This window comes from Xiphophorus couchianus, chromosome 17, assembly GCF_001444195.1.
Source record: "Xiphophorus couchianus chromosome 17, X_couchianus-1.0, whole genome shotgun sequence".
In the NCBI taxonomy this organism is placed as follows: domain Eukaryota; kingdom Metazoa; phylum Chordata; class Actinopteri; order Cyprinodontiformes; family Poeciliidae; genus Xiphophorus; species Xiphophorus couchianus.
This window is the reverse complement of record NC_040244.1, coordinates 18,452,881-18,575,743: the sequence shown is the minus strand read 5'-3', so window position 1 is coordinate 18,575,743 and position 122,863 is coordinate 18,452,881. Positions and strand designations below refer to the sequence as shown.

At 39.9% G+C, this 122,863-nt stretch overlaps 4 protein-coding genes across 12 annotated transcripts in view; 1 reads left to right on the top strand and 3 right to left on the bottom strand.

Annotated features, from left to right (window-relative positions):
- Nucleotides 1-2,497: 2,497 nt before the first annotated feature.
- On the bottom strand, nucleotides 2,498-47,287 carry ppp6r2a (protein phosphatase 6, regulatory subunit 2a). 2 transcript variants are annotated; one of them, XM_028043679.1, is made up of 24 exons: nucleotides 46,873-47,287; nucleotides 36,101-36,270; nucleotides 35,594-35,848; nucleotides 31,346-31,532; nucleotides 31,119-31,256; nucleotides 30,982-31,047; nucleotides 30,766-30,878; nucleotides 30,245-30,358; nucleotides 23,403-23,529; nucleotides 22,875-23,027; nucleotides 22,522-22,737; nucleotides 20,091-20,155; nucleotides 19,887-20,002; nucleotides 19,713-19,798; nucleotides 18,344-18,412; nucleotides 18,172-18,269; nucleotides 17,916-17,973; nucleotides 16,956-17,086; nucleotides 16,752-16,876; nucleotides 16,523-16,667; nucleotides 16,268-16,350; nucleotides 6,004-6,184; nucleotides 3,925-4,029; nucleotides 2,498-3,850 (listed from the first exon to the last, which is right to left on the bottom strand). In XM_028043679.1, exons 3-24 carry the CDS (start codon nucleotides 35,818-35,820, stop codon nucleotides 3,802-3,804), a joined length of 2,652 nt encoding a protein of 883 aa, XP_027899480.1. In that variant the 5' UTR covers nucleotides 35,821-35,848; nucleotides 36,101-36,270; nucleotides 46,873-47,287; the 3' UTR covers nucleotides 2,498-3,801. The 2 variants fall into 2 exon arrangements, with proteins under 2 accessions (XP_027899480.1, XP_027899481.1); XM_028043680.1 differs by lacking the exon at nucleotides 36,101-36,270.
- Nucleotides 47,288-48,225: 938 nt separating this feature from the next.
- Nucleotides 48,226-79,389, bottom strand: recql (RecQ helicase-like). Of its 4 annotated transcripts, none has more exons than XM_028043513.1 (17): nucleotides 79,086-79,389; nucleotides 78,781-78,936; nucleotides 77,250-77,337; nucleotides 72,999-73,214; nucleotides 72,709-72,888; nucleotides 71,807-71,913; nucleotides 70,186-70,384; nucleotides 60,671-60,837; nucleotides 58,720-58,801; nucleotides 58,455-58,603; nucleotides 58,099-58,216; nucleotides 56,304-56,442; nucleotides 56,141-56,232; nucleotides 55,831-56,047; nucleotides 54,525-54,654; nucleotides 50,176-50,320; nucleotides 48,226-48,367 (listed from the first exon to the last, which is right to left on the bottom strand). In XM_028043513.1, the coding sequence occupies exons 3-16, from the start codon at nucleotides 77,272-77,274 to the stop codon at nucleotides 50,216-50,218; spliced, it is 1,926 nt and encodes a 641-aa protein (XP_027899314.1). In that variant the 5' UTR covers nucleotides 77,275-77,337; nucleotides 78,781-78,936; nucleotides 79,086-79,389; the 3' UTR covers nucleotides 48,226-48,367; nucleotides 50,176-50,215. The 4 variants fall into 4 exon arrangements, with proteins under 4 accessions (XP_027899314.1, XP_027899312.1, XP_027899311.1 ...); XM_028043511.1 differs by having other exon boundaries at nucleotides 77,250-77,301; XM_028043510.1 differs by having other exon boundaries at nucleotides 72,999-73,217; nucleotides 79,086-79,388.
- A 275-nt stretch (nucleotides 79,390-79,664) lies between these two features.
- Nucleotides 79,665-88,518, top strand: LOC114160757 (vesicle transport protein GOT1B). Of its 4 annotated transcripts, XM_028043515.1 has the most exons (7): nucleotides 79,665-79,836; nucleotides 81,344-81,435; nucleotides 82,178-82,356; nucleotides 82,484-82,565; nucleotides 82,819-82,893; nucleotides 84,583-84,620; nucleotides 87,998-88,518. In XM_028043515.1, exons 1-6 carry the CDS (start codon nucleotides 79,812-79,814, stop codon nucleotides 84,589-84,591), a joined length of 462 nt encoding a protein of 153 aa, XP_027899316.1. In that variant the 5' UTR covers nucleotides 79,665-79,811; the 3' UTR covers nucleotides 84,592-84,620; nucleotides 87,998-88,518. The 4 variants fall into 4 exon arrangements, with proteins under 4 accessions (XP_027899316.1, XP_027899315.1, XP_027899318.1 ...); XM_028043514.1 differs by lacking the exon at nucleotides 84,583-84,620; XM_028043517.1 differs by lacking the exon at nucleotides 82,819-82,893 and having other exon boundaries at nucleotides 79,666-79,836.
- A 32,902-nt stretch (nucleotides 88,519-121,420) lies between these two features.
- Nucleotides 121,421-122,863, bottom strand: part of large1 (LARGE xylosyl- and glucuronyltransferase 1) — an 80,648-nt gene continuing 79,205 nt past the window's right edge. For both annotated transcript variants that reach the window (XM_028043935.1, XM_028043934.1), the window contains one exon: nucleotides 121,421-122,863. This exon is cut by the window's right edge and continues 1,624 nt beyond it. The gene's annotated coding sequence lies outside the window, so the exon portion shown is untranslated.

Sequence of the window (122,863 nt, the reverse complement as noted above, 5' to 3'; positions counted from 1 at the left end):
AGCTAGGGTTAGGGTTAGGTCAAGTATTCTGGGGTTGGTTCACTGAGTTTCTCATGTCCAAAGACTGTGTCTGCCATGTTTTTTTCTGGTCACAAGAGTCATTGAGTTGCAGATTTCCCTTTCCCACAGGATTTGGGCCATGCCCACTCTGCAAAAAGTTTCAATACCTGCTTTGATGACCATCATTCATTCTGCTTGGTTGGCCAGTAAACTAGCACTAGAATGGCTTGAGTTAGGCCATTTTGACATATACCTATTTCGGCTTAGATAGTCCAACTGGCCTGAAGGATTTTATCTAGCAGGTGCTTTTGTTCAGTAAATAGGGCCATTACCTTAGAAGTACCCTGGTAATGGCCTCAACGCATCTCACAGTTGCACAATTGTTCCTTAGACTTCGACTTCGACTGACTTTGTTGTCATTTTCAATGCACAGGGTGTATACAGAACGAAATTTCGTTGCATACGGCTCAGGATAATGTTTGAGGTTCCAATGTTGTGAGTAAAATAAAATACAGTATAAAATATGAATATAAATCTAAATATAAAATATAAAGTGCAGGACTGACAGTAAAATAGAAGTTATTTAGCTCTGTACATGTGCAAGGTATAAAGTGGAGACCAGTTTTTGAGTGCAGTCCAGTTAAGAGTTCAGCAGTCTGATGGCAAGTAGGAAAAAGCTGTTTCGGAACCAGGTGGACCTGCACCGGATGCTGCAGAACCTCTTTCCAGAGGGCAGCAGGGAGAGCAGTCCATGGTGGGGGTGTGAGGGGTCACTGATGATGTTTCGGCCTCGGGACACGCATCCTGCATCGATGGTTGACCTGACACTTCGCCCTTTTGCCTGAGCTGGGTGTGGAAGGTTGTTGCCGAAGCAGTTTCTCCTTGTGTGCCTTCTTCTCACTCACATGAGAGTTACTGAACTCTTTTGCAAGCTCAACCAGGAAGTCCACCCGTCTCTCCTGCACCCCAATGCATGCCTGATAAAGCACATGTGCATTCAGTGCTGCCATGTCAATCATGTTTGCCAGGTTTGCTGACCAGCTGTCACATAGTGATGGAACCTTGGTCACCCCCCGCAAGATTATGACTGAAATAAATGCCATTAGTTCTTGTGAACTAAATAGGTGAAGCAGTCACCTATTTATCCTCCACAGCACAAAAGGCTGCATGCAAATTTGCATGTGCAAAGTCTCCCAGATCTCTTTTGCTTACACTTTTTGCATGATTTTTTTGAGGTGGATCAACACAATTAATTTGGTTAGTTTATTTCTAAACTGTCATGTTATACCCTCTTAGCTTTATTTCAAAGAGAAACATTACTCATTTCTTTTAGAAAAACCTTTGCATATTTTTTGAAACAGATTGTATGTTTTGCAAACTCTATGTACATTTGGCAAAATGACCTGGATAATGCAGCACAACATCATGGATCAGCTGCAAAAGGTCACATCTCTCCAAAAACACTTCATGTATGCTTCAAAACTAAACTGAAGAGCACTACCTACAGGAGATCTGATCTCCTGCAGGTATCATAGATACCCACCCCCAACATGGACAATTCACACTCCTACCTTCTGGCCTGACGGTCAACGGCCACATTTACAATTGAAGAAGGGATGCTAATTTGAGCCATCAGAGTCGTCAGGGTGGACTCCGGCCTTTTGGCCCTGTTGAGCCGATATGGGAAGGACTCGAAAACCGTATCATCCTAGTGCTAGAAGACTGACCTTGACCTTATAGAGAATCTACGAATCTACTCAAGGAAAATGACTTGAGTCACCATAAGGAAAAAAATAGACAAATTAAAGGGAACATGAACTTTCAATACAAGCACAGGCTGAGCTCCTCCATGTCAAACCCCTTTGATGGACTCAATTGAGTATGAATTGTGTAGTGAGTACACATAATGTACAGGAAATGGATGCACTTTTTAGTAGGCTGCATAAAAAATACAAAAATATAGTAATTTGGGGTTTAAATAAGAAGTAAATTAGAAATAAATTCTCAATGTTTGTAAAATAAATCTACAGTTGTGCTAGTATGTTTATATACCCTCATGGAACTTTTGGGGGGTTTTGGCCATTTTTCAAAGAATATGAATAAAACCACAAGTGGTTGGATGAAACTATCATCAAACAACTATGATGAATACAAGTAAACAAATCAAGTGAGTATGGTCACCTTCAGTTTGTGTCAACTTGTGTGCATAAGGTCAAAATCATCAGGGTGTGGAAACCTTTGATCAGGCTCATGTTTTAAAATGAGTGAATACAGTCGTTTGACAACAAATGGCTTCACCCAACTACAAGCCATGAGTGAAAGGTTTCTGTGTATTCGTTCATATTCTCTGGTGTTTAAACTTATGAGCACAACTGTATATGTGGTTCTAGAGACCTAAAATTGTATCTGATCTCTCACTGGAGCTGCACAACTGTTCATGTCTCCTTGCACCTCAACAACTCTGGTGGAAAGACAAGAATCAAACTAGCAAAGGAAATCTGTTGGTATGAATGTGGTAAACCAGATGCTTTTAATTTAAATGTTTTAGTTTTTTTTTTTTTTTTAAACAGCAACCATAGAAGCTGATCACTGCTAAAGAATTTCAATGAGAACATCAAAGAGACCTGGAGGCCTGCACTCCTTCCAATCCTGCTGCTTCAACAGAAAAAAAACAAACATACCGCATCAGATGCCCCTATTGCTTTGTGAATAAGTGCTTGGTGAAGACACAGCAAGAAAAAAGGATCAGACAATAAAAATCTCAAAAATGCTTGTAAAGTTACTTTTAAATGTAGATAATATTTGTATATAGGTAGATAATGTTTGGCTGATTTGTGGAGGATAGCAATCGAATCTTTAAGTTCATTACAATCAGAAGGTCTTAGCTCACTAGTGAGGTCAACAGAGAACCTACATGCACTAAAAGTAGACAAAAAGAAAACAGGTAAAAATCTGAAAAATGAGTTTGAGATTAGATAAAAATTTGTTTGCCCAAAGCCACACCAAACATCACCAAGGTTGGACTGAACATTTTTTTCAATTTCTCTCTTAAAAAAGAAAAGGCAAACCAACATTATTGCACATGAGCAAAAACAGTAATACTATTACAGCACTGTTCAAATCACTCCCCTCATTCTCCCCCCTGAAACACATCAAACATTCAACCTGGTGATGGATGACACATTTCATTACCAGAGACCATAAATTGGGAAAAACAAACTAAACAATGAGTAGAAACACTGATGTGGATCAGAGGACAGATGAGACAGCCAGCAGAGATGAACATTGTGCTATTACATACAACAAAATGCTGACATAAGTGCTTTTCTTTAAGCTTGAAGAAAAATTGTATTAAAAATAAAAGCAGGTATTTCCGGGGTGAGGCATTGTTAAAAGTTAGCCTGTGCTATCCATTCAGGCGTGACCTTATAAAATCCAAATCAGTGGAAAAAAGGAGAAAACCTTCAGTTTAAAAAAATTCAGATGTTACCCCGCAGGTCATGTAGTTTCAAAAGTTGCTGCTACATTGAAACTGCACTGAGTGATGTGCAACATCTGTGGGAGAAAAGATGATTTCTCTTAACTTTGCTCTGTCTGTTGGCTTTTTCTAGTTTTCTTCTTTGTTTTAAATGTTCTGCCCCCTCATTATTGGTGTTGGGTGGCAGTGTCCAGATCCAATAATGTGGCAATGTGATTCAGTAAAAATACTGGAGCTGCAGTGAGGCTGTTTGGGAGAGTCACTCTGGAGGAGCCTGACAGCCTGCGCCATGGTCACTGATAGGGTTCTGGATGAACGCGTCCTCACACCGGTCCATTGACAGACACTTCATGGGTCTGTGACAAGTCCTCTCTGGTAACACAAGATGTCACAGTCAGTTAGAGCACTCAAATGATCCAACATTATTTGGCTGCATGAACACTTACTTCTCATTAGTCTGTGTGTTTACAGATGAGTCCGCAGCATGCTGCTGTGAAGGGGGAAGAGGATCTGACAGAGAGAGCTTCTCCAGAGACACTAGACACTCCTCACTGCAGAAAGAAAATCATAATTGTGGTGGTGGGATTTACTGCTATTTACAAGTCAACTGTGTTAGAAATACAAAAAAGTTATTAGTTATATAGAAATGTCAAATATTGTTTTTATTTTTTAGTGTGGAAAACTGTTGATCTGAGGTTAGCACAACTGTGAATATGATCACTAGAGGAAATCCTTACATCCCCATTAATGATTATTCTTTGAAGGAATGTGGATAGCTTGCGTTATTACAATCAAAATCCATTGATATTATAAAATCTCACTTAGCCACACAAAACAGGTCACCTGCCAAACTATAGGTCTGTCACATGACATTTCAACTTAAATTCAAATTCAAAAATGCTTTACTGACTCCAAAGCAGGCAGTGTCTATAAGCCTGGTGGGCTGCCAGGGTTTACTTGTCCTGGCAGCCCAGGACAAGTAATAGCTTTTTTTTGCTTTATAAAAAAAAAAAAAATAATAATAATAATAATAAAGGGAACACATAACACAATATAACTCCAATTAAATCAAACTTCTGTGAAATCAAACTGTCCACTTAGGAAGCAACATTGATTAACAATCAATTTCACATGCTGTTGTATAAATGGAATAGATGCATCAAACTCATATTAAATGCTTACAGGCAGAGTTATTGTTATCAGGAAAACTCAACCCAAAAGGCAACCAAAACAGTTTCTGTAGCGCTTATTAAAAACTCAACAGACACAAAATGGAAGAATTACTCAATTAAATCTCCCGTTTGTCTCTGTATCCAGCAGAGAAATGCACAGTGCTGTGAATTTAGCTCATCATTCACGGCTGGTCCAAGGACGTATGAGACCTTGAGCAGAATTTAAGGGCCCCTCTTGCTGCTAAGAACATCAGCACCACTAATAGTGCTTCAACACAGATTTAGTGGAATCTGGGAAAGAGGCTAATTTAATTGGCCAACTTCAGTGAAGTTGGCCAATTAACTTAATTATCTTAACTTAATTAACAAGCAATCAATGATAATTGTAGTATATTGCAATACTATGAAAATTGTTATTTGAACTTTTCCAAAGTAAACTTGCCAACTCCTTAAAATCTTCCATTTAAATGTTTAACAATTTAAAATTGTTGAATTTATATATAATGAAATCATAAAATCAAATTTATATACAGTATATATCACTATATCTTTGGTTGTAATAAAATTACAACCCAGGCCCATTTATGGGCCTGGGGAGTCTTAAACAGCTGCTTAGTTCATTTATAGCACAGGCTAGTTCTAAATGTGATCAGCATTACATCGTATTTTTAGATCCACTAACTGATGAATTAATTTGGATTTAACAGCAGTGCAAATAATTGATCTTTATTTAATAGTATTATTTTTGTTTTGTTGTTTTTAAGATTCTATTGCTGTGGGTTTAGGAATTGTCAATAACGTCTTCCAGTAACATAATTATCCAGCAATATTTTTACATTTCCTGTCAACTTAACACCTTTTAATAAAAAAGCATAGTGGACCGCTTCAGTGCCCTGACCACCGGGCTTAAGTTTTTTGGAGGGAAACCCTACCAAAGGGAAATTAAACGTTGCTGTAACTCATACATGGGTGCATGTTAAAAGCTAAACAGCATTGTTTTTGTTGTTTACAGAGTAAATGCAAAGACAAAATTTGAACGAAGGCTGTTTATAAATGTAGGCTGTCCGTCAGTCACTCTCGACTAACAGTCATGAAAGATTATAAAACACAGACCAAAATGAATAGTCAGTTGGGCAACGCTTTCCTCAAAGATTGAAATAAGTAAACTTCAATACAGAAGATAATTTGATGAACAGGGTGTTAAAGAAAAGTAACTTGAGTCTTAAAAGTGTGCCACAAGGTAGGATGGCTCGACAAGTGGAAGATTTGCATTAGACACTGTCTGACATAATTGGATTAATAAGAATGCATGTTAGAGCTAGGTGTGAAGAGTTTCAGTTGCAAAGTGCAAACCTTTTGAGGTCGGCTGTCTGGTTGGTACGGGCCATTTCTGAGGCGACTGCTTCAGGAGGAACATTAGCATTTTTGTCCCCTCCTTCACTTTCGAATATCCCGAGGGAACAGCTGTCTGATGCCACAACTGGAGCGGTTTGTGTGTCTCCTGGTTTAGAAGGACCTGAAGAGGCACCAAAATCTGCAGACACACAATAAAATGAGTAACTTATTACAAAAACAAAAGAACCTATTCATGTTCTAACTCATACAGGTCCGTCTTGATAAATTTGAATATTCTAAAGAGGTTGGTTCAGTGATTTAGCTTAAAGTGAAATTTGCTACATTATATGCATTTATTGGACATTGTACATTGTATATATACTGTATATACACACACACTCATACATATGTAGCCGGGGCATCTTGTCCCCGGAAGTATGTTGCTGTGCACTCTTCTTATTCCCCATATGTGGAAGACGCTGTGACAGGGCGCAGCTGGTTCATTATGGTGACAGGTAATCGGCACTCAGATTTAAGAGCATGTAGATTGCTGAGGAGATCAGATCCCAGGCTGATTACTCTCGCAGAGGTATGTACATTGATCTTGAGAGGTGGGTTTAGAATTATTTTTAACTCCTCTACTTGATTTTTCTGAAGGAAACATACTTTTAGAGGGAGTGACATACCGAGCGCCCTTTGGCTGGTTTCACTTTAGAGGAGGTAAATGCTGCTTCTCATTATTGTCTGGCTACTTAAGGAGTTTGTCTAACCTTATCTCTTTTGTGTGTAGGCTGGAATGCTACTGTTTCAGTTTCTCTTGTTTGTTTAGTTTCAGATTAGAATTTCCTTTTCTTTTTTTTTTTCCATTTTTTTCTCCGAAGAGTTTTTGCGGCGCTAGTGGCTCGTATTTTTTCTACAGTAGGCAGACAGGAAGGAGGGTGAGGAGAGGGGGGAAGACATGTGGTAAAGGTCGTCGGGACCGGGAGTCGAACCCGCGACGTCCGCGTCGAGGACTAAGGCCTCCAAACGTGGGGAGTGCTTACCCCCTGCGCCACCACAGCACGCCCCAGAATTTCTTGTAGGTAGTTAATGATTTAAAGTATTTTGGGTTTTGTTTAGGGAAGAGGAGCTCCTATTGTCCAGCCCTCTGGCTCATTTTAAAAAGGGACCTATGCTGCCCCTGGGTTCCAAGCTGTTTTATTTAGCTTGAAGAGACTAGTGGAAGGGGAGTTTTGTTTTCTTTGTTGTATTCATCAGGGATTTTTGTGTGAGTGTGTTTTTGTTGGGGGAACACTTAGGCGTATTTAGTTATATTTGTGTTTTCCTTATTATTATATTATTCCTCCCACAAGCAGTCTATTTTATTTAATTGGGTTTTAACTATTTTTTCCTGCTATAAGGTTCCCAGGGCCAGCATAGACTCCTACTTTTAAGGTGGTCACTAAGGGTACAGAGAACCTTTCTGTTTAATTCAGCTATAGTAAAATAAATTGTGACTTTTGCCCATAGGGCATTTTGTGAACCAAATAAAATGTATCTAATTTGCAAGCAAGGGTGTAAATCACATCTCATTATTGGGCGGGACCATAAACAGGAAAATTTCTTAAGAGCAATTTTGGGGGGGTCGGTAAGGTTCCAGTGAAATGTAATGTAAAATGTAGTTTAAAAAGTTTTTAAACCACATTCAAACTGCAGGACCAAAAATTACTGGTAATGCATATAAAGTGATTTTCTCAATAAGAAAAACACTTCTTTTAATAAAACAAAATAAAACAAATCGTTTTATTTTGAGAAATAAAACTAAAATTCAAATGTTGCTTCTATATGAGTTTTGTTCAGTCTCACTGATCTAATCTCTGCTACACCTTTACAAAAATGTAAGGTTCTAAATAAAAAAGCTTTAATGAGCAACTGCTCTCAATAAAATTTCCCATAAACATTGATTTATTGAAATGGCTCCCAATAGAAGTTATGGGCTGTTTAAATTATAACTGCTTTATTTTGCTTTATTTTGAAGCCTTTTTTTAGTTTTGTCATGTCCAGGGAGACTGAGAACCAACAGGTATAGAAATGAATATCTGGGGAGTATCATAACTTAAACGTAACATTTAATTTATTTTGTGGTTTTAAAGGCTCTACATTGAAGACAGTGAGAAATAAAGGCATAGCTTTCTTTTTTCTATCTGTTCTCGGCTGCCACACACAGAGCTGTTGGTCACTTGCTCAGCCCCTCCCATTTCAAACTCTTCTAATTAACTAAACGTTAAAGAGCTAAATATGAATGAGATGTTTGCTACCTTTGACAAAAAAGCTTAAGTCTATGAAAGCAGTGTAGCAGTTTTGCTAATGAGGCAGCTTATTATGATTCAGCCAAAGTAAGAAAAGAATGAACTGCAGTCTGATCTTTATTGTTAATGTGTTTCTTCTTATTGAGCAGTTAAAGTAAATAAAAGGTGTTACTAGGGTTGCCACCTTTCAGAAATCAAAATAAGGGACGCTCACCACGTCCTACTCTCATGGGGTTGGACGTCCGCTGCAGTGATAGACATTATTTTATGGCAGTGTTTTTTGTCTAAATGATCCATAGATCAATCGTTCATGCATAGAGGTCAGTTAGAGAATCCCAAAATTGTACTCCAATCAGGGTTGCATACCTTAAACACGTTTAATTAAGCAAGTATAAAAAGTATTTGGTAAACTACTCAAGTACTGAGTAACTGATCATAACACCTGATTTAATATTCAAAATGTATCCTCAGACAGCTAAAAGTATAAAAGTTATGTGAACATTCTGGTATTGTAAAGAGAATTACCAAAATATTTATACAAATAAGGAGTTAGGTTTGGAAGTTGGTTCTAGGTCAAATTTACCACGAGGGCCAAGGTAGTCAGTGTTTTTCCATGGCAACACTTGAAAAAGAATGAAACAAAAAAACACAGAGCAATACTTCATTTGAATAAGTGAGCCAAAGAGCCACTTGTGTCACCAGAGATCCAGGTTGCAGATCCCTGGCAGATGGAAAGCATGAGAATATACCACGGGTGGGCAATTCCAGGCCTGGAGGGCCGGTCTTTTAGATGCATCTCTACTTCAACACACCTGAGTCAAATGAGGTCATTAGCAGGACTCTGGAAAACTTGACTGCACGTGGGAGGTGATTCAGCTGTTGAATTCAAGTGTGCTGGACCAGGGAGACTTGCAGGACACCGGCCCTCGAGGACCAGGATTGCCCACCCCTGTCGTATACAGTAGCTAAATGTGCAGCACTATAATTTTTAATTCATTGTTAAAGTAAAATTGTGAAGATTAACAAAAATCCACCACTGAGTATTCCCATGAAACAATATAGGTGGTCATTTAAAGAACAAATCATACATTAGATTAACAGTAAACACAAATATTCCCTACTTTAAAAGGTTTGTCAGGGCTTTTTGTATGTTTTATTTTGAAATGTTTATATATTTTATGAATTCATTGTTCAGTGGTCATTTATGAACCAGACATGGACCTGCAGCCCATGGGCGGATCTAGACAGGTACCCCATTAGGTACCAAAGAAGTTATACTAAATAAATATTTTGGCTAATATTATACATATATAAGCAAATAATCAAACCAATATAGTCTACAAAAAGCACAATAAAAAACTTAATCAATAGTAAAATGTTCTGTACCATGTCAACCTCAGGAGATGATTGAGGGATGAAGAGACGCTGGTGTCTGGTTCTTTAGGTTCTAACGGGTCTGCTGTGTTCCTCTCCTGATCCATTCTGTCTGATATCATACAGCCACGATGGACACATTTTTTAAAATTGCCTGCGTTCATCCTTACTAGCATTATTCAACCTGGGATTTGCGTCTTCCCTGTTACGTATGCATCTTTACAAGAGGTTTTACTTCTAAGGACTGTGGAGAATCAGGTTGAGGACGTTTTAAAATGACGCGAGTTGATAGCAGCTCACCGCGGCTGTGTAGTGTGAGCTGCCATGGTTGTCTCTAGGCAACCATGGCAGCGTTTCTGCGGGTCCTTTAGCTCAGCGGTCCCCAACCTTTTTAGTCGCGCGGACCGGTCAGCCCTTCGCAATTTTGCTGCGGACCGGGGGGAGGGGGGGGCGTCGTAAGTATCAAGTCCGATACTGTTGTTGGGGGAGGAGGGGGAGGTGCGCGCGCAGTACTCTGATGTTATTCATTCTGCTGCAAGTTGACGGTTTAAGATTTTCAAAATAAAAGATCCGGAAGTAGTTCATTGTTTCTTGCGCGGCCAGTACCGATTGGTCCGCGGCCCGGTATCGGTCCGCGGCCTGGTGGTTGGGGACCACTGCTTTAGCTCCCACCACGACAATTTAGCTGACCGTAATATTTCCTGTGTTTTATTTTGGTCATTATTGTTACACTTAGTAAGACTTACACTTACACTTAGTGTTAATATGTATGTGATAGGCATGTCTATCGGACATTTATAGAAATACGGAACAAATCGTGTACCGTATCGGTTCAATACGGGATGCAACATTTAACAGCCAAATACGTGTTTACTATTCCGTATTTTACGAGACGGGTGGCAACCCTAGGTGTTGCATGTCTTTTGCTTTAAGTATTTACTTACTGGAGGGTTTTATGTTTGTGCTGCAAAGCCACATCTAACAGCTAACTCCTCACTTCAGCGGCTCTGATGAGTCTGTGCAGTTTAGCGCTGCTGTTGCTCCTCCTACACTTTGGATTGAACCATTGTTCTAACAATGGTAGGGGGACCTAAAAATTAACTCTTATTTTTTCCTGAGATAAATGGCAGATTTATTTCGCTCCTTGTTTCTTTTGCCTTTTCATATTGATATTATTTAAATGCAAATGTCTCTTCAATTATTTGTTTTGGGGGGAGACAATTCTAGACTTTTCCAAGATTGGGGCGGTCCAGACAACCCCCCCCCCCCAGCCCCCCTGAGATTTACGCCTATGCAGACAGTGAACTCCCACACAGAATGTCTGCTTAAAGCTGCAGCATATAAAATGAAAAAATAGATATACAAAAATTTTAACTGTCCTATCATAAGACAGATAATCTCTGAAAAATAATCAATCTCCTCTACATCCTCCTGTGTTCTGCAGAGTTACTCTGCTCGGTCAGACACAACCAATCAGAACCAGCATTAATCAGCTAGCCATGCTCTCAGGAAGTTTTAATTCAGTAACTCAGGATTGTTTATTTTGATGCAACCTGCATGAATGAATGTTTCCTTATTTACATGCCTATCTGATATAGTCAGTATTGTGAGATTTATTTGACTCATGTATAATTTAGGGTACAGAGAACCTTACTGTTAAATATTTTACTGATTGCAGGTTTTTCAGTTGTCCTTTTGACTGAGTAGCTGCCGTATTGTGCTGCAAGTATTTTGCAAGTTTTATGTCTAAATTAGGTGATTTTATTGCCAGATCATTTTCCATTTTGCCAGATCACATAGTAGCATTTATACCTAGAACAAAAAATTAACATCCAATCCAGGTGATCGGTAACGATCAATGATCGGCAGAGATTGGCCTCATGGATGATCGGAATCGGAAGCAAAAACCTGATCTGAGCATCCCTAATATATACATATATATGTATATATACATATACTGTACATGAAATTGGAATTGGCAGCGAAAAACCTGCTTATATTATGTAGTAAGTCTTTACCAAAATCATATTGTGATATATATAGTTAGCACCACCCATCACAATAGCTAGAGAAAAATGCCATATTGCACATTCCCAACATCCAGGTGCTTCTCTTTTTTCTATATTATTTTATTGAATTTTCACTTAAAGGATACAACCACCTTAATATAGCGAACAGCTTATACACACTTGCATTCACTCACACACCCAAAACTCAAACCTGCATATATCATCCAAAAATATACAAATATACACAATCCTACACAAAAGACAGAGTAAATGAAAAGAGAACTGTTAAATAGAAGATGTAGAGTCGAGATACCAATTGCCCCATTAATAAGCTTTGCCTTGAGTTTCTATATAAGCCCCAGCTACAGAGGAAGTTAGTAGGGGGAGCATTGACATATTTTTTGGGGCAGAACAAACAAGCCTTAAATTTAATATAAATACATAAACAAACCTTTATGTAACCTTTCAAATCAAATAATGTTTAATACAATAAAACAATAAGGATGTAAATAGTGATGTGTATAAAATATTGAGTAATTGTGCTCAAATTTTGGATCCTTGTCTTGCTAAAATATCCATCCCTGGCGTAAATTCAACTTCATGACTGATTCTTGAACATTATTTTCAAGAATTTGCTGATATTGAGTGGAATCCATTCCAGGGGTGTCAAACTCCAGTCCTCAAGGGCCAGTGTCCTGCAACTTTTAGATGTGCCTCTGCTGCACCACCCTTGAATATAATAATTAGGTCATTAGCAAGGCTCTGGAGAACTTATCTACACAATGATGCTAATTTTTAGCATCAGAATGCTGGGTTCCAACTGATGAGCACACTTTGGCAACCCCCATTTAAATTTCTTCCGAAATTTTCTAGTTTGCTATGTCATTGCTAACTAGCAGGCTGCTAAGCTTTTCTTAGGCCGTTATGTAGCATTGCAGCTCACTATTAAGGTAGCATTCTGAGGTAGCATTGTTGTTGTACTTCTAATGTATGTAACTGAATGTAAAACACTTCTGTTAGCTGCTCTGAGCTCATCCCGAGTTGTTTGTGCTTCGGCAGTTTCACTCCATTCTACATAGAAATAAAGGAAGAATTCATCCTGACTCGTGTGAAAGGAGTTTGGCTGATTAGTTTCGTTACAAGACACGATAGCGAGACCATTACATGGAGCGATTCCTTAACCATTCAAAAGAATCAATCACATCAACACTCAGCAGTTATGACTTAGCTTCCTCTGATCATATAAGTAGTCCTTTTTTGTGACCAAGCAACTTAATTTTTTTTATTCAGTCCACAACATCTTATTCCAAAATTAAGCTGGCTTGTCCAAATGTGCTTTTGCATACCTCAGGCTACTCTGTTAATGGCAGAAAAGGCTTCTGCCGCATCACTCTCCCATATAGCTTCTTCTTGTGCAAAGTGCACTGAATTGTTGAAGGATGCACAGTGACACCATCCGCAGCGAGATGATGTTGTAGGTCTTTGGAGGTGGTCTGTGGGGAGTCCTTGACAGTTCTCACCATTCTTCTTCTCTGCCTCTCTGAAATTATTCTTGGTCTGCCACTTCTTGGCTTAACAAGAACTGTCCCTGTGGTCATCCATTTCCTTACTATGTTCCTCACAGTGGAAACTGACAGTTGAAATCTCTGAGATAACAAGTTTTTGTATCCTTCCCCTAAACAAATATGTTGAACAATCTTTATTTTCAGATCATTTGAGAGTTATTTGAGGTCTCCATGATGTCACTCTTCAGAGGAGGTTCAAACAGGAGAACAACTTGCAATTCCCCAACTTAAGTATCTTTTTCATGATTGGATACACCCGTCTGTGAAGTTCAAAGCTTAATGAGGTTACTAAACTAATTTTGTGTTTCAGTAAAGTAGCGATAAGTAGTTAAGGGTATTCAAATCAATAAACTGGTAAAGGTACCCACATTTTTGCACCTGCCAAATTTTGTTTTAATGCATATTGCACGTTTTCTGTTAGTCCAATAAACCTTATTTCAATACTGAAATATTACTGTGTCCCTCACTTATTGGATCAAACTGAAATAGCTGTTGCAAATGTAGTGGTTATAAAACTATTTAATATAAATAAAAAAGTAAAAATAAGAACATTAAGCAAAATTATATTGTTTTGCATTAATAGTCTGATTACTTTCTAGCAAGTTAAAAACTACAGATCAATACAGTAAAGGTATGCATAAGTTTAAAAAGTATTTTCTTTAATGTTACTTTTCTGGTTATGTTTGTGTATAATATTTGGAGAGTTCAGATTGTAAGTTTTGAGAGTGTATTTACAGCTTATCTCTGTTGGTTTTGTTTGAATCGATGTAGTGGAACGCGTTGTTTCTGATCCTCTCCATTACAACACTTCAAGCAACAGGAGTAACGTCATGTCCGTGTCTGTTTTTATTATTCCCCTTTACAGGCAAAATTCTGACTTATAGGGTTTAAAGATGTGATTAAGGTTATTATATTTGCTAATGAGCAGGGAGCGCTTGTGGTTTCTGCAATAACTTGAGTTTTCTTAAGAGCTATACTCACATTAGCTTTCTGGCTAGCTGCGTCCTGTGCAACATTTCTTATTGCTGTGTGGGTATAACCACAATGTTTGTGTGCAATGTTCAGCACTCAGTATGTGACAATGTAATGTTTAAAACTGTTTTTGAAATATCATTACAACACTGGAAGCGTAAAGAGTAACGTTGTGTCCGTTTTCATTATTCCCCTTTACAAGGGTGTAACACAAACAGCCAAATATTTAGAAATAAAAATAATTAAGATTAATAGGGATGCCCAAACATTTTCATATGACGCTGTATACGCTGTCATTACCATGTGATTTTATACACTTTGTTATTAACAGCTGTATGACATCCTGACTCAGCGGTTAACTAGTCAGACTGTCTTCAAGCAACAGGGAGGCGAGTTTTACACTGGCGTGTGTTGTAATTGACTGCAGCTTTAGCTAGTCCCTGCTTTAAATACACATATGAGCTATAAGCCCATGCCAGTGACATGCTTTTTGAGATCAAGATCTACTTTTTTTTCTCACCAGCCAGCTGAGATCTACCACGACACAAAGGTATAAAAATTGTAATTGGAACTTTATTGACTTATTTTATACACATCAGTTATAGCAGAAATATGAAAGTGATAGAAAACCTAATCCAGTTTCTTCCTCAGTGAGATTCTGACACTGGGAGGATGTTAATGGTTTTTCATAGTCAGAAGCTGGTTGTAAACCTGAGGCCAGCAAGTATCAATCAGTTATGGTAGATATGAAATTTGGTTTGATACCTCAATATGAGAAATTTCAGATTGATAGGAACCAAAGTGCACTGTTAAGTTAAAAGCACATCTTCTGAAGTTGGGATATTTTTCCTCCATCAGGTTCCAGAGGAGTCCTCTCAAGCCAGATGTTGGACTGGATTTTATTTCAATGTCATTTTTTAAAGTCAGCTCCTCATTTTCAACAGTAGAGTTATGCAAGTAAAAAAAAATTGTCATTTTGGAAAAAGTCTCATCAACATAAATATTTCCACTAAATAAGAAACAAAATTAATAGCATGTTTGATAGAGGAAAAGCCAGAAAAATCAACTTTCAGCCTCTGTGCTTAAAGCAAGATGCCAGAGAGCACCAAACTAATTGTTTTTTAAAAATATTAGACAATTAATTTAATTTCACATAATTGGTGTGGTTGGAGCCAATTGTTTGTTAAATACTTAATGAAATGTATTTGTTGTGAATGGCGTGTACTCGCAAATGAACAAGATAATTAGTCCAATTTTATCATTTATTGAACGTTCATAAACTACAGCTGCTGTAATGCGCCACAGCAAAGGTAAAATAACCAGAACAGGAGATCAACTCGAAGCCACTCATACCTTTTTGTTCTGTCGTTTAAGAAGCCCATTGCCATGGCAACTGCCTGCACTCCGAGCAGAGATTACGTTACAAACATAACATTCAGTCTGTTACGACATTAGGTTGTTTTCAGGCTTGATATTTATATTGCGATTATTAGCGCTCCCCTGAACCCAGCAGTGGTTGATTAGCTAATTTTAAACTCCTGCTCTGCTAGACAGAGAGTCGGCCACCTTTTTATTTTTTATTTAGGTAATGGAGCCGAAATGCACAGAACTGTGTAACACCTTGTTGAAACAATAATTACTGATATTATTTTTGTTGGGTCATTAATTTGAACACGCTTTGTTGATTTTTAAAAATATTATTCTTTAATAAATTTACAAACGTTTTGGATCTTGGTGATTATTTTGATAAGCGCGTCAAAAGAGGACATGCTTGTCTCAGCCTCCTGGCGGCGTTCAATTTGTCACCTACTGCCAAGATCGACTGAAAACCTTCCTGTGATCAACTGGTCGATCGCGATCGACATATTGAGCACACCTGCACTAGTTTATTTAAAAAATATATTAACAATAAATATATTTTAAAAAAGATATATTATTCCTGGTTTCTGGTGACTGTGGTTTAGGAAACCCAAACCTTCATCTGTCAGAAAATACGAATATTGGTAACAGTGTGAAAACAAAATAAAAGGGAAATTTGAAGATAGAAATAACAAGTGAAGGTCCAGATGCTCACCCTCCGGCTCATGGTTCTGTTTGGCTTGTTTCTCAGTATCACCGCTGTCTACAGGAGAGCTGCATCTTGGACCAGTCTCAGTACTGGTGAAATCAAAAACAAAGAATCACACATTACAATGAATTGTGTCTATATAAAGAGTAATTACTGACTTCTTCATTGTAGCTCAGTTTGGTCTGAGTCTTGCTAAAAACCTCCTGGCTTTATATTAAATTATTTAGAGAAGTAAAACATGTTCTACTTTATGTTTCTCACCCGGTGAAAGGCTGAAACTCAATAAAGTTGGCCCAGCCTGTTACTTGTGTTTGTGCTTCACCCCTGCCTGAACTCTCCCACCCTGTTGGCACTTGGGGTGGACCAGTCCCTCCAGAATCCCTGAAATTTGCCGTCCAGCCTGGACCTGTGGAAGAAACAGAAAAAGAACAATTTGAATCCATAGGAAACTACTAATTGTAGTGTAGAGAGTTGCTGTATTCTGTTATACCTGTATCTGATGTGTTTTGCTCAGTATCTTCTTCCTCATCTGATTGCAGCTCACAGGCCTGCTCCTGTCCTCCATTTTCTATGCTGCCCCTGGAGCCTCCTTCTGAGGTCTGAGACACCCCAAACCTGAAACATGGAGTAAACAAAGGTCACCAACCATCTGTGGGCAACATAAAACTTAGAGTGTGAAAATGACTAGCTCCACCTTGTTCGGGATTTAGCTTGTGCTGTATAGTTGATCTCCTTCTCCTCCCAGATGTCCTCTTCCTCCTCTTCAGCATCATCAAACTGACGTATCCTCTCATTACAGCAGGCTTCAAAAGCAGCTGCATTGGCCTGACGGAAAAAAAGCAACAGTACAAAGTGAATGATAGCAATGAACAGACCTCATATTTGTTGGATAATCAACTATAAATAGATTTATTTTATCACAAAAACTTTAAAATTCACTGTTCTCAACCTTTTTGTTTTCATCCAAGTTTGAAATCTCCTTTTGAATTTGCAGTTAAAAGTATTTCAAATACAGATATTCTAAAGATCAGTTTTTTGTCTGATCCTCGTTCACCTTTCTGTGCACCTCCTTTCTGTCTCTAATTTTGACTTTAAGTTACTTAAGGGAATTATTCTAGTGTATATTCTAAACAATTCCTTGTGTCCATCCCGGAAGGCTCTCTTTTTCCTTGCTTAGCACTTCCTTCAGGTCACTGGTTATATAGGATTTGTTATTAGGGAAGCATCTCAATATCCTGGTGGGGGTGGTGTTATCCACACAGAACTTTATAAAGTCAGTCACACATTCATGGTATGGTAGTCATCACCATATGCATGGCACAGATTATTGCACACTATAGCTTCAAAACAATCACAGAATCTTACAGTTAGGCCTAAGTTCCTGGTAATGTTGTGGTGATGTAAAGACTCAGTGGCAGTTATCGCAAACTCTTCATAGTAGTTGTTGTTGGTGAGTTTGTCACAACTAGTTATTAGGTTTAGGAGGCAATTGCTTTTTCACATAGCGCCAGTTCAGGTTGGATAGCTTTTCCTCTTAATGAGCTCATTCTTTGAAAATTGTTTTTACTCAAGCTATCTTAAACGTTTGTTTCATAATCTGAAATGTACAAGTGTGACAAATAATATATTGAATGACAATAAATAAAAAACTTACACCATTATCATCAGCATCTAGAGAGAAATTTATTTCAGTAATTCTGTCAAAGGTAGAGCTGTAAGAAGGGAAGAGAATTTTTACGTCAGTATCAAGTAGCAAATAATAGCAGGAGCAGCATTGCTAAAACAACAGACCACAATGCTATGGACTGATATGACTCAGAATCTGACATCAGTTCTGATGATTCACAAAAGTCCAAAAAGATAGTCAGTAGATCTGAGATCTCCTGTGAGAAAGTCTGAATGTGCCTTACTTGATATTTTCATCATGCTCACTGAACTCCTCATCATGGAACCCAAACTGGTCCGCAAAGTTGGCAGTCATCTGTTGGATCTGATAGTCCGAGAAGGTCTGTAGAGAATAGGGAATATGTGATTTCACCAAATAGTGTTTGATTATTGGGATGTTTTTCAAGATTTTTCTACCTGTTGCAGAGACATATCATTAGGGAAGTCGTCATCTTCACTGGATGAGTGGATATTGTGGGTGCTTACCTGCAGAACAGAGCAGAAGCTCAGTGGCCTCATCTTAAGCCAAAAGATGGTCGCTATGGGTTCTTGAGTTTAATTCCTAGATTTCTTTTCCCTGAACCTTTTTATATGCCTTGGTCGTTTCTTGTGTGGCTTTACATTCCCTGCCACTGAGTGGCTTCTCTTCTTGCTGCAACATGGGGTGGCTCTCTGCTCTCCGCAAAAACTGAGCCAAAATTGCCACTAAAAACTGTAAAATCATACCAAAGTATCATTAGAAGCACACTATCTGATACTGGTTATGATTTAAAAGCCATAGACTGCCATTCCAAACTGTGGCAATTTGCATAGAGGTTATGCTCTAAAACTGAATTAAAACTGCTTAACAGAGCAAGTTTGTAACAATCATACATCTTTAACAATAAGAATCTGTAGACGGGTCTCATAGAAGCCTGTCTGCTCCATTCAGTGTTAAAACTGGTCAATGATCACCAATGCCAGGGAACTGTCATTGCTACAATTTATATTTTAAATATTAAATTAACCTTTATTTAATTTCTCTTTGGGATCAAGAAAGCATTTTTGAATTTGAATTAACAATGAAAAATTGTTTAACTTCACGAGTCAATTTAAAAAAAAATGCTTTGAAGACAATGTTAAACATTCAGTCTCCATGGGGCCGGCGTAAGCAGAAGTCTGTACTTCCTCTAATTAAATACTTTCAATTAGGTTGACCAGGAAAGGGTGGGGCTGAAACAAAATGCTCAGGATATTTAACCAGTAATAAATACTAAACAGAAATACTGCTCCAGAAAACTATAATGGGTCCTGGAAAACGTTACTGCAGTGGAAACAAACCTATAGATATTCTTAAAAGTGAAGCAATGAAAATCCTCTGGATTAATCAAATACAGAACATTTAACATTATGTTCGAAAATCCATCCACTTAAACTGAATGATAAATTTCTTGCAGGGCAAATACCTTTGGCTGGGTCTGTGTGAACGCAAGCTGCCAAGTGGATTCTCTGACAAAAGCCATCCATATTGTTTGTAATTAATAATTAGGCACACAGGTGGGATATGTTTTTATTCCATCTTGCGGGTTATTAAGTACTTTCTCTTTACAATTGTAATTCCAGTAGTTGAAAAGCTTGTTACTGCTCATCTGGACTCTCTGTTGTACTGCATGGTCTATCGCTGCTGTTATCACAACTAAAGTCAACCAGAAAGGGCTTAAAGAACAGAAGAGAGGGAGTAATGAGGGCCTATTCAAAGTATTTTATTGAAATGGGAAAAAGTGTGTTCAGTTGAAAGATGCCTCACCAGCTCTACTGTATTCCTTCTGTTGGTTTCTCTGAGGGTTTCATCGACGAAGTTCTCCCAGCGACCCCTGCAGTCTTCTGGCAGCTCTGAGGTAAAATCAACCCATACACAGATGTTTATTTTTGATCAACCTTTCATCTAGAATGATAACTCATTGGATGGTAGAAGCTACACCTTTGATAAGGTCTGTGATTTGTGCCTGTACTGGTCCCTTTTCCAGGTTTTGGACCACCATGTTGGCAATCCTGGTCAGATGACCCATGTTGCCTCTTCTGGTGCCACCCTCAGCCCTAACAGTGACATAAACATAAGGAGAGTAAAACAACACTCATATTTGTCCTAAATTAAATCTCTTAAGGATAAATAAAAGTTCCTCACTGTATTTGCTCATTCTCCTCCCAGGCATTCAGGATCCTCTGAACAAGCTGACACTTCTGGAAAAGCTGAGGATCAAACACAAACACAAAAATCATCCTGTGGGGACAGAAGCAGGACTGGGTATTGTTAAGAACCTCACAATTTAATTTGATTTCGATTCTTTTGGTCACAATTAAATTTGATTTAGATTAGATATTGATTAAAATATTTTGATATTGACTTAAATTTTATTTAAATGGAACAGTGCCTATTAATGAAAGTATAATATTGTCATAAATACACCAGATTTAGCAAGGTGTTAATGTCCATCCACAGGCCATAAAGCAAATAGCACAACATATAAAAATAACATTAATAGAATTTTTAAATAAGAATAAGGAATACAGTAAAAATTAAAAATATATATATATGGGATCAGGAAAGCCTATTTTAAGACACCCATTTCCTGCCCATATGAATAGCCGTGGTGTATACATCACTTAAACAGTGTATACATTAACATTTTTGAGCAGTAAATATCTGAAAACAAGAGTAGTAAAATAATACTTATGCTAAACTTGGAATACAAAGGTTAGAATGTAGAAGTATTGTATTGAATTGAAGTGTATTTAAACCTAATTCACCATTAATCATATTTGAACAATATTGACATTTTGACCCACACTCTTCACCGTAGGTAGTAGTAATGGACACCAAATAGCCGTTAGCACCGTCAAACTCAAAAAGAAGAAGATAACAACTTTGCATCAAACTGTTTTAGAAATGACACTGAGCATATCAGCAGCAGGCAGTCGTAACGACAGTCACTCTGTGCCACACTGGCAGGTCTGCTACGAATGCCAGCAGCAAAGACATGGTGCTAGGTCCTAAGCTAACTCATGACTTTCTGCCAGAGTTTATTCCACTGGCAGAAAGTGTGGGAAATGTAGCAAGTGGTGCGATCAACTATGAAATCTCAAACATCCATTGACAGTGTGAATGACTCACTAAAGTGTTGCTCACCATCCCGCAAACCTGGGATTTATACGGCCCGCGGGTCACATCCGGATGTGACTGACTGGCCCGTATGACAGACCTGGGCATTGTACAGCCCAGACCACATACCCTTACTTGACTCTTACCGCCGTGTATACTTTAACTGGAAATTCCAAAATAAACATACCTTCTAATTTCATCTCATTCATGGACTAAAGCTGCACTGCTTTTATTCTGAAGTTGCTGTTTTTCTTATTCATGCAAGACGTGCGCGTGATTGAACGTTATCAGAAGACTACTTTAGCCCTCAAAATGTCAGCTCAGGCTAAAAAAAGAAAGGTAGATTCCGAATGTAGGATTTTCAACAAAAATTGTATTTGTAAGTATTTATTTACTGAAGTTGGAGGTAAAGCCGTGTATTTAGTTTGTGGGGACCAGATCGCTGTGCTTAAGGACTACAATCTGAATCGGCATTACCAGACGAAACATGGGGAGAAATATAAAAACTTGACTGATGTCGAAAAAGCGTGAAAATCGGAAGCTTTGTTAGCTAAACTGCGAACCCAGCCAGGCTTTTTTTTTTTTACCAAGTTCCACGCATCCAGAAATGCAGCAACCAAGACCAGCTTTGTGATATCCCACAAAATAGCCAAAAACAGCAAGCCATTCTCAGAGGGGGAGTTTATGAAAGAGTGCTTGGTAGACTCTGCAGTGCTAATATACCCTGAAAAAAAAGCCGCATTTGAGCAAGTCCAGGCGGACTGTGATGAGGAGGATCGAGGACATTGCTGGGAACCTGGAGCTACAGCTGTAACGTGAAGTGCCAAGTTTTGACTTTTTCTCTGTGGCTTTGGATGAGAGCTATGATATCCACGACACAGCCCAGCTACTCATATCACTCCGTGGGATAACACCGGACTTCAAGATTATGGAGGTGCTGGCAGCTAATGCAGTCTTTAAAAGGGACGACGACAGGGAGCGATCTCTTCACGGAGGTAAATACGTGAGTGGACAAGTTGGAACTGAAATGGGACAAATTGGTAGGTGTTACCACGGACGGTTGTCCAAATCTTACAGGAAAAATGTTGGACTTTTAAAACGTATGCAGGATAAAATGAGTGAAATTGACCCAGATCAGAAATTGGTATTTTTACATTGTATTTATACACCAACATGTTCAGCCTTTTAGCCAGGCCCTCCACAATATTTTATATTTCTTATGCGGCCCCATGGAAAAAATAATTGCCCACCCCTGCCGCAAACCCACAGGGCAGGGGATCGAATATCTATTCAATCGAATATCTATTCGATCCCCTGCTGTTTTTTCACAGGGTTTCTCAAATCAGTATTGAATTAGAACAAAATTAATAGCATTGCATTGATGAATAATTTTTTTTTATCCACCCTTAGACAGAAGTAACAAATCTTGGATTTTAGTTCAGTTTATGTCACTTACATGTGTTATAAGAGGATTATGGACAGAGTTTTCTGGGTAGCTTGTGTCCTTCTGCTCTACCTCCCTCTCAGTGCTGGATGCTGATGGATCCCCTTCATGGTTCTGTGGACCCAGGACAGGCCGTTCATCTGATGAAGGATGGTTCAGAATGGCTGCCACACACAGCTCCACTTGAAGGTGCAAAAAGTTATTCCAGGTATATTTGAAGAACAGATCCTATCCAAGAAGCAAAAACCATCCAAGTTAATGTGTTACACGATCAAAAAGTGTAGACAGCTAAGCATTAACTACCGGAAATGACCAGTGCTAAGGCATTTCATTTATCATGAAAAACTGCAGCACCATGGACCTACCAGCAGTAGGTCCATGGTGGCAAGATTGCAGAGCTCTTGACAGATGCTGGGTGCACTGGTCTGCAGCAGGGCAGCCACCAGCCGGGCCACATGAAGGCGGGCATTCCCCAGGGGCTGCTCCAGAATGCCAACAGTCATCAATATTGCACTTTTCTGTGGAGAGAAAAATCAAAACTGGTCTAAACTTGTTATCAAGGACGCTGATTTCTGTTTCAATCTGTACACTAAAATTGTGCAACAGTCTTAGTCTTCCAAACAATGACGTGGAATTTATGGATTTAAAAAAAATCATTGTTACTGACTCTATGTAATGTTTATATTCTCTAAGGTAGTAAAGTTTAGATTTTTAATGTCTGCCAGCCATAATCATCTACAATTCCAAGACATAAAGGCCTGAAATATTTCCCTCTGTGTTTAATGAGTCTATACAAGATACAAATTTCACTTTCTGAAATAAGAGATAAAAATATTGAACTGTTTCATGATAGTCCAATTTTTTTCAGATGAAGCTGTAATTGTTCTCTTTACCTTAGGGGGATCCAGAAGAAGCTGCTGGAAGTCTTTTAAATGGGGCTCAATGGCATTTAAAATACTGCTGTTGACAGTGTAAGACCTTTCGTAACCCTGAGAATACAGTTCCATTAACCCTTCCAACCTTGAAGAAACAAAAATAGAAGAGATACAAAATCAGTTAATGTCACCACATGCATTTAAAATTAAAGCAGACTTGTTTTCCTGAAAAAGCTTTGAAGAAAGTGTTCTCTATGAAAATACTGAAAGCAGAAATTTGGGACTACTGTGAGGAAATTTTTCTGCCATAATTCAAGAGCACACATTAGTTTGAAAGCAGGATTACAAATCTTTTGTTATCAGAACTTTTAATACTTTTGCTTACATTTTCATTTTTTAAGCAGGATTACATGTCTTTCTTCTCAAAACTTGTAATGTTTGTTCTCAAACCTTTCTTCTCGACCTCTTGCAGAACGCTGCTTGTTTACAAAACATTCTCTGATTGCTTTTGGAACAAAAATGCACCATCATCTGTCATCATCTCAGCCAATAGAATGAAAGTGTTGTAGTGGATGCATTTGTGTGGCTACTATCAATTGTAGCAACCTGTGCCACCGACTGAATGTAGGGGGAAACAACAACCTCAGCCTCTGAGCATCCGTGTTACAACATAGTCACGACATGATATCTATCTATCTAAATATATATAATTAGATGTATCTAAAGAGATATCTATATAGATAAATATAAATATAGATCTATATTTATCTATATATAGATAGATAAATATAGGCGACTGTGGCTTCATGGTAGAGTAGTCGTCTTGCGATCGGAAGGTTGTAGGTTCGATTCCAGCTTCTTCCTGCCACATGTCGATGTGCCTCTGGGCAAGGCACTTAACTCCAAATTGCCTACCGATCTGCGTATCGGTGTATAAATGTGTGTGTTTGTGAGTGCGTCTGGGTGAATGTGACTCTAGTGTAAAGCGCTTTGAGTGGTCAAAATGACTGGAAAAGCGGTATATAAGTTCAGTCCATTTACCATTTTACCATTTATAGATCTATCTAAATAAATATAGATCTATATTTATCTACATATCTATATATCTATGTATCTATACATCGATAAATATAAATAGAGACATAGATAGACATAGCTACATAGATATAGCTAGATAGATATGATGTCGTGACTATGTTGTAACACTGTTGATTAGAAGGCTGTTAGTGATCAGAAGCTGGCAGATGTTAAGTGTAACACAGAGCAGAAAGCTGAGGTCGTTGTTTCTCCCTACATCCAGTGGCTTGCACAGGTCCCTAAAAGATAACGCCCTGGCAGTTGCCCATATTGCCCATATCAGATACCACCACTGTCTGCACCATTAAATGTAGCAATTAAGGCAATGCCCCAATAGTAAACAACGCTCAATTATGAACACTGACCAAGGAGTAATAAGCAAGAAGTAGCCAAGCACAAGGCGAGCACTTTGACTGTTCTCACTCCCTTTCCCACTGCATGAAGCCAGGTAGCACAGTGCTGTAATGTCTACCACCATGACATGTGACGAAAACAATCAAAGAGCAATGAGCATGCTCTGCGTGCTCTTCTGTTCTTGTGTTTTATATATTCACTAATTAAATAAATATCAATCTATATAATTAAATAAAGTAATAACTGCAGTGTATGAAGAGCATTACAAGAACAGCTCTCAGTGAGGCTCCAGTTCTATCGTCTTAGTAAAGAGCTGTTCAGAAGACTTGGATAATTTGGGAATGTCACATCACTGTACTGCAGAATTTGGTCACAGCGTTGTCCCATATATGCAACATGTCAGTCAACACCAGTGACAGCTTTTTTCATACAATTTGTCCCTTCACAGCTAGTTTTGTTAACATCACGTCCACATAGCTTACCCTTTCTTTGAGCTTCTTTTCTAAGTGACGATAAAATTTAGATGTAGTCCCCACCATCTGTAAAAGCGAAGCGCTGCTGAATTTACATGTCGCCATATCTTATGATTTATGTAGCTGGATTCTATTGCCGACAATTAGACAGACATCTGCCGCTCAGAAAAAACACCTGAGCATGTCTTGGAGCGCCGCGTGCACGTGAAATGGGAAGGCGAAATGTGACAGAGGTAACAGAAACACTTAATTAGTAAGCCACGTTGTTGCTTGAATTTTAATTGGTATGTTTTGCATAGATGTTAATAAATAAACTGGACAATATGATGGCAGTTAAGTGATAATTATAAAGTTGTGTTCTTGACCGATCTTGAAATAAAATCCAGAGTCCTCAAAGCCAGAGACCGAGACAATACAGAGACTAAATGTGGTCAAATCAGAGACGAGACCATCAAAAAGTGGTCGAGACCAGTCTTGAGTACTACAATATTAGTAGCCACACAGGCACGCTCACTAGAAAGAAACAAACACACCCAGTACAACAATTTCATTTTACTGGTGTGGTTGCCAGCAGACGGTGTATTTTTTGTTAAAAATCAAGCAGAGAACGTTTTGTAAACAAACAGAGAGTTCTGCAAGACCACCAAGAGAAGGTTTGAGTACATTACAAGTTTTGAGAAGAAAGACATGAATCCTGTTTTCAAAATGAAAATATAAGTAAAAGTTTAATACTTTTACTTAGTTTTGAGAACAAAAGACATGTAATCCAGATTGAAAATGTGTGCTCTCGAATTATGGCCAAAAAATTCCCCCATAGACTACATTTAATGAAGTATTGCAAATAAACAACTTTCTATAATTGAATGGAAAACATGTAAAAACACTGATGTTTATCAGAGGTGATTGACTTCTGATGGAAGTTCATTTATTTTGTAAAGTTAAAATGCGACAGAAGAGGGGAGTATAAAGAAATTCACTGGATATTCAGCCAGGGAGTAATGGAATCTATAAATGAAAAATAGTGGATGTACATACAGTGACTGGTCATCAAAGTGAAACTGAAAAAAAAAAAGCCATTTTATCACATCACATAGGGAAAACCTATGTATTGGGAAAACCTATAATGAAGTGTGGGATTCTGGGAAATGGTAACTCTTTGAATGTATTTGGGAATTGCTTTGACAAACACCAGTTACCAGTTCAGAAAATATCTTATTAAAACAGCTTTGTTCCTTTTGGTGATTCACACATGCTCACAATAATGTGTGCCAACATATCAAAAGTAAAACAAATTGAGACCAATGTCACTGTATAGCTCTGATGTATTGTTGGTGAGTTGACTTTTATTAATTCAGTTTGTTTAAAAGTGTTTGGCATAAAAAAGTTCAGCCTCTTTTATGCCAAACACAGATGGCACAAAAGGTGCAGCAGCACAACCTGATGGATTCCTACAGGCACTTTATGGTAGTGCCTGCTTTAAGTGCGATTAGTTTGTAAAATAGTATGCAAGTATGTAAAATATAAAAAATATATTTTTACGTATTTGTTCAAACCGTCATTACATCATGACAGTATTGCATGAGACACAATCTGTGAAGAAAAAAAAAATTAAATTAAAATCAAGCTCCACTTCCTTCTCCAAGTGCCATCTAAAAACAACCAATCAGAGCCAGGATGAGGTTCTTAGTCAGGGATGGAGATAGAAATTTATTTTTTTTTTACCAGCCACTATTTTTTCTTTTATTTACAAACCCCATCAGTACAAACAAATTATATAAAACATGATTTATTCTTAACTCTAAGAAAACAGGTTTACTGACAAGTTTACCATATAAATGTTCTTATTCAGACTAATTTAACTTAATAAAGCATGGGCTGATAGCAGCTAATCTGACCTCTTCCTCAATCTGTCTCTGGTCATAGCACTCTCATCATCATCCTCCAATAACAACAAATCCCCCTCCTCACTAATCACTAATTCCCCTTCCTTCTCTGCTTCTGGATATGCTCCAGCAGTCAGTTTGTGTGGTAAATATATCAGTTAGTTTGACACATTTTTCTGAGTGGGCTTAGGTGCTTTTTAGCTTTTGCTGGCCTGCCTTGTCACAAATTCGCTCACTTCTCTCCAACTCTAGTTAGCTGAAACTTTGCAAGAGGAGAAGGGAGAGGCGGGCCAAGGAGGACTGAGAGATTTCATTGGGTAAGGCCCAATGTCCATCAATAAAATCCTGTTGTGGTTGATAGAAATTTATTTTAATACACTTTTTTGTTAAAATATGACAGCCATGGGGTGTGCCGTGGTGGCGAAGGGGATAGCATGACCCATGTTTGGTGGCCTTGAGTCCTCGACACGGCCGTCGCGGGTTCGACTCCCGGACCAGACGATATTTGCCGCATGTCTTCCCGTCCTCTCCTTCCCCCTTTCCTGTCAGCCTACTTTCATATAAGGGACACTAGAGCCCACAAAAGACCCCCTGGAGGGGTAAAAAATAAATAAATAAAAAATATGACAGCCATGGGCGTCTTGACTGATATGTGCATCAGTCGAGACGCCAGACGGTCACTCCTCCCCTGAATGGGAGTTCAAACTGAACGCAAGGTTTTTTTCAGTTCAAATTGCCAACCTGACACAGTGGCGGGTGAGTTGCTCAAATTCACATGCCACTTCATATTTTTACCCGCATTTGGCCAATGGGGGGGTGCTAGTTTCCACCCCGGATCTTAGTGCTGTCAATCAGATTGTGTACACACTGCACAGTTTTCCTGGAACAGTAAGTTATTTCTCTGGCATTAGTACATTAGGCGGGCTGCACAGTGGCGCAGTTGGTAGCACTGTTGCCTTGCAGCAAGAAGGTCCTGGGTTCGATTCCCGGCCGGGGTCTTTCTGCATGGAGTTTGCATGTTCTCCCTGTGCATGCGTGGGTTCTCTCCGGGTACTCCGGCTTCCTCCCACAGTCCAAAAACATGACTGTCAGGTCAATTGGTTTCTCTAAATTCTCCCTAGGTGTGAGTGTGTGTGTGCATGGTTGTTTGTCCTGTATGTCTCTGTGTTGCCCTGCGACAGACTGGCGACCTGTCCAGGGTGTACCCCGCCTCTCGCCCGGAACGTAGCTGGAGATGGGCACCAGCAACCCTCCCGACCCCATTAGGGACAAGGGTGAACAGAAAATGGATGGATGGATGGATAGTACATTAGGCAGCAAGTACATTAAGGAGATTGACAGCCCTAAGGCCTTCCTTCTGGATCTGATTGGTCGTTTTTGACCAATCAGTATTTCTGCAGACGGCAATAGTAACACTGGGAAAAGGCAGAGATCGATTTTTTCACAAATTATCCATCTCATATTACACTGTCATGACATGGTGACAGTTCTAACAAATATGTAAAAAAAATATCTATATTTTTTATAAAAGTTATATATTGCAGTTTTAAAAGTGCATGAATTTCAGTTGGAAGGCATTAAACTGGACTTTAAATTTTGCACTGTGTAATCTAACGTGTGAGATATAGTAACAAATAATTCTCTTCCTTTTAACATTCAACTGGTAAAATGTTTAATCCTGACAGCTGAGTAATAGAGCAGATTTTCAAAGACATAGTGGGCTCAATACTTCAGCTGGTCAAGTCTGGTTTGGTAGCATAAAAGGCAGTGGTGGGCCGTCAGGGCCTGCAAGGCCTTCTCTGCTGGCCTAAAAATATCTGAATCACAGACTGATGTTAATTTTATTTTGTCCATGAATACGTATTAAATTAATCCAAATGGTCTGTCCGCTTCCTTTCATTGCTAACCCCCTGGTTGCGCTGCTTCCAGACGTGTATTTTCATATTTAAGCATTTAACCAATCACATTTCAGCCACTATTTGTTGCCAGGGTCAAAGAAATCTGCCTGGAGGCCTTCACAATCAGTTCTGCGGGCCCTGTAACATAAAATAAATGTTGATCAAACTGTTGCTTCAACCAATCAGATTTTGAGTTGGCAACACCAAGGCCTTCTAGCAGGCGTACGGAAACGTCAGCGTATTCACACGCTCTGATTGGATAGTCAAAGAGTGTAATAGCCAGAGCTAGCAAACTGCATCTGTAGCTAGCTGCACAAGCAAAGATATTGTTGTGTTGATTTAATAGCTGTTTTGTCAACCCACAATGGGTGAAGGAGGAGAAGAAATGGATTTGGTTGGAGATTTACTGTCAAAGCCATTTTCAAGGCGGACTTTTCAAGAAAAGCTGGACATTGTTAAGCAAGGTCGGGCAACTCCGAAGCTAGCGAGCCTGTCACAACCGGGAAAAGGATTTGTCCACCACTTTCAGTCTACTAACTACGAGTGGTACTCCTGGCTCACAGGCTCCGAGGAATGCTGCAAATTGTATTGCTGGGAGTGCTTGTTATTTGCCACTGATCGACATGGTGTTTGGAGCCACATTGGATTTGTAAATTTGACTTGCCTAACCAAGGCAGCAACGAGGCATCAAAGCACTGCTGGACACTTACAAGCAACGGTGCTTTCCAAAACTTTTGGGGAAACCAGAGTGGATCTACAGCTGAGCGAGCAAGTGCGCAGGGAAACGGAGCTCCACAACAAAAAGGTGAAGAAAAATAGGGAAATCTTAAAAAGACTGAGTCATTTTTTTTGGGCAAGCAGGAACTTTAATAGAAAGGAGGATGGATTTTGTGTACAATCAGGATTTTTGGTGAGTAAAATGTTGCTATATTCCTAAATAGTATTGCAATTTTATCAGGTTATTTTTGATGCTTTTTTTATGTGTGTCGCAGCTGTACCTGCAGTAGATTTTTTATAGCCTTAAAATAGTTATTGAGGGTTGGATTGATTCAGACGGAGCACTACTGAAGGCCTAGGGGTGAAATACACGGCCCGCCACTGATAAAAGGGTATCACTAAACGTGAGGTGAATAATCATCTCATGGCTGCTTGATGGGAAAAGACATGGTACTCACCCAGACCTTCTGGTCTCCAATAAGGTAAGTAGCACTTGAGTTCCATTAACAATGGAGGCCTCACTCTTCTCCCCCTCAAACATATTCTTGAGAAGCCCTGTTACAGTTTCCTGCCTGGAAAACACGGAAGTAAAAGGCTAAAAAAAAAGCAAGCATACAAGCACAAGTCTTCCATCGGTTCCTGTAGCATAAGGAACTATTCCGATGTAAATACATAAGAATTATCTAAAGAAAAATTACTGTTCAACGGGCTTTGCTAAGAGAATTAACTCGACCCTTCCTTTTACATCTGTAGCCTCTGAATAAGTATACCGTAAACATGCTTTTAAAAATGACACTAAAAAGGATTCAAGACACACAGAGAGATATGTTCCAAGTATTTTTTGTTTTATGATTCCTGGGAATAATCATACCCAGAATTTTTCCTTTATATCTGCAGATCAGTATTGACATAGTTAGGTTTGTTTGTGTTTGCAATGGCTGATTTTGTTCTATGAAACTAACAGTCATTCAAAACTTACGACTCCAGTACAGTCAATAGTGGGTCACACTCCACATTATCAGGCATCTGATTGGCCTGATCTCGACTAAGGCGGATGATATCACAAAGTGTCTGGGACGCATTTGATTGTCTCTGAAAATAAAAACAATTTATTCATTTCAGAGAGGAATGTTTCAGTTAATACTAAAGTACTAAGTGGTAGTAAAACTGAGTAGGTCCGGCTGAGATGACATACTTCTTCATCATTGCCAGTATGAATAAGTTCTATGAGTCTCTGTACCAGCTTTTCCTCATTTAGCCACTGGAAAAGGACAAAATGCTGTCAAAAATTGTTCTGAAGACTTGTAAAAGCAAGCGTTTTTGGTAACTTACATGAAGCACTTCCTGCCTTAAAGGCGCAGGTTCCACACAACTGATAAGGCGAAGAAGCAGGTCCATCATGGCAGAGGCATCAATGTGTTTAAGCACCAAACCAATAAAGCCTTCCTTTTTCTTTAAAAATGTGATAACCTGAAAAAAACATAATGAAAAATTATTAGAATTTTCGTGGTGACCAAAAAAATCGATTCTAAGCTGAATTCTTAGATTTTTTAATGAACCTGTTCTGTTTTCCTGGCAATCAGATTGCCAATGGTTTTACTGAAGAAGCTGGCGAGTAAAGGATTAAGGGGCGGCTCGTTATCCAGGAATTTGTAGAGCGTCTCAAGGAGAGATTCATCCCCACCAAGCTTATCATTTATAATGGACACATCTGAGGTCAGGAGCTCACAAGCTATATTTGGAAACCTTCCAAGACAAAATCATGACAGTCAGAATACTTGTTCGTACAACAAAAACATAACAGAATTGAAGTATTTTCTTGTAATAAATTATATCAAATATTACATAAAAAAGGAAATTGCAAAAAAGTCAACTGATTTCAGAAATGAAATTCAAAGAGGGAAAATCATTTTATACAGATTAGTTGCTAATTTATTTCAAGTGTTTATTTCTAAAGAACAGAAGCTTATGGATGACCAGCACTGGCGTCAACCAGAGGCACTATTCTCTGAACTATTCTTCTGGTCAGTAGAAGAATAGTGCAGTTAACCAGGTCTGGTTAACTAAGTCCATTGTAATTGGTCTGATTAGGGACAATGATAAGCGGACGGACAAACATGAGTAGGATCAGCTCGTTTACTGGAGCAGTCAGAACTGTCTGGGGTGTGACCCGCTCCAAACTGTGGCAATGATGTTAATTTCTGGAGAACTCCCCACACACAGCTCCTAGGTCTCCCTTATATATACATATAAGCCTGGCGAGAATTTGATTTCTGTAGCTGATGAAGCTGATTAGATTGTGCATGCCACCTTTCACTCAAACTGGACAATTTGGAAGGTGTTCTTGCAGAGAAGTTTCACCTGTATTGATATTTATATTAATCCACGAATCATTTTTGACAGAGAATACTGCAGCAAGGTAGGCGTCAAGTTTAAAAGCCACAGCGTTTGCTCTGCTTGCACAGGCTCAAGGTAGAATGATATATCTTTATGAACAAAGAATTATGAATGCTGTATGCATTTACACATGCTCGCCTAGCGCTTGGCTATGTGTCTTCACTTGATAAAGTTTGTATGTGTTCCCCAGTGTGCCAGTGCATTAGGGACTATTGTGCTTGCCTCGTAGTCATGCAGCAAGTTATTTATTGTGACACCATGATGCTTAAAAATGCAACATATCAAATGTCCACTGAACTTCTGCATTGCTCAAGTCCGACAGAGATAGTGTGACCGGGACCTGTAACACGTGAACAAGCGCAACAGGGTCCGTTGCTGACAATGTCATTTAACTTGCCCCATAAATCCATGGCAGTATGGATTTATGTATATGTATGTATGTATATAAGTATACGTAAGTATGTATATAATGTACAGTGTTTGTTGTCATCAACTGTGTGTATAACGTGTTTCGTGTGCAGAGGAGCGATCATAAACCGCATAGAACATGCGGTTTATAGAATCTGTATAATTCTATACAGATTTATACAAATTTATACAGGCAGTTTTCTTGGCTCATTGCAGGGGGCACTAATGATCCCAGACATTGGTCTTGTGACTCTCCATCTGCAGTAAATAAGTGAAGTGCAGCAATAGATTTATTGTTTTCGCCTCTCTTCCGACATAAACGTGGATGATTACATTTCTATACTTAAATAGTTTAAGTGCATCACTTATTAAAAATACCAAAATAAACATTAAGCCTAAAACCATACTATTGCAACAGACAGAATGTTCTGTACTTTGTGTGGTAAATATTTGAGTGGTTTTTAGTGTTGAAATAAAGTGGCATTGTCAGTTGCTATGGCAACAAGTCTGCATGTAGGTTGGCCAATACAGAGAGCAAGACAGAAATAGTTTTGTGAGTTGTACTTCAACGGGTTTTCCCTTTGCTGTGGAGCATAGCACTAAATTAATAATATCTACATTTCCAAGTGTTATTGAGTTAACGGAATTATTCTACTGTGGCAGCGCGGCTATGGCATGTGAAATTATAGTCTTTTTGACTATGAATCATGTGATAACTATGCATGTATACATGTCATGGACATATATAAACATGTCCACGTAAACTGTTCAGAATAAAAATACATCATGTAAATATCCCAATTTGAATATTCTGATTGGATTCAACTCCATCAGAATGAAATTATTTTCAGAATGAAAGGGTGGTTTAAGCTGATTGATAATCCGAACAGTGTGGATCATGTTATTCTGATTGTGGCAAACTGACCTAACTATGCATGTGTGCACCATGTTAACATGATGCACCCATGCATTCAGTGGACAGACACTATGGAAGGGAAGAAAACCTCAATCAAGGAGTGCAGTAACATTTCAAACGTTGTTAGAACCTGGCGCTGGTCCATTCTGGGTGCTCAGAAGTCACAGAACAACTCTGCGCATCTCAGTCTCTCTATTCTGAATAAAGCCTGGGGCATGCAAATGCACATCTTGATCAGATTAAATAATACATTGTAATTTGTTTTTTTCAATCCAATCAAGGAATTTTAAACACATCTATGGTCAACAGGAGGCTGAGAGACAGCCGAGCAAACAATACAGCCAAACTGAAGGCAACTATTAAAGCAACCCAAGCTTCCATTACTCCTCAGGCTCATCTCTCCCATTCCATGCAGCATTGATTCCATAATTTATGCAAAAACATGAACTGACCAAATATGCAAGTGCTATGCAGCTAGGCCTGTCACAATAGCAAATTTTGCTGAACGATTAATTGTCTCAAAAATTATTGCGATAAACGGTAATATTGTTTGAAGACCTTTTTACACTGATTTAATGGAAATGACTTAATAATGCATGCGATTTCCTGCCAAAGATAGATACACTTTGTTTTCAAAAGAACACTTAACACTTGAGCTGATAAACAAAATAAACAAAACAACCAAAAACAAAAATAAAATGGATTCTCAGTCTCCATTAACAAAAAACTCACTTGAAAAAAACCCACTAAACACCATAAAGCCAAAGTGGAAATAAATACTGCATTCAACCAAAAGAGTGCAGATTATGAAGTCTGTATATTATGTTGCCCTTCAGTAATAATTAGATTTAAATAAAGAAGACGGGCACATCCCACTACCTGATGCAATAGTTCACACTACACGATTTTTTGCTCCTATTGTTCCCCTTACAACAATCTTAGGATGTTGGTCTTTCTAAGATTGTGTGGTGTGTTAAGGTAGATCGTTGGTGCTGCTCTGATCCAAATCAGGGTTTTTCCCGACTGGGAGAGTTAACAACACCTGTTGAATGTGACAGGTAGCCAATCAGAAAGCCCGGATTCTCCTCTGTGTTTTCTGAGGGGAAATTACAGAGGGGAATCCCAAACAGCTGACATGGCAACCTGAAGTCCAGCAGGCATTGGAGATGATATGTGGAAACAACATTAATTCAACATGCAAAGAATATAGAAATGACAAGGAGAGGAGTTGGAGCGAAATTGCTACCGCAGTTGATAAACCCGATAACTTTTCAGCTGTTCTTTGTTAACGTGACGTAAATAGGTTCTAATGATTTTCATTCAGTCAGGACTTTACGCTGACACTAGTCACATGCATTGCAGGTAGATTGTAGTAAAGCATTGATTAATACCTGGTTTTAAAATTAGTTCACTGGACTTGTAGCAATTATTTTGTGCCCATTGTTGGACACGACACGGCAGGACCGAACCCGATCGAACCGTTATACCTAGGATTTCTGTCGAGTAATGTTTGGTCTGTCAGGTTTTGAAAATGGGCCGACAGCTCGTGTGCGCTGGGCATTACACTAAGTAAAATGAGGACGGGAGGGGTCAGTGGAGAACACTGGAGTTGAGCCTTTTTTCATTCGGTGTCAACAGAAAGAGAAAAGGGCCGGAAGAGACTATAATGCCGATAATTAAAATGACGTCAATAGTTTTAATTTATCGTACCATTAATTGATTTACCGTTTATAGGCGACAGGCCTATATGCAGCAAATTAACAAACTTTCTTAGCAGGCTGACATTTCTGAGTTAAAACGGCTTTCTGGAGGGGCTAATCATCTTTTTTGAGAGACTGAATTTTGGGTTTTATTAGTTACCCTTAATCCAAAATCGACAAAAATAAATGTTTAACATATATATATTGAACTACATTACAGAATTAAATGAATTTTCTCTTCTTTTTACCATCAGGCTTATATTCTAATTACCAGTCTCTTTTCTACCCTTCCTTGCAGCCTGCATGACGTTCCAAAAAGAATATAGTGCTTTTATATAGTGCCCATCGATACATTTTTCCCCTGAACCATTATCAGTGGGTCTCACTTGAAGCGGCTTCTCTCCTCCAGGTCAGCAGGGGGCTCTGTGGTGATGAGGTTGACTAGCTCTTGCATGCAGTGGTCCTGAGAGAGGAAGAGAAGCAACCGTCTGTTTTGGGCCTTGCACTCCTGCAGGACATCATCTTCCTCCATCAGCTCTCTTAAGGTCACGTCTTCTTTGTCCAGCAACTGGTCGATGTGGGAGGTGGTGTGTAGGTCAAACTTCCAAAACATGTTGGCCGCTGGAGTGGGGAGCGCAGACCTGGAAAAAAAGAAATCAAATAAAAAGCAGTGAACCCCTGGATGCTTCATGGAAACGGTAATCAGGAACAATGAGCATCTTTATGATCATGTTAGATGATTAAAAGCATGATAAAAAATATTAAACAAATGTAGAAGATAATTCTGTGCATTTCAGGACAATATAATACAATCCTGTTGCAAATAAATGCAATCATTATCATTTCTACAACTGCAACAGGCCAGAAGTGCCCTGTTAAGAGCTCACACACACCAGTGGATGAAATCTGGATCTCTTTAATCAGACCTCCCCCACGGGCAGGCAGGCATTTGAGTTTATGCAGACAACAGAGTGTGTGGTGAGGTGTTGCATTTATCAGCATGGATCTTTTCTTAAAACACAGGCCTCTTTAGGAGATGACACACTGTGACGCTCACCATAACCTGCAAAAGACCAAAAAATATATTTTAGCACAGTATTCATAAGAGATTTTATATCTGCAAACAAAAGGACATTAACAGATTTAACCATTGCTAGCTCATGATGTGGTCACTTTTTATTTATAATCTCAAAATTGGTAGAGTGGGATGTGAGGTTACTTGCTTTAGCCCCATTATTTGAAAAGAATAATAGGGAAAGAATGCACCAATAAACAGGCAGAGATCAAAAATTGTACATGAAATGTATCAAAACTAAGAACTTCCATCATTTTCAATCTATGGAAGCTTCAACCAACAATTGCTGGGTTTCAGACACGTGACCTGGACGACGCGCAAAATTGAAGTGGATTTCTCCGATTCAAAACAAAGCAAAATTGATCACGAGTATGCTAATGCCCTAAATAGGCTGAAAGAGACAAGGCATCTCAGAAAAAATACGCATATTTAGGATATTAGTCATGTTATCGGTAAAAAAAAGACTTCTCTTATAATCTTGAGGATTTACCAGGTGTCGAGGCGATCCATATAACTATATGGAGCTGCAGAGCTCATATTATACGACGAGCCAGAAGAAAGTTTTCAAAAGCATGGAGAATACAATCATTTAGTTTCAAGTTGGGTCAAGCATTTAGGATCAAAAGAAGCATTAAATGTCTGTTGACTTGTTTATGCAGGGTGAGTAATGAATTGTGCTATTTTAAGTAATTAGTATATGACAACGATGCTATCGCAAACAACGAACTAACCCATGTTATTTCTATAAGCTTAGATCTCCTGGTAAATAATTTATTTACCTTTTGTAAACCCAAATTTATGCTGGAGTTGTACATTAATGTTGAATCGTTGTAGGATGCTGGATTCAGGTCCAATGTAGGTCAACCATTCACAGCAATCTACAGAAACCCCATGTTAGCGTCTGGCCACGAATATAGTTCCCGGCCACAAGCTGTTGTTGAATGATTGTGGATACAAAAAAATGCAGAACAGTGGTGAGGTGGAATAGATGATGAAAAGGTAGTTAATGAAAATGATGAGCAACAAAAAAAAACTTACAAAAAAAATCCACACTGAGCTTGAGCAGAAAGCAAACACAATGTAAATAAAAAATAACTAGATAACATATTCAGATACGAGGTATGCAGAGAGGAACAGGAAGCAATGGAGAAGTGAAGGGAGGAACCAGCAAGGAGTTTAAATACTGGGAGGTTGGATGCTGAACAAAAGACCTGAGCTCATAAACCAACAGGTTGCAGGAAAGCAACCCAAAATGGTCGCCTTCCTGTACATTTTAGGCCATACCTCCAAGAGACCTTGGAGGTATGGTCTCTTGGAGGTATGGCCTACACCTTTCATCAGTACTACCTGATGGAAGGTGTACTCAGAGAACTACCCTGGTTCCTGTAGAGCAGTCTTTCTCAAATTATGGTCCCCGGACCAATGGTGGTCCGCAGGCGCCCCTAAAAAGGCGCACCGAAAAATGTACAAAACTGAACCACTGATGTCTGGATGCCTAGATCCAGGGAGGCCAATGCCATCACCTTACACCTACCTTGTGGACTGCAATTAAATCTCTTGGACTAACTCTCAACATACATGCCTAAGAAAACAAACTTAAAGTACTCTGTCTCACTGCAATCAACTTATGTTTGTCACCTTGAATGTTTAAGTTGTTCATGTGTTTTCTTTTGGTTTTGATTGGTGTGTTGTGCATTTGTGAGTTACTTGTCTGTGTCTCTTTTGAAATATATAAAAAAAATAAACAGATTTTTGGAAACTTGCTCAACTGTTTCTCTGAGCAAAAGGCTCGACTGTTAATCATGGAAGTAAAACCAAAGGAGGAAATAAAAGTGCTTCCTCCTTTTTCTTTGACCTTTGCTACTCTATGAGAAGGACGGGTTTCTGCACACATGGCAACAGCAGAGCTAGCAGCATCCATCTGGCATACATTTACAGAATACACAAGAGCAATAAAAACCCACTGAGAACTCCCTGTGTACTCTGCACAAAAGCAAACGCTTGACTTTACATCCAAAACAGAAGTCATCAGAGGCTGCTTCAATAATAGCAATAATAAAGAGGACCAGTGGGACCTAAAAGGCCCAAACGTATGTGGATATTTAGAGCCAAAGAAAACATTACTTAGCAAAGTAAAAAACATTAACATAAAGGGAAACTTCCATTTACATGTGAAAACTCTTCTTAACTTTTAAACTTTCTTCCAAGAGTTTTGTCAGTTAGCATAATTAAGCTAACTAAAAAGGTAACACTGCTGGTTACATCTTGCCCTTGTAACCATATTTTGAAGTTAGACATGTAAAAATAAAGGAAGATTTACATTTTGATTCCATTCTTTTACTCAAGAAATTCCTATGGCTTATTTTTCAGAGTTTGGGTGGCGCGTTCTTAACTATAGCTACAGTATGTTTCCTTCAACTGTCATGCAAATTTAAGCAAACTTTTAAAATGTCACAAAAAGAAAAGAAAATATGATTTAGGCATGTTTGCATCAACTGGTTGGGAGCAAATTGTTCATGTTGGCATTATCATTAGGCTGATTTACTAATAACAGATTTTTGCAGAGTAATTTATAATAGCGCTAATTCACGCTATAGATTACTGTAATTGCAACAGATTGCATCAATGCAACATTTGAGAGGCTACCATATATCAGTTGCTATGCATTGTAAAATTGCAAGCCTATAAGGTCTGTGACTTTCACTTTAAATGTGTTCACAGGATTTGGGTACCTGACCATGCACCTGACCATACACCATTTCACTGTAGAGTGAAATATATCAGTCAGCTACAATTGGGCCCATGGAACAGGAAATGTTCCCAAGCACAGCAGCACCCTGCAGTTGCTGAGCCCCACTTATTCCACTTTTGTAGCTTTTGTTGTTTCATTTAAGACATTTTTGGAAATTCAAATACTTAACTGCCAAGAGAAATGAACTGAAATTAAATTTTTAAGTCAATGGGCAAGAATTAGTTTGTTTACAATTTTAAAATAGAAGCAGGATGGCACAAAATGGCAATGTAGAGAATAAATTGAAATTCAAGATGAAGGGCACTTAAGGATTGAGTTAAACTCCAGTGCAAAGCTTAAAGGAAATGTTGTGGTAGGCTCATATGGCATTGTGAAAAATTAGAATGTATCAAAGATCTACCAAAGCAGAGAGAGGGTGGGATCAGCTTGACATCAACATTAACGTTCTATGGCATCACTCAGACACATCAGGTTTGTTTTGCTCCTTCTGGTCCATGTACTATTGTTTATGTAGCAGGAGTGAAATTGTTTCTGATCTGAATGATTATCTTGTAAAGACCTAGAATTTAAATTTAGGATTACATTTTTAAAAGATAATTAACAATAATTAATAATGCTGAGTGGTTTTTGGGAATGCCCATCAGACGATGGGTATTCTGCATCAACCAAATCATCTCAGATGGGTTACCTCAGGCCCAAGTAAAAAGAAGTAAAAGTAGATTTTTAAACAACCAAAAAGAATAAAAGTGTAGCTGTACTTTGGAATTGTTAACTGCATAAGGAAGGCTTTTTGAAGATTTTTTTATTCTCATTGCATGCATAAGGAAACCACAACATTCATCTTCTTTAGCAGCTATATAGCTAAGTAAGTAAACATTTAGTGTGTGAGACTTCAGAGTGGCCTGATTTGTCTGTTTACCTTATTATCTGGCTGTCAGAGTACCACTGTATCTGGGGTTTGATTACACTTGGAAAACTGCCCAAATAATAATATGAGGAAGGGTGTGGGAGGAGTTTCCCTGATCATTTATAGCGATAGTAACACAAACCTTTAAAATATGAGATTTAATTTAACAAGTACTGTGAACTTTAAGTAACATATTTGGTTGCATTATTTGTGGGTTGGAACATCAGAATTATTCCTGACGAGTACAAAAAACATAATTCAATAAAAAAGACATTCTGAATGTTGAGAGTAAAAAACATATTACAACTGCTAATGTATTCATTTACACTGAAGTTCAAATAACTAATTTGATTACAATAATATAATCATGACAATTTTCATACAGTCAAAATACACATGGTTAGACAATTCAGTTTGAGAGAACTGAATTGTTCAGTTCTCTCTCTAAACCCTGCCCGTTTCAGAGAGCAGGGTTAACAAGCCTTGAATAGAAGGCAGATATTCTGAATAAACCTACCCAGTTCTGTAGTTTTCAGTTTCAGAACAGGAGAACAGTTTTGAGTAGGCCTGTCACGATAGCAAATTTTGCTGAACGATTAATTGTCTCAAAAATTATTGCGATAAGCGATAATATTGTTTGAAGACCTTTTTACACTGATTTAATGGAAATGATGTAATAATGCATGCGATTTCCTGCCAAAGATAGATACACTTTATTTTCAAAGGAATATTTAACACTGGAAATGATAAACAAAATAAACAAAACAACCAAAAACAAAGATAAAATGGATTTTCAGTCTCCATTAACAAAAAACGCACTTGGAAAAAAAAACTAAACACCATAAAGCCAAAGTGGAAATAAATACTGCATTCAATCAAAAGAGTGTAGATCATGAAGTCTGTGTACTATATTGCCCTTCAGTAATAATTAGATTTAAATAGAGAAAATGGGCACATCGACTACCTGATGCAATAGTTCACATTACATCCTATTTTTCCTCTTACAACAATCTTAGAACGTTGGTCTTTCTAAAATTGTGGTGTTACCGTAGATCGTCGTTGCCGCTCCGATCCAAATCAGGGGTGTTCCCCGACTGGGAGCTTAACGCGACCTGTTGAATGTGACAGATAGCCAATCAGAAAGCACGGATTCTCCTCTGTGTTTTCTGAGGGGAGATTACGTCGGGGAATCCTTAACAGCTGACACGGCGCAACCCGAAGTCCAGCGGACATCGGAGATGATATGTGAAAACAACATTAATGTTTATTCAACATGCAAAGAATATAGAAATGACAAGAGGAGGAGTTGGAGCCAAATTGCTACCGCAGTTGATAAACCCGGTAACTTTTCAGCTGTTCTTTGTTAACGTGACGTAAATAGGTTCTAATGATTTTCATTCAGTCAGAACTGACACTAGCTACATGCATTGCAGGTAGATTGTAGCATTGATTAATGCCCGGTTTTAAAATTAGTTAACTGAACTTGTAGCCATTATTTTGTGCCCATTGTTGGACACCACGCGGCAGGAACGAACCTGATTGAACTGTTATACCTAGGATTTCTGTCGGCTAATGTGTGGTCTCAGGTTTTAAAAATGGGCCGACAATCGGCTGACAGCTTTAAGATCGTGTAGTGTGCGCTGGGCTTTACACTAAGGAAATGAGGAAGGGGGGAGTCTATGGAGAGCACCGGAGTTGAGCCCTTTTTCATTCAGTGTCATTAACAGAAAGAGAAAAGGGCCGGATGAGACGATAATGCCGATAATTAAAATAATGTCGATAGTTTTAATTTATCGTGCGATTAATTGATTTATCGTTTATCGCGACAGGCCTGGTTCTGAGTCAAGTTACCTCTGAATTAAGGGTGTGTGCAAGACAGTATAGAAGAAGCCCTCATCAGGCGCACCTAAAAACCTTCAATTTTCTCAAAAGCCGAGAGTGCGTCTTATAATCCGGTGCTGCTCATATATGGACCAATATTGAGCCACAACAGGTCTCGCAACTACGGTAAGCAGTCGCCAACTTCATTTTCCCCCGTAGAAGAAGAAGCGCGCAGTGTACGCATGGTTTCGTGTAAAGACCCCAAAATGGCTCCTATTAAGAGACACGCTTATGACACAGATTTTAAGCTCAAGGCGATCAGTCACGCAGTAGAACACGGGAATAGAGCTGCAGCGAGAGAATTTAACATGAACCAATCAATGGTGCGGAAGTGGATATATATTGTGATTGCACTAACGTTTGATTTAGTGTAACAGTATCAGACTGTTTTTTTACGTGTTTATTGAATCGAGGAAAAGTTCCCCTCCACTATATGTTATACCTTGCTGTTATTAAAAGATAAACTGTGTCACAAAAATCACTTACTTTACCTCGGGGAAAATATTAAAACAGCTGTTTATTCATTTGGGGAATGAATGGAGTTTTCAGAACGCTGGTTTGTAATCTATTAATAAAGTTTGACTGACCTATCTGACTGTTTTGTTGACATTCCCTTTAGCGCAGTTCCAGCTAATGGATGCATAACGTAACCCCAGCCTCTACTGTAGTGTCTGTTCTATGCGCCTTATAATGCGGTGCGCCTTATATATGAAAAAAGTTTTAAAATAGCCCATTAATTGAAGGTGCGCCTATAAACCTATGTCTTAAATTTGAAAGACAAATATTTTACTTATCCCTAAAGAAGGGTTCAGTGAATGTGCATATGAAACTGGTGGGTTCGGTACCTCTAAAAAGGTTAAGAACCACTGATCTACACATAAGCCTGTCACGATAACAAATTTTGCTGAGCAATTAATTGTCTCAAAAATTATTGCTATAAATGATAATATTGTTTGAAGACCTTTTTAAACTGCTTTAATGGAAATGACGTAATAACGCATGCGATTTCCTGTCAAAGATAGATACACATTCGTTTTCAAAACAACACTTAACACTGGAACTGATAAACAAAATAAACAAAACAACCAAAAACAAAAATAAAACAGATTCTCAGTCTCCATTAACAAAAAATATACTTGAATAAAAACTAAACAACATACAGCCAAAGTGGAAATAAATACTGCATTCAACCAAAAGAGTGCAGATTATGAAGTCTGTATACTATGTTGCCCTATAGTAATAATTAGATTTAAATAGAGAAAATGGGCACATCCAACTACATGATGCAATAGCTCACACTACACGTTTTTTTTGCCCAGATTTTCCCCTTAAGAAAATCTTAGAATGTTGGTCTTTCTAAGATTGTGTGGTGTGTTATGGTAGATAGTCCCTCTGATCCAAATCAGGGGTTTTCTCCGACTGGGAGCCTTACAAGCAGCCTGTTGAATGTGACATGTAGCCAATCAGAAAGCACGGATTCCCCTCCATGCTTTCTGAGGGGAAATTACGGAGGGGATTCCCAAACAGCTGACACAACCCGATGATACATGGGAATAACATTAATGTTTATTCAACATGCAAAGAATACAGAAATGACAAGGGGAGGAGTTGGAGCGAAATTGCTACCGCAGTTGATAAACCCGGTAGCTTTTCAGCTGTTCTTCGTTAACGTGACGTAAACGAAGAACGTCACGTTCTTCAAATGAATGTTCAGTCATTCAGTCAGGACTGACACTAGCCACATGCATTGCAGGTAGATTGTAGTAAAGCATTGATTAATGCCTGGTTTTAAAATTAGTTCACTGGACTTGTAGCCATTATTTTGTGCCCATTATTGGACACCACACGGCAGGATCGAACCCGATTGAACCGTTATATCTAGGATTTCTGTCGGCTAATGTGTGGTCTGTCAGGTTTTGAAAATGGGCCGACAGCTCTAAGACTGTGTAGGGTGCGCTGGGCATTACACTGAGAAAATGAGGAAGGGAGGTTTCAGTGGAGAGCACCAGAGTTGAGCCTTTTTTTCCCCATTCAGTGTCATCAACAGAAAGAGAAAAAGGCTGGAAGAGACGATAATGCCGATAATTAAAATGACGTCGATAGTTTTAATTTATCGTATGATTAATTGATTTTTGTTTATCGCGACAGGTCTATCTACACACAAATCTGGGAGCTCCCGAAGCATGAAATGAGTCTCAAAAATACTCGTGCACTCGTAACAGGATCTGTGCGTAAATGCAGTTTTGTGTGTGTGTACCATGTGACTTCTGCGTACTTTTTCAACATTTTAGGCGTAGGAGAAGGTTTATTTTTAAGGTTTACAAATCCAGTATTACACACGCACAGATATTTTTACACACGCACAAATACTTTTACACACACACAGATATTTTGAGACTATTTTCACTCCATATCTACCTGCTCATTAAACAGTTACCTTGTCATTGGACCAGACAACAGGAGCAACTCTGATGGAATCCAAAGACATTAAAGAAAAAAAAACACCGCTCTTAGCAAAAAGCAGCAGCAGGCTAGTGGAGAGAATGAGCAGTCACTACAGCAAGAATGAACCAATCAGTGGCTGAGAACTACAGATCTCAGGGTTTCAGAGACTGCGGTGTAACTCTTCTATAAATGCAAATGCAAAGACACCAAAACCCGAACCCTTGTGCCATGCAGTGTAAAAATGCCCAGGGACATATCTAAAACTTGCAAGTTTTCGGCCCTCAAGGACCAGAATTGGACATCTGGTCAAAAAGGCAAATGGACTGAACGTATTTAGTGCTTCTCTACTCATATTGACAACTAGTCTCATTCACATACTCACACATCAATACGCAGATCAACTTGGGGTTAAGGTACTTGTTTTAAGCCACTTTAACATGTGGTTGGGGAGAAAGCTGGAATCAAACCCGTATTTTTCTGATTGCTGTTCGTGCTGAGGCACAGCTAACCCACAGTTTATTGTAAGCTATTGTGGTTATATTACTATATTAAAGAATAGCTATCAGGAGAAGGTTGTTTGGAGTGTTTGTGGGTTGACCAGGGATCTTAATTAGTGATTCGATAGGCTAAAGATCACAATTAGACAGTTTACTCTTTATCCGCTCTGATATGTAACCAGCAGGTTGTGTACTGAAAAATGTGGGGAAATCAGTTTTATGCATCAATGGCATAAGCTCATAATTTCTTCGCTTTCTGTTAGATTAAAATCTATGTCTTCTATTAAAGTTCCTAAAGTATGCTTGCTTTCTTTTGTTACAGTTCTTAGAAAACAAAAATCCAAATTAGCAGGTAAGACATAAAAAAAAAAAAAATAGAAAAGAAAAACACAAAAACCATAAATTTGTATCAAACAGAAATAGGCTGACTGGTGCACCTCTAGTAATAATCTACCAAATTCCATATGCAATAGCTGACCGAAAAGGGACATGGATCAAAATAATTTAAAACAGAGTAATACTTACCTTCAATATTACAGTTTTAGAAAATAATATACAATAAATGTGAACATTAGAAAACATTCTACATTCATCTTCACAATTAGATACTAATGACACACAGTACATGTATTATTATTGTTACCAATACACATACCCAGTAGTACACAAGTAGAACATACATATGTTTAGATGATCAACACGGAGGTGCATGGAATGACAATGGGGTTCACTAACCTGGTGGTATATAAAATCTATATCAGTGGTTCTCAAACTTTTTTCAGTGATGTACCCCCTTAAAAATATATTTTTAGTCAAGTACCCCCTGACACGGGCAAAACATTTTTGGAATTAAAAAGAGGTACAGTGCTGTAAAATCACTGTCTGATTTATTAAAGCCAAACAACTTATATCAGTGAACCTGACAAATACATCCATATTGCAAACATTGCTTGGTTAAACAAAAAAGAAAAACAGAAGACGGTGACCACCAGGAAGGTATAAAACCAGTCAAACCGTTTTATTTTAAAGGATTTTGAAACTAAATACTGAATATAAAATTCAGTGCATGAACACACATTTATATTTTATCGAACTTTTTACAAAATAATTTTTCCCAAGACTTATTATGAGGAGCCTACTGATTTTTTAAAGATATTTTGAAAAGCTTCACGTACCCCCTGCAGTACCTCCACGTACCCCCAGGGGTACACGTACCCCCATTTGGGAACCACTGATCTATATAGTAATGTTTCTGTGCAGTGAATGACAAAAATGTATATTTACCTTTCAGGATATTTTGTGACAAGAGAGGGTGTCACTTTAACTATAGGTTTAAATAAAACCAATAAATAAGCAGAGGTTCGGTAAAAAACTATTTAGTAAAATCACCTTGCTTAGCCTCTGGCATGAAATGCACATCAACTGACTTGGTGTAGGAGCTCAGATTTCTGTTTACTTCAAACCAAGTGAGGCACCGGTAGCAGACAGCACCAGATGAAAATCAAATAATCCCAATCTCAAAACAATAATCCGAAATCAACCCCGCGGACTGAACTTTCGCTTGAGAAAGCCAATGTTTACTTTATTCCTGTACACGATCAAAAAAAGCTGAGTTCGTTCTGGTCTCAGCCGAGTCAGACCGTGTGCAAAAACGCCACAAAACAAACGTCTCCCTATTGGTTTTCACATTAGTGGCAATACACCAAAGAAAAAAAAGTCAAACCATTATGATCTGAATCACTGCAATAGGAAAATCTACCACACTCAACAGCAGCAACTTTACCAGTCCAACAAAACTTAGCTATTATGTTATGTTACATAGCAACAATTGATCTCAACACCTGAACAGACTTTTCAAGAAAATCTGACCTACTGAGCAATATTATCAGCCTATTAACAATATTAATGCCCTTTCTAAGGCGAATAATCAACCCCCTCTTAACCAGTTCCTCATTCTTCTGATCAGCATGTACGCTAACTAGCCACTGACTGTTGAGCGAAGTTAGCAAACTTAGCTTCCGAACTTAGATTCAACTTTGTCGTTACCGTACCAGTCTGGCATTCGTTGGTTAACTACGTTAAATGAAGATGTTTATGCACAGACTTACCTTTGGCTTAAAGTCCAGTGTTGTTCCGTACTTCTCTGTTAAACTTTAGTGGGTTTTATCCATAAGCAGTGTTCTAGGTCACAAGCTATCCAGCTAATTGTTAGCTAGCAGAACTGGCTAGCATTCGTTAGCCTCTGAGTGGTTTGTTTTGAAAATGGTTCAGTCTGAGACAGCACAGGGCTAACATGAACTAGATCAACTTAGCTAACGTTAGTCAAATATAGATTTAGAATCAATTAAATCCTCAACTTTTACGCATTAATAGCTCCTTTGCATTAACAGTAATACGTATTATTGCATATGTACAAGGTATGATTTGGACTCACTAAAGATATTTAACGCGCGGCTAAGTTTAGCAAGCAAGGCAGGAAAAACTCAAGTCATAAATTTCGAATCAAAATGGCGACGTGGTCATGACGAGAGCGCGCAACAGACGAGAACGTGCATTGAATATACACTAGTGGCGAGTCTGGTTTCTGAGACTTATGAAGAGAATATATTTATATAATAACACATATCCCATAACTGCATCACAGCGACAGTAAATATTAGAGTTCAGGTGGAAATCCAGATTTAGAACTTATATACATATGTAAAAAAATTCAAAATGACAATGATAACTGTTGAGAAATGTGTTCCTAATGTGTTTCACCGAAAAGGCCATCAAAGAAAACATTTCTTATTGAGTGGGATAAGAAATAAGACAACTTATTCAGTGGGATTATCTTATCCTTCTGAAGGTTTCCACAGAGATGTTATGCCTAAAACTACATTTTTTTAATCTATGAAAAATGCTTCAACTTTTATAAAGAAATATTGTCAGTGGAAGACAGTTTTCTTAAATCTTTTATTACATCAATGAAAATTTCATTTAAAAAAAACTCAGTGAAATGTGACAGGATGATAGGATACAAATCAATTTGGAAACTAAAGAAACAATAAGCCTAAAGTTACAGAAGCCGTGTAGTCTTCATGGATATTGAGATGCCAAATTAAATGTGTTTCTATTCTCAGAAGAGAAGGTGAAAGAGTTTGTTCCTATGACAGCATTGATTTACTCTTTAAGCAAGAAACTAAAGTGAACTGCTTTACTTTAGTGAAACCTGGGAGGGAGAGCTGGACACAGTGAGGACAGGGTTGTATCTGAAAATTCTGACCTGCTGCTCTGATTTGTTCACATTGTTTTTTCCTTGCCCTTAAAGAGCTAGCTGAGTTTGGCTTGGAAAAAGATATAATTTGATTAAGCTTTGTTCTATCACTTACATCTACAATAATTTCTATAGCGATGCTGTGGGACATGAATGACCTCCTCTTATCCTTCTTCCGCTCCGTCTGTGAGCAGGCTGCTTCTGTGCTCCCTCTAGCTTTCTGGATTGTTTTAGCTCTTGTTTCCTCAGCTTCAGTTTTTTTTGTGGGGGACGTCTGTTCTTAATGGCAGGGGGATCAGGGCTCACACAGACCTCTTTTCCTCATCGACGTCAGTAGCTGATTTGTCCTGTATCAGTGAAATATAGACAATTAGCAACAAAAAAGGGCTCAATGTGGAAAAAAGCATTAAAAAAAAATAATACAGATCACTTTCATTCAGAGTTTTCTAAAGCATCAAGCAGCAATGGTAAGTTTCACAAGTGTAGTTACTGAGCACATACTGACCAGTTTATGATGATGGGATGAAATGTTAGTGACATATGACATATGATACAGGAAATAAATATTAGGCTTGTACGATGACTCATAAGTTGGAATGAGAAAAAAATCTTTCTTTACATCTATAATTTCATAATTCCTAAATTTAATGATTAACTTCTTTTCAAAATTCCCAGTACTTATTGAAGTATTTGCTTCCTTCAACTTCACCATTATGCCCCGTTCTGTCCTATTGAAATGTTGGATGCATGAAAAGTCCTGGGGCAGTGTCGCATATTATTTCGGTGTTCCAGCTGTTGTTTTTTGGGGTTTTTTTAACCGGTGTTCTAACTTTCTGTGCTATCCGTGAATCTGCCCTACCTTGCGGTAATGTGCATGCACACATCAATGCTACGTCACATACTGTTTACTCATTTCTTATCAATACATTCTATCTGTAGAAGTTTCGTTTCATCCATTTTATTTTGTCAAAGATTAAGGTAGGTTTTATTTTATTTCTACCTGGCTTTATAACCGTCCCTGTACTTAAAATATTTTAGTTTAATAACACTCTTTTTTATTAAACCGTGCTAAATAGAGCATGTTGGTAGCAATATTATTTGAGATTGAAGCTGTGTATTAGCGGTGTAATATTAGTTTATATTAAGCATATCCTAGTCGACTAGTTGGCGCAACCCCTAGCTAAGTTATATTCACTGCAAGTTGAGTCACTGCTATATAGAGCTGCATCATAGTTTAATTTCAGAATCACATCTGCCACGAGGTAGGTACAAACTTGTATCATTTTCTTGCAAAGCTGAAAATTAACTGGAATGTTTCTAGTCTGTTGTGTGAAAGAACTGCCTACCAGAGAAGCTAGAATGACCTGAGCTTTGCTGTCTGATCCACAATTGTTTCAAATAGTTTTTGGTTTGATGAAAAGATGTGAGAACATGCAGGTCAAATCAATTTGTTGCATATTTGGTAGGGGTGCACCAATAAATCTGCCTTGATTTCCTTCATTTTGGAAGATTGATCAGCTGATACATTAGAAACTGATCCTTTCCACCAGTCTTGCCTGCCAACACAAAAGTCTGAAAATCATCCACTGTCCACTTGTACTATGCCAAGAGACTAAGAGACCCCCACACTAGGTCATGTCTGTACATGTGCAGTTAACAATACTCACCCCACTGTTAACGGCTTTTCGGAAAAGTAATTGATATTAGCCAAAATCAAAATTGGCAGGTAAGGCTTTTTAAAGATCGAGAATTAGCCAGGAAACTACAATCACGACATCCATAATTTTTGGTAGACTGCCCCCAGTGTCTATACTGCTAAGAGGAATTCTAAATCTTACTGTAATGTCTTAATTTGTTCATACAATGGAAACATGTCCAGACCTGATGAGTTTATGTTTCCAGAGGTTGGACACTTAAAAAGGAATTACAATTTAGCCACCTATTTGCAGTGGACAGAGGTCAGTTTTTCTCTATGCATTGTCCAAGCTTGCTGGTGAAAATGATTTGACTGATTTAACCTGTTAATATTAGACAAGAAGTACCTTCATACCAAACCAACCTCCAACATTCAGTTTCAAACATCAAGCACAATCATCAGGATGGTGCCATGCCAATAGCAGCAGAAGAAAACAGAGTATAGAATGATGGACTGTACTTTATTGACTTGTCTTCTGGGTTTGTAGGGGTTGAGGGGACTAGGAAAGCCTTGTCTTGACTTTCTTGGACACATGGGAGTCTCCAGAGCTTTGAACTGATCTCTTTTCCTCCTTGGATTTTCCCTCGACAGTTGTAGGTTTTACCTATAAGTCATTAACAACAGTCTTTATTTGAGATGGTCCACAGCTACAGAGTGAACCAAAAGAACACTGCAAGAACACCACATTCTTATTTTTAATGACAGACTCCATCCAGCTCCAGAAGTTTACATACACCTAATACAAAGACACATACACTGTCTCAAGTTAAATAAGACCAAACCAATTGTTTTAAGGTCAGATAAAATTATCAGAATTGTTTCTATTTGCTAGATGTATTTCTATTATTTATTTGCCATAATAATACGAGAAAGTGTATATCAGAGGTTTGTTATGTCTACAAAATCAGAAGTTTGCATACATTTCCTTAGTTTTTGGTAGCATTGCATTTGAACTGCATGTTTTCGGTCAAACGTTGTGGTTTTCCTTCCTCAAACTTTTCTCAATACTTTACTGGAATTCTGGGCCATTCCTCTTTTCTACATGATGCCAATCTATGTTATGAAGTGCACCAGTTCCTCCTGCAGCAACAATATGATACTTCCACACCCATATTTCACAGTTAGGATGGTACAACCATACCCGTGCCTCCCCCCAACCCCACGCTCCCCATAGACATTTGCAAACTGCAAACTGGCTTTTTATGTTCCTTTTGAAGTACTGGCTTCCTTCTTGCCGAGGGGCCTTTCAGCCTATGTTGGTGCAGGACATGGTTCACTGTGGATAATGGCTGTCTTATCAGCTTCAGCAGCATCTTTACAAGGTCTTTGGTTTTTGTTCTGGAGTCAATCTCCACATTTGGACTAAAACACACTTATCTCTGGGACACAAAACCCGTGTTCCAGAGATAAGTGTGTCTGATTTGGATAGATTTTGGACGCTGACATATTTTTGTATATCTACACTTGACAAGAGAAGTTAGGTGCTGAGAAACAAAGGTGGGTGTGACTTTATTCTTTGTATGCAAACTCCTGGTTTCAACCTGGATAAACAGGTATTAGATCATATCTTGTTGAACTAGAGATTATCATTAAACTGTGGTAAAATCACCCCTTTTCTTTGATACTAGCAGTAAATAAATGCATACACCACAATTATTTATGATTAATTCGGTTACAAATAGGATAAGACTCAAAAGGATATTTTTATGAGGTGATCAATTTTCTTTAACAAGTTAGTGAACTGAAACGTAGCAAAAAGCAAGGTTACTACTACAAGCAGGTCTTTAGAAATTAAAAAATACATTCATTACTCACTTACCTCTTCAAATATTGCAAAACGTGCAGAAACATTTTAAAACAGTAAATGGAAAACACATCAGCCAGAGAAGAAGAAACAAGATTTAAAGAACAGAGGCCAGAAATATGAAAGAAAATATTCATTCATTTTATGAGAAAGTATCCAGCTCCTGTTAATGTCTGTGCTACAATGCCTCTAGTCTACTGACTCTAACCTCTCTTTATCCTTGGCTCAGTGGGCTAGACACTATGGGACACCTTTAGTTTCCATGTGTAACTTTAAGAATCCTCTGTCCTTAAAAAATATATAAAACAGTAAATATTGCCAGAAAATGTTGTGATCTATCAACAATATATTAAAGAGACTAACATCAAAGTATGCTATGCAAATAAGGGCTGAGTAATATAAAGTGTAGTGTTCTGTATAATAGGTACAGCTATAAATTAATAAAATACAATTTCCATTACAGGGACAGAATCGGGTGGCTATGGAGGCCACCAAATCCTTTTCTGATTCAAAAAAATGAATAAATAAATAAACAGACATCCTGTCTGACAAGAAGTATAATGTAAAGCTGAGAAAAGTCCCTTCTAAGTGTCAAAAAACCAGCACTGGATACCCCAAGGCAAGTCCTGGGCAAGACATTTCACCCTTTGCCTTGCCTGCTGGTGGTGGTCAGAGGGCCTGGTGGCGAAGGTGCATGGCAGCCTTGCTTCTTTCAGACTGCCGCAGAGCAGCTGTGGCTACTATCCAGTAGCTTGCCACAATCAGTGTGTGAGTGCATGCATCAATGACTTGATAAAGCCCTATCCAAGTAAGAGCCATTTACCATTTGAACCTGTTTCCATTATCCACAGATTTTCATTCTGCTGGAAAGCAGAAATGGTTGAGTGTGAAAATTGCAGTAGATCAGAAGATTAGCCTATCTTCTGATCTACTGCAATAATATAACTGAGAAATTTCAGTCTGGGTTTAAAGCAGCTCATTGCACTGAAACAGCTTTGCTTCAAGTGTATAATGATCTTCTTTTAACAGTTGATTTAGCCAATGTCGCAATTTTATTACTTCTAGATCTGAGCGCAGCATTTGACACTGTATATCATCAGATTCTCTTATATAGATTAAAACATTGTGTTGGCCTGAGAGGCCCAGTATTTGAATGGTATAAATCTTATTTAGAAAACAGAACTTTCTCAGTTCATCTTGACCAATGCTGTTCTGGGGCCAAACCTTTAAAGTACGGCGTTCCCCAAGGCTCAATTTTAGGTCCCATTTTGTTTATCTTATATTTATTGCCTCTTGGTCAAATTTTCCATAAATGTAATGTTTCTTTTCATTGCTTTGCGGATGACGTCCAGATTTATATGCCCCTTAAACTACAAAATGGTAAAAATGAATCTCTTCAGCTATTGATAGATTGTTTAGCTGAAGTCAAATCTTGGATGGAACAAAACTTTCTTCATCCCAATCAAAGTAAAACTCAAGTTATATTATTTGGTCAAAGTCTTCACACTACAAATCCAGATCTGATTCTTGGTTCTTTAGCTCGGTTTTGTCAGACCTCTGCTAGGAATCTTGGTTTTACTTTTGATAGCTGATTAAAGCTAGATAAACAAGTTAGCTCTGTCGTTAAATCAAGCTTTTATCACCTGTGGATTTTAGCAAAAGTTAAATCTTATTTTTGTTTTAAGAACTTTGAAGGACTTATCCATGCCTTCAATACATCTCGTTAAGATTATCGCAATTTATTATATAAAGGCATGGATAAATCACAGATGCAGCAACTTCAAATGATCCAGAATGCAGCTGGCCTCTTTACTTACATTGGCTGCCCGTCTATTATCGAATTGATTTTAAGATTCTTTAATTAACTTATAAAGTTTTAAATGGGTTAGCTCCCCCTTATCTTTGGGACCTTTTAAAATTTCAGTCTGTGTCCAGAACCCTACGATCAAATAATCAGCTATTACTGACAGTTCCTCGGACCCGACTTAAGAGGAAAGGAGATTAGGCTTTTTCTGTTGTTGCTCCTATTCTATGTAACAATTTACCTTTCCAAATTAGATCTGTCCACAGCCTAGATCATTTTAAATTGCTTCTCAAAACTAATATTTATTCTTTGGCATTTATTTGAAGTAGTGTTTTGATACTCTGTTTTTATCCATTTGTGTTATTGTCATTCTTGTACAGAACTTTGGTGCAGTTTTACACCTGTTTTTATAGTGCTATATAAATAAATTTGACATTGACATCTTACACCAACAATCCAGCCGCGTCTAAAGTAAATTAAATCATTTTCTCCTCTATTTTGATGAGTTCAGTTCAATTCTAACTTCAACAAGCCACCTACCCCATTTGGCATCTACACACAGGGCCAGATTTACAAGGATGTGGGTTAGGGTGTGCAAATTCCAGTTAATATTCCTATATAACAGGGGGTGTGAACTGATGGATGGTAGGCCGATAATTCCTTGTTATTCCCCCCAAGTTCACTAGAGCTTCATAAATTTTCAAATACTTGAATATTGTCTATATTAGTAAAAATGCCAAAATATTAATACAACTCACCTGATAATGGCACCAAGAAAATTCATAGCATATAAACTGCAGTTCTGAAACTGTGTTAGCTTAATAAGAGTGGCGCTCTTTCAGTTTTGATTTGTACAATTTGAAATACTTGTGTTTTCTGCAAAGTCATGGAAAAGAGCAATATGTGACGGTGTGAGAGTAATGTGTTACTCTAAGCGTCAGACATACTTGGAGACCTTTATACACTTGAGAGGTAATTGGCCCATTTCTAATCTTACAGACCTTGACAGCCTTCTAAAACAGCCTTGTTGCCCAGCCTGAATAAAGGAATGTTTTCTGAAACTCCATCCAGACCAAATTTTATGAGAAGTGAGAATAACTTTTCAGAACCTGGAGGATGGGAGAACTTTCAAAGAATTTGTAGTTAACCTTAAAATCCCCCTTTTTACTTAAAGACAAACCTTTTAAACTAAACACTCACCACAGAAGGTCCGTCTCCAGCTGGCCACATGTTCATGTTGATTGTGTGAGTCTTCTCCTTTAGCAGAGGAGCTTTGCGGCCAAGCTTCATATAGAAGTAGGTGGTATATGGCGTGAAGCTGTAATCCTCTCTAAATTCAACACAGAAGCAAACAGAGCTATTTTTATAGATGAAAGTTAGAGTCTTATTGTGACCAGCTAGACCTGAATATTACATTGCAACATGGACAGCTTGAAAGGCCAACGTGGCTTAAAGAGGGGTCATCTTTTAAAAAGTTCTAGTAAGTTGGAACTAGAAGGCTAGTTGAATGAGCTGCTGTAATTAAGAAATGGGAATGAAATTATTCCCATTTCATTACATCAAATGGGAGTCATTTGATGTAATGATTCCCATTTCATCAAATATTTTATATATTATATATTGTTAATCTTACAACATTAATTATCATTTTATTGCTTTAGCCTGAAATACTTCAAAATGTAACCTCTGCCTTCAAAATGAAGAGTAAACAGGTTTAAAACTTTCAGAGGCAGCAAAACGATGTTATAAACTTACAATATAAACAGGATAAGTTTACTAAAAAAACCCCAAAAAAAACCCCACTCCAATTGAGACAAAAAACAATGCAGCAAATTTAGTCTTCTTCCCAGTTAGTCTTCTTCCCAGGTCAAGTAGAAAAAATAGTTCTAATATAACATTTTCATTACTTTTTTATAAGATGGACCATTTGGGGCTAGTTTTTAAATAATAAAAATAAAATAAACCCTCATTATTCAGAGTTATTATTAGACTAATCAAGGCTGTAATAACTTCAAACCAGATACTCTACTGTGCAACTTATAAAGTATTGGTAAAGTTTTTTCCCTCTTTTGTTTACTTGAGATAATACAACAAAATATGAAGTTCATGTTATGTTCTGATACTGTCATTATGGTAGGAATGGTAATCTTGGCATTGATGTGATATATGTTATAGATAGTTTACGAACCATTGCTCTAAAAACCAAAGTATAAAGTAACCATAAACATTTGCATCACTGGACCATGGGGAAGCTGATCTCTAGTTTTAAAATTGGTGGGCAAATTTTCATATTTCCTCTTGCTTCATTTTGCCATCACAAAAATGTACTGATGTAAATTCTCGTTTTATTTATTTATTTTAACTAAAACTAAAGTAAAAAAGGAAAATAACTGCAAAATTTCAGACCTCCTTCACGAATCATTTCAGTCAGAATAAGCAAAAGGAAGTTAGGAAGTTTTACTAGCCCCTGTAACCAAACTTAAAACACAGAAACAGGATGAGTCACCTGAGATATCCTTGAAGAAGCAAAGAGACGATCACAGATTCAGCCTGCAGCCGAGACAGAGCCGTGGTCTGGATCATCTTCCTGAGCTTGGCTGGGCCCCTCCCCATCCATGTCTCCACCAGCTTCAGTGGGGTCACTTTTTCATTCATGGACCCTGCTTGCTCTACAATTAGCACCACTTGTCTTGCATGCTGGGTAATGTCCACACTAGTGTAGCCTAAAGGAGTATAGAGCTGATGTTTATATGCTACACACACTCATATTGAAAATTTTTCTAAATTCAAGGTGTAAATATGCTATACATACAAACCTTCTTCATGGCAGCATGTATCACACATTTGGTTACATCTTTCATTGTCCCACACCTCATCAAAGTGGACAGCCATGAGAGAGCGCCGACACCTTCACACAGCCAACAATCAGATAACCTCTAACCATAGGGTGAACCAGAGATTAATCATGTAGCTTGTTACCTGTCAACATTCTGGCAGTAGGCGACCATTTGCAGCAGCTTCTGGTAGCCGGCATTTTCCATGACCACCATGGTGCTGATCCTGAAGATATCAGCAAAGCCAAAATATACGATGCAGTCTGCTGGAAGATCATCTCGACCTGAGGACTCAGAATAACATTATGTATTTCAAAGAACAAATGAGCACTGAAGCTGCTATTAGAACTTAAATGTATGAAAATTAGGGTGCACCAATAGGATCTTTCTAACTGATCACTGATCTTTTAATTAAGATTTTTGGCTGACACCAATTTTTCTTTTCTAAAACGTTGCTACAACAGTGTATTGACTATTGTCAGCTCCATACATGCAGATGTGACCTGGCGGGCGGGCCAGTCAGTCAATCCTCTCTCACGGCAGAGCAAAGAGGACAGTGGCTGATTTTCAGATCTTTGCATATACCAGGAGTGTCAAACCTGCAACTCTTGAGCAGCAACTCTGACGCATCCTGTGCGGCTCTTTTATACTGAAATTTCCCACACTCCCTGAAGGCAGCACTGCTTTTGCCAGTGCTGCCTAGTGCTACAAGTCTGCAGTAGCTGTCAGTCTGGAAGACCTGAGGTGATAGATGGGAGTTGAATCATTTAGGATTAAAATCTGCATCCATGGCAACAGCTTTCCTCAACAGATCTCTGTATTTCTATTGGCTGCATTATTTCAAGTCAGTGCACTTCACGCCACATCCAAGCTCAGAAGACTGTGGTTCATTCCCACCACTAAAAAGATACAAGCAAACATTATGTCAGAGTTTGCACAGCAGGTTCTGGTGCTGCTAAGAATTTGCCACTAAGAAAAGCAAACTGGTTCTGGTCACAATAACGCAATCAATAATGTGTGCACTGCGTTGATGTGGAGAGTAGCAGGATTATGTACTTGAGATATGGAGCAATTTTTCTACTGCAAAAAAAATAGAACAAAAGTCAGAAAAATCAGACAGAAACAAAGACTCCTTTTAGAGTTTAAATAAATAATGATATTTATTAATGTGCGTCACACCTGCTGTGTTTAACCTTTGAGTGAGTTTTAAGTTAGTGTGTCACATTCAAAATATTCAAATGTATTAGTGGTTGAATATTAATGTTTATATTAAAGGCCTTCTTAAGACTACTGAGCAGGTGTGTATCCAGGAAGTTTTTAAAGAGGGCTAAATGAGTCCAGTGATGATCTTGGGATGTTACACCAAAATAATATTTTAAGTACAGTGTAAAATATGCAAACATTAGAAGTCACCACAATACCCTCAAATAGATGCACATCTGACGCACGTGAGTAAATTGCCCTACATGTTTCAAAAATGTCCTGCATGAGACACTTCCAGATCCGGCAGTTTGGCAGACAAAGACAAATATTTTCTGTACATCTGTGAATAAGTTTTTACTCTACTTAAACAAGTTAAGTCTAATAATTGTCCTGTTCTTGATAACATACTGTACATGAAAGTAGCTATAATAGAATACAAACCAAACCTGAAGACACTGTTAAAAACTAAAAACTTCCTTGAGTTCCAATAATGGTGTAAGGTAAAAAAAAATTGTTTCAGCCATGTGGTACAAAGCTAATCTTGAAATTGCTATGTGGTTCTTTCTGGTGACGAAGAGCTTAATTTGGTTCTTAATGCTGAACTGGTTCACCACCCCAGGCATAGACAGATAAGATCGGTGGATAAGATCGGTTTGTCATGCTAGTGTCTGCCAATTGCTCAAAATGAAGGAAATTAAGGCTGATTTATCAGGGCACCCCTTAATGATGATGTGTACCTGCACGCCCACTCTCTTGGTAGTAGTTCTCAACGGACTTGCTCATGGTGTGGTGGATAACAAACCTGACATCTGGTTTGTCAATGCCCATGCCAAACGCCACCGTGGCAACCACAACCTGAACGCCAATACAGATATTTCAGCAAAATGCTCGGTTATGACTCCCACAATCAAATGGGTCATTGGACCTCTAAAATATATAAAACAGATCAGCTAATTTATCCCAAAGAAACTGAATCACTCAATCAACAGTAAAATTCAAAACACATATCAAAATTATAAAACATGCATGTATTAATATGTACATGTAATTAGTAATACTACAGCATTTTTGTAAGATCAATCAAGTTTATCACCTGGATTTTGTTTGAAGTCCATCTGCAGTGAACTTGCGACTTGTCTTCTGGGTCCATATTGGCATGATAAGGATATGCTGAGATGTCGCGTTTTTTGAGTTCAGAAGACACCATCTTAGCATCCTTCTGAGAGAACACATACACAATGCCTGTGGCACATGTGGCACATTGTTACAAAGTGGCTGCTCTCTATGTTAATATGTGAACTGAAAACAAAACCTGAGAAGAATTTACTCTAGCTTCAAAGCACAATGGTGTGTATTACCTGACTGGTTCTTGTATTTGCCTTTAATTAGAGAGGTAATGTCGCTCATTAAAGCATCACCATTAGAGACTTTATTGCGAACCTAGGAAAAAAACAAAGCAAGCAAAGTCAAATGCATATAATGTATACATCCACTGAACTCAGGGATGTACTGAATTGAATGCATTCTTAATTTATTTATTCAATAACTGACTAGTTTCATTTGGTCTTTGTGATCAAAAGAAGAGGAGGAGAATTTCAAGTACCATATTTTCCGCACTATCAGGCGCACCTAAAAACCTTCAATTTTCTCAAAAGCCAAGAGTGCGCCTTATAATCCGGTTTGCCTTATATATGGACCAATATTGAGCCACAACAGGTCTCGCAACTACGGTAAGCAGCTGCTGACTTCATTTTCCCCCGTAGAAGAAGAAGCACGCGGTGCACGCTGGGTTTTGTGTAAAGACCCAAAAATGGCTCCTATTAAGAGACACGCTTACGACGCAAAGTTTAAGCTCAAGGCGATCAGTCACGCAGTAGAACACGGGAATAGAGCTGCAGCGAGAGAATTTAACATGAACGAATCAATGGTGCGGAAGTGGATATATATTGTGATTGCACTAACGTTTGATTTACCGTAACAGTATCAGACTGTTTTTTACGTGTTTATTGAATCGAGGAAAAGTTCCCCTCCACTATATGTTATACCTTGCTGTTGTTAAAAGATAAACTGTGTCACGAAAATACCACGTCACTTACTTTACCTCGGGGAAAATATTAAAACAGCTGTTTATTCATTTTGGAAATGAACGGAGTTTTCAGAACGCTGGTTTGTAATCTATTAATAAAGTTTGACTGACCTATCTGACTATTTTGTTGACATTCCTTTTAGCGCAGTTCCATCTAATGGATGCATAACGTAACCCCAGCCTCTACTGTAGTGTCTATTCTATGCGCCTTATAATGCGGTGCGCCTTATACAGTATATGAAAAAAGTTTTAAAATTTATTGAAGGTGTGCCTTATAGTGCGGAAAATACGGTAGTCAAAATGAATTTAGGCTTTTCTGACTGATCCTGCACACAAAGTACATTTATAAATCTCATCCTGTTAAGAAAAAATATACAACTCTTAAGCTATTTATCTAATTTATTGTTTCATAAAATTAGACTTTGTGGATTTATATACTTTTTAAAAGGATCAACTTCTATTTGCTGAAAATAAAGCAATAGGAAGTCTGGAATTAAAACAGACCGCTCGTGATGTATTGTTAGGGGTAAATAAATTGTGGGGATTTACTCTTGCAAAGTAAATTAGATTGCTTCTTAAATACTAAATGAGTACTTTCATGTATTTAATCCATGCTTTTTTAATGAGCAGTGCATATAATGCCATGCTAAAGTATTTATACCATTTTAAATTTTTAATTTTTTTTCACCTCATAACATAAGGTGAACTACTTCCAGTCTCGCACTTGTCTCTACACGTTACTTCAGACTGTCAGGTTCCATTGTGCCCCACACAAGGAAACAACTGTAGAAAAAATTTAAACTTGAAGAACTTTGATCATAATGTTCAGTGTGATGTGGAAAAATTACAGTTAGGTTACACCTAGTTTTTTTCCACGACACAGTGGAAAGACAATAAGTAAGAACTTCATTGATCACTGACAGCCTTAATCCCCCCTCCAGTACTTCCGCAATAATGGAAATTCATGCAAAAATCAACAGACGGTCACATTTTTTCACACTAATGCACAGTTGTGAGTTTATTGCAACTTTCTCCAAAATGTTTCCAAAACACTTTGTGCTTGTAACTATGTGCTACTTTGTGTTGATCTATTGTATACAATCCAAAACATATATAGCAAGGTTTGTGGTTGTAATGTAATATGTGTACACACATGTTTAGCATGCACTTATCTATGAAGCATATTGTTGAAAAATCTTAGCTGGTTCAGATGTCATGGTTACCTCATAAAAGAGATTAGTTCGATTGAAGGAGGCAGTGATAGTGACTGGCTGTTCCACACACAGTATCTTCTCACAGTCCTTGAGGACACTGCTGGTTGCTGTGGCTGTGAGGCCAAAGAGAGGCACAGAAGAAAACTGTCTCTTTAAGATACCCAGGAGTTTATAATCTGTAAAGTAAACAAATAGATATGAGTCATTCACATTCAAAAATACTTTATTGATCCCAAAGGGAAATTAAATGTTGTTGTAAGTCATTATAACAAACATTAATTAATTCAGACTCTTCAAAAACTTATTGTAGATAGTGATGGCTGCTGGCAGGAAAGATCTCTTGTAGCGTATTACAGCAAGTTTGAAGAAGCCTCTGACTGAAGACACTCTGTTTTCCAAAGACAGTCTCAAGAAGGGGATGGTGAGGGTGGCTGATGATTTTCTTGGTTTTATGAAGGATAAAAAGGATCATCATCATCATCATCATCTCCAGAGGTTTCACAGTTGTCCCCAGAACAGAAATAGCCTTCTGTCTCAGGTTGTTAGACCTTTTTAAATCTCTGGCTCTGATGCTGTTGGCCCGACAGATAACAGCAAAAGAGATAACGCTCTCAACAATCAATCAATCACTTTATTTTGGTAAATTGTCCACATTAAACACAGGAAACAACAAAATAAAAATAAAAATACAACAATAAACAAACCCACAGTTTACCAAAAAAGGAATAGGCCGAAGAAAAGCTTATTCTTGCCTACCCTGTTTCTTACCTAACAACCTACCAGGATATCTTCACAGTACATATAGAAATCTACATAACAGCGTAAGATTTTATCATTTTACATTTTAAAGCTCTTTTAAAGTTCACCAAGAAAGGACATAACTTAAAATCAACATTCAATTCATTCCACAGTTTCACACCAATAACTGAAACACACCTAGACTTTATCTGGCTTTTCTCTTTTGCACCTTCAAATATAAACAAACCTCGCAAATTATATTTATTCTCTCTTAGCTGAAATAATTTCTGAAAACAACAAACTTATAGAAGATTTGCAGCATATTGCTGCAAACCTTGACGGATCTTAGCTTCCCCTAGAAGTACAGTCTGCTCTGTCCCTGCATATAGAGGGCTTCACTGTTTCGTCACCAGTCCAGTCAGTTGACAAGGTGAACACCAAGGTATTTACATTCCCCAACCACCTCCACTTCTTCTCTCATGATGGATATAGGTTTTCCTTCTAAAATCTACAATTATCTCCTTTGTTTTTTATTTTTACAGTCAAGATGAGATGATTGTTCCCACACCATGACACAAAGCGGTACACCAGATCTTAGTACTTAGCCTCTTCCCCATCTCTGATACACCCGACAACTGCAAAGTCTCCAGAGCATTTCTGTAGATGACAGAAGTTGAACTTGTGCTGGAAGTCTGAAATGTACAGAGTGAAAAGAAATGGTGAGAGTACAGTCATGACCAAATGTTTTGAGAATGATTCAAATGTTAATATTTACAAAGTCTACTTCTTCAGTTTTTATAACGGCAATTTGCATATACTCCAGAATGTTATGAAGAGTGATCAGCGTAACAGCAATTAATTGCAAAGTCAATATTTGCCTAGAAAATGAACTTTATCCCCCAAAACACATTTCAACTTCATTGCAGCCCTGCCTTAAAAGGACCAGCTAACATCGTTTCAGTGATTGCTCCATTAACACAGGTGTGGGTGGTGATGAGGACAGGGCTGGAGATCAATCTGTCATGATTAAGTAAGAATAACACCACTGGACACTTTAAAAAGAGGCTGGTGCTTGGCATCATTGTTTCTCTTCTGTGAACCATGGTTACCTCAAAAGAAACACGTGCAGTCATCATTGCACTGCACAAAAATGGCCTAACAGGAAAGAAAATTGCAGCTAGAAAGATTGCACCTCAATCAACAATCTATCGCATCATCAAGAACTTCAAGGAGAGAGGTTCCATTGTTGCCAAAAAGGCTCCAGGGCGCCCAAGAAAGACCAGCAAGCGTCAGGACCGTCTCTTAAAAGTGTTTCAGCTGCGGGATCGGGCTACCAGCAGTGCAGAGCTTGCTCAGGAATGGCAGCAGGCAGGTGTGAGTGCATCTGCACGCACTGTGAGGCGGAGACTCTTGGAGCAAGGCCTGGTCTCAAGGAGGGCAGCAAAGAAGCCACTTCTCTCCAGGAAAAACATCAGGGACAGACTGATATTCTGCAAAAGGTACAGGGAGTGGACTGCCGAGGACTGGGGTAAAGTCATTTTCTCTGATGAATCCCCTTTCCGATTGTTTGGGACATCTGGAAAACAGCTTGTTCGGAGAAGACAAGGTGAGCGCTACCACCAGTCTTGTCTCATGCCAACTGTAAAGCATCCTGAAACCATTCATGTGTGGGGTTGCTTCTCAGCCAAGGGAGTCGGCTCTCTCACAGTCTTACCTAAAAACACAGCCATGAATAAAGAATGGTACCAGAATGTCCTCCGAGAGCAACTTCTCCCAACCATCCAAGAGCAGTTTGGTGATGAACAATGCCTTTTCCAGCATGATGGAGCACCTTGCCATAAAGCAAAGGTGATATCTAACTGGCTCAGGGAACAAAACATAGAGATTTTGGGTCCACGGCCTGGAAACTCCCCTGATCTTAATCCTATTGAAAACTTGTGGTCAATCATCAAAAGACGGGTGGACAAACGAAAACCTAGGAATTCTGACAAAATGCAAGCATTGATTGTGCAAGAATGGACTGCTATCAGTCAGGATTTGGTCCAGAAATTGATTGAGAGCATGCCAGGGAGAATTGCAGAGGTCCTGAAGAAGAGGGGTCAACACTGCAAATATTGATTTGCTGCATTAACTCATCCTAACTGTCATTAAAAGCTTTTGTTACTCATAATATGATTGCAATTGTATTTCTGTATGTGATGACAACATCTGACATACACACATGAAAACCAGAGGGCAGCAGATCATGTGAAAATATAATATTTGTGTCATTCTCAATACTTTTGGCCATGACTGTACAGTGCCCTGTGTTGCTCCTAAGTTGCTGATCACTTGGTTAGACACACAGCAGGGTTTTCCCTAGTATATTATAGGCCTGGCAGTCGCCATGCTTTACGAGCCCCACCGCCAGGCTAAGCCTTTCTTGTTTATGTTTTTAGGAAAATAATAATAAATAAAAAAACGCTATTTTATTTTTATTCTTTTTTTTTAAGCCGCAATGCAAGCGTCTCTGTTGCTCTGAGCGTTTCACTGGTGGAGCAGATTTATTCCTAGATGATGTGTTTATAGAAGATGAGTTTATTGTTTATGCATTTAAAGCCGGAGCCTCGCGCGCTGCAGCAGCTGTATGTCTTAAGTTACATCAGCGCGGATCCCGCGCGCCTCCTTTCACTCAAACTGGACACATGCTGACCTGTACGGATATTTACATCAACCCCCTGTGAAGAATTATGTTTCTTTCCAGAGTTTTTGATCAAGATAGGAGTTTAAACTCCACCACGTTAGCTCTGGTTGCGCATCTCTATGTGAACAGCTGGAATAACTTGTAGTGGCGCTTTCAGAGGTGCGTTGAGCGAGTGGTGAGAATGATTTATATTTATGGACAAAGAATTTTGTGCAACTTTTCCATCTCAACACGCTGCTCTGTCTGCGCTAATAAAGTTTATGTATGTGGTCCCGGTTGGTCGGAGTGTTAGTGGTTAACGAACCAGTGCTAACCTCATCATTCAGGTTAGCCCGGTGAGGAGCTTTCGCCCTCGCCTCGCAGTCACGCATCACGCTGGTTTTATATTATTTTATTATTATTTTTCCGGTTACGAAGCATAAAACCATATCAAATGCTTTGTCCACGTAGTCAGACAGAGTTAATATGCGCGGCTGCGCGGAGATCTGAGAAACTCGTCCCATAAACTGGACCAACCAAAATACACTGCTCAAAAAAATAAAGGGAACACTTAAACAACACAATATAACTCCAAGTAAATCAAACTTCTGTGAAATCAAACTGTCCACTTAGGAAGCAACACTGATTGACAATCAATTTCACCTGCTGTTGTGCAAATGGAATAGACAACAGGTGGAAATTATTGGCAATTAGCAAGACACACTCAATAAAGGAGTGGTTCTGCAGTTGGGACCACAGACCACTTCTCAGTACCTATGCTGTCTGGCTGATGTTTTGGTCAGTTTTGAATGTTGGTGGTGCTTTCACACACGTGGTAGCATGAGACGGACTCCACAACCCACACAAGTGGCTCAGGTACTGCAGCTCATCCAGGATGGCACATCAATGCGAGCTGTGGCAAGAAGGTTTGCTGTGTCTGTCAGCGTAGTGTCCAGAGGCTGGAGGCGCTACCAGGAGACAGGCCAGTACACCAGGAGACGTGGAGGAGACCGTAGGAGGGCAACAACCCAGCAGCAGGACCGCTACATCCGCCTTTGTGCAAGAAGGAACAGGAGGAGCACTGCCAGAGCCCTGCAAAATGACCTCCAGCAGGCCACAAATGTGCATGTGTCTGCACAAACGGTTAGAAACCGACTCCATGAGGATGGTATGAGGGCCCGACGTCCACAGATAGGGGTTGTGCTCACAGCCCAACACCGTGCAGGACGCTTGGCATTTGTCAGAGAACACCAGGATTGGCAAATTCGCCACTGGCGCCTTGTGCTCTTCACAGATGAAAGCAGGTTCACACTGAGCACATGGGACAGACGTGACAGAGTCTGGAGACGCCGTGGAGAGCGGTCTGCTGCCTGCAACATCCTTCAGCATGACTGGTTTGGCAGTGGGTCAGTAATGGTGTGGGGTGGCATTTCTTTGGAGGGCCGCACAGCCCTCCATGTGCTCACCAGAGGTAGCCTGACTGCCATTAGGTACCGAGATGAGATCCTCAGACCCCTTGTGAGACCATATGCTGGTGCGGTTGGCCCTGGGTCCCTCCTAATGCAGGACAATGCTAGACCTCATGTGGCTGGAGTGTGTCAGCAGTTCCTGCAAGATGAAGGCATTGAAGCTATGGACAGGCCAGCCTGTTCCCCAGACCTGAATCCGATTGAGCACATCTGGGACATCATGTCTCGCTCCATCCACCAACGTCACGTTGCACCACAGACTGTCCAGGAGTTGGCGGATGCTTTAGTCCAGGTCTGGGAGGAGATCCCTCAGGAGACCATCCGCCACCTCATCAGGAGCATGCCCAGGCGTTGTAGGGAGGTCATACAGGCACGTGGAGGCCACACACAATACTGAGCCTCATTTTGACTTGTTTTAAGGACATTACATTAAAGTTGGATCAACGTGTAGTGTCATTTCACTTTAATTTTGTGTGTGGCTCCAAATCCAGGCCTCCATTGGTTAATAAATTTGATTTCCATTGATGATTTTTGTGTGATTTTGTTGTCAGCACATTCAACTTTGTACAGAACAAAGTATTCAATGAGAATATTTCTTTCATTCAGATCTAGGATGTGTTATTTGAGTGTTCCCTTTATTTTTTTGAGCAGTGTAGCCTCCCTGGCAAGGTCTATTCAGGGGTCCTGGAGAGGAGGGTCCGTCGGATAGTCGAACCTCGGATTCAGGAAGAGCAGTGTGGTTTTCGTCCTGGTCGTGGAACACTGGACCAGCTCTACACCCTCAGCAGGGTCCTGGAGGGTGCATGGGAGTTCGCCCAACCAGTCTACATGTGTTTTGTGGACTTGGAGAAGGCGTTCGACCGTGTCCCTCGGGGAGCCCTGTGGGGGGTTCTCCGGGAGTATGGGGTACCGGGCCCTTTGATACGGGCTGTCAGGTCCCTGTATTACCGGTGTCAGAGTCTGGTCCGCATTGCCGGCAGTAAGTCAGGCTCGTTTCCGGTGAGAGTTGGACTCCGCCAGGGCTGCCCTTTGTCACCGATTCTGTTCATCACTTTCATGGACAGAATTTCTAGGCGCAGCCAAGGTGTTGAGGGGATCCGATTTGGTGGCCTTGGGATCTCATCTCTGCTTTTCGCAGACGATGTGGTCCTTTTGGCTTCATCAGATCGTGATCTGCAGCTCTCGCTGGATCGGTTCGCAGCCGAGTGCGAAGCGTCCGGGATGGGGATCAGTGCCTCCAAATCCGAGGCCATGGTCTTGAGCCGGAAAAGGGTAGAGTGCCTTCTCCGGGTCAGGGGGGGTGTCCTGCCCCAAGTGGAGGAGTTTAAGTATCTCGGGATCTTGTTCACGAATGGGGGAAGAAGGGAGCGGGAGATCGACAGGCGGATTGGCGCAGCGTCTGCTGTCAAGCGGGCGCTGTACCGGTCCGTCGTGGTGAAGAGAGAGCTGAGCCAAAAAGCGAAGCTCTCGATTTACTGGTCGATCTACGTTCCCACCCTCATCTATGGTCATGAGCTTTGGGTCATGACCGAAAGAACGAGATCGCGGATACAAGCGGCCGAAATGGGTTTTCTCCGTAGGGTGGCTGGGCTCTCCCTTAGAGATAGGGTGAGAAGCTCAGTCATCCGGGAGGGACTCAGAGTAGAGCCGCTGCTCCTTCACATCGAGAGGAGCCAGTTGAGGTGGCTTGGGCATCTGGTCAGGATGCCTCCTGGACGCCTCCCTGGTGAGGTGTTCCGGGCACGTCCCACCGGGAGGAGGCCCCGGGGAAGACCCAGGACACGCTGGAGGGACTATGTCTCTCGGCTGGCCTGGGAACGCCTCAGGATTCCCCCGGAGGAGCTAGAAGAAGTGGCTGGGGAGAGGGAAGTCTGGGCCTCCCTTCTGAAGCTGCTACCCCCGCGACCCGACCTCGGATAAGCGGAAGAAGATGGATGGATGGATGGATGGATGGATGGATGGATGGATGTAGTTTCTGTGTCCCCTTTCTGTGTCCCCTTGTTAAAAACTCAACAGACACGAAAAGCTGCTAAAGCCACATTAGTAGCACTGAATCAAATCTCCCATTTATTGCGCATCTCTGCACAGTGCAGCGGATTTAACTCATCATGCAGGGCCGGTCCAAGGCTGTATAAGGCCTGGAGCAGAATCTGACTTAGGGGCCCCTCTCTAACAGCTTCTGTGTTAGATTTAGTGAAATCTGTGAGTAGTTTAATTGGCCAACCTAAAAAGCAATAAGCAGTTTACTAAGTTTGTATTTGTGAACAAACAAAGCTCAAACTCACAGCATCAGATTGTTGCTCTGGTAACAAAACAATTTAACTATGAATACTGTTCTTTGAACTTTTATAAAGTAAACTTACCAGCTTCTTGAAGTCTTACATACAAATGTTAAACAACTTAAAATCTTTTCATTTATGTATGTTGAAACCATTAAATTAAATTTAGCAGCATTGATCATCTCAACAAATGTTACCTTTATATATCTGTGGTTTGTGTTAAAATATTAGCATTTAAGGGCCCCTGAAGCCCTGGGAGCCTTATGGAGCTGCTGACTTAATTTGCATTAAACAAAAGTGCAAATAATTAATATTCATTTTAATTGTGTTTTTTGATTTGTTGTTTTAAAGACTAGTTGTGGGTTTAAATATGGTTTCACTGGTGATGTCTTCCCGTAACATATAATTATCCAGTAATATTTTTACTTTTTCTGTCTACTTAACATCTTTTAATACAAAAACACGGTGGACCACCAGTGGACCGCCCCGACCACTGGGCTTAGCAAGTTTTCTGGGGGAAACCCTGCACAGTCTTTATTTATCACAAACTGTGATCTGTTTGTGAGGTAGTCATAGATCCCAGTGAACCTTCACCTGTGTCTTTTGGAGTTTATGACAAAGCAAATCAGGCTGAATTGTGTTAAAAATACTGAAGAAATCAAAGAACAAGATCCTCTTAGTGCTGCTTGTTTTGTCCAGATGACAGTGGGTTTGTTGAAGCAGATGTATGATGGCATCTTTCCTTCAACTGCACAATGATAAGCAAACTGCATTGGTTTTGATATGAGCTTGCCTGCTTAGTCAGGTGGGCCAACAGAAGTCTCTCCAGGACCTTCATTATGTGGGATGTCAGGGCAACAAGTCTATATTTGTTCATGTCTGATGGGTGAGTTTTCTTCAATACCTGAACCAGGCAGGTTGTCTTTCACAACATCGGAACGTTCTCTTAGGTCAAGCTAAGGCTGAAGAGGTGCTGCTCTTTGCACCACAGTGCAAAGAGCTCCAGCCCCAGGGCCAGAGTCCTGGGGTTGGTGTCATCAAGGAGAGACTGTTCCAGTTCAGTCTCTCCACCTGACTTCTAGACACAGAAAAGTGGGAGGCGGAGGCAAAGGGATAAACAGGATGTCTAGATTTGGTTAAAGATAAACTTGTGGAAGCAGAAGAGTCCATGACTGAAGTGGAAGATGAAACATCTGAGGTCTGACAGGAAACCTGTGGGTCAGAGGAGGGTGGGATGTTTGTTCTGCTGGGAACAGGAGAGGATGATGATGAATTTGTTCCTGAACTGAACTTGTAGAAGAATGTATTAAGCTCATTTGCTCTGTCTAGGCTTCCATCTGTCTTATCCTCCTTTTGCATGAAGCCTGTAATCTTCATCCCTGACCACACATGTTAGACAACTGTTCCTCTGCAGTTTATTCTCCAGCTTCTTCCTGTAAGTCTCTTTGTTGTGTCCAATCTTGATTTTGAGCTGCTTCTGTATACTCTTCAATAACTCCCTGTCTTGTTCCCTAAAGGCTTTTTTTCCTTGTTCAACGGTGCCTTTAGTTCACTGGTGATCCAGGGTTTGTTATTTGGGAAGCAGTTCACTGTTCTGGTGGAAATGGTCCTGTCCATACAGAAGTTTATGTACTCAGTCACATACTCAGCCATGGACTGATGTCATCTCCATGTGCAAAGAGCACTCCTGTCAGTTGCTTCAAAACAACCCTGTAGGATGTCTTCAGCTTCCTTTGACCACTTCCAAACAGTCTTCTTCCTAACATATAGCTTTTACTACCTAATTAGGGCTGCAACTAGCGATTATTTTAGTAATTGATTAATCTATCCAATTAATCTATTCTGACAATTAATCAGATTTTAAAAATGGTTCATTCTACAGATATTTCATTTAAGCATTTTTTACACAATATTATAAATAAATCAAAATACATAAACAAATACTTAAATTCATTTTTAAATAAGAGAATAAATATTACATTACCTAAAATGCAATAACAAAGCATTTCTTTAGTATTTCTGAACCAGGTGAAGCTAAAACTGTCAACTGTGTAATTTTGGCTAAAATTTACAGGCTAAGGTTGTTTCATCTTAGATGAAAAAATTATATATTTTTTTTACACTTTTGGCTTAATTATTGCTCTGAATATGTTTTTTTAAGCCAATTGCCTTTTTTTGAGTCTGTATACTCCAGTTTACAATCAATTAATTAATTGACTACTAAGTTAGTTTATGATTATTTCAATATTTGATTAATCGTTTCAGTCCTAAATGTAGTAAGACAATATATTCATTTGTTATGTGAAATAGTTTCACCGAAAACAATATAACAAAATAATAATACTTTAATAGTTGGCTAATAAAAACAATTACCACCTGGTCTGAAGTCGTGTCCCCACTGGCTGCAGCAGTGCACCTCATCCACAACTATACGACACAGCAGCTTGGCTTTATAGGCTTTCTCTAGGCGAGCCATCAGCAGCTTGCTCTTGGCAACCTTTTCTGGAGTTACATACACCATCTTGAAGGGGACTTTCACATCCGTCATTCCAGCCATGACGAGCTTGGAATGCTCCTGCAGTTAAAGGAAAGCCATATAAAATAGTAAGAATCTGCCTGAATTTACTGTTGTTTTATTTTGTATGTGCCTTCCATACAAAAGGCACATACAAAATACCCTAATTGGGTACTTTCTTGACCCGACTAGGTCAAGAAAGTATGTGTGTCTCATACTGTAGTTAATTCTGTTGTGAAGCCTTCTGTTTAATAAAGATAAGAACTTACATTTTCCCTAGAAATATTCTGTTCATGGTTAACAGGTTGCATGCAAATTATTAGTATGATGCTCCCAATCCATTATTAGATCTGAGGAAGCCTGAGAAGTGAAAACTCAAAAAAACAGAAGAGACAAACAATCCAGTCCAGTCTCTTACGTTTAGGCAAACTGTTAACTACGCATAGAATTGGACAAATTCATGAACAAATTAGTCCAGAAGGAGTTTTCCATCCTTCTTGTAATATTAAAAACTAAAATGTTATATAAATGTTTGGCACATACAGACGTCTGGCATCTGCAAACTCTGTATACTGAAAGGTATGAATGATGGACACAAATATACTGAGGAAGGAAAGATACAAAGAAGACATTGAGGAAGAAAGTAGAAGCAGTAAGAAAATAAAAAGATCGACAGAAGGGATGTAGAGGGATAAAAAGAAGGATTGAAAAAAGAGGCAGGGGGAGAGGAAGGAAAGAAGTACAGAAATAAGGCTGCAGTATGTCAGGAAAATATTCTATTTGGATTTTATAGAGCTAAATTGCAGTGCCAATATTTATTACATTTAACCCATAATCTACCCCTTTTCCCCCCACATACAAACTCTCTGTGAGTTTAAGCATCTCAGGAACTAAAGACATAAATCAGGTATGGAAATACAGGCATATTGTGAATGCATGTTACTTCTAATGTAATCTCCTACCAAACACTGCATTCAAGCAGTCTTTTTCAATAACTTTGCATTAGTTCACTACATTACACACATTCTGCAATCTCATATCACCCCTTACAGTTTATAGGGGTTATAGGTCTATGACTATAATGCAAGGTAGATCAGGGGCACAAGATTAGTGGAGTGTTCTGGATTGACTGAGACTCTACACCAGGGGTCTCAAACTCCAGTCCTCGAGGGCCGCTGTCCCGCAACGTTTAGATGTGGCTCTGCTGCACCACACCTGAATAGAATAATTAGGTCATTAGCAAGGCTCTGGAGAACTGACCTACACAAGGAGGAGGTAATTAAGCCATTTCATTCCAGTGTTTTGTACCTGTGGCACATCTAAAAACTGCAGGACAGCAGCCCTCGAGGACTGGAGTTTGAGACCCCTGCTCTACACCAACAGTTTTGTCAATTATCGTACAAAAAACGTAAAGGCTCGTGTGATGACCAACAATGCTCCAGTGACAGAACCAGTGATTGAGAGACGACTAGCAGTAGTTACCTTACTGCTCGATGCATTCAGCATGACTGCAGGAATACCAACAGACTTCAGGTGCATGATCTGGTCCTCCATCAGAGACACGAGTGGTGTGATAACCAATGTGAAACCTGCAACATAATGACCAACCAGTCAATCATAGCCATACAGGTGGATGAAAAAAGAAGATCCCTCGTGATGTAAACAACAGTGTGTGTTTAACTTCATCAGTATTGTTATTATGAATTAATAATAATGTACATTAACCCCTTAACTGTCACTAGGACACTGGTGTCCTCACCAACCCATTGACTTGCATGCTGTTCGTGTTCTCACCAAAACCAGAAGGATAGAGCACATCACCCCAGTTTTAAAATCCATACACTGGCTCCCTGCTCAGAGAATAGACTTTAAAATACTGTTGTTAATTTATAAATCACTGAACAGCTTAGCCCTAAAATACATTAAAGATCTGCTGCTGCTGTATCAACCTTCCAGACCTCTCAGGTCTGCAGTGCATCCAGAACCAGCCAAACATGGAGAAGTAGCATTCAGCTCTTATGCACCACAAATACGGAATAAACTTCCAGAACACAGCAAAACACACAAAGCAGTGAGTGCCGCTTTGAAACATCAGAAATGAAACATTAATCAACATTCTGATGTGTAACAATGACACTTGACAAAATGTAATGTTTCAATTATTGACTGTGTGTTCTATGATGTATTTTTGTGTATTTGTGATGTAAAGCACTTTGAAATGCCTTGCTGAAAGGTGCTATACAAATAAATTTGACTGATTGATTGAAGTGTTTTGTGGGTGATAGTTAAGTAACAACAGATTTGCCTTACAAGAAAAAAGAAACCTAAACGTCAGAAAGATCCAGAAGACCACAGATTGTACGCAGGGGTGTGTGTGTTTGTACCCTTCGAGCAGATTGCAGGCAGCTGGAAGCAGAGACTTTTTCCTCTTCCTGTAGGCATGACCAGAAACACATCATTGCCTGCCATGGTTAGGTTGACGGCTCTGAGCTGCAAAGGTCTGAACTTAGAAAGACCAAAGGAGCTTTTCAGATGCTGTTCCACCTCTTTGGACCAAGGGAAATCTATCAAGAAGAGTCAACCAGGACTTATTCCACAACTCCATAATCAAATTGGGATCCAGACATGCACCTCTGTTTAAAAAGCTGCTGGTGAAACCATGGGTGTCTGGTACCTGAGCCATCATAGTGCTGCAGCACCTGCCTGCTCATCGTCCACTCGGGAACTGAAGTCGTAGAGGATGAGGAACCGATGGTGTCGCAGGCCTCCTCCAGCTGCAGCAGCAGAGCGCTCTTGCGAGACGTCAACTGAGCCTGCTTCTTCAGCAGCTCTGCGACCTGAAGCTCCACCTGCTCCAGCTCAGCCTCCACCAAGTCCAACTCTGCCTGCACTTCTGCACACAAACACCACCAATTACTATGCATTCATAGCCCTCATTGAAACAAATTGAACATTAAATCCATGTGACTGACATAGAAATATAACATTTTATTTTTGTTTATTTTGTTTGTTTTTTTTCCAGTAGCTAGATGGACTACTGGGGTCTATTTGTTTGCCGCTGATCAAGTCACATGGTTATTGGAACATTCACATATACTGCCACACATAGGACTGTCATAAATTTTGTTGGACAATGAATTGTCTCCCATATTATTGCAAAAAACAATAATTGTGTTGTTTTGAAACCATTTTCAATGGCATAATAATACAAGAACACATTCTAAAGATCAATAAACTTTAAATTCTATTGAACATTTAACACTGGAACTGGAAGACATTTTAAATATTGAAAATAAATACACAAAACAACAGAAACAACAAATAAAATGATTTATGAAGTCTTAAACAAAAGTGTTCTTCAGAAAAAGAATTACGGTAGTTGAAACCAGTGCACCAGACTGAACACTTTTGTCGTCCAATTTTTATGTACAAAGAGAGAGAGAAAAGACAAAAAAGCTAAATTATGCAAATGCAAATTCTAATCTCTACAACTGAAGTAACCATAGTTCAAAACACATCGACCTACCATCTCAGTAGCAAGGGTTAAATACATATTGCAGGGAAGATCTAGAAAAATTACATTTAATACCCTTTCAAGGATTCAAATATTTTTCATTTGTCATATCAGACCACATGTGCTTGTTTGTGGTTCAAAATACAAACACTGATTCAAAATATCAGGCTGTCTCAAGAAGCCTGATAAATAAATGATAGAGTACATACATACATACATACATACATATATTCCCTCAAAATAACTCTATATACAGCCATTATTGTCTAAACCACCAGCAATAAAAGTGAGTACACCCCTAAGAGACTACTCCTGTAAATGTCCAAACTGAGCACTGCTTGTCATTTTCCCTCCAAAATCTCATGTGGCTAGTTAGTGATACTAGGTCTAAGGTGTGCATAGGGAGCAGGTGTGTTCAGCTGTTTTATAGTACAGCTCACACACGCTCTCATACTGGTCACTGAAAGTTCCAACATGGCACCTCATGGCAAAGAACTCTCTAAGGATCCTAAAAGACAAATTGTTGTGCTACATGAAGATGACCAAGGCTACAAGAGGATTGCTAACACCCTGAAACTGAGCTGCAGCACAGTGGCCAAAATCATTCAGCTTTCTAAAGAGTAGAGTCCCCTCAGAACAGACATCTGTTGGTCGTCCAAAGAAGCTCAGTGCATGTGCTCAGCGTCACATCCAAATTCTGTCTTTGAAAGATAGGTGCAAAAGTGCTGTCAGCATTGCTGCAAAGATTTAAGAGGTCGGGGGTCAGCCTGTCAATGCTCAGACCATACGCTGCACACTACATCAAATTAGTCTGCATGGCTGTCACCCCGGAAGGATGTGTCTCCTTGGTCTTCTGAAGTCTGTACACAAGAAAGCCTGCAAACAGTTTGCCCTCAAAATAACTCTATATACAGCCATGTCAACAAAGGACATGGATTTCTGGAAACTGTGGACTGATAAGACCCAAGATTAATTTGTTTGGTTCAGATGGTCTCCAGCATCTGTGTCAGCTGTCAGATGAGGAGGACAAAGATAAGTGTGTTATGCCTACAGTCAAGCATGATGGTGGGAATGCCATGGTTTGGGGCTGAATGAGTGCAGCAGGTGTTGGGTAGTTACATGTCATGAACTCCAATCTGTACTGTGAAATACTGAGGCAGAGCCTGATAGAGAGCCCTCTGGAAACTGGGTCAGAGGGCAGCGTTCCAGCATGATAATGACTCCAAACACACCTCCAAGACGACCACTGCTTTATTGAAGAGGCTGAGGGTGAAGGTGATAGACTGGGCAAGCATGTCTCCAGACCTAATCCCAATAGAACATCTTTGGGACATCCTCAAGCAGAAGATGGAGGAGCGCGAAGTATTGAATATCTGCCAGCTCTGTGTTGTCATCATGGAGGAGTGGAAAAGCCTTCCAATGGCAACCTGTGAAGCTCGGGTGAACTCTATGCCCAGGACAGTTAAGGCAATTTTGGTAAATAATGATATCCACAAAAAATATTGACACTTAAGGAACTTTCACTAAGGGGTGCACTCACTTTTGATGCCAGCAGTTTAGATAACAATGGGTGTATGTAGAATTATTTTGAGGGAAGAATAAATTTACACTGTTATATAAGCTGCACACAGATTACTTTTCATTGTGTCAAAGTGTCATTTTATCAGTGTTGTCCCATGAAAAGATATACTTAAATATCTGCAGAAATGTGAGGCGTGTACTCACTTTTGTGATACATTGTGTATTACTGACGGGCCATCTGAAGCCAGGCTTCGAGGCATGTACCGAGTAAAAAGGGGGCGTGTCAGATGAAGCCCCGCTTCGATGCTTGTGTCGTCTTGCTGAAAACCACGTGACTGGCAACAAACGATGCCTCGCATTGCATGGGTCACGTGACTGCTTCATTTTGCGTGTCGATTTTCAAAATAATATATATCAAATCAGATATACAAACGTAGACCTGATTTTTGCCTACATTTGTTATTGTTATTATAGTAACAATTGTTATTGTTTACATAAGGAAATTTCACGTATGTGGACAACGCTGGAGGGCAAAAAGACAAATCTTTTACATGCCATCCATAGCCGCGCTGCCGCGGTAGAATAATTCTAACTCAATGAAACTTGGAAATTTAGGTATTATTAATTTCGTGCTATGCTCCACAGCAAAGGGAAAAACCGTTAAAGTACAACTCAAAACCACATCTTTCCCACGCTCTGCATTGGCCAGGTTACACACAGACTCATTGCCATAGCAACTGACAACAATGCCCCCCCAAAAAAACACTGAAATATTTCCCACACAAAGAGCAGAACATTCAGTCTGTTGCAGTGGTATGGTTTTAGGCTTACTGTTTATTTTGTGATTATTAATAAGTGATTACTGTGGTACAAGGAGACTATAAATATATTGTTGCACTTGATTTTACTGTACTGTATGGCTAGCTCGTTGTTACTGTATCTTACTCTGCAGTTGTGGAGTCACAATGTCTTTGAACATGAGCACCCCCTGCCATGAGGCAAGAGAACTGCGTGCCTCACCTCGAATCTGTTCTCTGCCGTTTATGATTGCTTCTCCGCACACAAAACACATACAATTGGTGAGAAAAAACATTGTACATTATATACATAAGCTAAATTATGGAAAATCAGTTCATAAATTAAATGTTTTTTAGCCATTTTATTGGCGACGTACAGACAGGAGGAACATGCGCTCATAGAATGGCAACCAGTGCAGTTAGTGAGAGGTTGCGCAATCCCAGGTGATGCTCAGACCAATGCTGCATCACCAGCTGCGCTTCCAAGCATTTGAATGGGAAAATATGAAAATTCATTGATTTTGAAGAAAAAATTATCAAAATTGGTAAAGCTAAATAAAAAATAAACACTTTACAGTACAAACCACATGCTAAAAATAGCAATGTAAATTATTTTATCATTATAATCTTCCATTATGACAGGTGAGGCTCTGCCTCACTTGCCTCCCCTGACCGCACATCACTGATATATATATATATATATATATACATACACATACATACATATATATATACATATACATACACACATACATCGTGGTGTGTAGAGATCTGACGAGGTGGGAAGGCTACTCACCAGAGTCCTCTGTGCAGCCTTAACCACCCTGTGCAGGAGAGCGTTCTCTCCACCTACATCACTGGGTGGCATGGCAACAATAAAAGCTCCTCCGATGTACAGGAGATGAAGAGGATCCCTATCCCTTCTGAAATCCACGTTCTTGGTCTTCACTATAAGGCAGCTGTGATGTCTTGCTGAGCAGTCATACCGTCACAATATTTTTGCTACTAACATGACTGTGAGCTATACTTGTAGCACAATGTCTCTCTATCTTCAGTTAGGGGTAACTATTATAAATTATAAAGAATCACTCACCTATAGTTCCAACACCAGAATCCATCTTTCCTGGGGTGTTTCAATCTTCAGTCTGTTAAACCACAATAAGATTTCCCATTAGGTAAACCTGTTTCAGAAGCAAAGTTGACTTTCATTCTAATTTTGTATAAATAATCAACAGTCAGTTTTTTTAAGTTGCATGTTTTCATTTTGGTTTTATTATTCTGGTGTTAGAAATGACCAAGAAGTTATTTGGTCTTTATGAGGTCCTAATATTTAAATATAACCTCAGGTGCAGAAAAACACTCATGGTCATGATTTACACAGCAAATTGAAAAGCTGTGTGAAGAAAAAAGTAACAGCAAAGAGCAGCAAAATGATGATCAATTATCTGATCACCATCAGAGACTCTCTAGTCTAGGCAGCTGAGTGGTCTGAAGCATACAGGTGCTGTTATAACCATGCAAAGGAGGAAAAACATCATAAACATGGTTTAAAGTTAATTTGTTGCCAGAAGGCACAACTTAATTTTGAGAAGTTGAACCATAAACCTGTGGAACAAGATGTCAATCACTTCAAACACTAAAACCAGCTTTCAAGCATGGTGGGGTGAAAGAGTGATGATTTGCCTGGCAGGGACAAAACCTTGATGCATCGAGATTCAGACACTAATGATTTAGAATCAATTGACAAACTATGAAACTCAAATGTCTTAACGTCAACTGATAACCTAACCTAAAGGTGAAACTCAGCACCACAGCAACCAAGACTAGTAGTATTAGTGACCATACAGGTCCATGTGTGTGAGAATTTGTTTCAAGCCCCATGTGAGTCAATTGTTTGTGCACCTATCTTTCACCGCAAACACAGCTACTAAGTCTTTTGGGGAAATGACTCCCATCAACTTTCCACATTTAGAGACGATAACTTTTGCAAACTACTATTTAACTACAATTAATGAATGTGTACATGCTGTAGCTTTGGATGTATGACCAAGTCTGTCTTTGCTGAATGTGTTCAGGGTGCTGTGTCTCCTTTATAGCTTGAGAGAAGCTACAGATGTTTTTGTCCTTCCTTCATACAAACTAAATCTGTTGAGTTTGTTTGATGCCTTGTGTCTGTTTTCATGAATGATCTACTATGAAATATGTCTGTCTATACCTTAAATTTTATCTCTGAACCAGTCTACCCTGTTCCTTGGGTAGACAGTACTGATTGATCATTAATGTTCTTTAAATCACACACAGATGGACTCAATTTAGACATTAGGTGAATTGGCTGAACTGGATTTTATGTCTACAGAAGCTGAGACACTTTTCGGATTTTGAACAGTGTGTTATTTGTGTCATACATAATACATTATTTGTATCATGTGAAGTGCTTTCACTTCACATGATACATCATGAGGTTTGTTGGTCTATCACAGTAAATTCCAATAAAATACATCAAAGTTAGTCACCGTGACGTCACAAAATATGGAAAAGTGATTCTGTACTTTAGGCAGACACATTTAATTTTTTTTTAATACCAATACCATTATACAAAAAATTGTCAAGAAAAACATACTTACAGGTTTTAAGCTTTCTCAACCTTATTTTTGTTCACTTTAGCTCGCGAAGAGTGGAAGACCTTAGATTCCATGAACGTTCAATAACATAGAACATGTGAAGTCTGTTCCAGTTTCACATACTGCACATGTAACAGAGGGCGGTCAAGAAAGGCTCAACTAGAAAAAAAAATTACAAGAGTTTAATGATGAGGTGATGGTTACTGATTTCTTCAGAAAATCAAGATACTAAGCCAAACAGGCCAAAAGGTAGCTTTTCTCCTAGTCGAAACTATGTGCTAAAGGTGGGCTTAGTAGGGTTTGCTTACTTGATTCCGACAGCGAAATGACCATCTTGGTGACATCTTGGTCCAAGTGAACACACAGGAAAAGCAAAGGGACAAAAAAGACAAAATATTCCCTGAATTTAGTCCGCTAGGTTAGTCATTAGATGAATTGGTTGAACTGGACCTTAGAAAGGTAAGATAATCCCTTCCAAAAATGTCACAGATTCTTCAACTTGAGCGCTACGACGTGTATTTTTCAAATATATTATAGTTCACATTTAACATATGAAAAATAAAGTCTGGTCTGAAACAAACACTTTAAATTGTTCAGGGTACATTAGTACTGCCTGTCACACAATTTGCAGGGCATAGATATCAAGAAACCTTCCTGTGCCGCATTCAAGAAGTTTAATTTTATAGCGCGTTCGAATGTAGCCTTTTTGCTCCTGTTCTGCCCTCTTTTTTTTGCTTTAAGACCTATGCAACTATGCCAAATGCATACGTTTACGTGGTTAAAGTCCGAATGCATACTTTGGCATGACAAAAGTATGCATGTAAAGTGACGTTAAATAAAGTTTGGTGTGTGTAATGTAGCTCGCTAAGGTGTCCCGGAAGATTACCACCCTATAACAAGTGTTTCCGGAAGACGTGGCTGCCGATTCTGTGGCAGCTGTCTGTCATCCAAGCCATTAGAAGAATTTAAAATATTTTTTTATTATTATTTTTGTCTGTATTGTTTTATACCTTACTTACTGATTCAGCATCAGGATGATTTCGCTAACGGACTCTCAAAGTAAGACCTTAGTTGTTGAACAGAAATTGTAGCTAATGGCCATGTCAAACTGGCACCATCTGAGCTGCAGAAGCTTTCAACCTACACTTTTCATGTCATGAACAGTCTCACTTATGGGTTCAATGTAAATAAATTTTCGTATTGCTAAACAGTTTTGCAACCCTCTTACTTTCACCACCATCTTGGTGTTTAGTGAATTGTAAGACACTTAAGTTATAAGTAAAAATCAAGGTAAACGAGGAAGTTTTCAAGCAGTCTTATTATTTTATTGCTTTATAATGAAATATTAGCAATGGTGGTACTGATGATATGGCTCGCTTCATTTTGAACATGTTAAAATATAAAGTATAAAGAAACGACTAAATAAAAATAAATGAATAAAATTCCTATATTATTGTTAATCATAATTTAAGAAACACTAATAATATTAAATGTAAAGGATCAGGTATAGAAAGGTTTAGAAATAGGCATTATAAACCAATAACTTACCATTATTTACACCTATAAAAACTATATTTGATATGGAAATGTTGTTGCCTACACAGTTACGAGAAGAGTGATATCACTGATGTCCTCCAAAAGGGAGATAAGCCACACTAGGTTATTTTAAGAAGCTGTCAGCTCAGTGTCAGTACTATTCAGACACATTAATGGAACGTTAAGTGGAGGGGAAAAGTGCGGTAGAAAGAGGTGGTAGAAAGTTTGCATAGGACAGCTGTAAACTTACGTGAGTGAGAATACTCATATATTCTGTTTCTAAATTAACAGAAATAAACACTGTTATTTCTGTTCAAAAACTGAACTGGAATGAATCAGTTCAGTTTTTAAATTGAATTTTTGGAAGAAATGACCTTTTCCGTCATATTTTTAAACCTTTATGTAACCTGACAATCTAGTAAGAACAAGTTCTTATCTACAATAACGACCTTACAAATAAATATAAACACTTGTACTAGCCTGGCCATTGCCTTCCTGTACAATTCCACTCGACAAAAAAATTTGCTTACAGCACAGTCTGGGCTCTCTCCCTTTGACTTGAATTGTCTTTGGTAGATTTTCTACCACATCAGTCAACGAACAGGAGAAGTGGTGAACAATGATGTTCAGGGAATTTCCGGTTAGCTTCACAGGGTTGAACTATTACATATGTCACGGGCAAACTTTAGCAATTGGGTAAAATTTAAAACCTCAACACAGTCCATGCCTCTAAGAAGCAATCATTTCTCTACAACTGAGAGCGCAGACCCTCTGTACAAAGCAAATAGCGCAAGACAAGGGGCTGGTTTATACCAGACTAAAGATGTCCATATTATAGGAGAGAACACCTAATCAGTGCCAGTTTATCCTCTAAGTACCTTCAAGCAAACATATTTTTTGGATTGTAACAGCAAAAAAGTAAAAAATATATATATTGCTGAATGAACATCAGGTTGTTATAGTGATTTGAATATGTGTCTGTGTGTCTCTGCATGTTGTGTGCGTGCGTGCGTGCATTCGTGTTTGTCAGAAATTGGAATGGGATTGACAGGTTTTGGCGTATTTTTCCTCTTCTTTGGGATGATCCTGTTTTTTGATAAGGCGCTTTTGGCCATTGGAAATGTGAGTATTGCTTTCTGTGATACACATGTATATCATGCTGCAAGATCTACATATGTAGTGTCACCCATGCCGACAATGCAATGCAATGTATGTGCATTCTAGTATAATGCAGAATGACTTGGTTATAAGAGATGCACCAACCACTCAACCAATTCACCAGATATTTTTGTAGTTCATCAAATCCTTCAAAACTAAGAACCCCCTTCCACTTTAATTCTGATAAACAGATCAGTCATCCATGCTGACCAGTCATACATGCACGTTAATGTACTTTTTGGTTCCAGTTAAAATCTAAAGATTAGTAACAATTGCTTGATGCATAATTCTTGTACTTCTGGTTGTTTTTTGGGGGAAGAAGGAAGGAAAAATTGGCTAGATGGTATTGATTTACAGTTTGAGTTCTTTGGAGATGTTCTGATTGAACAGCAGGTGTTTTTTTGCAGTCTGACAAGTATTTTCATGGTCCAAGTAAAAAAGAAAAAAGAGTTCTTACAAATATTTTTGTTTTCCCTCTTTAGTCTCTGTCAATTTAACTAAAACATCCATCTATCCACTGAATTGCAGTATTTCTTATTTTAAAAATGACAACTCAAGAAATTTGAGTCTGGAAAGGTGTAAAAATTTAGACCCTGGAACAAATCCGTTCAAGGTGGAGGTATATTATCTATCATGTGGATCAGATGTTTTGTCCTTTAGTCGCAGTTTTCTGTATACCTTACACTGACCATTTTCTTCTCCATAGATCTTGTTTGTCGCTGGCCTGGCTTTCGTCATCGGCTTGGAGCGAACGTTCCGCTTCTTCTTTCAGAAGCACAAATTAAAGGCCACTAGTTTCTTCCTGGGAGGAGTGTTTGTGGTCCTTATTGGCTGGCCTATCATTGGAGTTGTGCTGGAAATCTATGGATTTTTCCTCCTTTTTAGGTAAGAGGAAGTAAAGATAACTACAACTGCATCATGTACTCACAATCTCTTTTTCAGAACCCAGATCTCTCCTCTGAATTTGCTTTATCTCTCCTGATTCCCTCTCTGCTTCTGGGTTTGTGTGCAGGGGCTTCTTCCCAGTTGTTGTTGGCTTCATCAGAAGAATACCAATTCTTGGTTCTATCCTGAACCTGCCCTTCATCAGTGCTGTGAGTATTGACCACTACTGCAGCAGTCTTTGCAGCTGTGCTGTGTTCACATGCATGAATCATTTTATTGCTCATTGATCATTGCTCAAGTCTCTCAACAGCAGCCGATTGCCACAACTGTCATCACAAAGTAGCCGTTAAATCTCAACATCCAAAATCTTCTTCAAGTTTATGAGACTGCATTAATCCTTGTTCTGTAAACACATAGTTTAATGGTACAGAGAGAAAATCACTCAGTTCTCCATATGTGCAGTGTTCCAGTAAGATGTTTTCTCCGTCTTGCCCACCCGGTGGCGAGTCAGGAGTTGGAGTGTTTCCGTGGCAGCTGGTAGTAGCATTACTCAGCTTTACAAATGTGTGATTTATTTGCAATTTGGACACTAAATGGAATGGGTCTCCTCTGCTCTGACTATTGGTGAAGGTTTGGTGTTGAATGGATGACTGTGTGAGTCTGGCTGCAGTGCTGAGGAAGCGGGAGAAGCTAATGGCAGTCAGCATTAGCTTCTCTCACTGCTTGCTCAGGACAGACAGGCTGCCTGCAGTTGAGTTGCAGAACGTTGTTGCCATAGTAGTCTCCAACAACACAGAAAAGGAGTCACTGGAGTTTCAAAAACTAGTTGTTTCTGAAAAAACAAGTAGTTTTGACAAAGGAGTCTGAAAAATTGATAAATATAGTGACAAAGTGGGTAGGTTGACAACAGTGTCTCTTTCATCAATTCACTCCTCTCCTCCTCCATCCTCTTACACTCAGCTGTGTCTTGGCTCTGCCAATTTCATTGGAATTTTTCAGAATTTGCCAGGGATGAGGTTATGCTTTCAGAAGGGGGTTAATAACACTTTAAGTGACCAGTAAGTTTATGTACAATGACACAGTCACAACTATAATCACACAATATAAAAACATAAAGGAATTGATTTTTTTTGCTGCTGGAGCAAGATACAATTTATTGCAACTTAATAAAGTCAGTTTAGCAGTGCATCAATATTCCATTTGCCCTGTTTTGCAAATATGCGGGTTAACTTACAGGCTGGTTAACTTACAGGCCTAACCATAACCATAATGCTACGGTTAGGCTTCCGACCACAAACAACCAATCACAGCCACGAGACTGTGATTGGTTGGAAGGACCTTTAGCGATGTCAGTCAACCTTGTGAACTTGCTGTTCAATGCCAAGGAAACACCTTACCATTACAGAAAAACCGTTTATCCGCTCTCATTGTTAGCCATGCTAACTAGCCTTAGCATTCGCGACTGCTAGAAGCTGTATGGTAGCAGAGAGCAAGGGGAAGAGGAGGTAGAGTGGCATGCACCCAACCATGATTGGTGTGTGCCATTGTCGGATTGATTCAGCTCGGACTGGTTGTGGACTCGGTGCATTGGGAGAAGGCACAGGAGCTTGATTTTTTTTTTCACAGATTGTTTTAGAACACAATTTGTTGTGAAACATAATCACAGTTTCAACAAATATGTAAACAATTTTTTACAAAAGTTACATCCCACAGATTTTCTGTGAGACTGTTTTAAAATGGTAGTCAAAATCTAAAAGCAGCAGGCCTGCTAAGTTACTGGCTACTGCCTATCAACATTAGCAGATAGTTCCACTTACTAAGAAGCTAATATCAGCCTGGTATTCTAAAATTCTGTATAATGAGCACTTGTAAACTACTATTAAATTTAACAATATTTGTTCTATATGTTTTTCAAATTGATGTATAAAAATCTAAATAAGCTTAAACAAATATTAAATGTTACATTTTTGCATTACCAATCAAGATTCTGTATTATTTTTGCAACAATATAAGTATTTTATTTTATTTAAAATAAACTTGATCAGGTTCTTTTTTCAAGCTCAAGTTATTATAAGAATCTCACACCAGCCCATGTCTAGTCAGCATCAATAAGGCATCTTACATATCCTCATTCTTTAAATATAAATATGCTGTTTTTATGTTGTTGTGTGAGAATTCAACAATTAAGGTTAATATCTGTGTCTCTTTTAACTGTTTGTTTTAAAGCCTTCCTAAGCTGGTTCTGAGGATACCCAGCAGCTGTGGTCAGTCACTGCAATTTTACACTGCATGCTAAATCCCACCCAAACAATGGTTACCTCCTCTCGTACATTGGGAAACCTTACAGTCTTTTATCTTAGATAAGAAAAGAGCATCATTAGAAGTATTATCACTGTCAGTATTTTCCATGTTTTTTTACTTGCAATGTCTGTAAACCATTTCTCAATTATTTATCATTTCCTGCCAAGAAGCCAAACTTTCTTTAGCTGCTTCCTAATTTACATTAGATGTTAACAAGAACAGAAATAATCCACACATACAAAAGAAAACAGGAATGCAGTTATGTGTAAAAAATTTAAACAATATATGAAAGAAGTATTGAACACACTTTCAGAAATTTTGTTAATACTTTGTGAACAAGACTTGTGTTTTGTTAAAGTGAACTTCAAGGTGTGTCTTTAATGGGAAAACTAGTCATTGCTCAGGTGAATATCAGGCAGATATTCTCTCTGCATATTGATCTTCAGTTCTTTCCATAGTTTTTCAAATAGATCAAATAAGGTGACGATTATTTATCTGTTTCTGACTTCAGAGGTTTGTTTAGAAAGCATTACTGAACATTCAGGATCATGAAAACCCAGGAACCCAGCAGGCAGGTCAGGGTGACGTTGTGGAGAAGTTTAAATCGGGGTTAGATACTTGAACAATATCCCAATATTACCATTTCACAGAACTCTAATTAGTTCATCATCTGAAAACAAAAAAATGCACAACTGTACAAAGACATGAAAATACACCAGTCTTTCTTGAACTGTGGTCCCCAGACCAGATGTCAGCAAATGAAACAATTCAACGGAAGCAGTGTTAATGCTGAAGCAGTGCATAGACTTGCTGTTGTCAGCAGTTTAGTGGGATTCCTCGTTCAATAACATCTCTCCATCTGCTGGTACTATTCATCTGCATGGTGTCCTACTTCTGCAGTGGCCTCTGGGTGGCAGAAGAGAGAATAAAAACACTTACTTACATTTCTTTACTACTTCCATCATGCCGCTGTGGTTCTTATGAGATTTTCAGCTCATCAAGGACATTAATGATTCCGTGTCTACAACACAAAACCTGGAAGTTTTGCCATGTTTAAAAGAAAAAATATTTTTCTTTTCCAACAGATGAACATTTTTAAGACTGTTTAGTTGAATTGCGGGTAAATTTAAGCTTATGTCAGCTGGTGATTTCCTCTTCCACACTTTTCTGATCTACAGCCTGTATCTTTAGGCATCATCTTGATCTTCACTTGATCTCTCCATTTGCTTCTCGTAGTTGGCATAACAATGCTATTTTAGTTACTAAAATAACTTTCTTCAGTTACTAAAAGCAACTGAATAAAGTAGTACTAAAGGTGTAGTTGGTTCAACATGCTGGGAACAGTGTGAAACTTGGAAAAGGTTGGTGGATTACCAAAGAAAATATTTCTCTGAAAATCCTTTGGTAAAGTGCTTTGCAAAAGTATTCACAGCCTGCGAACATGTTCACATAACATGTTGGATGTATTTTATTAAGAGCTTACACAAAATATCACATACAGTCTCTGTGAAGTGGAAAACCAATACATGTTTTGTTTTTTGTAAATAATCAGAAAAATGTGTTGTGCATATGTAGTGTTTTATGTATTTTTATGAACTAATTTCTTCAATCTGAGAAAAAACTGCTGAGTTTTCATAATCATCGAAACTGACAGAACTAAACACTTGGAATATGTCGCTGTTTAAACATTTTAACACATCACTTATGCACGAATCTGAGACTCCCTGAAGAATGAAATGAGTATCAAAACCCTTATGCACTTGTAATCTGATCTGTGTGTGAATGCAGATCAGCCACCTGTAAGCATCAGGGAGCTTGTTCACACTTATTTAATGATTTGTAGGCATAGAAGAAGGTATGAATTTGAAATTATCAAATTTGTGATGTTGAAGTTAAAAAACCTGTGTTGAAATTTAATGTTTGTGGAAATTGTAATTGTGTGTGTTCATAATTTTTAACATTTATGTGTGCATTTGACCACATATTTACAAGTACCTGGAATTACGCACAAAATGTTTTTAACGGTTTACAAATCATGTTTCACACATTACATAGATTACAAATTCAGTAACCATTTCCACACCTTGCACCACACTGGCAGTTTAATTCCATAAGTAAGCATGGGCTGGTATGACACTCATGGTCATGAATAAAAATTCATGAATAAAAATTCTATTATTAGCCTTATCACAGCCTTTACACAAAAATAAAATACAAATGTACCACATGATCTGTTGGTCCCAATCTGACAATTGAAAGACAAATAATTGCAGATTGCAAGGTTGCAGAAGGTATCAGTGGCTTTTAATGAAATAGTTAGGGGTTAGGGTAGATACTGAAATACAATAAAAGCTGACCTGCAGAGATCCACAATTCTGATTAAATGGGATGTAGGGACATAGGTCTATTTTGTGTAGTGACATTATTGAATGCACACACAAACACATTAGCGTTAATAAATTGTTGAGAATGACTAGAGACATTCTGCTCATGTTCATCTGATAGAGCAGTGATTGTCAGCCTTCAGTTCCGTTCTGCTTACTGACATTAGTGACTGATAATGCAAAAACACAATTGCTTTTTTTTTAAAGGAAAGAAAAGCAGCAATTATTCAAACTCCTGATAAAATAATGTAACACGTTATTACTTTGAAAATGAGGTCGTCACATGTCTTTATTTTGATTGTGTCACATGCTTTAGTGAAAATAGGGTATGAACACCTGCTTAATGCTGTGGTTGTTTTCAGATAAATCAAGTACAACAACCTATACTGCAAAGGACTGCAAAGTTTCTTCTTTTCACCATTTTGCTGGTTTTTAGAGTAACACAAGAAGAAATAAACTGATATTTAGTCAGGTGGTGGTCAGTTAGTCAGGCTTTCAGCTGTTGCTAGTCCCCGACTCTAGGTATTACAGCTTCCTTCCTGATGCTTCCTTAATAAAATGGGTTGTGATCCTTTAAAATTTCCTGCCAAACTTCTATTAAGGAAAAGGAAAATTCAGGAGCTTTACTTCAGGCAGCTGAGTAGCAGTGCATAGCATCAAGTAGATGCTACTCAGCTGCACAGTGCTCAGCTGTATGGTGGAGTTTTCTCCACCATACAGCTGGAGAAAACTCCAGTCAGGCATCAGCTCTGACATCTGAATAGAAGGGCTTCTGGAACGGTGCAACTATGAAAATAACCTAGAAATAATGAGAGCATAAATTTGTTAAATGTCTGTGTGCCTTGATGGTGGTGATAGGGCCCGTCACTACCATCAAGGTTACGGACATGCATTATTTATTTATTATGTAGTCTTTTATACATTAATGACACTGACTTTTCTCTCCTTCCTTTCAGTACATGGACAAGGTGACTGAGGGCAACACCATGGTATGACTGTTTGGACCCGGATCCACCGCAGCAGCTTTTCTAACCCAGTTCCTTCTGATCCTGAATGAAAGCAGCTGTAGTTAAATGGTCAGACTCTACTTCCCACCAGACAAAGACTTTTTGTAATGTCACCGGCCGATACCACCAATCTCTGGCTCCTCAGCTCTGAATCACTGATGTGTCGAGTATGAATTCATTAATGTTATCATAAATCCTATCTGTCCTTCCTCCGAGTGATTCGTTTGAGAATGTTGGAAGTACAAATTATTAGCCTTATTATTAGCATACCAGATGCTTTCATGCAGGAGTTGGTTCTCAGCTTGCCAAATTTGATTTTTGTGCCACAGCATTAGGCTCATATGGATAAGTATTCTTTCTTTTTTTTGCAGTAATTCTATTATGTCACTGTTTCTGCCTTTAAGCTGTCTGATTTGTTTCATGTTATGGTTGAAAGACACTGCTTAAGGATAAATTATTTTTTAAAAAGATGAGCGTACCATTTTATTTCATACTTAGTTTTGTTCATTCCAAACCTGTGTCAAATTGGGTTTTCCAGCCAGGTGGTTTAGTCAAATACTAAAAGTGCTAAAAGCGAGGGGTCACGTGACCGAGATCGAGATGGCAGCACAGTGAACAGCTCCAAGGACAGTGTTCCGAATTTTCTCTTAAAACTCTTGCAAAAGCAGTAAAGAAGGCTCAAAAGATACGACACTGATATGTCTAAAGCTTCGTCTGTGAAACAGTGCGAAATTTTCTCAAAAAGACGCAAGACAACCTCTAAAACAGCACCGAGTTCAACGTGCGGTGAAGAAGCTAATATGGGTAGCATAGCTCAAGTATTGAAGGATCTAAAGTCACTCCAGTCGGACTTTGGAGTTAAGCTGGATAGTATAGATGAAAGACTGACTGGAATGGCGAGCGCTATGACTGCACTGGAGGTTAAAGTGTCTGAGGTTAAACAGGACCTATTAAACCAGGCGGCTCATATGGAGGAGGCTGAGGCCCGCATTGCCGAAGTAGAAGGCTCGCTTGAAAAAGCAGAAACATTGTTGACTTCAGCTATGAAACGAATCCTGCTCCTTGAGGCCAAAACAGATGACCTGGAGAACCGAGGAAGGCGAAAGAACCTTTGGCATCCGAGAAGGAGCAGAAGGAAGACAGTCGCTTTTCGACTTTATTAGCAATATGCTACCGAAGTGGCTGGAACTCACACCGGACAAGTCATTCACATTGGAACGGGTTCACCGCACACCAGCCTCCGGGAAACCAAACCAGGGCAGAGCGGTTCTGATTCGCTTCTTAAAGTTCCCAGAGAAGGAATTTGTGTACCGAGAGGCAAGGAAAAGCGATATTATGCAAGACGGGGCCAAAATCACGTTTGCACAGGATCTATCGGCGGAGACCGTACGGATCAGACGCGGGTTCCACCCGGTAGTGAAGCTGTTTGTCGGCATCGGTGCATTCCACGGATTCCAACACAACCCCTGCAAACTTCGAGTTCTCCACGGTGGAAAGATCCATCTCTTCTCACCACCTCAAGAAGCTGAAACATTTTACAAGACTCTTCCAAAATAAACACAGCGGATGCCTCTGATCAGTGAGTCATGGTTAAGAAACAGGTAAAGCTATAAGACATTTTATGTGGCTGTTCCTCAACAACCGGATCATAATCAGGATACGTACTAAGTTAATGGGAAGTTCATATAAACATAACCGACTGCTCTTATGCGCTCACATGTTCGAAGTCTAATTTGAACTGTTTTGGCATTAATGCTAAAAGTTAAGCATTAAGCAAGTTATTACCGTTCTATCAAGGGTTAATGGTATTATTTTATAGCTGGACACTGTCTGCTGTGGAGAGCTTTGGTGAGGTCATGTTGACTAGTTGCTCCTCAGTAATGTGGATCAACGTCCTCCAGAAACAGGGTTCAAGGGGAGGGGGAGGCATTTCAGATAAAGAAATGCAAAAGTTCGTTTGGGGATTGTTCATGACTAGTTCTGTGTCTTGTATGGTTGAATGTGTGAATGTATGTGCAAACCTGCATTTTCTGCACTATTTTTGCCTACTTTATTTTAGTATAACAGTAAATTAACCTGATATGGAAAAAACAACCAAAGGAAATGGTTTGAATATCAAAATTACAAGCTGGAATGTCAGAGGAATACGAAAACTAAATAAATTGAAACAAGTATTAGACCGACTAAAATATTTGAAATCTAAAATAATTTTTTTTACAAGAATCTCATTTGATTGAGTCAGAAATACATTGGATAATTAAAAGATGGCAGGGTCAGGTATATCACTCTTCCTTTACCAGTCATGCCAGAGGAGTTATTATTCTTATACATAAGTCAATAACATTTCAAATTATAAGGACAATTAAAGACCCATATGGGAGATATATTATTGTGCAGGGACATATTTCAACATTAAAACTAAATTTGATAAGTATTTACGGACCAAATAACGATAACCCATCCTTTTATGAAAATTTATTCTTAACCTTGTCAACCTTGGAGGGATTTTATATTATAGGAGGGGACTTTAATTGTACCCTTAACCCAAGCCTGGATAAATCTACTCAAATTGATACCAGTCATTCACAAACCAGGAAAATACTCCTTAATTATATAAAAGATTTAAGAATAAATGAAGTATGGAGAACAAGAAACCCCACTAATAAGGAATTTTCATGTTATTCAAGCTCACACCAATCCCATTCGCGTATTGATTATTTTCTTATCTCCGTGGAGTTATTGCCTCACGTGGAGAACTGCTGGTACAATAGTATTGTAATTAGTGATCATGCTGCAGTGTCCTTGGAAATTAAAGTAAATAAGATTGACCAAGGGATGAAACGATGGAGGATGCAGACACTTTTGCTAAAAGACTCAAAATTTGTTACATTTATAGAAACTTGCATTGATCAGTATTTTGAAATGAATAAAGATGAAACAACAGCTAGTATTAGATGGGAAGCTTTTAAAGCTTATATTAGAGGAGAAATTATCAGTAATAGCAGTAATAAAAATAAACAATATAACCAAGAATTAAAATTATTAGAGAGACAAATTAAATCCAGCGAAGCAGAAGTTTATCAGAGCAATGATCAGACAAAATTGCACAAATTGAATGTTTTAAGAACCAGATATGATAAATTAACAACAGAGAAAGTGGCAAAAAACTTAATGTGGACTAAGCAAGCATTTTATGATCAAGGAGAAAAGGCTGGTAAATTATTGGCTTGGAGGATAAAACAGATGCAAGCGGAAAGAACTATTAACAGCATAAAATCCAAATCGGACATTTTAACCACAGACCCTCCAGGAATAAATGAAAATTTTAGAGAATTTTACAAAAACTTGTATAAGTCTGAATACTCTGGAAACAAAGACACACAAGCTGCGTTTCTTAATCAATTAAAATTCAAAACCCTTTTAGAGGAGGAGAAAACAACTCTCGATAGTCCTTTAACAATAGAAGATCTATCTGAAGCAATAGACAGCATGAACAGTGGTAAAACCCCAGGTCCTGATGGACTTCCAATAGAATTTTATAAAACATTTAAAAATAAATTAATCCTACCACTTCTCAACATGTATGAGGAATCATATGAAGCTGGAATACTCCCAGACTCACTGAGGTTAGCTACAATAACTCTCTTGCTAAAACCAAACAAACCCTCCACTGAATGCTCCTCTTATAGAGGAATCAGTCTTATGGGATGTGATACAAAGATTTTGTGTAAAGCCCTCTCTAGGAGATTAGATAAGTACCTGCCCACTTTAATAATAGATGATCAACAAGGATTTATTAAAGCAAGACAAGGCTACCATAATATAAGACGGGTTCTTAATGTACTGCATGAAAAACATAATTGTAAGGACACAGCAATGTTATCATTAGACGCACGTCAAGCTTTTGATAGAATAGAGTGGGATTATCTGTTTGAAGTGCTCCCCAAATATGGATTTGGTGAAACCTTTCTAAAATGGATACGACTATTATATACTGATCCCAAAGCACAAGTTTTAACTAATAATAACATGTCAAAACCTTTTAATTTACAATGGTCAACTAGACAGGGTTGCACCCTGTCACCACTACTTTTTGTATTGGCAATAGAACCTCTGGCAATGGCTGTTAGAGCAAATACAGGAATATCTGGTATTAGAATTGGAGGAAGAGATCATCTCATTTCCCTGTTTGCGGATGATATCATATTTTTCATGAGTAATCTGAAGATCAGTATTCCTAAATTATTACATCTAATAAAGGAATTCGGTGAATTTTCAGGATATAAAATTAATAATTCTATATCAGAGTTAATGTTTCTTAATGAAGAAGAAAGGAGAAGTCCTATTGTGACTACCCCATTTAAAACAACAACAAAAAGTTTTACATACTTGGGCATTAAGGTCACCCCATCTCTTAATGAAATAAGCATAACAAATTATAACCCCCTTGTGGAAAAAGTCACAGAAATGCTAAATAGATGGTCAAACCTGCCTATATCTATGATAGGCCGAATAAATTTATTAAAAATGACAATCTTGCCCAAATTTTTGTATTATTTTCAAACACTTCCATTACCGCTGTCAGATTCATTTTATGACAGTCTGGATAAACTATTTAATCAATTTATTTGGAGTAATAGAAAAGCAAGACTCCGCTTAAAACTACTCTATCTGCCCTATGAAAGAGGTGGACTTCAAGTCCCTAATTTCAGATGGTATTATATGGCCGCCCAACTAACATCAGCTACCCATTACTTTTGCCCGACGACACCTCCAGCCTGGGTAGATATTGAACAGCAATCTGTTCCAGATTTCCCCTTAAATACCTTTCTATATTCTTCGGACCTAAAGACATTAAAAAAGACCACAAAAAAACCCTTTTTAAAAAATACGATTATAAGCTGGTATGCAGCACACAAACATGTAGGTGAGCATCCAGAGCTATCACAATTTGCCCCAATCTGGGGTAATGAAAGGTTCATCCCAGGGAAAAATGATGGAGGATTTAAACTATGGAAAACCAAAGGCATTCAGAAAATTAAAGATCTGTATGTTGATGGCAAGTTACTTACTTTTGATCAGCTATGTAAGAAGTATTTATTACCCCCGAAACATTTTTTTAAATACTTGCAATTGAAAAACTTTATGTCATCAAAACTGAAACAAATAGTTGACATTCCACCCTTAACAAAAATAGAAGAGGTGTGTGTTGGAGACTCAAAAGGGAAAGGTTTTCTCTCTGTGTTCTATAATTTGTTAATGCTTTCCTCTAGGGACTCAGCAATAGATAAGTTGGACGCTTGGAGAAGAGATACTTTCGAAGATATAGATGAGGAAGACTGGAATCAGGCCTGTTTAAAAGCACAAAAACAAACGATAAACACATGATTTAAACTTTTACAATATAAATGGCTTATGAGAACCTATATAACACCAGTTAAGCTTCATCATATGTCCAGTGATATTCCAGATACTTGCACTAAATGTTTGTTTGAAAAAGGAACTCTTCTCCATTGTTTGTGGGAATGTCTTAAAATTCAGAAGTTTTGGAAGGATGTTATTGGGTGTCTATCTGAATTGTTTAAGGTAAAAGTCCCATTAGAGGTTAAAATCTGTGTGCTAGGAATATACCCAGTGGAATTTAAACAATCACAGAGGAAAACTAAACTTCTTCAAGCCAGAAGATCTATAGCATTATGCTGGAGAGGCATGGATGCACCCTCCCTGGGACTTTGGAAGAAGGAAATTGCAAATTCGCTCGGACTGGAAAAGCTAACATACATCGCCAAGGGTAAACAACGGGATTTTGAAACTCTCTGGGAGCCATATATGAAGACCATAGGGACTGAAGGTGGAACTTATTAACGGATGTCTTGTCTACAGTTTCTATTCATATATTGTTCTGTTACTTTTCTTTCTTTTTTCTCTAAGTCAATCTAAAAGATTTTTGATATTTTTGGAACCAAACAAATGCGGTGAGAAAAGGGTGAGTGTGGGAGTGAATGCAAGAGTGTATAAGTACATTTCAATCTGGAGAGACTCAGACGGAGATGAGAAGACAATTAGAAGAGTTTATTGACAAACAGAATTTAAAGTCTTTGGTGCTCGGGCCCCGGCTGGGGATAACGGTTATCGCAGCGTTAGCGATAGGCTTCAGATGAGCATCCCCGATGCTGTTAGGAACGTCATCCCCCAGGGCCCGGCACTGGTGGTGGAGGTTGAAGAAGGGTGCGGGTCTCAGGACCGGGCGAATGGAGGAGAAGGGGTGGTGGTGGGTTGAGCTCGGCTGGAGAGCGAAGGATGCCATGAATGAAGGTCCTTATCAGCTGGGACTTGGTCGATGATTGGACGTGACGTGGCTTGGTCCGGCGTTGATAGGTCGACGATTGTGGGCAGGTCGCTTCAATTAACGGGTCCCGGTGGGGATAAAAGAGTCTTCCAGTTTGAATTTGCGCCTAGGCTTCATGTTATAATGTTAAGTTTGTTGTGTGTAAATTTGTTATGTCAAAAAAGAGAAAATTCAATTTAAAAAATTTTTTTTAAAAAGTGCTAAAAGCTTGAGGTCAAGGGTGCATCTAAAAATATTAGAATATGGTGAAAAATGTTTAATATTGTATTTTGTAACTCATTTCAGAAAGTGAATTCAGTTTAGGCACACTGAATAAAAATACTTATTTTCCTCTCTCTCTGAAAGTAGTACCAAACCAAAGATGTTTTGTTTGTTAGAATTATCAAACTTATTTGCCTGAAGCCACAATAATGACACAATATGTCAGAGATTAATTTCATAATGTATTCAAATCAGAAGTTTACCTTATTTTCCTCAGTATTTGCTAGCACTCCCTTTAACTGCCTTGGTCAAATATTTTGTGTTTCCTCCCTCAAGCTTTAGTTTGATAGTCCCAATAGTTTGATCCACTCCTCCTGACATAACTGGTGGAACTGGGTCAGTAACAAAGTCAATGTTATTGAATCAAAGTCAATAACATTGACTTTATTGACAAAGTCAGAATTTGACTATTATTAACTGTTGATAGCATTTGTCAATGTATACATGTGGGCGTGCACGTGTGTGTGAAGGATGTTGGTGTATATATATATATATTTTTTCTCACTATATATACTGTATATAGTGAGAAAAATAAGTATTTACCCAGCAACATTGCAAGTTGGAAATTTTCATCTTAGGTGCATGTCCACTGTGGGAGACATAATCTAAAACTAAGAAATAATAATATATATGTATGTATATGTTTATATATACATATGCATATATAGCTGTATGGTGGAGAAAATGTATATGCATATACATACATACTGTATGTATATACAGTATGTTGCACAGGGGAAACATGATTGTTTTTATTTTATTTGTGTTGTACTTTGCATGTTAAATTGTGTTGGTTTTTGTTTATTTTCCCATTTAACAATCCAAACACGCTGAACTGAAGGTGGTTTTCTAAGGAGGTGGAGCTCAATAATTAGCCCCCCAATACAGGTGTCAGTAGAGAATGATTGAAGCCAAATAAAAGTAGCTGGGATGGAAGGAGGAGGTGAACTAATTCTGCGACGAACTGCAAGCTACAGCAACGAACACGCTACAGAGCGAGGGGCGGACGGAATCCACAAGGCAGGTGCAGAGTACCAGAAGGTAGCCAGACGGCTACCTCTGCCCGCGCCTGTAAGTAGTGCTCCGTCTCGACCAGAGATTACTGGCAGCCAACATGCCCTCCGACAAAGTCATGGTGGGGGATGCTGGCATGTCCAGTTTTTTTTCCTTTAGCTGGATCGGGCTGAAGGTGGTGTGGCACGCCGAGGAGTGGCACAGTGCTGGAGCATTGCAGAGTCAGCTGTGTGTCACTGCACGGGATCGCCTCCAACCAGAACGGCACAGGTTACCAGAAGTGGCCCCCAACTGGTGACTCTTAGAGACAATTATTGAATTCCGGACTTTATTTGAAAAAAGGAAAGAACTGTTTTATTGGGTCACCACTGAAGGTGATTTTTCTTTGCAATAAAACATCTTAAACTTGACTATTTTGCTCCCTGGGTTTTTGAGTTGCTTGCTCCCCCTTGTGCCAAAGACAGAGTGCGGGGCCATACCGGCCACATATACATGTGTACACATACACACATATATCACCATATAAAGAAGAGAACATTGGGGGCTGTAATGTGAACACAGAACTCAGGCCTAGGTATCAGACAGTGGTTCAGAACCAGTACCACCACTGCTAGATCTAGAGAAGTACAGGAGTTTAAAAGTAGCTCTGAGAATAACTGCATGGATGAAAAAAAATTGTAGGAAATTTACGCTCAGGTCAGAAAATTCAGGGAGACCTATCATCTGAAGAGCTAAGTGCAGCAGAGGTGTATTGGGTTAAAACAGTTCAAGGGGCAAAGTTTCAGCCAGGACATTTGTCAATTAGAAGCATTCCAGAAGGAAGGATTCAAAAATAAAAGATTTTAAGCCTTTCTTAGATAGAAAGCACATCATTTGTGTTGGAGGCCGGCTGCAATGTTCTGATTCTAGTTTCAGGGAACATCACGCTTTGGGTATTACCTACAAGGCATAGATTTACAGAGCTAATGGCAATGTCTTGTTATGAGAGAGTGACGCATTCTGGGGTTAGTGATACTTTAGTCCAACTGACAGAAAGCGTCTGGGTTTTAAAGCGAAAACAGCTTATCATGCGTGTGTTATCACAATGCTATGTTAGGAGGAAGCTGAAGGTGAAACCAGCTCAGCAAGTTACTGCTCCACTGCCCAGAGACAGGTTCACAGAGGCTCCATCTTTTGAAGTCATTAGAGTAGATTTTGCAGGACCTGTGATGGTCAGATCCAGTAGTCAACCTAAAAAGGCATACATTGCACTTTTAACATGTGCTGTTGTAACCCAACCCTAGAATTTACCCAGGTTCAGGTAGGAATTTTCTATCAACCAGTTATGTTTATTACAAGTCACTGGACTGAAACACATCCAACTTTGTCTTAACTTGGCCATAGAGTTTACCTGGAAAACCAACAAGAAAAACATTCACTCCAAACATGAGGGGAATATATTCATTGTTCTCACTTATGTGAGAACCACAACCACTTACACCTTCTCACTTTCTGATTGGGAAAAGACTCATCTCTTTGACTGCTGTGTAGCGTAGCAGCAGCTTCAGCAGCAGAGATTCGACGTTACAGTGGGTCAAACGGCACCGGATCCTTTCTGCGCGGTAACCTCAGCTACTGTAGTTTTTTCTGTTTTCCTCAGTCTTTTTGTTATAAAGAACTAATTTTAAAGAGTATTTTAAAAGAATTTAATAAATAGCTTTTTGTACATTTGAAACTGTCTCAGATGTCTCAATCTATGCATGACCAAACCTGTGTGCCTTAAAAAGAAGGTAATATACCCCGGGTGAAATTCCCAGGGTGGCGTTGTTGAGCAATTTATTTGGGTCCAGACATTTAAATTGCACAATATTCGTGATTTCAGTCTAGTGTCGCCACATTTTTGGCGCTGTGAGCAGGAGACTATGTGTAACTGGGTCTATATTATTAGTTGTATATTTTCACAAAATGTTTTCTTTAATTTATTTGTCCTCTTATATTTGTCTGTCTTTGTGTTCTTCTGTGTCTGCTATAAGGGGTTTTGTCCTCCAGCTCCGCCCTACTTTCTTCTTCTGTTGTTCAGGGTCCTCCAGCACCATTATAAATATTAAGTTGTTAATTTCCTCTTCCCTTTTGTTACTCGTTCCACTGGGAAGAGGCGAGTTTTATAATCCATTGTAATCCTTTCATTTATATTGTTCAAATGTTTATTTTTTTCTTCTGTATTAATGTTAGGTGTTTGGATACTTTCATTTGAGTTACTATTACGCATTTATAACATTTGATGCATGTTAACATTATTATTTTGTATAGATCGGGTTGGAGAACTGGAGCACATGCTATGTGCTAATGCTAATATCTCCCGATTGACAGATTGAATAAACGGAGACCGCCTCCAAACCCAGACTTGGTGTTTTGTGGTTTGTCCGATCAACACGTAACACACAACGCAGAAGTCCACCGGTCTCATATGCTTTTTATGAACATCTGAGACAAGTATTTAAGTTTTTCAATGTTTGTGTTGTGTGTTTTTTTTCTCTTTTTCTTTTTTTTTTTGTTGTGCAGATTGGCCAATCCGGCAACAGAGCAGCAGTGGTTCCATGTAAATCTTCAAAGTGGTGGGTGTAGCGTCCCAGTTGAAAGGATGGTCTTTCAAACTGATTGTTCACAGTCCTTTATTCTACAGCTTTTGTATGTGAACACACCATAAGAGCTACAAAATATACAAATAAAATACCATTAGTAACTCAAACAGTGTTATTCTAACCTTTTACCTTAGCATATGAATCTTTTACCTTATGTAATTTCTTATGCTATAATTATGTTTTACAATACACGTATTTATTAAACTCTAACATCCCTGTGTCATGAAATAAAATACAACGTATTTCAACTGTTGACGGTTGACCAAAAAATATTAGCACCATCTAGTGGCAAAACAAACCGTCACACTCAATAGTGAACTACACGTTCCGCAGGAAAACTAAACATGTTTACACAACAAAACACTCACCTTGTTCCCTCATCAACCAAGCGCCAATTAACTGATTGTCTGCACCTTAATTTGAACTACTCCTTAATTATCTCCCTTTCGCTCCGACCAGTGCGCTCTCTCTCTCGCAATGGCCGAGCAGTTAATTGTCAGTTAATTGTCAGTTAATTGTCTACAGTTTGACACCTTTTCGTTCCAAGCAATTTCAAAATAAAATCCTCGACTGTCATGTCAACAAATACTCCTTATTTACATGAGGAAACACAAAATACTAGTAAGGTCATTTACATTCCCACCAAATCATTAGAGCTTAACTAAACAAATGGAGAGATAATGATTTCCTAAAGAAGAAATAACCTGTAACCTTTAACCTCTATGAAAACACAATACATAGGAAAGAATGCAACTTAAACTATAGAGTATAGTTAAACAGTCCCTAATAGTAGAACCAATTTCTGCACTGGGCGTAAAGATGCAATTTCTCCATACTGTAGAAATTTTACGGGAACATTGTCCTTTCTCCATCTTCTGTTCTCCAAAGCGAATCTTTATTTTCTTACAAGTCCATCTTTATCAGTTACTATGTCCATTACACATGCTAATCTCCATTCATTGTGAGGTAAATCGTCCATCTTCTCCATGACAACATCTCCAACCTTCAGGTTTCTCTTCGGAGTATGCCATTTCTGCTTTGTTGCGATGTTGGATAGATACTCCCTTTTCCAACGTGACCAAAACGGCTCTGATAGGTACTGCACTTGCCGCCATCTTTTCCGTGCATAAATGTCTTTCTTGATGAATTTACCTGGAGGGGGCAGGTAAATTTGATTTCTTGGTGAGCAGGTGATTTGGGGTCAACAGCTCTGGGCTGATTGGGTCACTGAGGTTATCCACTGTAAGAGGTCTGCTGTTCACAATCGACATTGTCTCAAAAGAATGTCCTTAAAGATGCATCATCCATCCTGCCTGATGAAAGTGAAGCTGTTGAGCGCAGAATGTTTCGAACCGTCCTGATTTGCCTTTCCCACACACCTCCTGCATGGCTTGAATGAGGCATATGCATTTTGAAGTCACACTGCTTCTCAGCCAGAAATGTGGTAATGCGGTTAGAGTCCACTTGAACAATAAGCTTCTTGCAGTTCATTTTTAGCTCCAACAAAGTTGCTTCCTTGATCACACTTTATCTCGCTGACTGCTCCTCTTATGGCTATAAAACAACAGAGCACACTGATAAATGCGTCTGTAGTCATATCGTCTAACATTTCTATGTGAGCTGCTCTGCAACAAAGACAAGTGAAAAGAAGTCCATAACGCTTGTGCACCTTTCGAGCCTGTTTGGTTAGAAAGGGACCAAAACAGTCCATTCCACAAAATGTAAGCGGTGGCGATGGCTCTAAGCACACTGTTGGTAGATCAGACATTTTCTGTTCCTCTGTTCCTCTTCTGAGTCTGCGACACTTTACACATTGCTGTTTGCTACGGCTTTGTTGATGCCAGGAATCCAAATTCCATTTGATCTCATCTCATTGATTGTCATTCCTTTCCCTTGGTGTAGCACCTTACTGTGGAAATGAGCAATTAGTAGCTGAGTGACATGGTGACCCTTTGGAACTAATACTGGATGTTTCAGTGAGGAAGAGAAAGAAGCATCCTTTAGCCTTCCTCCCACCTTAAGGAGTCCATCACTATCAAGAAAAGTGTATATTTGAAACAGCTTGTTTTTGTGAGGAAGTGTCTTTCCATGTTTAAGCATCTTTATATCCTCTGCATATTCATTTGCTTGTACGTCCTTTAGAATAACACATTTAGCATTTTGTCTTTCTTGTGCTGTGCTATGACCTGTTGTTTTATCTCTCTTGGCACAGCAAATCAGTCGAGCAATGGCTTGAGTGGCTTTGTAGTACCAAGAAGAAAACTTTGTTAACTTGTCTGCCAAACCTTTCTTCTCTGTTTTGAAAGTGTTCAGCACATGTGCCCTTTCAACCTCTGGATCTCCGAGTGGTAAGTTCATGTCGATCTTCGCAGCTGGAGGGATTTCTTTGTCCCACAGAAACTGTGGCCTTTTGAATCAGTCTGATGAGATGAGCTCACCTGTGCTTGAACCTCTGGAGGCAATATCTGCTGGATTTTGCTCAGAAGAAACATATCTCCACTGCTGAGGGGTGCTGTTGAGCCTTATCTTTTGAACTCGTTTGGAGACAAATGTGTGAAGACGGCGTGCTTCATTATTGATGTAGCCTAAAACTACCTTAGAGTCCTTCCAGAAATACTCAATCTGTGTCAATCCAAGCTCATCCTTTAGCATGTTGCTTGCAGTAATGGAGACAACAGCAGCTGTTAGTTCAAGTCTTGGTATTGTTGTTACCTTAATAGGAGCAACTCTGGTCTTTGCTGTAACTAAAGCACAATGCACCTTATCGTCTTTGTTTACATATCTTAAATATGAACACTGACCATAACCATATGAACTTGTGTCAGAAAAATGATGCAGCTCGGTTTTTACTATTTGACCAAAGTCTTTAGGAACATAACAGCGTGACATTGTGATTTTCTCCAAGTTCTTCAAGTCATCTTTCCAGTTATCCCACACTGGCTTTAGTTCACCGGGAAGGGGATCATCCCAGCCTGTGCCTTGTTTGCATGTCTCTTGAAGCACTCTTTTGCCTGTGAGTACAAAGGGGGAGATGAATCCCAATGGGTCGTACAAAGCTGCAACCATAGATAGAATGCCACGCCTTAGCAGGTTGGTCATTCGAAAGCGAAACCTTAGTGTGTCTGAGTCAATGTGCCAGTGAATGCCCAACACTCTTTCAAGTTTGGAGTCATTAAACGCTAGGTGGAGAGGCACGTTCAAATGGTGGAATACTTTCTAACACTGTTTTATCATTACTTACAACTTGTGTAGTCTGAGGCCACCTGAAGCACAAAGTGTCTGAGCCTCCTGGGCGAGCTGAATAGCTTCCTTGATGCTTGCATTACTTGTTACACCATCATCGACATAGAAATCTCTCATTATGAACTGAGATGCAAGGGGAAACTGTCTTGTTTTCTTTTGCAAGATGTTTTAGTCCATAATTGGCACATCCTGGTGAGGATGTGGCACCGAAAAGATGCACCTTCATTCGAAACTCTTGGGGCTCAGTGTCCAGGTTGCCATTTTTCCACCATTAAAATCTTAAATAGTCTCTATCTGCTTCATACACATGAAATTGATGGAACAGTTTTTCAATGTCACATAGTAATGCAACTTGATGCCCTCTGACTCTGATTAGAACACCATTTAGATTGTTCAACAAATCTGGGCCTGAGCAAATTATCATTGAGACTGTTACCTTTGTATTTTGCTGAGGTGTCAAAGACTACTCTGAGTTTGTCTGGTTTTTGGGGATGATATATTCCGTGGTGGGGAATATAACACCTTTCTCCTTCTTTTGCTTTGTTGTGAACTTCCTCTGCATCACCCTTGTCTATGACTTCATCCATAAACTTTACATATTGCTCCTTGTATCTTTGGTCTTTTGACAGTTTGTTTTTGAGGCTTTGAAGTTGCACAGTGGCCATTTGCGTATTGTCTGGTGACAGAGGTCTCTCCTTAAATGGAAGTGGCATTTCATAATGTCCTTCATTGTTTTTATAAATGCCTTCCTTTAGTGTATTCAGAAAGAGAATATCATCTTGAGACACTGATTTGTTATCAGTGTCTTGTTATTATCCTTAAAGTCAGACTCAGACTCGAGAATCTTGAGTGCATCAGTGGGAGTCATTAAAGGGAGTTCTTTGACTGTGACTCTGTGGCACACAGTAGATATGCTAAAAGAATCATTGTGAGATGATGTGGGGCCTACAATACTCCAGCCCAATGCTGTGCGGACAGCATATTGTTCACCTTCTCCTCCTAAGATGACCTGCTTTGGCGCTAATGTCTTGGAACAGTTGTAGCCAATTAAACGCCCAACTTCACGTTCTAGCTGTGGTGGAATCTCATTCACTATTACCTTTAGATGATCCCATTGCCTTGCCGTTTCACAGGAAGGAATGTGAGAGCGGTTAACTGGTATACAGTCTTTAGTGTAAGCAGGAGGGAGTTCAATTATTTCTGAGGAGTTGTAGCCTCTCACTTTGAGACCTGAGACATGCTTGCTTGGCACAACTGAATCTTTACCAAGCATTGTGGTGAGTCTTAACCTTATTGGGATTGACTTAGCTTTGAGATTGTTAGACACGTCTTGGTCAATGAATACTGTATCACTTTGGGTGTCCAAGAGTGCATAAACAAGCCTTTCTTCATCTGGTTGTTGCTCTGAAGAAACCCATACTGGTACAATCATAGAAGTGCTTACACATTGTTCATTGGTTTCTGCATTGAGAGACAGGGTTGTTGCAGCCTGTTCTGTACTCTTTTGAATTTGGTTTGTCTGTGATTTGTTGCTGTCATAGTTAAAGTTGTGCAGACAGGTAGGGTGTTTTTTCTTACACATTTCACATGCAAGTCGATAATGACAGTCCTTTGCGCTGTGTCCGGGTTTGAGACAACCGTAACAAAGTCTTTTATCTTTTATGTATTTTCTTCGTTCCTCAAGTGATTTGCCTTTGAACTGAGGACAATTGTGTCCGTTGTCTTGACAGAGCATGCATGGTGGTTTAATATTTGACCTTTGTTTGGTGCTTTCCGTTTCTGTTACCACCTGCGTATGGAGAACACTGGAGGTGGGCCTTTTTTTTTCTGGTAAACTTTACTGGGGATGTTGGTGAAGTCTGTTGAGTGGAGAGCCTGACATGACGTGATTAGATTGCACACAATCTCAGCTTCAGAAGACATGAACTCAGTAAAGTTTAGACCTTGGGACTGATCCCTGATTGGGACAGTTTTTGTCGTGGAAAAAAAAACTATTTCCAAGCACTGTTCAGGTAAAATCACTCAATCCGGTTTATTCATATATTGTGCACAATACAGAGAGCTTGTAGGACAACCAGTAATGAAGCAGGTCTGGGTGAAAGCTCTGCCAGGCAGAGACAACACATGAGTTTTATACAAAGGGATATGGGATCCTAACCATGGGAAACAGACTGGTTCCCATGCAACTTTGAAAAACAACGTCCAACCTTGTACATGTAACCAAAATAGTTTAACTTGATGGGAATATACTGGAACTTAGAATAAACATATAGCAATACAACTAGCAGGTGTGACCTTACCTTAATTTTTCCACTACAGTTTTGAATCGGCCATCGCCGGGTCGACGATGCAAGAACAGGGGGTAGAATGTAGTGGTATAGAAATACAGTATACATATTTTTACACAAACAGTTTCCAGGTAAGAAGTTCCGGTTGGGTAAAGTGGGCGTGGTATATAAGAAGCCGCTGCGTCCAGTCAGACACTGTGTGGCTCGCGTCTCAGGGGTTCTGGCGGTAAAAAGGCAACATATCGCAAAGTGTGGTGCATGCTGCTCTGATTTATTGGTGGGAGGTCTCCTCTCTCCCTGCACTATGGCTGATCTTTGTCAAAAAATCTAAATTTAAGTGTGATCGTAGGTAAAATGCTACTGTGCTGCTCTCCTCCTGTGAGTGTGTGTGTGTGTTTGTGTGGATTGGCAGGTAAGGAATTAACGCTCATTGTAAGCTCCAGTTTGTTGCACTTCTGTTTGAAATGGTGACTAACTTTTGTACTTCTCCCCATATTTGGACCATTGCTGCTCTTTTGTCTCCCGGATTACTGCACGTTACTAATCAGAGTCGGACTGTGGTGGCGGCTACATGCCCTAATTAAAGTGGTGTTTGGAGTGCGGCATCAGTGCGCCCAGTTCGCCTCCTGCTGCAGCGTGGCCAGAGGGCCACACCTGGTTCTGATGAGATTTTAACTTGTATTTCCTATGTTTTCTTATTTATTTTGTTTCCAGCTCTTTCGGTTCTTTATATAACTGTTTATTTATTTGGGCTGACATTGTTTTCTTTTGTTGTATTAGGTTTAAAGGTTGTTGCATTTATTAACTGTCTTTTTCTGTTGGTAGTTGCTGAGGTCCGGTGGCGGTGCTGGTGTGGTGATGGTGTCTTCCTCTTCTGTGTGCCGTGATTCTGGAGTTTGGGGCGTGCTGTGGTGGCGCAGGGGGTTAGCATGCCCCACATTTGGAGGCCTTAGACCCGCGGACGTCGCGACTTCGACTCCCTGTCCCGACGATTTTTGCCGCATGTCCTCCTTCAAAAATGGTGCCGGCTCAGCTGGCTGCCTGCAGACGCAGCTCCTGTCGTGTGTGTGTTAATCTGTGTATTAAAAAATTCTTAGACTTAGACTGACTTTATTGTCATTTTGTATGCACAGGGTGTATACAGAACGAAATTTCGTTGCATACGGCTCAGGACAGTGTTTTGAGCTTTCAATGTTGTGAGGTTACTCCAGAATAAAATAAAATACAGTATAAATTATGAATATACATCTAAATATAAAATATAAAGTGCAGGAATGACAGTAAAATATAAGTTATTTAGCTCTGTACATGTGCAAGGTATAAAGTGGAGACCAGTTTTTGAGTGCAGTCCAGTTAAGATTTCAGCAGTCTGATGGCAAGTGGGAAAAAGCTGTTTCGGAACCTGGTGGACCTGCACCGGATGCTGCGGAACCTCTTTCCAGAGGGCAGCAGGGAGAACAGTCCATGGTGGGGGTGTGAGGGGTCACTGATGATGTTTCGGCCTCGGGACACGCAGTGCTGGGATGAAATGTCCTGAATGGAGGGAAGGGGGGCCCCGATGATCCTCTCTGCTGTCCGCACCACTCTCCTCATGTTCTTCCAGTCGGAGGCGCTGCAGCCTCCACACCACACAGAGAGGCAGCTGGTCAGAATGCTCTCTATGGTGCTTCTGTAGAACGTCTTGAGGATGGGCGGGGGCAGGTGTGCTCTTCTCATCCTCCGCAGGAAGTACAAGCGTTTCTGTGTCCTCTTGACCAGAGACGTGGTGTTCCCAGTCCAGGTGAGGTCGTTTGTGATGTGCACCCCCAGGAATTTAGTGCTGCTGACCACCTCCACAGCCGAGTTGTTGATGAGCAGTGGAGCGTGGCTGGGCCGGTTCTTCCTGAAGTCGACGATAATCTCCTTCGTCTTGTCAACGTTCAGGATCAGGCTGTTGTCTCTGCACCAGTCCACCAGCTGCTCCACCTCCTCTCTGTAGTCCAGGTCGTTGTCGTCTCTGATGAGGCCCACCACTGTTGTGTCGTCCGCGAACTTCACGATGTGGTTGGTGGCGAACCTGGGGACGCAGTCGTGTGTCATCAGAGTGAACAGCAGAGGGCTCAGGACGCAGCCCTGAGGGGAGCCTGTGCTGAGGGTGATGACATGGAGGTGTGTTGTCCGATCCGGACTGACTGAGGTCTGTCGGTGAGGAAGTCTAGTAGCCAGTTGCGCAGGGGGGTGCTGAAGCCCAGGTGTCCCAGTTTTCCTGCCAGATGCTGTGGGATGATTGTGTTGAACACTGAGCTGAAGTCCAGGAACAACATCCGTACACGAGTGTTCTTCTCCTCCAGGTGAGCCAGGCTCAGGTGTAGGGCGGAGGAGATGGTGTCCTCAGTGGAGCGGTACTCTTATAAAAAATTTCTGTACTCCAGCTTTTGGTTTATGTATTCATATTCAGTGAGTTTAATAGATGAACTCTCACCTTGCCAGACATTTATAGCTTTTGTGTTTACGTTAGCGACGGGATTTGACACCTTTGTCACACACAGAAACACATCTACAGGGGCGCAACTACATACTTTCTGAAGTGTATGCGAACATGTTATCCCTCCCCCCCAACGACATAAACTTGTACAACTCATTTTTAATTAAAGTATCAATAATAATAAATGTACATATATGTGAATAAATTGCTGCCTACAGGGCAATTAAAAAAGAATGAAACAAAAAATGTTGCAATATTTCATCATTTAATATATTTGAGCCAAAGAGCCACTTCTGTTAGCCTGTGTCTAGAACCGCCTGTGGGCTGCAGGTCTGAGGCTTTTTGTTAGCATGTTTTCTATCATTCTTATATTTTGATAGGAAACCTTATCCAAACTGACAACCCACATTAATAAAATGGTGAAATAATATTGACCACAAAGGTGCGAAATAATTTCCCTGCTGGGATGAATAAAGTAATTCTTCTTCTTCTTTGTCTCACTACATCTGATGCTTTAAAGCAGTGGTACCCAACCCCCAGGCAGCAGACCGGTACCGGTCCATGGACCAATTGGTACCAGGCCGCGCAAGAAATAATTAAATATTTCTGTTTTATGTATTATTTGAATCTGGAGGATTTTTTATTTTGAAAATCCTTTAACCGGATTCTCTCAGTTACGTCTTGTGCGCCAACATTGAGCCCACAAGCAGCAAAATAAGTAAGAAACCGATCAGATGTCCTTGGAAAGTTTCTTTGCGAAGGGGAAAAGGCCCAGAGAAGAGACAGGAGAATGGATTTATCCCGGTAGGTGATTTCCACCTTCCAAGCTCTGCATGATATGGTGACTGGCTCGTTAATGAGGCAATGAAGCCTTCAAACTGCTTCGCTACTAGAGACCAAGCACCCTGTGCATAAGCAACACTTCGGGTGTCATTGTCTCTCATTGCTCCCAGATGGGACCGTCTGGTTGCAGAGAAACAAGCTCATGACTCCCTTTAGTCGTTATCAGTTAAAATTTTCACGAAAGTAATATGTTAATTTTTGTGGAGCATCTGTATTTTGTATCTTATTTTGAAGGCGGCGCGTGTAGATGCAGCGGCTTTGTGCTCACCGACTCGACGTTTGTCTTTTCCACTTTGCGCGGTTAAAAACACCTACAACCGACAAAATTTACTGGCCATTGGTCAAGCAATCGGGGAAAGTCTGTCACAGGACCTTTTCCGTGTCCACAACAACATTCCGGTCGATGTTGCACGGATACCGGGCTCTCCCTGGATTATAATCCCAATATCTACGACAGGGCGACGGCGCAGAGATTGTAAACAAAAGAGGGGGTGTTGCAGCGGCGTGTTAGCGAGGCTCAAGAAACAGCCACACAAACCACCGCTACCTAGCATTTTTCTCTCCAACGTGAGGTCTCTCGCTAACAAACTGGACAAATGGAAGCTGTGGGTTGCAACTGACAACCTCATCCGGGAATGCTGTATTCTGTTGATCACGGAGACGTGGTTAAATCCAACCATACCGGACCTGGAGATTGAGCTAGCAGGCTATACAGCACACCGACAGGACCGATCAGCGAGCTCCGGTAAGAAAAGAGGAGGTGGACTATGCGTTTATGTAAATAACAGCTGGTGTACGAACTCCACAGTAGTTGTTAGCCACTGTTCTCCAGGCGTGGAGTTCATCACAATTAAATGCAGACCCCGATACCTCCCACGTGAGTTTAACGCCATTCTACTCACTGCGGTTTACATAGCACAGGATGCTAATGCTAGCTCGGCCGTGGGACTCCTGCATGATACTATCAGCAACAACCAGAACAAGTACCCCGAGGCTGTTCACATCGTCTCTGGGGACTTTAATCATGCTGATCTGAAATCAGTCCTCCCCAAATTCCATCAACACGTAAAGTGCACAACCAGGGGTGATAAAACTCTGTGGACAAGCTGTACACAAACATCAGACAAGCATACAGGGCTAAACCCTTAGCACACCTTGGCTAGTCTGATCACGTGTCCCTGCTACTGATCCCTGCTTACACCCCCCTGCGGAAACGTGTCCCCAGTACAACCCGGACTGTCACCATCTGGCCTGAGGATGCCTCTCACCAACTACAGGACTGCTTCCAGAGAACTGACTGGGAGGTTTTTGCACATCAGGACCTGGAGAACTACACCTCAGCAGTCTTGGACTACATCAGGTTCTGCACGGACAATGTCACCAGGAACAGACTCATGAGGATCTATCCGAATAGGAAACCCTGGATGACTAAGGAGGTCCGGGACCTCTTGAAAGCCAGGAATGCTGCTTTCAGGTCTGGGGACAAAGCAATCTACAGTTCTGCCAGAGCCAACCTGAGAAGAGGCATCTGCCAAGCTAAGGCATCATACAGAGGGAGAATAGAGAAGCAGCTCAGGAGCAACAACACCAGGCAGGTGTGGCAGGGTGTTCAGCACATCACAAACTACCGATCCAGCAACCACCCATGCACGGAAGGAACCACTTCCCTGGCAGAGGAGATGAATATCTTCTTTGCCCGCTTTGAGGCGACACCTACCACAGCTCCATCACAGCTGCCTGTCCACAGCAGCTCTGCTCTCACAGTAGAGGAGTGTGAGGTGAGGCAGGTGATGAGGAAGGTGCCAAAGGAAGGCTGCGGGACCTGACGGTGTGTCGGGACGGGTGCTTAAAGACTGTGCAGACCAACTGGCTGGAATCTTCACAAAGATTTTTAACCAGTCCCTGTCTCAAGCCACTGTCCCTCCCTGCCTAAAGTCCTCTACCATTGTCCCCCTGCCGAAAAGAACCAATATCAACACCCTGAACGACTACCGTCCAGTGGCACTCACACCGATCATCATGAAGTGCTTCGAGAGACTGGTGCGGAGTCACATCCTCGCTGGCCTGCCTGCTGAGCTGGACCCTCTCCAATTTGCCTACAAAGCAAAGAGGTCCACAGAGGACGCTGTATCCACAGCACTTCACGCTGCCCTGACCCACTTAGAGAAGCAGGGGAGCTACGTCAGAATGCTCTTCGTGGACTTCAGCTCAGCATTTAATACTATACTTCCCCAACGTCTGGTGTCCAAGCTAGCAAACCTTGGGCTCCCATCAGCCACCTGCAGTTGGATCCTGGACTTCCTAACAGGTCGCTCCCAGAGGGTCAGACTGGGCCCCCACACCTCCACTGCTCTGAGCCTGAAACCGGATCGCCACAGGGTTGTGTGCTCAGCCCACTTCTCTACACCCTCTACACTCATGACTGTGTCTCCAACCACCTCAGCAACAAGATCATAAAGTTTGCAGATGACACGACTGTTGTTGGTCTCATCTCAGGCGAGAAGGGGGAGCTGGAGTACAGGGATGAGGTGAAGCGGCTGTCAGAGTGGTGCAAAGTCAATAACCTGCTCCTCAACAACTCCAAAACAAAGGAGCTGGTGATCGACTTCAGGAAGAACAAAACGGACATCCAGCCTCTCACCATCAGTGGGACCTGTGTGGAGAGGGTCCCAGTGTTCAGGTTTCTGGGCATGGAGTTGGAGGACAAGCTAACCTGGAGCACCAACACCAAGGAGCTGTTGAAGAAGGCACAGCAGAGACTGTACTTTCTGAGAATACTCAAGAAGAACCGTCTCCCCTCAGACCTGCTGCAGGCCTTATATCACTGCTCCATAGAGAGTGTGCTCACGTACGGTCTGTGTGTCTGGTATGGCAGTAACACATCCGCGGACAAGAAGGCGCTCCAGAGGGTTGTTAGGGCAGCAGAGAGAACCATAGGCTGCCCCCTCCCCACTATGGAAAAGATTTACACTTCCAGGCTCCACAAGAAAGTTTTGGACATTTTAAATGACTCTTCACACCCTGACCATGGTCTCTTCCAGCTGCTGCCATCAGGCAAGAGATACAGAGCAATAAAAACCAGGACAAATCGCCTAAAAAACAGTTTTTACCCGATGGCAATCATGGCACTAAATTCAAAGGCATAAGAACTTCTGCTCTTGACACCACTTTGTTAAAAATGTAAATTCTGTTGCGACACCTCCAGGTGCTGCAACCATCTTCTGATGTCTATTTATTTCTCATTTTGTACTATTTATTTCTTTATCTTTGTATATTATGTATATACACATAACCTGCATCTTAACTCGAGTCGAGCAAATCTCAATCTCATTGTAATCTGTTGATGACAATGACAATAAATCTTATCTTAAGGGATATGTAAACGTTACCATAGCGACCAGAGTCAGAGCATTAGCAGTGGTCGAGACGAGACGAGAGGAGTAGAACTTGTGAGTTTTAGGTCTGGTTCACACAGTACGATTTAAGGATTGTCGGCCGATTTTCCAAACCTCTGTGACCACAGAGCCGATAAAAGTCCAACAGGTTCGATCGGTTCGTGTGTCCAACCACAGGGCAGGAGCAACGCACCACAGAACCGATTCCACATCAAAATCCAGTAAAACTCCAACATACCATACGTGAATTTAGAATAATCAAACACGGATGACGATGTAGAAGCAGTAGTGACAGTTTGTGGACTAATTTTAAGCGATAAAAAAGAAAAGGCGTTTGATAAGAGACGGCGGGAGCAGCCGCTCTATTTGCTGCTCTATGATTTGGAGGCGAGTTATGTTTGTTTGTAGTTAACATTTTTAACTGAATAAGCATAACCACATATAATAAACATGTATAAAAATGACCTTTACATATAGCAATAAACATTTCCACATATCACCTCTGATGTCCACCGGACTCTCAGTTGCCACGTCAACGGTTTGGGATTTCCCTCCGTTCTTACGTCACCGCGCTTTCTGATTGGCTACCTGTCACATTCAACAGGCTGCGTTCTCGCTCCTAGTCAGGGAAAACCCCACAGGCTGTAATAATCGGGCCAAGACAATGTTGAATATGCCCGATTTTACATCGGGCATATCCAACACACCACACACTGCAGGACGTTGTAAGATTGTCGTAAAGGGAAAAGCGGAGCCAAAAAAAAAAAAAGGCTTTAGCGGGAACATCAACATGCAGAAGCATTACCTGACGCCCCCTACCCCCCTGGCCGCAGCAAAATTGCCAAGTCCTGACCGGTCCGCGGTAATAAAAAGGTTGGGGACCACTGCTTTAAAGGGTTTTTGTTTGCTGTGTTTGGTGGATGCCGTCCCTATTGCGGCCCCTGCTACCGGTAACCTCAGCTACTGTCGTTTTTTCTGTTTTCCTCAGTTTTTTTGTTATAAAGAACTATTTTTAAAGAGTATTTTAAAAGAATTTAATAAATAGCTTTTTGTACATTTGAAACTGTCTCAGATGTCTCAATCTATGCATGACCAAACCTGTTTGTCTTAAAAAGAAGGTAATATACCCCGGGTGAAATTCCCAGGATGGCGTTGTTGAGCAACTTATTTGGGTCCAGAAATTTAAATTGCACATTATTCCTGATTTCAGTCTAGTGTCGCCACAAAAGCAATTGGTATACTTGAGCAAATACATATTTTATTCACTTAAAGTATACTTTTATTTAATTTTTTTAAAGTGTATTTTGGTACAATTATATTTAAGTGTGTTTTAAGTTATAATGTCAAAATTGGTACAGGCATACTTTTAGTATACTTTGTATATATTTAAAGGTAGTACACTTAAAACTTAGTATACTTAAAATGTACTTACACAATTGTTAGTATATTTGAAATATACTAAAGTATTTTTTTTTCACTAGGGCAGCCACGAACAGCACAACAGTTACCCGAGCTCCGGAATGGCACAGACATTCCAGTGGCAATTGCTCTCTATAACATGTTAATGTGTGATTCAGTTCGGTTCTAGTTCAATGGGGAGATTCTCCATATTACGGGCTGAAGCACAGCAGCTGCGGTCATTTCTCCGCTGAGTTGCAGTGTATTAAGGAGGAAATTTATTAGGTTAGCTTAAAATTTGGAAAAAGCATGGCTCTCTTTTCCTCTTGTTAGCCCGGGTCCCGAGCGGATGTCGTCACAGCTGGACAGCAGACGGCGAGGCTCGATGACGTCACAGAGATACAGAGTTTAATTCAATAGAAAACACCGTATGAATTTAACAAGAAAACTTCAGAGTACAAAGAAGTACATTCTTTACCTGAGACAAAAGAATTAAAAGAAAAGAACAAAGGCGCCTTTGGAGACAGCTGGTTGCTTAAAAGCAAAACAGGGCAATTGTCTGAATTCCTATTGTTGCGCATTCCCTTTTCTAGTGAAGGCGTTTCTCTTTGTTAATATATGCAAATAGGGCGTACCCCTGTTTTGACCAACCAAGAGCTACCTTGGAAAAACTTAGACCTTCCCCTGAGTTTTAATGACAAATATCAAGAGTCATTTTAGTTATTAAAGTTATAAGTTATTTTCACAAAACCTATCTTGCTCCTCTGCAGTCAGCTTCTCCAAAGATTTGAATCTTTGCCTTATCACCAACAATAATGAGATAGTCTTTTTCAACCTGTGAAACATAACATTCAAATCATTCCCTTTTGATTCCGATATTGTCATAGTTAGTACATTTTCAAATACATTCCATTTACTAGATTAGTACTTGTAGCTTGGGTAATATACTTTAATCTAACACACTATTGCTACCAATATTAAAAAGGTGTATCAGAAATTAAACCTAAGTGTTCCCAAGATTCCTAAGCTGTGATCAACTCCAGATGCAACTCTGAGCTCCTGGGAAACCCCCAACCTCTGACCTGTGAGCCGAGGAAGATATTCTTTATGGCCTACTAATTTAAAGCCTTTCAAGAGCATAGTATTTTATGGCTGCTCTAAGTTACAGCCCTGCCAGGAGAATGTTTATCTCTGATCTTTTACCTTGCATCAGCTTGTCCAAATAGGAATGTTGATCTACTTAAACGCACATGGCATTAGCTTAACTATATTAAACAATCAAAAAATAGCCATATTTCCTTAACAAGTGACACTCACCAACGGAGAACCTTGAGGTTCTGGTTGTAATGGACTAAATAAACCTAGATTTCTTATTTTGGCTTATAAAAAGTTTCTTTGCTGGCCCAAACATAATGATAAAGACTCAGATCATGAACTTTATTATTTTTTAAATTCAAATGAAAAATTTAATTCACATCACACCAAGCTAATATGTTGTGGAAGTCAGCAGAAAAAGACGAAAATATAATTTGAGTCTTGTTTTATTCTCAATGTCTTCCAATCCAAACCAAAAATAGAATGTAGTACAACCTTTGGTGTCTTCTCACCTCATGTTCTCTCCTTCACAATAACAGTATACATTCGGGTGTGAAATATACACATTGTATATGCCACACAGGCCCCCCCTGAACACACAGAATATCACAAATACAAAAGCACATAACATGTGAAACAACATCACAAGTACATAAAAGAAAACACACTCAAAGGAAAAACTAAACAGCAGCAACAAACGAAACAATTGAAATAGCTAACGGTAACGACTAGGGAGTTTAATAAGTTGGCCACCATGGCTTCTTTTCACAGGAGCGGGTTGAAATTGAAAGAGACTCTCCAGGCCGACTGCTACCAAACTGTTCACCTGAGGGAGACAAACCAGCGGTAAGGGGAGGACCCGGAAGAGTGGGCAAAGAAACTGGGGGACAACCACGGCGAGGTGGCTGAACCAACTCAACTGGGTCCCCTGGTAACACATGAGCTGGCTTCAAACAAAGATTACCCCCCCCAACTACACCAAAAGAATCCTTAGGTCCCCTCCTAAATTGCCCTGGTACCCTCAAAGGCTGGCCCAGGATCAACTCAGCTGAAGAAAACTGCAGGTCCTCTTTTAGAGCCGAACACAGGCCCAACAAAACCCAAGTCATGCGATTTATCCAGCTATTATCCACCAACGAGGCCTGCAATGTAGCCTTCATTGTGCGGTGGAACCTCTCACAAAGACCATTATCCTGTGGATGGTAGGCAGCAGTACGGTGGAGTTTAACCCCAAGGCTCTCTGCCACTGCAGTCCACAACTCTGAAGTGAACTGGGGACCTCTGTCGGAGGTCAAGTCCAATGGAACACCACACCGGGACACCCAGGAGGAGATAAATGCCCGAGCCACATCAACCGGAGTGGTTGATGACAGCGGAACTGTCTCCGGCCACCGAGTAGTTCTGTCCACCATCGTCAGGAGATAGGTAAAACCTCTGGAAGGTGGAAGCGGCCCCACTACGTCCACATGCACATGTTCAAACTTCTGTTGTGGAACAGGAAAGTGCTCCAGTGGAGCCTGAGTGTGCCGTTGCACCTTGGCACGCTGGCAAGCCAAACAGGAAGTTGCCCATGTCCGTACATCTTTACGGAGTCTCGGCCACACAAACATTGCCCCTACCAGTTTAACAGAAACTTTAACGCACCGGTGTGAAAGGGAATGAACTGCATCAAAAGCCCGCCGACGCCAACCAGTAGGGACCCAAGGTCGAGGTTTGCCAGTCAAGACATCGCAAGGAAGGGTTGCACCACACTCATGAAAGGAGACCTCCTTTAAATGCAAACTGGATTCAGCCGCTTTAAAGGCCAGAATATCCTGGTCGGTCAGTTGGTCTGTGGCCATGGCGAGGGAGTCCACACCTAAATGCACAGAAGCAACCTTTGCTCTGGACAGACAGTCAGCCACCAGATTATTCTTGCCAGCCACATGCTGAATGTCAGTGGTGAACTCTGAAATGGCAGACAAATGCTGTTGTTGCTGAGCTGACCACGGTTCAGAAACTTTTGCCATAGCAAAAGTGAGAGGCTTGTGATCAACAAAAGCAGTAAAGTCCCTGACCTCCAACATGAAGCGGAAATGGCATGTTGCCAGAAAAAGGGCAAGCAGTTCCCTGCCAAAGGTGCTATATTTTTTTTCCGGCATCCCGGAGTTTCCTGCTAAAAAAAAGCAAGGGGTTGCCAGGAACCAGGGTGCTGTTAGCTGCGTCCAGTGGCGGTCAGTTACTTTCGCACAAAACATCAGCTGCTGAAACTGGCATGATGCGCCACTGTGCACCCAAGTCCACCAGGAAATGCTGTCCAGAGACCTCATCCATGATGAAAAGCAGCTTGTCTGAGCTGCCGGCACACACAGCTACTAGCGCACGTCGGCTCTGTTGTTTCCCTGATGCACGAATGAACACGGAGGAATGCAGCGCTTCGCCTTCACTCCAAACCGGCGATGGTAGAAGCAGAGAATGTCATCCTTCAGTCGCTCTGACACCGCTGTCACGGCATCAACAGGCTCGGACTCTCCTTGAGTCACATCTGGTAGAAGTACATTCAGATTGTAGTGCCTGAAAGCCAACAGAATTCATTCCGCTTCTTCGGTCAGGGAGCGATAATCCTTTGTTCCGGATCAGTGGAGAGCTGGCCAGCGCAGTGCGAGCAGGTGGAGGAAGCTGGTGCAGAAACAGATGCGTAAAAAGGAAGGAAACATCTCCCTAGCCAAGTAATGCCAGCATGTTCTCCATCAGCTCCAGAACATGCTGCAAGTAATGCCAGCATGTTCTCCATCAGCTTGGAGGGCTTGAGACATTGTCAAGCCATTCAGACAGCAAGCGATCGGCCTGCTTGCGTCTGACAGTTGGTAGAGCCAAAGCAGATTCTCACTGAGCGTATTGTATTTATTAGCGGTTGGTGGGTTCCTCAGCCGACCCATCAGACGCCGGGTGGAAATGGAATCCAACTACATGGAAGTACTTGGTCTCATCTGTAGTTATCCCATGGAGACAGAACTGGGCGTCCGCATGCTAGAACCATGGTTCTGGATTGTGCTGCCACAACTCTGGAAGCTTATCAACGGCAGCAAACACAGAAGCGGCGGTTGGAGTAACGGCCGCCTGGCAAGAAACTGGGTCCGAAACCACAGCTGGCAGAGAAGCGGCAGCATCATCTGGTGAGTTCTCATTAAAAAACATGTTCAGATGTTCGCAGATGTTCAGGGTCACCAATTTGGAAGTCAGCAGAAAAAGACGAAAATATAATTTGAGTCTTGTTTAATTCTCAATGTCTTCCAATCCAAACCAAAAATAGAATGTAGTACAACCATTGGTGTCTTCTCACCTCACCTTCTCCCCTTCAGAATAAGAATATACATTCGGGTGTGAAATATATACATTGTAGCCTATATGCCACAATGTAATTCTGGTGTTTTACACTGTTGGCGCAAAACTGCAGCTCAGAACTCTTACCAGCTTTTCTGCTTTTCTTTTCTTTATTACTGTCAGCTCTTCAGAGAAACAAGCTGCAAGCAGCCCTGCTAATTAGCGGTCATTCCATTACAAAACCTAACTTACAAAACATCCTCTTGCTCTCCATGATTAAACTCATAATTATGATCCTCTGTACGGAGCAGCTCTCTGATAGCAGACGGCATGTCTGTAAACAATTTCTACTAAATACTGTATTATAACCGAAAAGAGAGATATAACTTCAATCATGAATATAGACTAGCAAAAAACCCTACAAATTACAGTGAAATACTGTTACTTCCGGTGGGTGCCGGAAGATCTACTCAATCCCACCAACATGCCTTCCATTGAGGAAATGGAGACTGGGGACTCTGGGTCGAGTTCTCCAATCTCTGGAGAGATTGTGGCCCCTCTGTAATTAGAGCACACCCTCTGGTCCCCCTATTTGAACAGGTCTGCCAATCCAGGGGGACTTCCCCCAATGTCATATATATATATATATATATATATATATATATATATACAGTACACACACATATATATATATTAGACCACAAAACTTATTAGTATGGTGTAGAGCCTCCATTTGTGGCCAATACAGCGTCAATCCGTCTTGGGAATGACATATACAAGTCCTGCACAGTGGTCAGAGGGATTTTAAGCCATTCTTCTTGCAGGATAGTGGCCAGGTCACGACGTGATGCTGGTGGAGGAAAATGTTTCCTGACTCACTCCTCCAAAACACCCCAAAGTGGCTCAATAATATTTAGATCTGGTGACTGTGCAGGCCATGGGAGACGTTCAACTTCACTTTCATGTTCATCAAACCAATCTTTCACCAGTCTTGCTGTGTGTATTGGTGCATTGTCATCCTGATACACGGCACCGCCTTCAGGATACAATGTTTGAACCATTGGATGCACATGGTCCTCCAGAATGGTTCGGTAGTCCTTGGCAGTGACGCGCCCATCTAGCACAAGTATGGGGCCAAGGGAATGCCATGATATGGCAGCCCAAACCATCACTGATCCACCCCCATGCTTCACTCTGGGCATGCAACAGTCTGGGTGGTACGCTTCTTTGGGGCTTCTCCACACCGTAACTCTCCCGGATGTGGGGAAAACAGTAAAGGTGGACTCATCAGCGAACAATACATGTTTCACATTGTCCACAGCCCAAGATTTGCGCTCCTTGCACCATTGAAACCGATGTTTGGCATTGGCACGAGTGACCAAAGGTTTGGCTATAGCAGCCCGGCTGTGTATATTGACCCTGTGGAGCTCCCGACGGACAGTTTTGGTGGAAACAGGAGAGTTGAGGTGCACATTTAATTCTGCTGTGATTTGGGCAGCCGTGGTTTTATGTGTTTTGGATACAATCCGGGTTAGCACCTGAACATCCCTTTCAGACAGCTTCCTCTTGCGTCCACAGTTAATCCTGTTGGATGTGGTTCGTCCTTCTTGGTGGTATGCTGACATTACCCTGGATACCGTGGCTCTTGATACATTACAAAGACTTGCTGTCTTGGTCACAGATGCGCCAGTAAGACGTGCACCAACAATTTGTCCTCTTTTGAACTCTGGTATGTCACCCATAATGTTGTGTGCATTGCAATATTTTGAGCAAAACTGGGCTCTTACCCTGCTAATTGGACCTTCACACTCTGCTCTTATTGGTTCAATGTGCAATTAATGAAGATTGGCCACCAGGCTGGTCCAATTTACCCATGAAACCTCCCACACTAAAATGAGAGGTGTTTCAGTTTCATTGTCCAACCCCTGTATATATATATATATATATATATATTTTGTGTGTGTGTGTGTGTGTGTGGGTGTGTAGATGTACTGTGGACAACCTTCCCAGAGGAGTTGGGAAGGCTAGCTGTTCTGGCTGCGAAGGATGGACCAACATCATATTGAACCCTATGTATTAGGAATGGGATGTCACTTAAGCTCATATGTGAGTCAAGGCAGGTGTGCAAATACTTTTGGCAATATAGTGTATGTATGTAGAGAGAGAAAAGTGAATAAATAAAACAGCAGCTGGTTGCTTTATTCTGCTTTTATTCAGTTAACAGCTGAGGTCCAGTCCTACTTTCACAATACAAACTTGCTCAATTCTGCAAAGCAACACAACTTAAATGCACACATACTGAGCAACAGACACAGCAATCCCTCACACATCTTTTTGAAACACAGTTTTAAAGGAACAAAATGGTAGTCTTGTATTGTAAGTTCATAGAGAAGAGCGCAGTCACAATAACAGAGGGAGAGAAAAGCAGCCAGCACCCAAAGAGAACCACCAGTACATGTTGACAGCACTTTAGACTCAGCTGAATCTCCAAATCATATGTGATTTTCACAACATATGAGTGAATCTCTAATAGCAGCCTTTAAAACATGTTCACTCAGTTAAACATGGAACAATTTTTGAAAAAAGTAACTTAAAGGACCAGAGTGTTTAACTGACAGCTGACTCTCATTTGGACTATATCTGTTGTCAATCAGAGTTCCAGTATTTTGTACATTCTCCTAAATAAAACTATTCTGCAAACTATAACTTCCAAAACTAACTGCTCATTTTGATATCCTTATGAAAAACTCACTGAGAGGATCCAATGCAGATAGGATTTGTCAGGTTTTACCTGAAACAAGCAAAATGAACTTTAATCATGCCACACTGATAACAGTTTTCTCTTATATAAATCCTGTTTTGGGAATAAAATAACGTTCGTTTGTTGGAGAACAAACACTGCTTTCTAAAATACATTGTCACATTAATGGCCAGTATCAGGCTGCCGGTGTTACGGTATTCATTATATTCATATTCATTTTGCTTGATAAAAACTATATACAGTATGTACACTGTTCAAAAAAATAAAGGGAACACTCAAATAACACATCCTAGATCTGAATGAAAGAAATATTCTCATTGAATACTTTGTTCTGTACAAAGTTGAATGTGCTGACAACAAAATCACACAAAAATCATCAATGGAAATCAAATTTATTAACCAATGGAGGCCTGGATTTGGAGCCACACACAAAATTAAAGTGAAATAACACTACACGCTGATCCAACTTTAATGTAATGTCCTTAAAACAAGTCAAAATGAGGCTCAGTATTGTGTGTGGCCTCCAGGTGCCTGTATGACCTCCCTACAGCGCCTGGGCATGCTCCTGATGAGGTGGCGGATGGTCTCCTGAGGAATCTCCTCCCAGACCTGGACTAAAGCATCCGCCAACTCCTGGACAGTCTGTGGTGCAACGTGACGTTGGTGGATGGAGCGAGACATGATGTCCCAGATGTGCTCAATCGGATTCAGGTCTGGGGAACGGGCTAGCCAGTCCATAGCTTCAATGCCTTCATCTTGCAGGAACTGCTGACACACTCCAGCCACATGAGGTCTAGCATTGTTCTGCATTAGGAGGAACCCAGGGCCAACCGCACCAGCATATGGTCTCACAAGGGGTCTGAGGATCTCATCTCGGTACCTAATGGCAGTCAGGCTACCTCTGGTGAGCACATGGAGGGCTGTGCGGCCCTCCAAAGAAATGCCACCCCACACCATTACTGACCCACTGCCAAACCGGTCATGCTGAAGGATGTTGCAGGCAGCAGACCGCTCTCCACGGCGTCTCCAGACTCTGTCTCGTCTGTCCCATGTGCTCAGTGTGAACCTGCTTTCATCTGTGAAGAGCACAAGGCGCCAGTGGCGAATTTGCCAATCCTGGTGTTCTCTGGCAAATGCCAAGCGTCCTGCACGGTGTTGGGCTGTGAGCACAACCCCTATCTGTGGACGTCGGGCCCTCATACCATCCTCATGGAGTCGGTTTCTAACCATTTGTGCAGACACATGCACATTTGTGGCCTGCTGGAGGTCATTTTGCAGGGCTCTGGCAGTGCTCCTCCTGTTCCTTCTTGCACAAAGGCAGAGGTAGCGGTCCTGCTGCTGGGTTGTTGCCCTCCTACGGCCTCCTCCACGTCTCCTGGTGTACTGGCCTGTCTCCTGGTAGCGCCTCCAGCCTCTGGACACTACGCTGACAGACACAGCAAACCTTCTTGCCACAGCTCGCATTGATGTGCCATCCTGGATGAGCTGCAGTACCTGAGCCACTTGTGTGGGTTGTGGAGTCCGTCTCATGCTACCACGAGTGTGAAAGCACCACCAACATTCAAAACTGACCAAAACATCAGCCAGACAGCATAGGTATTGAGAAGTGGTCTGTGGTCCCAACTGCAGAACCACTCCTTTATTGAGTGTGTCTTGCTAATTGCCAATAATTTCCACCTGTTGTCTATTCCATTTGCACAACAGCAGGTGAAATTGATTGTCAATCAGTGTTGCTTCCTAAGTGGACAGTTTGATTTCACAGAAGTTTGATTTACTTGGAGTTATATTGTGTTGTTTAAGTGTTCCCTTTATTTTTTTGAGCAGTATATATATATATACTGTATATATATATATATATATATATATATATATATATAGAGAGAGAGAGAGAGAGAGAGAGAGAGAGAAAGAGAGATACATATATAAAGTCATAAATAGATATAGATATTAGATTATATTCCATACAGCCCAACCTTATAGTGCTGTATAATCTAAGACCAGGGGAATGCATTTTAATGCTCAATATTACCCATCAAATACCGTTCCCCCTGTGTTAAAGGGGGGAACGGTATCTGATGGATGATTTTTAGCCATCAGATACCGTTCCCCTTGTGTGAGCAAGCCTAAAGTTTGCAGAGTTGCAGGCTTGCTTATGCTAACTGGACTTTTAAAAGGTTTCACCTTAAAACAGTAATGGGTGGTGCTTCTTTACTTTCTATTCTGGTTTTCCCTCAATGACTTTCCAAAGAGCTGACTTTTTCAACTTGAAAATAAAATAAAATAAAATGAGTTAGAAGTCATGCATTGAAGGATGGGAAGGAGAGACGATCACTCATGAAATGTTTCTGGCATTTATTACAGAATGGCATTTATTCTTATAAGTAAACTCTAAGAGACGTATGAGGAGAAACTAAAAAATAAAAGTATAATACCATGGTAGGGCTGCACAGAGTTGAAAGCACTGTTGCCTTGTAGCAAGAAGTTGCTGGGTTCGATTCCCGGCCCGGGGTCTTTCTGCATGGAGTTTGCATGTTCTCCCTGAGCATGCAAGGGTTCTCTCCAGGTACTCTGGCTTCATCCCACAGTCCAAAAACATGACTGTCAGGTTAATTGGGTTCTCTAAATTGTGTGTGAGTGATAGCATGCATGGTGGTTTGTCTAGTGTTGCCCTTCGATGGACTGCGACCTGTCCAGGGTGTACCCTGCCTCTCATTAGAAATGTCTCACTGGAGATAGGCACCCCTCCCAATTCCACTAGGGATAAGGGTGTAAAGAAATGGATCAAAACCATGGTACAATCGAACCCTGCCTATTCAGTATTTGAGGATTCACCTATTTGCAGTTTCCAATACCAATTCCAATGATTTCTTCATAGAGCATATCTAAAATATACAAAAGAAACTGTAGTTTGCATCAAGCCAAGATTGAGATGGATAAAGAACTCTGCAGCTGAAGAAGAGCCGGGGCCACAGAACCGTAGACTGTCCTGCGCATGGGGACCAACCCATCAACCCCGCAACATGTGGCTTCAAATCGCACTTCTCTCATCAGCTGGGTTCATACCTCAAAGACAAAGACCAAGGCAAAGACAAAGAAGAAGAACTGGTGCCTTCCTTCGATGAGGTCAGCTCGTCTACATCTCAACGGACCAGAAAGATTGTGAGACAAGGTGAAGGGAGCTTCAGAGCCGCAAGACAAGAAGCTGAGGAACGCTACACACGAGAAAGTCATCCTAAGACCCAAGACCTGCCGCTCTAAGTCAGTACTCCTCCTGCCAGCACCCAAGTCCTGTGTGACCTCACCATACATTCAGAGACGAAAGCTCATCAGACCAACAGAGATCCCTGCCTTCGTTGATCAACTTCCTCCTCCTGCTGCAACACCTTCTTCATCATCAGGCAAGTTCTGGGGTCCGAAACGCCATAACTCTGTCCGTCTCTCTCAAAAGTTCCCTTTTTAGTTCTCAGTGTCAGAATTAAGGAAAGATACGCAGGATGATTGATTTTACTTATTTGATTATTTCTGCCACTGAATTAAGCTGTACTGACCCTTGCAAAAATGTCTTACTAATAAAATACTTAGCATAAAGAAAATCTAAAAGATGTTGTGTACATTCAATTAATGAGTCACCTCAAAGTTCTTTGATGGTCATAAAATACCTATGATGTTTGATTCTGGAGAAGAAAAAGTAGAAAATGTTTTATAGGTTGCTTTAAGCCCAAAACTATATGTAAAACTATATGTTGGTTTTAGGGACTCACCCGAGTCCCTAAAACCAAC

Excerpts from the sequence above, each read along its gene's own strand:
- ppp6r2a (XM_028043679.1), bottom strand. The coding sequence starts at position 35,820 with ATGTTTTGGAAGTTTGACCTACACACCACCTCCCACATCGACCAGTTG. Across the intron at positions 22,738-22,874 it reads CCACCATGGACCTACTGCTG|GATCTGTTCTTCAAATATAC; the intron begins GTAGGTCCATGG and ends CTTCTTGGATAG. Across the intron at positions 3,851-3,924 it reads AACACACAGACTAATGAGAA|AGAGGACTTGTCACAGACCC; the intron begins GTAAGTGTTCAT and ends TTGTGTTACCAG.
- recql (XM_028043510.1), bottom strand. The coding sequence starts at position 77,274 with ATGGATTCTGGTGTTGGAACTATAG. Across the intron at positions 73,218-77,249 it reads TTCTGGTGTTGGAACTATAG|AAGTGCAGGCAGAGTTGGAC; the intron begins GTGAGTGATTCT and ends GTTTGTGTGCAG. Across the intron at positions 56,443-58,098 it reads CCAAGAGAGTGGGCGTGCAG|GTCGAGATGATCTTCCAGCA; the intron begins GTACACATCATC and ends CTGAGTCCTCAG.
- LOC114160757 (XM_028043514.1), top strand. The coding sequence starts at position 79,812 with ATGATTTCGCTAACGGACTCTCAAA. Across the intron at positions 81,436-82,177 it reads CGCTTTTGGCCATTGGAAAT|ATCTTGTTTGTCGCTGGCCT; the intron begins GTGAGTATTGCT and ends TCTTCTCCATAG. Across the intron at positions 82,894-87,997 it reads GAGTGTTTCCGTGGCAGCTG|TACATGGACAAGGTGACTGA; the intron begins GTAGTAGCATTA and ends CCTTCCTTTCAG.